This window comes from Megalops cyprinoides, chromosome 15, assembly GCF_013368585.1.
Source record: "Megalops cyprinoides isolate fMegCyp1 chromosome 15, fMegCyp1.pri, whole genome shotgun sequence".
Classification (NCBI taxonomy): domain Eukaryota; kingdom Metazoa; phylum Chordata; class Actinopteri; order Elopiformes; family Megalopidae; genus Megalops; species Megalops cyprinoides.
The window spans coordinates 25,709,788-25,852,490 of NC_050597.1; the positions used below are offsets into that span (position 1 = coordinate 25,709,788).

At 42.0% G+C, this 142,703-nt stretch overlaps 10 protein-coding genes across 12 annotated transcripts in view; 6 read left to right on the forward strand and 4 right to left on the reverse strand.

Moving 5' to 3' along the window:
* Positions 1–3,643, forward strand: part of polr1c (RNA polymerase I and III subunit C) — a 4,743-nt gene extending 1,100 nt beyond the window's left edge. Inside the window, exons 4-9 of the mRNA XM_036547251.1 lie at positions 1–74; positions 1,088–1,207; positions 1,721–1,873; positions 2,304–2,453; positions 2,829–2,945; positions 3,197–3,643. The exon at positions 1–74 is cut by the window's left edge and continues 59 nt beyond it. Of these exons, the coding sequence (XP_036403144.1) occupies positions 1–74; positions 1,088–1,207; positions 1,721–1,873; positions 2,304–2,453; positions 2,829–2,945; positions 3,197–3,315 (733 nt within the window). The 3' untranslated portion in view covers positions 3,316–3,643. The remainder of the gene's footprint in view (positions 75–1,087; positions 1,208–1,720; positions 1,874–2,303; positions 2,454–2,828; positions 2,946–3,196) is intronic.
* A 955-nt stretch (positions 3,644–4,598) lies between these two features.
* Positions 4,599–12,421, forward strand: fbxo28 (F-box protein 28). The gene is made up of 5 exons (XM_036546863.1): positions 4,599–4,792; positions 6,552–6,661; positions 9,309–9,447; positions 10,880–11,075; positions 11,261–12,421. Exons 1-5 carry the CDS (start codon positions 4,604–4,606, stop codon positions 11,731–11,733), a joined length of 1,107 nt encoding a protein of 368 aa, XP_036402756.1. The 5' UTR covers positions 4,599–4,603; the 3' UTR covers positions 11,734–12,421.
* A 5,825-nt stretch (positions 12,422–18,246) lies between these two features.
* On the forward strand, positions 18,247–27,861 carry degs1 (delta(4)-desaturase, sphingolipid 1). Its single transcript, XM_036546861.1, has 3 exons — positions 18,247–18,655; positions 25,629–26,371; positions 27,013–27,861. The coding sequence occupies exons 1-3, from the start codon at positions 18,574–18,576 to the stop codon at positions 27,157–27,159; spliced, it is 972 nt and encodes a 323-aa protein (XP_036402754.1). The 5' UTR covers positions 18,247–18,573; the 3' UTR covers positions 27,160–27,861.
* Positions 27,862–30,126: 2,265 nt separating this feature from the next.
* Positions 30,127–46,058, reverse strand: nvl (nuclear VCP like). 3 transcript variants are annotated; one of them, XM_036546510.1, is made up of 24 exons: positions 45,846–46,058; positions 45,458–45,572; positions 45,068–45,138; positions 44,831–44,883; positions 44,134–44,224; positions 43,989–44,052; positions 43,251–43,487; positions 42,465–42,600; positions 42,131–42,207; positions 41,432–41,566; positions 41,195–41,296; positions 40,738–40,855; positions 39,630–39,774; positions 38,711–39,080; positions 37,349–37,567; positions 36,711–36,815; positions 35,977–36,039; positions 35,120–35,239; positions 34,552–34,651; positions 34,103–34,209; positions 33,604–33,680; positions 32,904–32,986; positions 31,892–32,028; positions 30,127–30,282 (listed from the first exon to the last, which is right to left on the reverse strand). In XM_036546510.1, exons 2-24 carry the CDS (start codon positions 45,521–45,523, stop codon positions 30,238–30,240), a joined length of 2,721 nt encoding a protein of 906 aa, XP_036402403.1. In that variant the 5' UTR covers positions 45,524–45,572; positions 45,846–46,058; the 3' UTR covers positions 30,127–30,237. The 3 variants fall into 3 exon arrangements, with proteins under 3 accessions (XP_036402403.1, XP_036402404.1, XP_036402402.1); XM_036546511.1 differs by having other exon boundaries at positions 31,892–31,989; positions 45,762–46,058; XM_036546509.1 differs by having other exon boundaries at positions 45,762–46,058.
* Positions 46,059–48,120: 2,062 nt separating this feature from the next.
* Positions 48,121–55,159, reverse strand: si:ch211-195b21.5 (zinc finger protein 318). Its single transcript, XM_036547417.1, has 8 exons — positions 54,726–55,159; positions 53,956–54,113; positions 52,071–52,755; positions 50,567–51,377; positions 50,097–50,200; positions 49,798–49,897; positions 48,949–49,064; positions 48,121–48,654 (listed from the first exon to the last, which is right to left on the reverse strand). Exons 1-8 carry the CDS (start codon positions 55,044–55,046, stop codon positions 48,292–48,294), a joined length of 2,658 nt encoding a protein of 885 aa, XP_036403310.1. The 5' UTR covers positions 55,047–55,159; the 3' UTR covers positions 48,121–48,291.
* Positions 55,160–56,464: 1,305 nt separating this feature from the next.
* Positions 56,465–66,777, reverse strand: bub1 (BUB1 mitotic checkpoint serine/threonine kinase). The gene is made up of 25 exons (XM_036547283.1): positions 66,665–66,777; positions 65,620–65,679; positions 65,388–65,529; positions 64,802–64,998; positions 64,492–64,535; positions 64,312–64,394; positions 64,142–64,188; positions 63,849–64,021; positions 63,371–63,504; positions 62,227–62,852; positions 61,871–61,917; positions 61,656–61,775; positions 61,194–61,304; positions 61,000–61,081; positions 60,827–60,902; positions 60,387–60,564; positions 60,207–60,279; positions 59,463–59,944; positions 59,216–59,362; positions 58,876–58,976; positions 58,571–58,732; positions 57,790–57,947; positions 57,177–57,354; positions 56,758–56,864; positions 56,465–56,660 (listed from the first exon to the last, which is right to left on the reverse strand). The coding sequence occupies exons 1-25, from the start codon at positions 66,685–66,687 to the stop codon at positions 56,465–56,467; spliced, it is 3,747 nt and encodes a 1,248-aa protein (XP_036403176.1). The 5' UTR covers positions 66,688–66,777.
* Positions 66,778–68,047: 1,270 nt separating this feature from the next.
* Positions 68,048–77,155, reverse strand: fam98a (family with sequence similarity 98 member A). The gene is made up of 8 exons (XM_036547459.1): positions 77,033–77,155; positions 75,777–75,925; positions 74,546–74,680; positions 73,875–74,059; positions 70,644–70,724; positions 70,284–70,400; positions 69,951–70,118; positions 68,048–69,709 (listed from the first exon to the last, which is right to left on the reverse strand). The coding sequence occupies exons 1-8, from the start codon at positions 77,068–77,070 to the stop codon at positions 68,990–68,992; spliced, it is 1,593 nt and encodes a 530-aa protein (XP_036403352.1). The 5' UTR covers positions 77,071–77,155; the 3' UTR covers positions 68,048–68,989.
* A 12,472-nt stretch (positions 77,156–89,627) lies between these two features.
* Positions 89,628–95,133, forward strand: LOC118790378 (L-asparaginase 1-like). Its single transcript, XM_036547285.1, has 5 exons — positions 89,628–89,792; positions 91,615–91,743; positions 92,459–92,545; positions 93,254–93,380; positions 95,048–95,133. The coding sequence occupies exons 1-5, from the start codon at positions 89,628–89,630 to the stop codon at positions 95,131–95,133; spliced, it is 594 nt and encodes a 197-aa protein (XP_036403178.1).
* Positions 95,134–104,598: 9,465 nt separating this feature from the next.
* LOC118790202 (60 kDa lysophospholipase-like) lies at positions 104,599–116,256 on the forward strand. Its single transcript, XM_036547081.1, has 11 exons — positions 104,599–104,736; positions 107,038–107,134; positions 108,229–108,361; positions 110,353–110,481; positions 111,195–111,290; positions 112,070–112,196; positions 112,391–112,521; positions 113,616–113,795; positions 113,987–114,100; positions 114,289–114,335; positions 115,486–116,256. The coding sequence occupies exons 1-11, from the start codon at positions 104,661–104,663 to the stop codon at positions 115,505–115,507; spliced, it is 1,152 nt and encodes a 383-aa protein (XP_036402974.1). The 5' UTR covers positions 104,599–104,660; the 3' UTR covers positions 115,508–116,256.
* Positions 116,257–124,427: 8,171 nt separating this feature from the next.
* LOC118790379 (L-asparaginase 1-like) lies at positions 124,428–131,394 on the forward strand. The gene is made up of 9 exons (XM_036547286.1): positions 124,428–124,491; positions 124,940–125,036; positions 125,940–126,079; positions 127,654–127,769; positions 128,901–128,996; positions 129,384–129,510; positions 129,723–129,853; positions 130,899–131,078; positions 131,272–131,394. The coding sequence occupies exons 1-9, from the start codon at positions 124,428–124,430 to the stop codon at positions 131,392–131,394; spliced, it is 1,074 nt and encodes a 357-aa protein (XP_036403179.1).
* Positions 131,395–142,703: the final 11,309 nt, after the last annotated feature.

A 142,703-nucleotide genomic window follows, 5' to 3' on the forward strand; every position in this document is an offset into this window, starting at 1 on the left:
TGAGATTCTAGCTCACAGACTGGGTTTGATTCCCATCAAAGCTGACCCACGCCTGTTTGAGTACCGAAATTCAGGTAAGCTTTCTCTAGATAACAGCTTAGTCTAGTCAGTCAGAATTGATTTGATATGCCTTCTTTATATAAAAAAAGTAATGGAACATAATTCATGTAAAATGAACACATTCATGTAAGAAGTATATCTTACAGCAGCTTGGAAGGAAGAACACCAATGCTTGATGCTTTGACAACAGAATTCTTGTACTGATAGCTATAAACATTTGAACTGTGTTTGGTTTAAGAGGGGTCATTGTGGACCACCTTACAGTTGTAGCCTGCACAGTTTGCTCTTGAAAGGACAGAATCCCTTTTTTGCCATTCAAACACTGGAAAATTTTACCTGGGACCCCTAATTGCTACAAACATAAGGGAAGACTTGCATATGAAGTATATCTGTTTTTCATTCTTAGTAAAACTCATGTAACCTGATACTAAGTGAAGCAAAGAAAAACAGGCAAAGGTTCAGCTCCACTGATCAAGGGTTGCATTGTCGTGCATGTATCTAGAGCTCCATATTGTTGCTTAGACATGTTCAGAATGATACAACATGACCATTTATTGTAACACATGTTCCAGATTTTTATTTAACCTTTATTTAACCAGGTAAAAACCCGTTGAAATATAAAGTCTCTTTTGTAAAGGTGACCTGGCCCAGAGGACAGCAGGGAACATTAAAACAGTTACATGAAATTGCATTACAAGTAAGAAATTACAGCATTAAAATATTCAGCAACATAACATCAATTAACCGATCCAGACTACAGGAAACATTTACAGTCCTCCAGCACAGCATTGTGAAGCAAATATTTTCATAAGGATGACAAGTCAACCCCTGCTCTGGGAAGGGGTTTCCTCCACATTACATCACAGTATGTTCAGTATTGTATTGTCAAAGCATTAACCACTTGAGTAATGACCCTTAATTCATAAAGTGGGTTATCAGCTTGAACAGAAGGCTTGGTGAATCTTGATTGCTGTTGTTTAACTGCTTACTTTTTTGGATTTATTGCATGAGTTTTATTTTGAATTAGGTGATGATGAAGGCACTGAGATTGACACGATTCAGCTTCAGCTGAAGATCAAGTGCACCAGAAACCCCAGGGCGACCAAAGACTCTTCTGATCCTAGTGAACTCTATCTAAACCATATGGGTAGGTTGCCTGAAAGCAGCAACTCTGTTAGAGTGGTGCATCTCAGTCCTCAACAGACAGTGATGTCACCCACTGGAATCAAGACAAGATTTTGACTTATTATCTGTGTGAAAGAGGAGGTTGCTCTTCACAGGGAGTTATACCTGTCATATTTCCTGTCAGGAACTGGGCTGAGGGATTGTAGAAGTTAGAGTTTTGACCTTGCTCAGGCCACAGCAATCACAGCAGGATGGATTGCATGTTGGTGGTGGCTGAGCCAGTGGTTAAATATGATATTGTTTAGAAAACATTCTTATAGAAATCTGACCTTGGTGTAGGATTTTAACAATAAAAGCTGGTCTGTTGTCCTGCTTCAACAATAAAAGAATACAGTAAAGAAAGGATCTGGGCATAGACTGCAGAGCTCAAACAAAGCACTGCACTGTTATAGATTTTGTTTCATGGTGTTGTATTTGCTGCTTTATTTTGACCTGCATATCATTTGGTAAGTCATGTTTTTCCTATTTCTCTCAGTGTACTCCAGGGACATGAAGTGGGTCCCTATTGGGAACCAAGCTGATGTGTTTCCTGAAGGCAGCATCGGGCCAGTCCATGGAGATATCCTTCTGGCTCAACTGCGGCCTGGACAGGAGCTGGATATCATCATGCATTGTGTCAAGGGCATTGGTGAGGCCTTCGGGCATACTCAGAAAATACAGTTTAACAATATTGTCTATAGTGGCACCAGGGGCAGTAAAAGATGATTTGAATTTTTGTTGTGTTGAGCTGAATTAAGTTGTATATGTTTTGCTGACATGCTTTGAGTAAGACTGACCACAGTCTCCTGTAGCAGTGGGCAAGTAAGGTTTCATGAACTGTTTTAGGGGCAGGAGCTATCATGTGTCCACAACAAGTGTGTTCTGCTCTGGTGAGATGACCATTTTGTTTGATTCGGATCAGTTAAACCACTGATACTACTACACGACACCACTTATAAAGATGTTTGTAAAGCTTCAGTTACCTCTGGTGCCAGGAGACCTGTTGGAGTGACGCTGTGACGGTGTCCAGTTGCTGGGCCCCAGTTGAATCCTGGTGACCCCTGGGTTGTTGTTTCCAGGTAAAGATCATGCAAAGTTCTCCCCAGTGGCCACAGCCAGTTACAGGCTGCTCCCAGAGATCACGCTGTTGCAGCCTGTGGAAGGGGAGACGGCTGAACGACTGAAGCGCTGCTTTTCCCCAGGAGTCATTGAGGTGGAGAACATTGGGGGTAAGAGTATACTGCTGAGTGCAGTGCATTGTGGGTAACCATATCTTACAATCTACAAAAACCAATGTGAGCAGCTACAAACTGGTGGTTGCCCCTTTTTTTTTTTGCATCATTTCTCCATTTGGATGTGGAGTATATTTATATAGTTAGCTTTTTTGTGAATTTACCCCTGAGAGTTCCAAAATTCAGCTTATTATTGAAATGGAACTGATCCTTGTATACATGAAGATAACAGCAAAAATTGGCTGAATAATGTGTTAAAAAAGGGTGAAATAATTCATTCATTGTTCATACCATCATATGTTTTATATGTAATGAGGTCTTGTATTGCATATGCAGCACTCTTTCTTACAGGTCTCTTTTTTTTTTCTCCAGGGAAGCAGGTTGCCAAAGTGGTGAACAGTCGCTTGGATACCTGCAGTCGTGAGGTGCTCCGACATGACGACCTCAAGAACTTAGTGAAACTGGCAAGAGTGCGGGACCATTTCATCTGTAAGTCCCCCAGATAATGAATAGTTAAGAGATGAAATGTGAGTCCTCTTAGACGTGTTAGTAAATATTCAAACGTGCCAAAGAAGTGTTAATGAATATAATAGTAACCTTCCAAAACTGTGTGTTTTTACTGCTGATACCTTAGACATATGTGTGTACTAAATTATATCTGTTATTGCCATAATACTTTTCTAATAAGGATATATGGAGTTTATCTCCTCAGTTCTGACCTTGGTTCTTGTCTCCTGCAGTTTCAGTGGAGTCCACTGGGATCCTGCCACCAGAGGTTCTGGTCAGTGAAGCCATTAAAGTCCTCATGGCCAAATGCCAGAAATTCCTCGGTGAACTGGACTCTGCTGAGATGGAGTGATAAAATGGAAGGATTGGGAGCACAAAGGGGCAACGCATGGGCCAGCTGAACCTGTGCAATCAGACAGTTAGAACTTGGAATATATTGGCTAAAATGGAGGGTCACTCCCAAAATATTAGGAACTGGTTGGCTATTAGAAGTTGTACCACCACAGTTGCTGTCAACATTACTATAGTTTTAGCTATGTCCCCAACATCGTGGTGTGATTTTTGTTCAGAAAAAAATATGTAAATAGTAAATTTACAGTATATTTCTATGTTTTTTTTGTTGATGAAACAAAGTGATCTTCATGTCATCCTTTTCACTGAAAGAGAAGATACAATTTCATTTTGCAGGCTTTCAGTTGGATAATATGGCTAGCATACAGTTGTAATGCAAAGTAAAATTTCAGTATCTATTACAATTTTTGTAAAATGGCTTGCAATACATCAATGACACAATGTGTAATGTATGTTTGAAGTTTTATATTAAACATCTGTTATAGAACATGAACTGAATCTGTATTTTTCTGTTTTGCTTCATTCTGCAGTTTAGACCCATAATTGCTATAAAACATTCTTTCATGACCTTTGAGAGTTTGCTGTATTAAAAAAGTAAAAAAGAAAGCTGTACATTGTATGCATTCTGTCAATAATGACGATTAACGTCAGCTTCCCAGTGTTACATCAGTTCTAGGTATGTATCCTATTGAGTACAAGTTCTCTTTAATTTTACCATGGAAATCAACTGATGCCAAACACAAGTACTGTTCTCTTGTTTTTAATTCAACCATAAATTGACCATTTACATAGGAACGACTACAAATTGAGTTACTCAAAGGGAATGACTTGATTAGTTTCCATTGACACGGCAGACGAAACAGGCTCTTTGCCTCTGTAACTAGTGCCCAAGACATCACTCCACGACTTTTGCCGTAATATTTTATGTATATTATTTTATCATCCCACGGGGGTGACGAAATGTGCACCAGTGCGTTGCATTTCTTCTGATTTAATTATTACATTAAGGAATTAATAATACACCAAGAGGTGTCATAATTTAAGGTGTTGAACTAGTGAGGTATACAATTCCTAAAACATTTTTCATAAAATACTGCCATCGATAGCTATATTGTACATATATGGATGATTAGCCAGCTGACCACGACTTACTTCAGTGAATAATTTTGCCATTACAAAAAATGGATGCCTGGTTGTTTCTTCTGATAAATTTACTGTGCGCAGAGGGCACTTCCTCTGTCAATTTGCCCTTAATAAACGTCACTTCCCTGATTCCTTAGGACACGAAGATGGCGGCTGTGGAAGAGAGAGTAGAGAGAGGTGCCGGAGCGCTGGATTCTGATTCGGTTTCACCGAGACTGTCCACTCCTCCGCCGGATCAGCCTCACCAGAACAACCCGCTCCTAGGACTTCCCATCGTGGCGATCGAGACCATCCTCAATTTCTTGTCCTACGACGAAATCAGTCTGCTGCGCTTGGTGAGACGGAACAAAAACAAACCTCGTATTGCCAATGCGGGAGTGAGAAAGGGAGAGTTGTGTGTTGCTCATGTTTTTTTTCTCAGCTAGATAGCAAGCTAGCTTGATGGTTGATAGCAAGCCTTGTTTTGTCGAAGCTAGCAGCTGTCTGTATTGACAGCACGCATCATTTGCTGCTAAGGCCTCGCTTCCCTTAGAATTTAAGGGAAGGATATGTTTTGAATGATTTTACCAATGCAACACGAGCAGGGTCTAGTAGCTACGCCCCGAGAATGAGAAAAGAAAGTAGCCAGCTTGCTAACACTTTGTACTTGTGCTGTATGTAGCTGCCTACACCGATACATACTGGACACACCTAGTCAATAATTTAAATACGTAACTAAGCTAGTTAATATTAGCTGTTGAGCTGTTATGTCGTTTGTTTCGCGCTGGGGATCGACTGGTGGTGGTGGTTTGTGGTAGCTGGCAATGTGCTTAAGATTTGTCAGAAGCATTGGCATTTGGCTTTCTAGTTTTTGTGAGGCTTGCAGCGAACTAGCTAATTGAACAGCAGTGTTAGCTAGGTGTCATGTTAGTCAAGCTTGTTTGCCCTTGGCTACCACTTTACGTTGTAAAATACTATGATGGCTTTCGGTCCAATTAGTAACCTGGCTGACCTAACCATATTTCATAAATTGACAACAATTTCTACCTTAATTAACTAATCTGTTCTAAGCTACTTTTGTTGTGCTTCTAGTTCAAATGGCCTCATGGGTGTAATTAGATGCGACGTTCTTTTCATGCTGGTCGATTAAAAGGTAGCTAATATTGTACTAAGCTAATATTATACAACCGGTCTGTAGCTAGCTAACGAGCTAGCGATACCGACTCCAGTGTTGAGGTATGCACCGTGGTCCCTATGGTGATAGTTTAACTGCTCTGAATCCTGAAAGTTGAAACTGCTTTGCATCACTAATACTCGCCACAGCCGACCCAGTAAACGTCTTATATTTGCAGAGCCCTTTTCAACATTTCAACTTAAAACTACGAAGGACGAGTGTTTAGTGAAGCTCTTGGTTTGATTGCAGGTCTTGGTTTTCATTCTAGCGCCATCATCTCCAGCACATCTTTTCTGTCCACCCAAGGTTATCAAAAACAAGTTGGCCTTTTTTTCAGCTGACGTCTTGTAACCTAAGCTCTCAGTCTAAATGCAGCCAGTGTGGGCCTGGGGGGTGGATCTCCTCGCAGCAGCTGTCTCGTGCCTCAGTACCCGTCACACCCTTATCCTGTGGTTATACCGTCCACCCCACTGGTACCCCGAGTACATTGCCCCATTGTTAGTGTGCTGTAGCCTCCAAGTGGTTTGAGAGGACCCAAAGACCTCCTTAGAGGGTGGGGTGTTGTCAGTGGCTTGTCCTTATTTGGCAGATGTTGAAAAGTCAGTCAGCCAGAGGCAGTGAATGATGTTTGTCTATTTGTCCCAGGGTCGAAGTGGGACATAAGTGGGTGACATAAATGTTGTTAACTGGTGGTTTATACTAGACATGGGCTATAGGTTCTCAGCTGGTTAATTGATGTTATTTTATATTTATTTTGGTGGTTGTGTGTGTGTGTGTGTGTGTGTGTGTGTGGTGGGGGTGGAGGGGTGGGGGGCGGGTGTCAGCCTCTGATGTAGCTGCTCCTTTGTTCAAAGGCCACCCCACTGTGGACCTTTAGGGGTTTTGCGGCCAATCACATCTGAAGAGTAACCACAGGGTCCTGTTTGGTCCCATTGTCCCAGGTGTGCAAGCGCATGGACATGATCTGCCAACGCATGCTCAACCAGGGCTTCCTCAGAGTGGAGCGCTACCATAGTCTGTGCCAGAAGCAGGTGAAGGCCCAGCTACCCAGGTGAGCACCATTAAAGTCCCTCTCCCAAATTATGGGATGCCACAGTCAGCAACTGTTTCAGAGCTCCTTTGGTTGTGTGTGTGTTTTTTATATTGTTTAATTTGCAAGAAAAGAAAACTTTCAGATAACACTGACGCTGGGCAATAGTTGTATTTGTGCTCATGTAGCCAACTTATTGATAGTTCAGTGAGACAAGCTTCTTGGTGCATCATTCACTCCCTTGATGAGAAGGTCATATCTTCAAAATGTTCTGCCTTACAAGGTTGTTCAAACCAAAGCTGTTTTAAATAGTGTTTTTTGTACATTGCTTAAGTTGTAACAAAATAGACGCAGTTATGTTATCTCAATATTTGATTACACAGGGGCTTTTAGAATCCTGACACTCCAATAGTGACCAAGGTGATGATTTGAGTAGAGTAGTTAAATGGTACCCTGTGGTGTTCTTTTGGTAATATCAGGAAGAACAGTTTTTAGCTCAGATTTCCAAGCATTTACAGATTGATTGTTTTACAGATATTGATTGTTATAGTTCACTTATTTTTGAAATTTTAGTATACAGTGTTTGTTGTTTTTTTTTTTTTCCTTTCTCAAATGGAGAACTCTCCTGGGTGGCCTCTGAGTGACTCAGTGTGGGGACAAATCTGCAGGCCACCCGTCGCTACATGTGACGGATGCATTGAGGCATTAGCGGATCGGAAATGTGGCGTCTCTGGCTGCGTAACCGAAGCCGCGCGGCACGCTTCCCCTCCGCCGTAATCTCAGAGGAGGGATACGAGCGGAGCGGGCCGCCTGGCTGGTAATTAAATGTAGCGCTGCTCGCCGGCTGACGCGGGAGAATGATGCGGCGGCTTGCAGGGGCAATGAATATTTCATGACAGAGTCGAGTCGCAAATAATTTAAGTGAGTCTAACCCAGTTATGTCAGCGCGGCAGAATTTGCGGAGCGGCCGTCGAACCTGTCAAATCTCATCATACTGTGACCGAAAACGGCCCATGCAGATTCATCCCTATTAAAAGCATTCTCTTTAATAATCCTGACAGATACTGGCCTCCTGTTGTAACCTGTCCTAACCCTTTGAATGCTGTTTTGCATGACACTTCTGTTTTTGTGAGATGTGACCCTATGCAGTCCTGTGTATCAAATTACCTGAAGCCTTCTAATGTGTGTCCAATGTCCTACCTTCTCATAGAAATTAGCAGAAAAAAATTAAAAAATAAATAAATAAAAACAGCCTGAGCACACAGTCAGCTGAAAAAATGAGTTCCCTGTTCTCCAGTTGTCCTGGGGCTCCCAAACCATTCCCCCACCAAGGGCTATAGGGTGGCATCTCACTGGTCACTGGGAATATACTCTACGGCCCCACAAACTGCTCTCCTGCTGCACCTGCAACCAGCTTCTCCCTCCTGGCCTTAGCAGTTACTGAGCACTCCCTGAGCTGCTCCTTCTCCCAGGCTCCACAGGTCAGCCGAGACACAGTCCCTCTCAGGTCCTCCTTTCTGGTCCACAGCAGTTTCTATCTTCATGCTGTGAAGGAGTAGCCCTTCACCTCACCCCTGACAGGTTAAATGTTCAGCGTTTACTGTTTAATTGTTAAATTGAGGATCCTCGCTGTCTACTTTCCATCTTGTAAAATAAGCGCTTTATTCAATCATTTACAACTGAAACAGGTTGCATGTTTGTCTTTAATGACTGTTTAATTGTTTTGTTAATTGTCATGTCTTTGTCTGGGACCCAGTTAATTGGTCACACCTGCTTAATTACTGATTAAGTACAGGTGTGTGGCCACAGAGGGAGCTCAGATTGCTGGAAGCCATTTTGTGTGCTGGAGGTAGTAGACTGGTTCTCTTGTGTTTGTGTGTAGTTTTTAAATAAGTGATTGTTTTGATAAGTTTTTTTTTTTACTCCTTCTGCTAATTTATGGGCAGAGCATTGGCCAGCTCTGTTACACATGCCTTTTGGTTTCCTCTTGGTTGTTCTCTGTATGTTCTTTTTTTTGCTCATATCAAAGTAATGGATCACTCTTTTGTTGCAGGGAGTTGGCATCCCACTCTAATACCAAGTGTGGAGAAGCTGGCAGGCACTTCTCACAAAAATGAGCAGAATGCGCAAATGTTCAAAAAAAAACAATAATCTATTTTAAAAACCAACAAACAAATAAACTAAACCAGCCTAAACACACAGTCAGCTGAAAAGAAATGAGCCCCCTGCTCTCCAGCCATATCTGTGTTTAATAAACTTTTAATTAGGCTGGTGTGGGTCATTAGGCAAAGGGCTGGTTCACACAGACAAAGAGAATTAATTCTTGACAATTAAACAGTTCACCTGTGTGGAATGAAATTGATCAATGAGCTCAGTTATGTACAAGGTTGGAAATGGAAAGACAACAATCCTTACACATTCAAGAAGTGACAATTTAACAGTTTTAGGGGGAAGGTGAAGGTTCTCTTTTACAGTGGATATGCTGTTCTCTGATTCATAGGGTATATGCTAAATTGGCTGTATTTGGAGGTGTGTATGCAGGTGAGTCATACTAGTTGCCCCCCCCCCCAGTTGCTGTTTATCATCAGTTCAGACACCATACCAAAGTAACCCACTCCCCCTGAACGTGCAGTCTCTGAACGCTGATGTGTCCTGTTGCCTTTGGCAGACGGGAGTCAGAGCGGAGGAACCACTCGCTGGCTCGTCATGCAGACATCCTGGCTGCCGTGGAGACGCGCCTGTCCCTGCTCAACATGACCTTTATGAAATACGTCGACTCCAACCTCTGCTGCTTCATACCCGGCAAGGTAGCGCACACGTGCTCTTTAGGGACTCTTCTCTACTGCAGAGCTGAGCAACTCAAGCAATGTAAGAGAGACCCAAAATCAGGGGTGCTTGACAATAAACCTTTCAAGTGTTTGCCCCATGATAAGGTTGCTGTTTGGTTGGCAGCTGTTCATCGAAGACTCTCCATTCACCAAGGCAACATTTGGTTTTTAATTGAAATTGATTGGCGTCTTTCAGAGCTTGTTCATTTGAACATTGCGTTATGTGAAGTGCCACACGGTCCGGCAGCAAACTGGCGGTAAGTATAGGTTTTATGTAACCGTGCAGCTCTTCAGATTATAACTACCTGCTTGGTAACAGAAGTGTGGCATCTAATGGGCAGTGCAGAGTTCTCTTTTTTTTTTTTTTTTTGCCGAGGATTAAATCTGAGGATTAAAGTGACGGGTGGGCAGTTTTACCCAAGTTAGCGGCCCTTCTCCTGAAGGGTTCCATCGTATTGATCGACTCGCTGCGGCATGGAGTGCATTAGCTCATGGCAGCATGGCTGCTCTGTGCGCTGGAAGGCGCTGCCTCGTTGCTCTTGTTCAGCAGTACAGCGTTGATCTGAAAGCTCAGCAATGCAACGTGGGACAAATTTCATGGTTTTGTAGCAAGTTAATTAAGTTGCTTTTGAGACATGAACAAATGTCAAATGGTTTTTTTGGAAGTAGGGGGATTCCTACAAAATAATTTACTTAAAAAAAATTATAAATGTCTATGAACATATCTGGCATCTGAGGCCATCTGCACGCCTGTGGACGCATGCGCGCGCACACACACACGCACTCTGATGATATTGATCAACATTTTCAGTTTTAGTAATAATATTTAAAATGCTTAGGTTATAGGAGATGCAGCTTACCTTTGTCTTTTTAAATGAGAAACATAACTGAGAAGGGAAATATTGTGGTTGCATCAATCATCCATTTGAATAACTGGTTTTTCTGAAACATTTGATTATCTGCCCTTCAGGCATTGACCACAAGATGGTGCTGTGGCACTGGTAGTGTCACAGTTAAAGACGTTAAAGTGAGGCTATATTATAAAATGTAAAGCTGTTCTTTCTCTTTAAATAATGGGCATGTTGCCATAAAAGCAATATGAAAATGACTGTTTATTCAAGCTCTAGGGTGCTCATTTTTAAAATTGTGTTTGCTTTTTAGCTATCATTATTCAACCCCCCACTGTTTTTTTTTTATTCATTTTACTTGTAGTACTCCTCTGGGAATGCAATTAAACAAATCCACACTTGATGGATTAACTTAGTTGAGCCTCTCCAAGGTAGCACCTCTGTAATGTATTGACTGCGTTTTAAGGCTGGTCTTTGATTTGGTCCATGATTTGGCCTGACCGTCACCTGTTTGTAAGGCTTTGAATGGTGTGACCTCACCCCAAACTGTGTGACCGCCTCAGGTGATCGACGAGATCTACCGCGTGCTGCGGTACGTGAACTCCACGCGGGCGCCCCAGAGGGCCCACGAGGTGCTGCAGGAGCTGCGGGACATTTCCTCCATGGCCATGGAGTACTTCGATGAGAAGATCGTCCCCATCCTCAAGAAGAAGCTGCCAGGGGCCGACCTCTCAGGCCGCCTCATTGGCTCCACCCCAGGTGGGTGTCCACACTCGCCACGCAGGGGAGGGGCGGGCGTATCTGTCGTGCACCACTTCTACTCCCTCTGCAGTTTTCATTTGTTTCCTACCCCTGTGGCTTCTAACACTCTTTTTCTCTCTCTCTCTCTGTCTCTCTGTCTTTCTCTTTCCCCCCTTTCTCTCACTGTTTCTGGCTCCCCCCAGTGGCCGGCCCCTCCACCTCGCTGACCACCATGTCGCTGCTGGCCAAGAACACGCCGTCGCGCTCGGAGATGACCAAGGTGCAGCAGCAGGTGAAGGTGAACGGGGCGTCCATGACGGCGCTGCGGCGGGAGATGTCGGAGGTGCGGGTGAAGCAGCTGGAGCAGCAGAAGCAGCTGCAGGACCAGGAGCAGAAGCTGCTGGAGCAGACGCAGGTCATCGGCGAGCAGAACGCCCGGCTGGCCGAGCTGGAGCGCAAGCTGCGCGAACTGATGGACAGCGCCGTGGGGGGCGGGGCGGGGGGAGGCCCCGCCTCTGCCACCAACCCCGCCCCCGCATCGTCATCATCTTCCTCCTCCCCCAGTGCTGTGGTCTCCAGCGGGGGGGCGGCGGGCGTGGACGGCCCTCCCTACAAGCGTGCAAGGAAGAGCCCGGACTCTACCCGCCAGTCCAAACGCCTGCGCAGCAAGAAGTAGAGGGACTTTTATCTTTTTCTTTTTTTTTTTTTCCTCCGTTGTTGCGAGGCCACGCCCATGCCCTGTGGTATCATTTTTTTCCCCCCTCTTTATTTTGAATGTCACTCGGAGAGCTGATGAGGAGGGGAGTGTGGGAGGGAAGGAGGAGGGAGGGAGGAGCATGGAGGGGGTGTAGATCAGCCTGTTTTCTTGTGTTGGGTCCCCTCCACGCCTAATATGTCCCCACCCACTCCCCTCCTGCCCCGACATATACTCATACACCCCCTCCACACACACAAACACACACACACACACACACACATCCTGACATAGAATTGGGCTTTTTCACCAAAAGGGGCAGTGGACTGTTGGGCTGTCGTGTCCTCATTAAAACCCATGCAGAAGCGTAACAAAGGCAAGAGTAGAAATGTACACAGGGAGAGATCTTATACGATGAGTCCTGCACACTCCGGGGGCACACGTTTAGCCAAAGAGAGTCCTACTGTCTCATCAGTCCATGTAGCCAGCACACTGAAATATCTTCCAGGGGAAGGGAGGCAGTTCACAGCTGGGAGGGCAGTCGCTGAGGTAACGGGTACCAAAAACCGAACTGAATCAGTCTCTTAAGTTGGCAGGTGGCCGCAGCCTTGATCTCAGGGCGCTTGAAAGGTTCTGCTTTCACAAACGATCAGATGGCTTCCTTTGTGACAGGGTGTGAAGAAGCCCTCTAAAGCAACCTTTTTTTTTTTTTTTTTTTAACGTGTGAAGCCCTCTACTGTCTCGTGGAGCACATTAAGAAGCATGTGTGGTTGAAGTTCATTCAACTGTGTCTTTTTAAAGCAGAGGCACGTCTTCTTAGATCATCTTACTTGTGTTCAGCCTAATCAGAAACTCTTCTGTTATGGCAGTCTCAAGCCACTTCATCCGTGTGGGTTTGTATGTCCGTACAGATGGAAATTGTTTTTTTTTTTTTTTTTTGTAAACCAGGGAGGCAGGATTGCCTCTGAGTGTATGCAGTTTGGCTTGGCTGCAGTATTTTAACCTAGACTTATATGGAAGCAGACAAGAGCTTGTATATCTAGGTTATGTGCCCCCCCCCTCCCCCTTGGCCCATTTTCTGGATCCTCTATCGTTATAAGGATAGACAGATAACCGTTAAAACTATGCTGTTTAACCCTCATTCCTGGCAATGGTATGATTTTTTTGCTTATCAGAAAGTGGATCGTTAAAGCTCCACCACATTAAATTATATTGCCTAGGTTTCAGTTTTGAGGGGAATTAGAAATATTTATTGTTCATGTTTTTTTTTTTTTTTTTTTTAAAGCTGGGTGTACCTTTTTGAAAACACTTTTTTTGTGCCACAAAACTGTCGTCCAGCAGAGAGAACCTGCTTGTGACTCTTAGGGTTCTTCAGTATCATGAAGGTAACGGATGCCGGTGCACAGAAAGCCTGGCGTTAACAGCGTCAGCAGGTGGCCAGCGAAGGGGTATCCCTTTCATCACAGTGTATGGTGTCGTCAACCGGACCAGTCGTCCCAGTGTCCACTAAGTGTTTTGAGCGCTGGGCTCCTGCTCAGAGCTTTACGCGGGCTCCTTCACTTTATGTCTTGTGCCTGGCTGTGTGTCTCCATCCCAGGTCGACTGATGCCGAGCTCTGTGTGAATTCATCTTCGTTAAGTCTTGAGGTGGACCGTGCAATTGTAGCCTTGCTGGAAGGGAAGGGAGGGTAGAAGTGCGCCCTCGCGAGTGCAAAAATTCAGCTTAGCCTTGATCATGTGACGGGGGTATTATTCATCCTCTGACATTGTGCCTCCATGGCAGTTTAGTTTAGTGGCATGGAAGAGGTCAGATTAAAAAAAAAAAATAAAATAAAGTGGAAAAAAATGGATGCAGCTTGACATCCATGCCTTGAGCTCTGTTGTGGAACTGGCCTGGCAGAATGTCTTCTCAAGAGCCTGCAATGTCTTAGAAGCGATAGCCAGGATGTCCTTGATCAAGATTCCTCTGGCCTTGTGGCTAGAAGGTCTTCACTCGATATCCGTGTGGAACAGCGGACACCTCTCTGGAGTCTGAGCGTTCTCGTTTACGGTAACGTCGAAATGAGGCGGCAGCTGCTGACCTGCCGCTCTGTTCCTTGTTTAACGCACACTCGTGACCGTTCTTTGTCGCAAACTTGTGACTTTTCTCCAGAGTGGTTCGTGTCATACTTTTGTTGTGCAAAAGGCAAGGCAACTACATAGGGGCTCCTGTAAATACAATAAACACAGTAACTTTTTTTTGAGGAATTCACTTGTATCCCCCTTTACATTTGTCCGAAGTCAGAAATTCATAAGAGATTGACACCATGAAGCCTCTTGATATATCCTGAATTGTTACATGTGGAACTGATGATTGCAGAATCATGTGGCTCTATACACTGGATAAGATACTACTTACAACTGGGAGATCTAGTGTTCTTTCAAATCGGAGAAGTTGTATCTCAGTACAATACAAATGGGGTTTTAAAAAATAACTTTGATTTATACGAGTATTAACAATAGTAAGACAGCACTTTATAAAAAGGCAGGTTAGTCACATAGGAAAGGTTACTTAGCTGGATTATAACTACTTTGCCACCTTGGTAAATCTTCAGACATGCAAAAGACCTTGTAACCCCTGAAGATACATTCACCATCCAGGGAATATAAATTTGCCAAATGAGCCACATGGCCAGGAAGGTGTACACCAGAAAGGGGCAAAATACAAAGTCACGTGTCATTTCTTAGAAAATGTCACCAATTCATTTCTCTTGTGTGAATAACCAGGTTAATTTCAAGTTATCCTTCTGCGCACACTTTCTGTTGCCTTGTATGTCATGTTGTGAACCCATCATTTGGAGCATTGCATTAGATGAGGATGACACAAGCCGCACGTGGTGAGAGGCTATGGGTGGTCTCCACCCCTAGCGACAGGTCATGCTGGGAAATGAAGTAATCACAGAGACCCGCGAGAGGTCTCACTCACGCGTTAAACACAGCCCGCCCACAGCCTGCGGGCGGACACAGGAATATGTTAGCTTGTGGCTTCATGCGAGACTGCGTCTCCTGTTTAGAAATTACTGTACTGTAATCTTTATGTATTTCAAACTTTAGATTGTGGATTATTTCATGTATGTCAAAGGAAAATAAACTCAATCTTTTAACTGGCCTGTTTTGGTTAACTAATGATTTGTTGCACACATTACCGTTAAAATACTAAAGAAGTATTCTATTAAAAGAGGTTGATTTAACAGGCTTGGGCACGTGTTTTATTACCTTTTAATGCAAATGTGTTTTATCTGTCATTCGTTTGCATATGATAAACAAATCACCATTGTGAATTTGTCACCCAAGCAAAGGTAGAATTGGATGATGCCCATGTGAAAAACTAGGGCAGTAACTTATCTGTTCGCTCTAACCATCGATTAAGTGTCTTTGCTTTAGTTTCCTCCATTACAGTGACACCATGCTCATATTTTTGTGGCACTTCACAGTGAGGTAAAGGCTAAGACCACATTTTGGGCATTGTATGCACTCTCCTGTCAGTCTTGTCTTCATAGAACTCCTCTTCATAGCAACCTCTCTAAAAAAGGCTGGAAGCTTCTATAACTGCTTGGATAGTTTGTGTGCAAACATGCAGTAGAATCCCAAGCTTCGTCCCACCCTCCTTTCACATGTGGCTACACTCTGATCCAGGCAGGCTTTCCTCAGCTCTGCCCCCAGTCTATTTCACCCATGGTCTGAGAGCTGTTAAAAACCACCCATTGTGTCATTACAGGCTTGGTTGTGAAACAATAAGTGCTGCAGGCAGGACTGGTTGTTTTGCCACCATCTGAACAATGGCAAGGACGTCTCATCTTGATAAGGGCGCACCAGCAGGCAGGATTTGCCAGGGTGAGAAATGGCAGTGGAGCCCAGCTCAGGGCAGTGAGGTCGATACAGACGCAGAATATTGTACTGCGAATGCTTGGGAGTTCTAATTCTGTGCTTAGCCTGGCTGCCGTTGCATTAACAAAAGATAACGCTGTGAAGATGGGAGTTTGACAGGGCTGCTGACACTGTGTTCATATAAGGAAAGCGGCTTGTTCCTGGGCCATGCCTGCAGCAGTCAATGGGACGTGGTTGTGGAGTTTTCGTCACATTTTTTCTCTCCTGGTTGGATCCCATCACTATGGCCCTCTTGTCCATCAGCTGTCCTTAGGTCTAGGCTAAAAGAGCCTACTCCTGAGGCACTTCACATTTCTTTCTTTAACAGAGTAGCTTGCTAATGATCAAGTGTTTTCTTTTGGAACTGCACAAAAACTTGACCACCAGAAAGCCACAATAATGAGCTTTCCGTGACCCAGGTCTCGCCGCTGCTAGTCACCTCATTGTTCTTTTCACACTCCTTCACAGATCTTATCTTCACATTACTTAATAAGCTTTTATTTTCTGTGCAAGGGCTGCCTCCATTGTCGGTTTGGCCAAGCAGCACGTAGGCAAAGTTTATATCTACATGACCTCTGGATCAGCCCTATAGCGATGTGTATCTCCTAGTAAACTGCCTGTTGCAAGGCAGCTCAGCGATTCCCTCCCCTAGATTTACTGTTAAGTCTCTCAGGACATGATGTCATCGCCTACACCTTAAAGTCAAATTCTGCTAATGGTACCTGCACTCCTCTCTTGTGCTGACCTACAACAGCTGGGAATCAATTACAGAAAACTGACAACAGTAAATTAATTTGCCCTCTCCCCACAGGCTGAAAGGCTACTAACCGTTTTACCCACTGGCAATTTGCTAACACTTTTTTTTAACTTGCCATGTGGTTCTTTGTCTGAGAGGATCTTTTTTTTAACAGAAGATTTAAATAAAAATAAAAAATCTTCCCACAGGGTACTTCTCTTGCTTTGCTGTTTGCTTTGACCCTTCAGGGTTATGCAAAATACTGGTATTTACAGCATTTTATAGAATACAGTGACGTCCCTCTGTAGTGTGTACCTAAGAACCTGCTCTTAAGTGGGTCAAAGGTTTGCTCTCATCTGGCCATATGTACAGGTACAATACCTTCCACAGGATAAATCCCATGTGAAGCAACAACCGTCTGATATCACTTCACTGTTGCATTTATACAAGACAGTCCAGCTGTTCATAATCGCTCATGGCTGAATTTAGCCATTGGTGTCATGTAATAATAACGTGATTTCACATACAAAGCATGTCCTTCCATGTTAATATGAAGATCTGCACTTGGTTAAGAGGAGCTAAGTTTAGTTATGATGCTCTAACGTTGAACAGCGTATGTCCTTGCTCTCTCGTGTGCTCAACATGTACACGCCTGCACATTTCCTTTGTTTCCTTCCTCCACAGAACAGGAAATGTTGTTCCTGACTCTACATTACATCTCATTACATTCACTTTGCTGACGCTTATCCAGCGCGAATGACATGACTTGCAGCTTTTTACCTGTTATCCATTTGTACAGCTGGATAATGTTGGAGGTAATTCTGGTTAAGTATCTTGCTCAGGGGCACAATAGCAGTAGTCTATGAATGTGCAACCTTTTGATCCACATTTAGTTAGAGCTCATTAGCATTCACTGCATTTACAAGCTCTGCTAAAGCCAGTAAACTCAGTATCCTAGAATTCTAATCTCCTGGCTGTGCAAAAGTTTTATTTTACAGGTTAGTTTGCAGCGCAGCTCCCCACGTTTTTTGGTGGGCTGGTTCATCTGTCTTGTGTCCCTATGCAAATAAAGTTCTGTATTTTGCCCTTGTAGTTTATATTTACATACTTTGTTATGGTTGTAAGTAATTAGATGTTTATTATTCTTCTTCTTATTATTATTATTACAAAGTTGGTTCTTTGACTATAAGGATGTTTGCTTTACTATGTTAATAGCATATAGTTCCGTAACCATGTATAAACTTGCTTTGGTCTGTCAATCAAACCTTGCTCCTCCCAGTAAGTAACACTTTTTTGGATCTAGGCTGAATACTCTGTATACTTTATAGACAAAATTACATTTTTCTATACGATTTTACATTTTAAAATTTGAAACCAATCCTAGAAAGCTAGGTTTACTGCCTGAATCTGTACTCTGAGGAATAATTTAGTGTCCAGTATCCCAGTTGTGCTCATTAAAAAGGTACATTGCAATCTCCTGGGGTCAATTAAGGGGGGAATTACTCCACTACTTAAGAACACAGTCTTCTATGTTGGCTGCAAATGCAAAATGCTGTTTTATCACGAACACATGTTTGTGTCCCTACAAGGTTACCGTGGTGAAACAACAGCCTCAAAAGTCCCTGAGAGTGCGAATAGATTATATTGCCGATGTTCGACCTCACCAACATGGCGTGAGGACTGCGCTAATGATTTGACAGTATTGTCGCATTGTATTAACGGACAAAGTCGCAACGTGACAGAACAGTTTAATTTTTACCAAATTATTAAACTGAGTAAACGTGCACGATCACGTAAAATACGATAGTAGCGCATTTAAACACAGAAATGATAAAATTCTTCTCTTCTGACTGAACGTCGGCTGCGTAAAGTAGGAGGGACAAACTACCTCACACGCTTGAGGTCTGTCATATAACCAGCTCGCCTTCTACGTCTCCGCTCCGAGATGAAAAAAAAAGTCGGCGATAGGCGTAATCGAGCCTGCCGACTCTAAACGCCGGCTGCCAAGAGCATTGCATTAGCTAATCGTGAACTTTCCGGAGAGCTAGCTGATCTGGGTGGGGTGCCTAAAGGGAAAGATCGCTCCCCTCGTCTAAGTTTAGTGGCCAGGCTGGAGCGTAGCATTATTTGAGTCTGTAGATTGTTGGGCTAACTGTTTTTTTGCAGTAACAGAAAGGAGAGATGGGGAACAGAGTCGCCCGCGATGATTACGAATGGGTCTACACAGACCAGCCGCACGCTGACAGGAGGAAAGAAATTTTGGGTGAGCCACGTTTAGCTCTCCGAGCTAACGCAGACCGCACACCGCTTCTGCACCGTTACACAACACAAAAAAGTAGCCAGCTAGCAGACGTTAGGTAATGTCGTCTGCTAAGTTAAATGGTTAGCCTAGATAATTTAATTGGAAACTGCCTCTTTCCGCTAATTAGCGTTAACGTCGTTAGCAGCAACGCTGGTTCACAAGTTTATTTTTGGGTTAGTTGGTTTCACTTAGTCTTTCTCGCTAATTTAGCTATCGGTCGAACTGGCGTGGCCAGTGATCGAGGTAAATTCCGTTATGGGTTTAGCTGCCGACAGCTATCGTGCTAACAAAGCCTGTACGGTTAGCAGAAATCTCGTTAAACGTTAGTTTATGTAGGTACCCCGCTATCCAGCGTCCTTTCTCGGTGATGAATGGGAACCGTTAGCTCGATAGCTAGCAAGCACTTATGGCCTGTCGGTTATAACAAGCCGACCAAATAATAATGGTGCTGACATGGGGGTAAGACAACCACTCCCTAAATTACATGCTCACTCCCTAAAAGCCCCTTAAAAGACGCGTAACATTAAGTTGCTAGCTGTTGCAGTCATTGCTTCTTTGGTGCGTGTGAAACGGTACTTTCCGGTCCCTTTGAGTCAACCATTTACGTGGTTGTTGGTGATATTTAGCAGGGTTGAGAATGGAAAAGTGCTTTCTTGAATGCATTCTTTACTCAAATGTACCATAGCGCTAGTATAGCTAACGTTAGGTATCTACCAGACTAATGTGAATTGTTGCTGGCTATGTATCTAGGTAACTTAAACTACTTTAACATATTGTTCAGGCAGAACTGATCATAGTGTTATATAATTAACGTTAGCGCTAGCTAGCTAACACCTTTAACTTAATTGGCGGGCGACCTAGTATATTTTATTTAGCTGGCTAGATATCAGAACATTTCAAATCCTAAGTGACTAATTTATAAATACTTTTGCAAAATGTGGCTGCCACACAATTTTGATACGTCTAACAAAAATAAATTTATTCTACATTTGTACCTAGTTACTCAGTTTCAGATCCTGTATTCTCCATATACGAGTAACGTGACATACACGTTTACAAACGTAGCTTTGTCAGTAAAAGTATTGATGTCAATACCAGCACAACAAATATGGGCTCATTATGTCACGCCTATTATAGAGCCGAAATTACGAGTGGCTTTACGATCTTTCATCTGTTTTTTACGTAACGTGGATTATTTTAGCAATTGAATAGCAATGTGCTTTCCCTATGTTCTTTATTCTAAAATAAGCCAACGCGTAAGATGGTCTGAGAGTGACAGCCGTTTGTGGAATGGCCTAGACTTCATAGGATTTCTTATATCGATCACTGTTGTCAGAAGAATTGATGTCTGATTTGATTGGGTAAAGAAAAAAAACTTTCACATCCATGGTGGTTGTGCCTGTGATTGGTGTCATCCATATTGCTTTTCAGTAAGCTACAATGAATGGCTCGACCCTGAATATGATGCACTTAGAAGAGATGAATAGTGAGTTATTTTGGGGCTACTTACAGATTAGTGATGTAATGCAGCTGGTAAATGAAGGTAGAAGACAAGAGGAAAGTGCAAAAAGGTCCTGGTTTGGCCATTTATGGTGCAGCTGTGTGCGGCATTACCTGAATTCTGTATTCAGATAAAATTGGGTACAAAAGTACGTTTTTAATTGAGTCAGATGTGTTGCCCTGGGAAATAAGCAACCTGTAGGATACGTCTCTCTTGTACATATTTGAACAGATATACTGCAAATAGAGGCATCCTTGGTTGAGAGTGCAGTATAAACACACAGTTTGTAATGCCCAGGGCCAAAGCGTTTGCATGGGGTACCACTGGCTCTTTCCTGTGGATCTGCTGTTATTTTGTAACTGATGTTCTTATTTTTTAATGCAGGAAAAAAAATTTTTCCCCTTTCCCCAAAGAATGACTCAAGGAGCTAGCTATCTTTTTATGACTGTAGACAGTTTATTTACTGACTAGTTACCTTTGTCCATCTAATAGTAATGACATTTTTACAGCATGTACATACAGGGTCAACTGAGAAGTTCTGTGAAGTACTCCATTCAGTACAATAAAAGGCATTCAAGCTCAAGAATGTCTTTATTGTTGTTTTTATGAGCCCAGCTCTAGCGGCACCTCCAAGCTGCTGACCTGAGGGTTTCCATGTCTTAACAGGTTAGGGCATAGTTGTCTACATAGGCCCTAATTTGGTGGAGCACATCAGTTTACCTGGGAGCTGTAAACTTCTAGTAGTTGAGTGTGGTTGCTTTTATTTTTATTCATGACATGTAGGCCTAAGCCATAAAATGGCTACATTTGTATTAGGTTTATTTTTGCTGGCAAAGTGTTTAGGCTATTACAGTACATTTTTCCTGTTCACTTGCTAACAAACCAAGCTAACTGACACTCCAGGGAGAGTAAACTTTTTTTTTTTTCTTTTGTCATGGGCATGACAGTGGGCGGCAGTGTAGCATAGTGGTTAAGGAGCAGGACTCGTAACCGAAAGGTTGCCGGTTTGATCCCTGCTGGGACACTGCTGCTGTACCCTTGGGCAAGGTACTTAACCCACAGTTGCCTCAGTAAATATCCAGCTGTATAAATGGATAACATTGTAAAGAACTGTAACCTATGTAAGTCGCTTTGGATAAAAGCGTCTGCTAAATGAATAAATGTAAATGACAGTACACTAGTGGAAAAGGTCCATTAGTCCACCGTTATTGGTACGAGTTTAGGTATAGGTTGGCAAAAAAGGGCTACAAATGCAAGCTAATGCAAGCCAGGGTAGTTTTTGTGGCTAGAGGAGATGGGCCATTAATCAGTAGCTGTCTGTTGCTGAAAGTTCAAAGGGTACTCCACATGTGACGATTGATTTGCTGCAGGGTCGTCTTCATGGCTAAAGTATGGCATAGGTGTTGGGAGTGGATTTTCTGTGAAAGCCTGTGGCTGTTTTATGGGCGAACATGACAGACACTTAAGGTAATTGCCCGCTGGACGGTGCCCCCTTTGTGTTTTGACACAGCCTGTTGGTGTCAAAGCACTCTGTAAGAATAGAATGCCTGAATAATTTAATATTGCGGGTTTGCTTAGGGCTGCCTTTGTTCATAGATTGGACTGTGCTGAGCTGATTGGCATAATATGTCGTGTCACAATACAAGGACCATAATAAATATTATGACATGGCACACACAATGTCTACATTGTTAAAAAATGGGAGCATAATCCCATGTGCACACAGGTTCCATTGCTTCGAAGTAAACTTCCTTCAGTAACTGTTAAGTGTGGCGATTATTAGATAGGCTTGGTTATCTGTTCTTTAGCCAAAAAAATGCAAAAGCTGCAGTGGCGTAGTTAGATTTGACGTATGAACATGTGTAGGTATAACCAATGCATAGTTTTCAAAAATGTAAATGTATACAGGAGTCACCTGATACTAACTTAAAAAAAAAAAGCTCCTGACAACAAATCTCCATAGCCGGTCTGCTGGACAGTATTACTCCCGCTATTATGCAGACAGTGTCAGCCACTGTGTGCTGTATGTAACTGTATGTTGGCGCCTCTGGTGTTCACATGCTTCTGGTTTGTCTCGCTTGTTTTCCCATTACTGGGAGCTGTCGCTGTGCCGTGACACGCCCACATTTTTTTCAGTCCTGTCACAACTTGCCGTCAACTTGAAAAGATGGTAAATGTGCAGCGTCGCGTTCTGACTGTAAGTTTCTGAATTGCACGGCCTTGCCAAGGCTTTTCCCAATACATGCGTCTTTAAGAGAGGGCTAGAATTCACACAAGTGAGAAGTAAAGAAGCCTCATGCGGTGAGTGGTTGGCACTAAGCTGCAGCTTTGCTGTGTTTGTGATCCGCCCTCCTTCCTATGAGGCCTTGAGCTATGTGTTGGGGGGGGGGGGTGTTTCAACTTGAAGCAATATGTGACCGCACGCATGATTTAGGGGCACATTTGCAAAATTGCCATTTTTGTTTTATCACAAGATAAAGTACAGAGTAGTAATGCTCAATAGACCATCATGACTTTGCAAACCACACTTCTGAGAAATCCGCCCTTTTCTCTTCTGTCATTTTCACCTACCCAGCTGTGACAGACAAGCTATCCCAGTATGCAATTGACTGAAAGGCTGGAGGACTAATGGCTGCTGATGGTTGGAAAATCCTTGCCATTGTTCATTGTGGGTGTTCATTTGCATTTGAATAGTTGGAGGACTACCTGGGAGGACTACATGGGGCTTAGCAATTGTTTCAGCCACCGTGTGTCTCTAGGTACATGAAAGAAGAGCTATGATGCTCTGAATTTGTGAATAAGAAACTTTCATTGAAATGCTAAAACAATTTCACAACATACATGACATAAAATACAAAGTACAGTACAATAGTATACTCTTGGTGGCAATTCGTTTGTTGTCGTTTGTCATGTCACTTCTCCCGTTACTGAAAAGTTGTCCCATGATGAACATGTCCTTTTCCGACTGTGACAACGCGCTGATCATACTGCGTAGTTCGTATATGCGTTCGTAAGACAGTTTCTTTGTACAGGATTTGTGAGTTTTCTTTTCGCCTTCGACCGCAAGCGCTGTTGAAATTGAGGATTGCCTCCATTTTTTTGGTCACACTCAGTCAATGAAGTCAACAAACTTGATGGCATCTTCAGCTTCGTCAGTCACAACAGCGAACGGTACATCCTCTGATGGTTCTTCGAAATCCGCTTTGTGATCACTTTCACAAACCATACTTTTGTCCAAGTCCGGAACGCTTTCTTCGTCATTGCTGTCCTCACCTTTTGGGTTTGGTTTGGATTTTTCACAAATTGTTTTTTGACCGTTTTTGTGGTCTCCTGTAAAGTTGACGCGGCTGCGATGTGGAGGGTTTACTCGCGTTGGGTCACATATTGGCAGATGTGTTTGTTTATATAGGTTGCTTACAAAGATGTGATGGTGACTGCACAGCTGTGTAACAGACAAGCTTTCTGTGTGAGCAAACTGCAGACCTGTGGGCTGGTATCATGTAGGTGACAGGAATTACTCGGCACAGAGTGTAAGCAGGCACACAATAGACTTATCTACTGTCAACAAACACTGACCCTCAAGGTTGGTATGTGCTTAAAAAGGGCTTGATGACTGCTGGGTTTGCTTAACATTGAGACAGCCATGACACATCCTACACACAGCCTGTAATGAAGTCTGTTTGGAGACATCAGCTAAATGATGTAGCAATCCTTTGTCCACTTTTTTTTTTTTTGGTCTGTGCATCAATGAACTGACCACCCTAAGGCCTGGAAATGTAACCACAGTGGGATTGGTCTTTCAGTTTGGAATATAGAATATCAATTCAGGATGTAAGCAAGTGTTGTGTATTTGTTTTTCTTGTGTAGCGAATTCATGACTAAAAATAGTTATCGGAGTTGTTTCTCAAGACAAGGGCAAATTGCCATGTGGTTTGAATAACTAGAATCTGAATGTGGTGGCACAAGTCAACACAGAAGGAACGCCTACCAGAAGTATGTACAAAATGAAGATGAACAGTAGCGCAATCATTTTATTTCCTTCACTGTCCATGTTTCATTGGTTTCCAAGCCAGCTTTGAAATGGATGTCTGTACACAGTATGCTTACACAGCCTTACTATAGGGGCAGTGAGGGTAGCTGACCTCTCACGTGGTTGGAATGGATCTGAGGGCAGGCATACCTGCATAAAGGCCACAAAAAGCGCAAACCACTGTTATGAACAGCCCTGAGCCAAAAGAATATGGTCTGCCCGCTCCTGAGCATGGCCAGTGTGAAAAAGCTCTTAAGTTGTGGTTTGTCTCCAGGATACTGTCTTTCAGCTCTCTGTATAAAGTTGAGGTTTGTGGGTCATTTCCCGTCACTGCTGTTTTTGTTATTTCGGTACGCAAAGAAGGTTAATTCACAGTGCTGTATGGAAGTGTTCGCTAATTTCCATCTACTTTTTGCCAGGCAGCTGCACTGAATACTTGTTTTTGTGCAAAGCATTACTCCTATGCAAAAACCTTCAGGCTATTGTTCGTGTTCAAAATCCTGTGACATTGCAGTGACATTCAAGAAGCAGTCCCATACGGACATTCTAAGTTGAAGAGGCAGTGTTAAAACCACGGCTGAAGATTACCCAATATAGTTTTCCTTCCTGTCTTATGTCTGAGGAGGGAGAATGGATTTTTTTTTTTTTTTTTTTTTTTTTTTTGCTCTTGCTTATTTGCTCACATTGGCCAAGCTCCTCTGGTGAAATGGTCTAAGTAGCATGTATCTATTGGTCAACTTTAATATCACAGTTATTCAGTGATGCCCTCTGACATGGTCATTAAATTTTCCTCTAATTAGTTCTTGGAACTGAAATTGATAGAGCTCATATTTCCTTATTGCCTGAACTTAACTAGGCAGAATTGTGATAAGACTTCTGCCAACTGTTCCAGTACAATTAGTGGGTTTATCTTGAAGTCTAAACTCCTGGTACACTTCTAGCTATGATTGATGGCTTGATTGCTCACTTTTCGTCATGCTTACATGTTCTGATTACTAGGAATTCCTAGGCCTTTCTATAAACTCTCCCTACACTGAAATCGGTAATCTTCTGTAAACTAATCATAAGTATGACAGGCCACTTGTGGGAACTGCATCAAATTCCTTGTGCTTTAAGGTTAACCAAGGATGGGCAGTTCATTCCACAGAGTGCAGGAGTTCTGCAAAGTGACTTTCTTCAAATAGCAACACATCTACATGCAATACATTGCTGACTTTACCAGCCAAGGGGCTTAGGTAGAATGGATTTTGGCAGACCTGGCAGTTTTGAAGGAACTGTATTGATAATCAACAATATAAATTTTCTGTGACACTGATATGATGGCTACAAAAATGACCAGGACTCATTCAGCTTAAACAACACAAGTGGAGTGTAGTGATGTTGTCTTCATTTCTTCCCAATAGCAAAGTACCCCGAGATCAAATCTCTGATGAGCCCTGATCACCGGCTGAAGTGGATTGTCTGCATGATGGTGGCCGTCCAGTTTCTGGCTTTTTACCTAGTGAAGGATTTGGACTGGAAGTGGGTTCTGTTTTGGACATATGTCTTTGGCAGCTGTCTCAACCACTCCATGACGCTGGCCATCCATGAGATATCACACAACACGGCCTTCGGCAACAACAAGGCCATGTGGAACCGCTGGTTCGCCATCTTTGCCAACCTGCCCATTGGCCTGCCTTACTCGGCCTCTTTCAAGCGGTACCACCTGGACCACCACCGCTACCTGGGCGGCGATGGGGTGGACGTGGACATCCCCACCGACTTCGAGGGCTGGTTCTTCTGCACGCGCTTCCGTAAGTTCGTCTGGATCATCCTGCAGCCGCTCTTCTATGCCGTGCGGCCGCTCTGCATCAACCCGAAGCCCATCAGCCGGCTGGAGCTCATCAACGTGGCCGTGCAGTTTACGTTCAACGCCGCCCTCTACTGGCTGTGGGGCGCCAAGCCGGTAGTGTACATGCTGGCCGGGTCCATGCTGGGCATGGGCCTGCACCCCATCTCGGGCCACTTCATTGCCGAGCATTACATGTTCCTGAAGGGCCACGAAACGTACTCCTACTACGGCTCCCTCAACCTCCTGACCTTCAACGTGGGCTATCACAACGAGCACCACGACTTCCCCAGCATCCCAGGGCGCCGGCTCCCTCTGGTAAGACATTGGCATGGGGCAGGTAGCATAGTTAACGGGCTGCGTAACGGCCTTGAGTCCTTTGATGGGTGAGACTTCCACAGGATTCTTTAAATTAGTTAGTGTTTAAGACCAGGAAAACCTGTCTGGCTTTAGGTTAAACTTAAAGGGACAAGACCCAAAACCCTCTGTTGTGAAGGCAGATGCTCTAAGCACAAAGGTATCAAACTTATGGTCTAATCAAAGTAATGAGCAGGACATACACCTAGTGCCACTGGAAAGGCCTTGACGGTTGCCATGTCTGTCTTAGAAGTTAGCGTTTTGTGCAAAGTATGTTATGCAAGTGTTCTGTAATCTCTAACCACTTGGAGAAGTACAGCTGATTTTTAACCCATTTCTCACTTGTGGACTGTTGACTTTATCCCCTGAAAAAACATACTGAATGCATCTGAGCAGCAAAAGTTGGCCTCCTTCGTAAACAACGCCCTTTGGACACTGATTATTTGTTAATGATTTAAACTTCCTCAGTGGCCTCTAGCCGCTTTGGAGGGCAGAGGGACGATTCCGCTTAAAATTACGAAGGGGTTTTACGTTGCCTGAAGTGAACCTTGCACCCCCCTGATCAAAACTGCACGTGCCTCCTTTTTCCACCTATGCTCCAGGTCAAGAAAATTGCAGCGGAGTACTACGACGATCTGCCTCAGTACACGTCATGGGTCAAGGTCCTGTACGACTTCATCATGGACGACCAGCTGAGCCCGTACTCGCGCGTCAAGAGAAAGCTCAAGGGGGAGGTCAAGCAAGAGTGAGCCCCCTGCCTCCCCGTCACTCTCTCTCTTTCTCTCATTCCGACAGAACCACACAGACAGCCCCGAAACCATCCCCAAAACACCGTCTCTGCTTCTGCATCTATTAATATACTGTACACAGGTACAGAAACCACTGTGTGCAATGTGTATCCATGCGCATAGTTTTTTTTTTTTTTTTTTTTGTCCCCCCCCCCCACCCCCGTTCTTCCCCCCCTTCAAAGCAAGAACAACTATCAGTGTGTCCAATTTGGAACTATCCACGGCTGAGTTGACGCCCGCGTTCCTCCTCGTAAGAACTGCACACACAGCTCACTGACTCGTGCATTGAGGGGGTGGAGGAGGTCGCACTCCACTTGTAGGTCTTGATACCATTACAGGCTGATTGGAATGCAACCGAATCCGAAGGTATTAGTTTTACTTAAAGTGGCCTTACAGCTTGTTACGGTCACTTGACTTCAACCAGTAACATGGCCAACAGAGCACGAGAGACTGTTTTACTGTAAGCATACTGTACATGTAGCTTTATTCCATAGGAAATAAGAAGCACACCTGATATCATCACTGTAGTTGTGTAGAATACAAAAAATACACAATGCTGCTTAGAACAGGGAGTTGTTCATTTTATGCTGAATCTGTTGAAGCATTTTGTTCATGTTTGGTCTTACTTAACAATATAAAGTAGAATACAACCTTGGATTAGTCTGGCTCAAGACATGTGGATGACATGGATGTGTCATTTTAAATGCCAGACCTCTGTTACATACTAAGCACTGAGGTCTTAATTGCAGCTGTGACTGCATTCCTAGCCTTTATAGCGTTAGTTCATTCCATTCCTTTTTTTGTCCTTTTTGAAAGGGTAGGTGGTGACCCCTCGTTCCCTGGTTTATATTGAGTAAGTGGCTGATAAAGCCATGTTGTAGTGGAGGTTTCAGGGGCTTTTATTATACTGCTCCAAATATCCTGTCAATTGTTTAAAATGACTGGTTTCTGTTTTCTGCATATGTATGACACATCCTAGTTTTACAATTTATTTCCAAATTTAGATACAAATGAGCACCTCACTGAAAACAAATGGTTTGATATGGTTTCCTATCTTTAAAATAGAAGGATACCTTCTATGTTGCTTTGTGGTTCGATCCTGGTGCGCCCTGGTATTTTGCACTAGTGTGGGAGTGGGGCTGATCCCAGAACGACTTTGCTGGCGTTGTTGGACTGACGGCTCATCTGCAGCATTAATGAAAGGACTCATGTTGCTTCATATCCAATGTAAATGTGTGCTGCCTATATCAGCATAAAGCATTTATCAGTCTCAAGCTTGCATTTAATTGCTGGTTGTTGAGTCAGCAGAGTGGAGTGGATTTCTTTCGAAAGTACTGGGATTGATTCACATGGGATAAGAAAAACCACAATGTTTTAAACATGTCAGTTTTATGCTTTTGACATAGTGTGTCTCTTAGCTTAGGCTAGCTGGCTTGAATGTATGAAGGTGTCAACATGTGGTGCATCTACTTCCTGTCAGGTCACTGAAGGGGTTAGATGACATATGTCATGTTACTGTCACAGCACGTTGTACACGTTTCGTTTTGGGTTTAAACTTTTTTGTTACCAAAATGCTTGAAGTGTGAATTTAAGGAGTTCCTATGTTTTCCATCAAGTAAACCAGAAGCTCACCAAGTGGATTTCTTCATTTGATGGTGCAAAGCAACAATAAGCATGGAAACCAGTCAAATATAAAAATCTAGCACTGCCGATGGCAGTTTCTGCGACATTTATAGAACTGTGATTAGTGTCAGTCCATGATGCCATCGTCTTTTTATTGGTCATAAGCTATTTTTAGTGACTGCACAATCTTGGGGTCCCACAATAAACCAAATGAAACCCAGACAAGACCAAAAGTAACCCTACTGCATCCTTGCAGTAATGGTTGTGTATCCCTTTCAGCTTGATCCTGATAAAAGCACCCTATGCAAGCACATGCACTTCTTGATTGTGAAGACTGATCGTTACCTGTGTCCTTACCATTAGCAACAGTCACATACTGCAAACAATGTGCTTTTTATTGTTTTTGGGGCTCACTCTCCGGAGGCTGTGGGTCGCCCCCCTTTATCAGTATTAGTCGAGCTTGAGGAACTCCTTCAGTTCATTGAGTATACCTCATTGAGGCCCTTTGTCTGCTTTTGTTTGTTTTTTGGTTGTTCTGATGCCTGTCCCAGCAGTCTGTGCAAGTTCAAAATTTCCACACCCCCCCCCCCCCTTCCTCGTAGTGTAATGCTTTGCAATATTAATTTCAATTTTAATAAACTGCAATTATTTGACGTTTGTCTGGCCTTTTCCTTTCCTGCCACGGCAGCATGTTAGCAGGAGGAATGCCTCTAGCTCAGGAGACTGAAGCACATGACCTGTTTAGTCCCACATCTATTTTACCCTTGATTATAGGGAGAGAAACCGCCATTCACTGCTTAAATTTCACCCCCATCCCCCACATCATGCAACTGGCAGTTTTCAGCCATTAGCGCCCTGCTTTTAAGATCATGCCATCTAATCTACCGCCTCCTCCCAGAGGAGGAGGTTGTGTTCCACAGTTCGCTGCAGTGGCGGGTTTAATTTGAATCTTGTCGACTTGCTCTGGTGCGTTGAGACCAGGGTGCGTTCAGAGACAGGCTGCACTGGCTCTGGGCCCGCCGGTGTTCCCAAGCCATATTCTAATCAGTCTCACACTTGTAGGTGCAGACTCAGCAGAGATAAGGAACAGCAACAGACCTGCCAGTCAGTTTGAGCAAATTTTGCATTTCAGCGTTAACTCCTCATTACTGGCTGGGTCTTGATCGCTTCATCATCATGGACAATTAGTAGCTAGTTCCCCCCCTCCCGTGACATGTCTTCAAATCTTTGTGAATAATGCAAAAACCCTTTGGTTATGGAAATCCACACCATTATTTTTAATAAAAAAAAAACACAAGAGGGGGGTGGGGCACAGGCTAGTTCACTGAGAATGGGGGGGGGTCATGACTGCCTACATACATGCATACTGGACTGGAGAGAACCGTCCCTGTCAAAACCTTCCCACATCCATGCACCTCATCTGGTCAGGGACTCCTTCAGCAGCTCGTACATGTGCTGGTCCTGCAGGGAAAGAGAGGCAGGCTATGAGCAGTCATTTCCCATTTCCTCCTTGGTGTTATTCCTTCACCAACACCCTTATCTGGGGCAGCTTAACACTTGTTACGTTTTTCTTTCACATATTATGCAAGTGGAAATGTACTGGAATAATTCAGTTTAAGAGCCTTGTTAAAGGAGACAGCGACAGTGTCCCTACTGGGAAGCCTATGGGTTACAAGTCCAACTCCCCATCCACTTCACGCACAAAGCTCCTGGGTGTCAGAGTGAAAATGACTTCACAAATTGACTCCGCAAGGGCAGATGCATGAAGACAATTTTACATTCTGTAGGAATGGATGTTAGGAGTTAGGTAAACAATGCCATTATTGGTTGAGCAGACTGTTCAGTGGAACATTTACATCCTGTTGTAAAGTTACACTACATGGTACATCACAAAACTACATCAGCCTTTCCCTGTTAACAGTATGGGGCCCAAACAGCCAAACAGTAGCTCTTTCTATACATTATAAAAAAGTTAAAAAAAAAAAAAAAAAGTTAATACCCACTGAAAAAGAAGGGGTGGCAAAAAATTTCATGAATGGCATTGTTTTTTTCCCCCTTTCTTTGATTGCAACATGTGGGTTTGGTCCAGATTCAAAACTGTAACAAGAGAGGGTACAGTTTGTCTTTTGTTATCTGCCAAATCACCTGCTTTGCATAACAGGGCAAATGGCCAAATTTTCTGTTGTTTGCAAATGAGGGCCAGGATGTCAGTGGTCTACGCCAGCTCTTTGGGCATTCTGCTGTAACTTCAGATGCACTAGATTCCTCCACAGGGTTGAATGACTGTACTCTGCAGCCCTGTGGGAACTCTGTGAGAGCAGCGTCCTGTAGCGCCGCAGTGTCCTGTAGCGCCACAGTATCAGACTGGATAGACTGGTTTGTCCAGTGTCGAGATGCTCTCAGCATTCATAACAGCACAAGGGGAAGCCCATTATAGAGCCAGAGTAGCTCCCAAAAGTAACTGAAAGTGACTGAAAACTGTCTAACAAACAGGCTGGTCCTTCAATAAACTTCCATCCTGCGCCCTTTCCCCTCTCCTCTCGTCACCTGGCTCCCCGACCCCTCCCTCAGTATCTCCACACATGGTGTACAAGCCCCTCGGTGAAGGGCTGTGTCCTTAAAGCAATCCGTCATCACCAAGAGAGCTTGCCATCATGTCACTGTGACCCATGCTTAACAGACCACTTCCTGTGTCCTTTGGTCCCGGAGCAGAAGTTGACACGCTGTTGTACCTTCATGAAAAGCACAGTGAATGCCCTGTCACAGCTGACACACCGTATACATTCACAAGTGGCTCCGGGGGCGACCGCGCTGCAGAGGTGAGAGGCGCGAACAATAGGCCCCCGTCAGGGAGGCGCGCAGGCAGAACAAAGGGCCGGGCACATTTACAGGGCACGGGAAACGGAGGCCCAGAGAAGCAAACAGGAGACTATTTCAAAGCAAACAGGGCGAAGTGGTCCTGTGCGCTAACGAGGCCGCAGGCAGGGCGCGCTGAGCACTAACTGTGGAATGCCCCTTCAGGGTCATGTGACCCCACCCAGCCGTCCTCGCCCGCTCGCCGGCCGCTCACCTTCTTGGACACGGACGGCCGCACTTTCTTGAAGGCGTCTTCAAAGTTCTGCCTGCTCACCCTCAGGTCCATCACGGGGCCAGCCGGGACGTTGCGATCTGTGTACAGTAAAGGCGACCTTGTTACAGCATGGCATGCTGTAAGCCCATAAAAACAACATGTTTTTACTGGCTGCTCTTAGGCAATAAGAGTAATTCAATATAAACAGAAAATTCAACTTGAAACAGCCACTCATGTTAATGTAACTTCGTTTATGAGCTAATTAAAACCCTGGATGCTGCTGCATCCCCCCACAAAACAGAAATGAGACATTTAGATTTAAGAGCTGTACTTAAGCCAATTAAAAGGACATGAATAGCGTACTTGAGAAGCTATTAGTCACCACATTACTACATGCAGCAAAGTACTGAAATACTGTATCTAAGATGAACAGAAATGTTTGAATTGTTTGAAAGAGATTGATGTTAACATTATCATCAAAACTGAGGTAAATAATTATGCTTTAGAGCTAGCGACAAATGCCCACACACCAAAGGGGGAAGTCACTTTTTTATGACAGAAAAAATTTTTTAAAAAAGTGGCAGCCCTTCTTCCTTTCTCGAAACAATGTTTCATTTTGTGAAACCATTCAGCCCATAAAAATGAGTAACCACATGATCAACTACATATCAAAAATGGGAAAGAGGAGAATGTGAACATAAAATCAATCACTGTAAATAAAAAGGGCTGCCAAAGTAATCCAGTGACCTTCCAGGTCACTATTATTTAAAATAATAGTTATTGTGTACATGTTTGAAAGACAGACAGTTAAACTTATTGTAACCTACACCTTGCATATTGTAAGGTGCTGACATATAATATGTTGCTCCAACTCAGCTGCAGGCAACCCTGTTTCTGGAAGGATGCAATCTGTCCAGGTTTTTTGGTATCTCATTAATATGCCTTATTGTCAGTGACAGCTTTTAGTCTCAACATTTAAACACCTGTTTACGCGAAGGACACGGGTTCTTACCTGTGGAGAGGGTTTGAGAGCAGAGGTGGCTTCTCAGTGCATTGATGGAGGCCTCTCTCACCAGCGCAGACAAATCTGCCCCCCTGTGAAGGCCCAGGGACACAAACACCCTTTAGTACTGCAGCGCACACACACACACACACACACAGCGTTTATGCCATATAAAAACACCGTCCATCCACACGCTGAGTCAGGGAGCAGCATCCCTGATTCAGCCCATCTGACACGATACCACTACACGAGCTCAGCCCTGGCAGTCTGCCTGATGTGTTTGGATAGTAATAAAAAGGAATAAAGCTAGAGCACAGACGAGCCTGCATACTGTATCCTGCACAGAGCCTCTGCGCCACTGCTGTTACCCCAGGGCCACTGCTGTTGCCCCTTTGGGAAAGGTACTTAATTTACACTGCCACAATAAATATCCATCTGTATGAATGGACAACATGTAAGAACTGTAACCTACGCAAGTCGGTCTGAATGAGAGAGTCTGCTAAGCAACTAAACACAATGTAATGTTCCCAGAGCAGGTGCAGTACTTGAGAACTGCATGAGATACCAGGAAAGGGCCCGGAGGCTCTGGTCTTTTGCCATTAATGCGTTTCCAGGATATTGCTCTTGAGAAATGGGTTCCTTTTTGTTAATGAGGCCGCCTGGCGCCGGTCGGAGCCCGTTTTCGGCTCCCTCGCCGGCTCAGACTCACGTGAAGCAGTCGCAGCGTTCGTCGTGGGCGATCTCCTCCAGGCTGACGTCCGCCTCCAGCTGCGGCTTGGTGCCTCCCTGAGCCGACGACAGCGACAGGGGAAACGCGTCAGTTAATCCCGCGTCACGGCTCATTACCTCACCTCCTCGCCTGGTCAATCGCCGAGCCGCCGAGTTCCCGTTAACACACTGACCAGTTCTCCGTAACGGCGGCCTTTGATGTGAGCCATCACACGGTGCACTGCTCATAATGGAATTATCCCTAGCAGATTCTAATGTAAAAGGTAACTTGTGCTAATTATATATTACACAAAGCTTCCTGTACGTTTCTTCCAGTGCTTTCCCCAAAGCTAGTGAGATAATTGATGACATTGACATGACCCTGGAAAACAAACGCATCCAGAGAACACCCCCCCCCTCCCCCCAAACCCAAAACCCCACCCTGTCTGATGCAGTACAGTGCCTTGGGATGGGACCTGTCCCTGAACAGCGAAGCTTACCTTCGTGATTGTGAGGAGGATGGCATGTCGGTCCGCCGGAGGGGGCAGCCCCACGTACAGGGTCTTGTCCAGACGACCCGGACGCAGCACAGCGGGGTCAATGATGTCTATAACAGCGACAGCCGCGGTCAAAAGAAGCCGTCGCCATTTACGGTTAACTCACACTAAGCAGCGACGTGAAGGGATTTGCATATTCTGACACAATGACCGACGGCCTCCCTTTGTTTCTAGGCTGTCTAGTCAGGACAGCACAAGTTAACTTGTGGCAGTGCTTGAATGGTGCTGTGCTCAGCTTGAATGGATACACTTCTGTTCTTTTGTGTTGCGAGTCGCTCTGGATAAGAGCGTCTGCTAAATGAATGTAATGTAATGTGCATGGCTTCACAGCCGATCTGCAGGGATACAGTGTGAAAGGAGGCACGCGGAGTGCACGTCTGCACTTCTCCCACCTGGTCTGTTGGTGGCAGCCATAATGAAGACCTGCCGGCGCGTCTCCAGGCCATCCATCTCCGTCAGCAGCTGGTTGACGACGCGCACGCTGGCCCCCGACTGAGCGCCAAACAAAGGCACTACAATTACACACCACTCCAGTTCCTGCTTAGTCACTCTAATGTAACCCGGAGCTCTTCAGCTGACATTTGCACTCGGGTTTGAATACCAGGGCAAATGTGAAACACAGGAGAATCAGCCCTCTAACAATGGGCTGGAAATGAATTCCAATAAATCCACTGAGGTTAAAAATGTAGCTGGGGAACAGAGCCTGAGTACCAAGTACAGGAAAAGTACTGATGAGTACTGAGTAAAATGCTGACTAAAGCCTTACGCAAGAAAGAAAAAGGTAAGCGCTACAGTGTTTACTGGTATGCGGATTATTTTTAACTGTGTGAATGTGTCCATACGATGAGAGGTGTCAGGAAACTTTCCAGAAATATCTGAGAGAAGAGCAGTGGTCGCTTTTGGCCGCTGAAGGCCGACAGGGCGGCTCTGAGAGGGAACAGAGAGAGGCGGGCAGGTTACCTCGTGTCCCGAGCGACGGGGGCACAGGGCGTCGATCTCGTCGAAAAATATGACGCAGGGGGCGGAGTTTCGTCCTCTCTGAAACACCTGGCGGACGGCCCTCTCGCTCTCGCCCACGTACTGAAAGAGCAAACCTTGGTGGTCACTGGATACCACAAAAAGCCAACCGTCCACCACAAAGCAATGTGAGCTGAGATTTTGCAAAACAACAGCGCCGGCGATGGCAAACTCTCCAAATGCCACAAGCAAAGTATGTAAAATACTCAACCCTGCCCTTTTCCTGTGAATGAAAGAGTTTATTCATCACCGCAATCAAATTTGTCCAACACTTGGAACACTGTGTGATTCAGCCCTATTTGTGCAGCATGACACCAACAGCTATGCATACGAACGCAGGCAGTAACATAAATGAAGCAGCCAACGATCCTGCTGAGTCATCTCTGTGCACAAGAGACGTGGCTACATGACAGTCTAGAGATTCACCGTGGAGTCCTGCCAGCGATCGGATTTCTGGATGTCGAGTAACCAAGACGTAAGTGGTACCCATCTTCACGATGCTCTATTACCTTGATAATGAGGCAGATCGCGGCTCGGGTTACCGCTGCCCACTGACGGACAGAGAGTGCCCTGTGCAACGCTCTCCCCGTGACTCACTGACTCATCGATTCCCGTTTGTAGGGCCACGCCTTTTCATACACAGAGGCCAGAGTTTCAAATTAAAAATGAGGGTGGTTCTCCGCTTTGCTGGAGGTGTGCAGTGCTGAGCTCCCGGCACAGGGCTTATTCAGAGAGGGATATCACTTAAGGAGCAAGGAAGCTAATCTGGGAAGGCGGTTAGTGGCACTGTTTCAACCCACCATGTTCAGCAGCTCTGGGCCCTTCACGGAGATGAAGTTCAGACCGGACTCATTAGCAACAGCCTGTTAAACACAGAAAAAGAAACAAACAAAAACAAGGGTAAATTCAAGAGTCAGTGCAATTACACACGTCACTGACTACAGTCTACAAGACCATAATAATATGTTTCTGCTGGACTAATATATGCTCAGGGAGGGTGTTTTTCCAGGTAGTGATCGTTTCAGATCTGTATGAGAAATGGTACACGTTTGCAATTCAGGCTAAACTTCAGCATGTTAGAGGTGTTACAGGTTCTTGGATGGCTGGTGTTTGTTTCAGCCAATTGCCCCGGCTTAACTGGTCTGATCAAATCATTACCTGTATATGTTTACACTGCAGTGCTGCGCAATCTGCACTGAGGTAAAACAGCTCATTAAAAAACGATGATGCGACACTGAAAATACTTTAGTATAAGCCTTCCAGTCATGAGTAATGAGGGAGGCAATCATTTCTCACAATGCACTGCAGTAAAAAAAAACAAAAACAGACCGTTAAAAATTAAGAACAGATAAATGGGACAAAAATCAATACATACACACAAACACAAATGCATACCAGCTGTACAGGAATAAAACAAATCTGCTTCAAATGTTATGTTATAAGGGATCACTACATCACTGTAGCTGAAGCCTCCCATTGGAGGGTAATAAGGGAGGTGAGCGCCGGGAAAAAAAATGAGGTGAGGAGACGGTACCTTCGCGAGCAGGGTCTTTCCACAGCCGGGAGGCCCCGCCAGCAGCACCCCTGCGGGGGCGCTGAGCCCCAGGGCCCTGAACTGCTCCGGACTGCGCACCGGGGCCTGCGAGCGGACACACAACAAACAGCCAGTGTCCTCATTCAACCCCGGGCCGCACAAAGCCGGCATTCAGCTGGCCTCCGGCGGCCCTGCCCATTAGGAGCTCAGAATGCCCGGTCATGCCTGGTCATGACTGTCACAAAGTGTTCATTTTCTAGAAGCTGAAGCACAGTTATCTAGTTAAGACTGCCGGGGGTATGAATGAAATGCAGATGATGAAATCCTCAGACTACGTAAAGCAAACTATTTATCTGGAAAAAAAAAAAAAAGAACATCCCTATGGGCCTGTTGCTGGGATACATTTATGTCCATTTTAAACAGTACCTGTGAATGGCTGTGATGCTGGCCAACCTCAAAAAGCACATAAATTCAGAGGACTCACGCTTCTTGCCAATTATTCATATTAATCTATCTGATCCAGCATTAACACATCTACAAAATTCACAACAATAAGTGCTTTGTCAAGCGAGCGTGAAAAGCCTGGAGGTTCCAGCGAGGGGGAAGTTCTTTTTACGCAGGGCAGAAGGGAGGCCTACCAGGATGGCCATCGTGAGCTCCTCGCGGATATCCCGCAGGGCTCCGATATCATCCCAGGTGACGTCGGGCACGGTGGCAAAGCCCTCCCTCTTGGCGGAGGGCTGCACGCAGGACAGGGCAGCCTGGAAGTCCGACATGAGGATGCAGAGGCCGGCCAGCTGCTCGTCCGTCAGGGCGCTGGCGTTCTTCAGCAGGGCCAGCAGCCGACACAGCTCACCCTGCGGGGGGAGAGAGAGAGAGAGGCACAGAGTCACCTTCCTCTGCTCCAATCTGGGGCATGACTACCCTGAGGAGACTCAAGTCTTTCCCTTTTTGGTCAAACTAACAGAGTCAAGTTTATTTTAGTGATATATAGGTTCTCGGCGATGAACTGGAAAATTACAGAGAAAAAAAAAAGCTTTCGATATTGCTTCTGGCTTAAAACATTAATCTTATGGTCTACAGCGTGAGAACTCAAGGAGTTCCTCTAAAATTTAAATATTCATTAGTTAAGGTAGGTATGAGAGGGGTGTCTGATTCTAGAGGCCAGGTTACCAAGGAAGGTGTGGAAAACCAGGAATGACTCCCATTCTAAAATGGAGTTCAGATGAGGACTGACAAGGAATTTAGCCTGAACAATGGTATGAGTTACAACATCTTCAGGCATGCAAAAAATTATAAACACTCCTCTATAGCATTATAAGAAGCAACAAACAGGGCCAAAATGAGTCAAACAAGGCAAAAAAAATCCTTGCAATCAAAGTAAAATAAAATGTTTCTGGACACCAAAAGACCCCCTTGGCTTCTCACTGGGTGAAAAATGCTTTGAAGAGGTATGAACTGCTGCTAACCACCATCATGGCTGGAGTGAATTGTTGACCGTGCCAACACTCACAATTCCATGGCTTAGTGAAAGTGAAACAAGTGAGTCAGCGACACTCAGTCATCGATCCAAAGTTCTATATTACATCATAAGGAGAGACTGATAAAGAAGCAGACGAGGACCATGCATTTCCTGGCTGGGATAAGGTACAAAGTACCTAAGGTACCTAAGGTACAATGATCGCAGGTCCAGTTACCTAAAAACTAAGCTGGTGTCACACTGTCCCATTTGTATACAACCCAAATGGGGTCTATCCCCTCAACTCAAGGGTCGGTCTTTTCTCAACAGTCCACTTTTGAGATATCAGGCTTCTTTAAAATCTCCCTTTCAACTCTTGTCTGAATTCTATGAATTTCCTGCCATTTTTATTCACTTTCATGTGGAACTGTAACATTAGTTAGGCATTTGCATCCATTTCAGCACAAAGAGCGCTGGCAGGGGAATCTGGGGCAGGAGTCCTTCACAGTGTGCCGTGATGTGACCTTAGGGTTTGACTGACCTCGGCAACACTCGCCTCTACGGGCGCGGTTACGACAGGGGGCTGGGCGCTCTCTCCATCCGGCAGGCTGACGTCTGTCATCTCCTGGGCGTCTGGGCTGGCTGTGAGGCCCGGTGCCCCTGTGGGATGCTGGGAGTCTGCCTGAGGCCCGGGGGCGTGGCTCTCAGGCCCTGCGGGGCCAGGCGCACGCTCCCCCGCCCGGGCGTCTCTCTCCTGCAGCTCCAGCAGCACGCGGTTGACGGCGCTCATGGCCGCCTCGCGACACAGCGCCATGAGGTCGGCGCCCACGTACCCCGGGGTGAGGCGGGCCAGCCGCTGGAAGTCAAAGTCCTCGGGGAGCTTCAGCTTTCGACACAGGGTCCTCAGAATCCTGCAGGGGGCGGGGCAAAGAAAACCGCTGCTCTGGGACCGGCTGGGGCCACACACGCTTATCTTTCACGTACTAACGATCTGCCAAGACTGAACGTTTCATCGCAGGTCCTCGTGTAACGGTTGGTAGGTTTCATTCATTTTTGACACCTTCAACATTTCATATATTCAAAGGTGTACCATTTTACTCCAAGCATAGCACTGTTTCTGGTAGTTTGTGTACAGCTCCAGCAAACTAAGAGTTTGGTTCAAAATAATGCAGTTACACAGTTACGGCCCACACAGCTGCATAGTCACACTGCGTTTCCGACATCTCCAATAGCATTACTCCAAAACAAAGATGCCAAGATGCCAAACATGTAGCGAATGGTACTTTTGGGTAATGCAATGAAGCTCTTTCCAGGGCGGCCAACGTGCCTTATAAACTAAACCTTAAACCTCTTATCCAGAGACCTTGAGCCCTGATCTCCCAGCCCCTACTCTGCACTGGTGGCACAGCACAGAATGGCATGGTACTGCCCGGAGCACAAGCCCCAGTCCCGATACGCACCTGAGCCGGGCTCCTTCGTCGGGGATGCCCAGACAGATCTCGCGGTCGAATCGGCCCGCCCTCCGGAGTGCCGGGTCCAGAGAGTCCGGCCGGTTGGTGGCACCGATGACCAGCACCTGCGCTGTGACGGCCATGGAGTTCAGATCTGGTCCGGGGGGGGGGGGGGGTGGGGGGTGAGGGGGTGTGAGTGGGAGAGGGAGAGAGAGAGAGAGAAGCAGTGTCAGACAGACAGGGGAGATGAGTGGAGGTCCTGAACGTGTCATGGAATCTGCAGACGCGTGCACTGCTCTCTCCTGCTCTACAAGTCCCATAATTATGCTCCCTGACCAGGTTATGAGGCTGACGATAAAACCGCGAGTGTGTAAACAAGACGGCAAAGTGCAGGCCGATAAAAACCCGGCTGCGTGCCAAATCAAACGCGGCCGCGTAAGCACTGTGCTGCATACGGACACCAGTACTCCGTACAGACTCCTTGACAATGCCAAAGTAAGCGGGAATTGCGAAGGGCCTGTCTCTTCAGCACAACATGAATCTCCACCCTACGACCCAAGAACAAGGCCCCGGGAGCAGTTACTACTTTGCAGAATAGTAACACAGAAATCGTTGCAGCTTCAGCAGATCAATGTGGGAGCTGCCGCGATGCTGCATGCAGAAATTAGGGGGGGGAAACTCAGCTGTACTCTCGGCTTCCGCCTTTGACAAGTAAACATCAGCTGCTGTGTTGCGGAAAGGAAAGCAGAAAAATATTTTTATAGTGAGCTGTGGAAGCAGCATCGGCTCGAGACATTCCCTTTTGTGTAGCTGTGTTTGTGTAAATTGTTACTAGCAGGACAGACGCACAATGACAACATGCATCTTGCTGTTGTGCGTGATGTCATTAGTCTGTGCCTACTATGGAGCATGCCGTTCTAGAAAGCCGGCCACACTCTTCGTTCCAGTTAAATATTACGCGATGATGGGTCGTGAGGCCAGAAATTTCACGGTACATTCCTGCTCGGTAGAACTGCACAATAGCAGAGATGCACATGACCAGAGACGGGTTCTGAATCTAATGGCGCAGCTGTCTGGTGGGAAAAGGGACATGCGGTCAGCTCTGTCATAGCCCTACCGTCCATGCAAGTGAGTAGCTGGGCCACTATCCTCCTCTCCATGTCCTTGGAGGCCACCTCCCTCTTTGGGGTGATGGCGTCGATTTCGTCGATGAACAGGATGCAGGGGGCGCTGGTCTGCCCGGTGAAGAAGACAGTGGAATATTACCTTTCCTCTTCCTCGATCAGACACCTGCTAATGCTAAGTGGCACAGTGGAGGGTGTGCTGTGCTTGCAGCAGATCCCCCACCACTACCACTGTGACGACAGAGCACTGAGCACCTAGCCCACACGTCACGACAGAGCACACAGTATGGCTGTCCCCTCACTCACCACAATGTGCCTGTCATGACATGGCATCTTCCATGTCATGACAAAGCAATCGCCACAATCTGTCTGTCGTGACAAAGCATTCCCCACTACGCATCTGTCACGACAGAGAGCTTGCCACAATTTGAGTGTCCCAGCAGCACTCACCACGGCCTGTTCAAAGAGCTCCCGCAGCTTCTGCTCCGACTCCCCTGACACCCCCGACACCAGCTCTGGGGCGGACACCTTCAACAGCGGCAGCTCCATCTCCTGTACATACGCACACACACATACACACACACACAGCAAATCACTCTCATGTTTAACGGCTCAATAAATCCAAATGCGAATGAGTCCACGGGACACACGCCCAGGTCTCCATTGCCACTCCAGGCCCGGACTCACCCCAGCCACAGCCTGGGCCAGCAGGGTCTTCCCACAGCCCGGGGGCCCGTGCAGGAGGAACCCCCGCGGCGGCACCACGCCCAGCTGCTGGTACACCTCCGGGTGCCGCATGTGTATCAGCAGCTTGCACACCTCCTGCAAAACGGGGGCAGCCAATCAGACAAACTGCAGCCTTTCGGTTTCGCTTCCCATCTATATATAAGACATGGGTCACCTTTTGCATTCAACAGCTAAGCTTCCCACATATCTTCTGCCGCCAAAAGCACGTGTGTAAGGCAGCGTGCAGATCACTACGCTTCTAATTCCATTGTTGCCTTTAAAAAAACGCCTCTCTCTCACCCCTGATTAGCAGCATTGTGCACTCGCTATGAAAGGCCCACTTGTATAATGCATGATCTGTTCAGCGCGCTGAATGCCCGGTCCTACTTCTGACAATCCAGCCAACCATAGCCAACTGGGTCTGAGTTCATTCAGTCCACAGCATGTTCAAGATCCCTCTATCAAGGCCTGTTTTGTTATTTGCAGGTGGAAAAACTCCTTTAGTTTAAAGACCAAATCTGCAATGTGAAATTGAGATAACCAGCAGAGGCTGTCGGGGAGAAACCTTGCATCTGTGCTGGTAATCGCTCCGGATCAGAGCATCTGCTAAATGAATGTAATGCAATATCTGCTATTGCAGATGCAGGGGGTATTTGTTACCTTCAACGTCTCCTCATTGCCCCCGACATCCTCAAACTTCACCGTAGAGTACTGGAGCTCTGGGGCTTTTGTCCTCGCTATCAAGAGGACAGATCAGAGGACAGTGAATAATGTGCCTTCCACAAAAACGAATTCCATTCCATTCCATGATGGTTGGGATATGTTGACTGGGAGCAAATCTTCATTAAAGTGGAAAACCAAAACTTTAAAATTGTGTGTTAGTATGTAAAATTGAACGTTTTTTGTCTCAGAACCAACAACACAAAAAGCATGTGGGAGGTATCAGTTTCTGCAGTCTGCAGTGAGATCACACACCACCATATGCAACATTTACCTTTCTTGTTCATTATACTGGACTCGATCTCCCCATCAGTTCCCTGGGATTCGCCCTCTTTCCTCCTTTTCCCCTTTTTCAGTTTGTTCTTCTTCTCCTTCTTCTCCGGCTCCAGCATGGACACGTCTGTTTGCTTCTGTGGAAATCAGAACAGGAAAGCACACTGAAGCAAATGGGGCCGTTCACTGCAAAAAGCCTTTCAGAGGTCATACATACTTTCGTGACTCCTACTTGATGTTACACCAAATCAAATTATATCAGCTTACTGGAATGTTTGTATTGCATTACAAATACAAAAATATTCCCCAACCGCATGGTAGTCCTATATTTGTACATCTCATTATTACAGACTGAATATACAGAGCTGTGTATAAAGAATGCCAGCTATGCCAACCAAGGAACTGTAATTCTAAGAGGACCACCTATAGGAATTTTCTGTTCTGGATGTCAGCATTCTGATCTTCAGAGAATGAACATCTCACTTACAAATATGATCACATAATCATCTTATTTTCATACATTATTGATCATTAACAAAGGTAATGTTCTCTTAACCTCCTATAATATACAGACAGAATCACTAAAGCCATGGAAGAGGAGATTATTCATGAGATCTGAATCTGGCTGAAGTACAAGCCAACCCACATACAGGGTGCTGGTCCAGGACCTTGACACAACTCTACAATTCTGAGTATGACTGTTGTTTCCATGTCTTCTTTCCTGCAGTGCAGGAAAACTGATTTTCCAACAGTTTTCAATTACAGAAAATGCAAACGAGAAGCCTACCGCTGGGCTGGCGGTATCCTCCTCACACAAGTCGATTAGGATGTTCTCCTCCACTACCCCCCGGCCCCTGTCGATAAACCAGCCTCCCTTGGACACCTTGGTCCCCAGCGGGGCTGTGCTAGGGGTGGAGGGTGTGACGGGACCGTCCCCCGGCTGCTCCCTGGTTGCGGGGGTGCCGCTTTCAGGGGTCCCCTTTCGGTACAGGGACATCAGGGAGTTATTCATATGGTTCGTGGGCTGCAGAGGCAAAGAAAGCACATTTGATGGGACACCAAAAGCATCATTACCAATATCCTCTAAGGTAAGAGTTGAGACAGCACTGCCAAGTGAAAGACTGAATTTTATATCTTAAGCCATCATGTGACTATATCATGTATCAACATCAAAAACTGTGGGTGCTAGCATCTGAGATATTCTGATTTTAACTGCATGGAAATTGTTTATTGGCTTGAATGTCTGTGGTGCCAACATTCATGGGCATTAGCAGCATCTCCAAATGACAACACTCAACCGACATTCACAAAAAGTCTAGGAATGCTCTTGAGATTGGAGAATGATAAAGGATCACTTTCAGTCAGACGCTTAAATGTAACAGAACCACCCAAAATTGTTATAATTTGCCACAATTGTAAATTATATAGATTTTCCCCACACATTTCCATTTCTCCTTCACCACTGACAGACCAACAAGGAGCCAACTAAGCAGGTATTGTAGAGGGCACCTTCTATTTAACGTACCGGGTGTTCAGGTATGTCCTCTTCACTGTCTGAGGAGTCATCATCTGTGATGCTAATGTCATCCCTGTCCAAGAAAAATGTTCACACTTTGAAATGGATCAACATCTACAGCAGTGAAACTAGTGAAAAAATATTCAGCACCTACCCATCTCCCTCCTGATTGTGCCGGGCTTTTTTGGCTAAATGTTTGCTCTCCAGGTCTGTGATTCCTGCATCACTGCATATCACTCCGTGAACTGCAAACAAATTGGAGGGCACAACTCATTTAACAAGTACAAGCACGACCTCTGCTGGACAGAGGACCAACCTGCACTCAGACAACCTGACAGAACTCATTTCGGTGATGATTTTTCAGCGGAAGAAATGAAATAACATTGGAAATACTAGGAAAAACAATATGACATATGCCCCATAGACAACTACATTTTCGCCAAAATGGCTTATTTATCACATGAATTAAACTCCTCCCAATTTTCTGTACATATGGTCATTGTACATATAAAAATCCGAAGTCCTTATACATTGTAAAGGATAAAATCCACGACTATGACGTCAATATGAAAGATAATTCCATCAACATTTGTCTCAACAAGCTCAGGCTGATCAGATTGAGCATTCCATCATGAATACAAACATTCACATTAAGAGCAGAAAATATGCTTGCATTCCCAAAATAAATAAAAGTCTGACATTAATAAATATAAAAATATAAATATACTATGGAGTGCAAGCTTTATTTTTGGTCTCAAAAAGAGCTTTGTGGACATCCCAGCTTTTGCAAGTAACATAAAAACACTCACAACACAATTCAATTTAAGGTTTATTACTTTGACCTGACAGACCTTTTTCCACCTGTATCCTAAAAGCTGTTCTGTTTCGTCGTCCATAGTCCATTCTGTAAAAACAACAGTTTTAGGTATTGTGCTTGAACAAGGTGTATGATGCAGTAATCGATCTTTACAACAAGTGAATCGTTAAAATTCCCTCAAATTAATGTTGAACCTACTTAATCTTGGCATTAAAGAGTAGCGTTAGAAGTAATAGTCAAACAGAAGACGAAATAACTGAGAATATCTCACCTGTAAAGTCTCTGGAGTTCTGCTGCCATCGCTGCAATGTCGACATACTGACTTGTTTGTGTGCTCAAGTACTAACAAAAAGGAACCATTGTTACATTGACATGAATCTCAGTAAAAAGAAAAATTGAAGTCAACAGGCTCGTCAGTCTAGACTTAAGAACAATGTTATCTATTAAGTATGATCTCCGCAGTAGTTGAGTATTCTGGTTAACTACTGGTTTCACTAAATCCAGCAAGACTGCTATAATGATATCGACTAGACATGTTAGCCATCACAGTAAGTTAGACATTCCCATACAAACTAGCTAGCTACAGTAACCAGCAAGCTGAATACAACTATCTAGATTAACTAACTAATACGAAGTAATAAGAGTTTGCTACGTTAGCTACCTGTTCAACTCGCTGTTTGAGTCGGTTGTCAACCCCGTAGCCGCCACCACTAGCTCTGTTCTTCATTTTCCCCTCTCCACGTCAGTGCAAAGTCGGGTAATTGTTACGCCTTCTTCTGCAATAAATTTGTGAAAACAATATTATCAATACAGGAAGGGAGTTAGCCATGTTAGGTAGGCTAAACCATGTATTGACATGGTTTAGGTAGCCAGTAAACTCCGTGTCGCACAACTCAGCTAGCTGGTGGCTACCTGTCACGGCACCGTGATTATGTTTTCAATAAGATCGCTATACCATGACTTACCACAACAGTGAACCCATGCAATAATACTTCTGGTTTTCAAAATGCCTGCTTAACTTCTTAATCATTTGATAATTTCTCAAGTACCTAGCTGCACATTTCCCGGTATCGTAGAGCAGCTCCACGTGAATCATGGGGCTTAGAGTAAAGCTGTCTTTCATTTAGCCTGATTGTAAAATAATAAAATTAAACTGAATGAATGTTTTTAAAAGTCTGATAAATGAGTTATACGCGATTCAGCGTGAGAATATATCATCCCTAACTTGTAGGATTTATTAAACGTAACTGCTACCTTAAACAACTTGCAGTAAACAACTGCTACCACAAACCAGTAGGGCCCCCTTTTTGACGTTTTTGATTGGCTGACATCTTTCGATGACGTTGTTGATACCAGAGCTTTTCTATTGACGCCTTCAGACGGTACTGTACTAGTTGTCTATTTATTTATATTCATTCTCCAGCCTTCCGCTGTTAAACATGGTCCAATAAAAGGAAAAGTCGCTCTTAACCGGCAGCTGATGCTGCAAACCACAATTATGCTGCTGTCCAACATGAACGGGCTGAGGAGGACTGCGACTTCTTCATCGTTCCGTTACCTGAAACTTCCAGTAGATCTCCGTCACACATTAAAACGTAAAGCAACTTTTGTTTGCAAAAAAAGTTTAAAACTGATTTATGTTTTCTTCAAGAGTCTCATTCTACAGTGAATGATTTTAATTCGTATGATCTGTTCCCCTGGCGTTCTACTGTTGTGTGTTCATAGTCAATGTTGTATACTTAGTTGTACAAATATTGTTATATTTTGTAGCAATCTGGATCTTGTACAGCTGTGGATTGTACTGTTATTCTCAATAAATAAAAAGTAAAAAACTAATGTCAGCTCGTGTCACCTACAGAACTATTGCTGCGAATGTCAATGCAATTTTCAGCCTTTAAATTCCTTCCTGTAGCCTACCCAATGGATTTGGCCAGAGAAAAGCTTTCATGTCAAATATTTTATCATAAACTCCAGCTATACGCTGATAACAAATGCAAGGCTAAGCATTCTTAGAAAACATTCTCAATTATTTCACTTAAAATTAACTTAAAATTAATTGCTAATTAAATTAGCAATTAATCCTCACCTTTTAAACTGCCTCTCTTGTCCCCCTTTGATACTCTTCTTTACCTGTACTCATTTCATAGTCCTTAAAATATATAAATTACTTGATTTACTTAAATAAAACAGCTTGAGGAAAAACTATACTGCTGTAACTTTCAGCACAACTTTACTTTTAGAATTACAATAGCTACATTCTACATCTCCAAAACTCATTGCTTTTAACACCTCTTTGGTATCTTTTGTCTGTTTAAGAAGTGTACAGTGCAATCCACCTGATATGTCTCCAATGCACTGAAGCCTGATTATGCAACATTAGGCAGGTTGGGGCATCATGGTTTCTGTAGCATCAGTCAAGGTTCGGTTGATGTGAAACTGTGTAATATGTAGAATATTTAAATAATTTAGTAACACAGCATGTTTGAGCATATTTATTATAATCCTCTACCTACTGTATATTTTGTGTGAATCTCACACAAATATATATGAATAGGTCAACAGCTACCAAACCATGGTACCATGGTGGTAACATGTACATATTGTAAATAACATTGCCCAAACAGATTAAGCTGCCTTCACTGTATAGTCCATTTTCCTTGGAAAAATACACTTTACCTACCACTGATAGCTAATAACATACCTTTAATAATAATAATAATAATAATAATAATAATAATAATAATACAAATCTAAAACAATTACCCAAAAGCTGGCTGGATCTTTCTACCCAACTACAATTACCAGTTGGGTATCCTGAAGTGTATTCAAAGTATTACTGAATCAGGGAAACCATTGCATATGATCATTACCAAGGCATAATAATATGGTGTTGGGATATCAAGGGCAGGAATATTAACCAAATATCTTTATGTAAAGCGCAGTAACATTCTCTTAACAGGAAACATTCCCATATGAAGTTGATGCACGTCTGTGTTCAAAACAACTTATGGACAGGCTTTGTTTGAACAAAAGAACCAACAAAATCTAGGTTCTGATCTCAGTGCAGTGAGCCATGTCAGATATTAATTTGCATCTACATCAAAAATAATACTTATTAAGTCAAACATTAAATAATGTGAAACAGGAGAAACAAAATTTCACTGAGGTGCCCTAATACTAAACTGTTCAGAAATAAGCATCTGAGCACTTTACTGTTAAAAATATGAAAACATGAGCAGCACACTGTTGAATGCTCATTTCCACACTTCTGCAATAAGCTTATCCTTTTCTATTATTAATAATGGTATGAAGAGTTTCTGTATTTGTGTGTGTGTTTTTTTTTAATCACAGTTCATTAAAAACCATCATATGGCGCAATCCAGATGGTTTAGGTTGAATTTGAGCTTTTGTGCCATAGAATTTTAAATTCTATGCAGATGCTGTGTAAGGTGACTTGTGTGTTAGTTTAGAACTGCCCCACCATTAGCCCCATGGTTATGCTGAGTCACCCGTTTTTCTTTCTTTTTTCCTTTTTTTCTCTTTTTTCTTCTCTTTCTTCTCTTTCTTCTTTTTCTTCTTTTTGGCTGACTTCGAATACTTGCTCACTTTCTCTACAGAATTCTTGGCCTTCTCCTCCTTTCCCTCTCGAGTACTTGATGGCATTGCTGGTCTGGGTTCAATGGCTTCTCTCTCAGGTCTTGCGATGTCGGGCTCTTCCTCCTTGACCAGGACCTGCTCTCTGGTGTCCTTTGGGCTGTGACCTTGGGGCCACTCCTTGAATGCTGCTCGTTTGAGCTCCATGGCCCTTTCTTCTCCGTCAATATTTCTGCTCAATTTATATAACCCATCTGCATGCTTCTAGACAGGGGAGAACACAAATAAAGAATAGGTTTTTGTGAGCCAGTTAATTATATCATGCATATTCTCTGAAAAGTCACAAGTGAACATCCACTATCCTTCTCAAAATTAATGCTACATATCTTTGATGTAATGGTAGAAAACAAATCAACAGACATAAATAAAACTGTAGTCTTCTACTGTCATGCAGCATTTGAGGACTGTATGATCAACAAGTAAGCCATGTCATTGAAGCATGTGTGATACATCATGATGCTTTAGACTGGACGGGGTAAAGGAGAAATCTGGGATTACCTTGTGTTTCCCTTTGCTGTGACACATGGCATGATTGTCAGCACTTGCAATATCTCCCAAAAACTCCTCACACACCTGGCAGTAAAACCCTATCACAGGCACCAGAAACTCAGAACCTGAAAAAAAAGCAAGTGAGTGCAGGATTAAACAGTCGGCAACCACAGCAACAAGTCAGTAAATGAATGTTACAAACCATATACAAACTGGTCCCCGCACATAATGTAAAGCAAAATATCTTTTTAGAACTGCTGATCTGTCAAAAAAAAAAAAAAAAAAAAACTTGGGTATCCTCTTGTGTGCTCATTCAAATTGGTGCTCTGATATAAGCCCAAAATGTTTTAAACGAGTCACATTTTGGCCTAAATTTTACTTAAGGACCAGGAATTTTTCCAATATAAATAAAATTTAAAGAGAAAACAAAGCTGTTTACCAATATCAAGCAGTTTGGTATAGTGAAAACAAACAGGGCTTACAGCCCAAAGGTTGTCAGTTCAATTCCCCACTCGACCCCTGCTGTTTATACTCTTAGCAGGGTACTTAACCTGAATCGCCTCATTAAATGCCCAGCTGGAAAAAAAACTGATAACACAAAAGTTCTAAATAATGAAAACTTGCTCTAGATAAGAATATTTGCCAAGCAACTGTATCATACTGTAATGTTGCATGGACTATACAATAATATATGTGTATATTTGCCATGTCCCAATATTCAATGTACTAACCGAGAGATAAAAAAGTGAAAGTATTCATGCTCAGCTGACATGAGAATTAATAAATTTGTGATACGGGTCTGTCAGTTGTTTGACTCTGAACCGCAGGATCTGTATGGGCAGAACAGCCTGGCTGTACCTTGCTGCTTTAATAATATCTCCAGTTCCTTCATAAGATACTCTTTCCTCTTCATTAGTATCTGTCTGTCTGTCTTCAGACGTTCCCCTTCTTCAGTAACCTAGAAATGATATGCTGCAAATTAAAAACTGAAACCTGTGAAATTTCACCATTAGACTGGACAAAATTGAATAAGCTAAATTGCTACATTGCATGCAATACATAACCAACGGCAGCAGAGAGGCTCTCAAACTTACTACATCAAATCAGTTTGAACAGAAAACACAAACCTTCGATGAACGGCTGACAGAAAAAATTACCTTTCGTTTTTTATTGCTGTTCTCATCAAAATTCCTCTGTGGGTGGCTAATCCCCATGTGAGCAATTTGAGGGTCAAGATTCACCAGGGTATCCATTTTTGAGGCTGGCGATAAGAAATTGTGTAATCAACATAACAATATCAATAGCAGAAGAAGCAGCTAAAAATTGTAATTGTTATTAAAAAAATCACAAAAATAATAGTTATACAATTATACAATAGTTGTTATGTTTATTTTATAGAAAGAGATTATCTGGATAAATGACTATAAGACTGGTGAATGGAAAAAAATCAACAATTAACACAAGGGTTGGCAGAAAGATCTGAAAAAGTCATAACTGTAAATAAACAACTGACCAGCCAAGAGCCGCACATGTATTTATGAATAACAATAACAAAATAACAAAAAAGATGCACAGCAAGCAAATGTTGCCAAATCAACATCTCGAGCTAATCATCGCATGGTCTCACCCCTGGAGTCTCTCTGTGGGCTTGGAGAGTCGCTCCGTTTTTGGCTAGCACTGCAACTCCTCCCTCTGGGCAAGGCCGCTCTGTCTTCAAGCCTCTCTGCGACGAGACACTCCCTGGTTCTGGACGCCATATTGCAGATCTCCTCCAAGTTTTTGTCCAGCCCGATGGTCTGAAGTGCCTTCTTGATCTTCTCAAAATCAACCATGTTCGGCGTTTCCTTCTCCTCCTGAGGACCGGCTCCGGGTGGGCGGCTGTTAGGCAGAGACAGCTGGCAGGACGCCCCTGCCTTGCTGTCTCTCTCGGAGGTCACAGCTGTGGGCTGGCTTGGTTGACAACCCCTTATGTCTGGCTGTGCCTGCAGATGAGGTCTCCCAAGAGTAAGATGGCCTCCAATGCCTGTGCTCCCTCCAGACTTGGCAACGGCCCGCGACTCACCTCCATCCCCATAAAGGAACTCCTCCTCGTCTTCAATGTCCATAAAGATGCTCCTCCTCTCCCCCATCAGGCCTAAAATCCTGGAGAACCCACTGCTGTCCTGACTGACCCTCTCGTGAGGGAGAAGGACCTCACTGGCGCCCCCCGCCTGTGGTTCCTGCTTGACCCGGCCTGCGGAGTCTGCATACTGCCCCTCCTCAAGGTTCTGTCTCATCAGCTGCACCTTCTCAGAGGAGCCTGCTCTCAGTTCCTCCAGAAAGGAGGCAAACAGACCTGACTCCATCCCCTTGGCCATGGGACCGAGAAGGCGCGCCGTCTCTCTGGAGAGAACGCTGCTCTGATGCTCCGCTGAGGCTTCATGGAAGGGATCCCTAGTCTAGAACACAAAACATTGGGAAAGACAAGCATTTACATTACGTTCAAATGTACTCATTTGGCAGAAGCTTTTATCCAAAGTGACTTACAAGTGAGGCAGAGTACAACACAAGCAAAAGCCATGTAAGGTGTCAAGCATGTCAGATTACACATTTAAGAGATTCCCCTGTACTGAACAAAGCATTTATAAAACTTACATATGCGGTGATATGAAGGAGAACATTCACCTGTCCCTGAGAACTGTTAATTGTCAGTTGTTTAACTGTTTACCTTAATGTCTTAATGATCTTTGTCTTTAAAATTGCTAATTTGTCAACAATTGAGTTCATTTCATGTCAAATACAATGAAATACAATCTTGTCAGTTTGTAATTGTCGGTCTAAGCCAGCCATCAGTTATTGAGTCTCACTTGTCTAATCAAGCTTGTTAGATACAGACGTGAGGCTGCAGTACCAGGAGAATGAGTTGGGTTGGTTGTGTACTCATGTTGGTTCCTTTTTGTTTGTGGATGTTTGTATGTTTTGCTCCTTCTGTTTCATTGTTTGTGAGAAGTGTTGGCCAGCTTCTTCACAGGTGAGACTGAATGCATTTTCATTTGAAATATACCTACTTTGGCCAGACCCTTTAAAACAAACAACGAAAGGCTCTTAAGAGAAGCAAGGACAGAGCACATCACACCATACAGAATCCTAACCTGTGAGCTGCCCGGGGGTTTATTCTCTGAGACCAGTGGCTTCTTCATTGTAGAAGTGCTCGACATGGACAGCATCTCCTCCAGCTCCTTGCGTCTGCTGGCCAGCATCAGTCGTTGAAGCACCTCCATCATGTTGCTCTTTGAAGGAAGACCCATCGTGTTGGTGCTGCCGCTTTGACCAGGGCGCTGTCCCCTCCCTTCTCTCCGGCTCCTGCTTCGCTCTCGACTCCTTCTGCAGCTGCCACTCTGACTGCGGGGCCGGCTTTTGCTCCGCCCCCTACTCTTCCCACGGCTACGACTCCTGCTCCAGGGCTTACTTTTGCTCCGCCCCCTACTCCTCCCCCGGCTACGACTCCTGCTCCAGGTCTTACTTTTGCTCCGCCCCCTACTCTTTCCACGGCTACGACTCCTGCTCCAGGGCTTACTTTTGCTCCGCCCCCTACTCCTCCCCCGGCTACGACTCCTGCTGCGGGCCCGGCTTTTGCTCCGCCCCTGACTCCTTCTGTAGCTCCTCCCTCGGCTAAGGCTTCGTCTCTTGTGCCCCTGATAATCTGCCCCACACCCTGGTTCCTTTCCAGGGTGTGGAGGTCTGTAGTGCGGGTCCCCCTTGTCTGCAGCTCTTTCAGGCACCGGGTACTTCTCCTTGGCAGCAAGGCAGCTGAGAAACTCTTCACTTGCCCTCTCACTGCAACAAAGTGAAATGCTCTCTGACACCTCTGCCATTTTCACTCATGCAGATCAGTCAGGGATGACAAAAGTGCTAAGCAGTATGGCAGAAGCCCTGGGATGCAAATTAAGAACTGAACGATTAACCACACATCTCAGGAAGACCTTAACAGTGTATGATTTATGCATTCACAACAAAACAAGTGAACATTCAATTATGCTCATATAGCTACCACAGTGAAGCTGAACAATGGTTGAATGAAACTGAAGATTTTATAAACACAGAGAGAGTGCGCTGTTGAGATTCATATCAACACAAGAAGTTTAATAATGAGAACAGGCCAATCAGTCCATCTAAGCTCATTTTACCTAGTCTAGAGAGCCTATCAAGCACTGTGACCAGCCTGGTCTTGAACACTTTAAGGGTCTCTACCTCCACTATGAACCCTAATTAGTAACTATCCAGTTAATAACTCTGTGTGAAACTCTTACTGGCATCAGTCTGAAATTCACCTTTTATTTCCCACCTCTCCTCTTCTGTAGAGAGAATACACAATGGATCATTTATAACATAATAATTTATCATAATGGCTATTCGGTGTCTGAGTTATGACCTGCTACCTCCATTCCTAAGACATTCTTTACCCTAAGGAGTTAACTCTGCAACTGTGTTCACTCTCCTCAGTGCAACTGCAGCCGATTAGTCTTGTACTGCAGAAGAGTTACCCTCACCTCATACTTCTTTAAAAAACGACACTCATTTTTGCCAGTCTTGGCAATGTAGTACCACTGTTTCTGCTGATTTTACTAAAATGGTAAATCATCTCCTTAATCTAATTCAGATGTTATTGAGGATCTTAATAGTGCCACGTGGCAAATAAATCAAGAGGCTTCAGTCCATTCTCCTCACTGGCAATCACTGCAAGCACAAATTAAGTTGGACATTTCCAACCATTATATTTGATGAGGACAAAGTGGACCCAAATCCAGCACAAAAAGGTGTCTGTGAACAGAATTTGGAAACAGCTGCATAGAAATTTGTTCATAAGCATACTATTGTTTGACAGTATTTTCCTAAACCCTGTGAAAAGCTACTCTGTACACGAGTGTCTGATGAATGAATAAATGCAAAGGTAAGTGAAAAACAATGGCTGGCAAAACAAAGTGCACCAGTGTGCTTCTCCACCTTTAAAATAAACCATTCCCAATTATTCCTTACTTCTTAAGGCGGTCTTGTCCAAGGGAGTGTGCTCTTCTGGGATCTGGAAACTGGAAGCATTCTGCTCGGGATGATGAGCAAGTCTGACCGTTGCCAATGGATAGCACCAGGCTATGGTCTATAGAGAAGCCACCATGCAGCAGCGATGGGTCAGGTGGCTGTCCACAAATAATAACAATAGTACAAACATAAACCAGAGTGTCCAGTGCTTGTTTACACAGAAATAGCAGTAAGTGTATTTATAGATTGTTTTATGTTCTGACTACAATTTTATTTAAATAATTCCTCATTTTATGGAGGTGACCTGAGTAAACCTCTGTAAGCTGCATAAATTTAACTAACTGACTAGCTACACCATTTAAAACAACGAGCAGCTGCTAGGCGTACGATTCGGTCTGGTTGTTTCAGCGGCATATTGTAGAGTACTTTTAGGAAAAACGTAACTAAGTAGCTACCTAGCTGTAAGGTTAGCTAACTAGCGTTCTAATTCACGGTATACACTTGTTTGCTGAGTTTCGAATATCCCTAACTATGATCCAGCACCCAAAAAATAAAATGCTACAACATAAATGAAGTGTGTGTCCAGATACCTAATAAAAATGCAATTCGCGTGTGCATAGCATCTACAAACCGTACTTGTTAGCCAGCTAACTGGTGTAATGATGTTAGCTAAACAGCTGGTTAGCACATACAGCGTTGCCATTGTTAAAATGTACGCAGCTAAAAATACAGCGACAGAAGCTGGTACCGGTGTATACAGTATACCCTACTTTGCTGGTATGCTCCCTCGGAGGCCCACTGCCCAGTCCGTGATTTTCTCCCGAGCCGGGTGGAGGATACCTCCTGCCAGATGGAGAACGCCTGCATTCTCCTTGATAGTATGGGGTAAAGCCATGCCGGTCTCTCGCTTGCTTCTCTACGAAGCCGGTTCCATAGGGGTACTGACCAGGAGGTAGATGACAGGGAGCTGGTCCAAGATCCGGACCAAAGGGAGCGGTGGAGGGGTCAGGCGGTGGAACGTAAGGTGTGGGCTCACAAGGAGCAAACTGTTGGTCATGTCCTCTTTGCTGAGGTCTACCACCGCAAAACATACTGTCCAAAAATTTTCGTTTTAGGCCATTTGATTCAAACAACTCCCCAATGCAACGAAACCTTTTCCCACCTGGACAAACTTGAGCGCTCTCTACAGCAGTAATGGCCGACAGTTACGCTCCTTGGGTGTTGAGTGGGCATGCGTCAGTTTCCACAGTTGGGGCGGTCCAAGATGGCGGATTACTAAGGATATCTTTTGAGAGCTCCGCAGAAAAGTTCATTTATTTTAATATACACACATGGAAACGTATTTTCTGTAAATTTATATTATTTCTCCAGCCTTCCGCTGTTAAACATGCCGCATTCTGATCAAAGGAAAAATTAGTTGTACAAATGTTATATTTCACATCATTCTGAATCTTGTGCATTTGTGGTTTGTACTGTTATTCTTAGGAAATAATTTAAAAAAAAGTCAGTCTCCACCCTTCAAAACTCGCATTCCGTTTCCCGTGATTCAGAATTTTCTCTGCCCGGACTCTCTTGACTAAGATCAGCTTTCCAAACTCAATCGTATTCCCTCCAGTTCAAAGTGTGCTAATTATTCTTGTCCAGGAGTCAGGCAAAACAATCAACCCCTTCACAGTGAGGGGTGTGTGGCCTCGTTTACCAAGCGTGTCAGCAAATAGCTAAACCAAGCTTAACTTAACAAAATTATATATAATCTTAGATGGTGAGCAATTACACATCGGTCGGCTTTTTGTATTAAACAAAGTATGATTATTTTATTATTAGCAAAAAATAGTATATTTTAACTCACTATTTTATAACTACTAATATAAAAACTGAATTGTAACCGATTTATAAATTCCTAAGACACACTGTCTGTGCTGTTAAATTGATTTTACTGTAGCACTGTGAGAAATTTGTAATTAGAGTTAGGACTTACTGGCTTACTGTTGAATAGCCTACATCCTTCTTAGAATTGTACTCTGTTATGAATTTGAATTATGTATTTTGAGTTATAGCTTTATTCATAATTTATTCATGGCAGGATATTATATTAGATACAGCACTCACCAAACGCTGTTGAAAACTTGCTCCTCTTCAGTTTTCAATTGTACAATCATTACACATAACCAAACTTGTCAAGTGTACCAAGTAGGTGTATATCTGTTTATAAAATTACATTGCTCAGCATCAAGAAACACAGTCAAATTTGAGAAGATATTCCCTGATGAAACAAAATTTTTTTCACTAAAAAGATACAAATCAAAGTGATGCCTTTCATTTCGACAAACTGCTCCTGTATAAACAGTGCCTTTTTTGTGACAAGTGACAATTTTTACAATATCGTCATCTCAAACATTGCCGTTAAAAAATATGTCCAAGAAAATGTGCTGGACAAATGTTTCTTATTTACACAGTACATACAGTAAACCAACAGAATAATGCAGCGCTCGAAGGCACTTGGAGGCCCTCATCTTCGGGAGCGCTTGCTCTCCAGGAGCTGCACCACCAGCCGGTTCTTGAGGGTGCGCAGCTTGCTGCTGTAGTTCTGCTGCAGCACCGTGACCAGCTGGCTGCGCAAGCTGCGCAGAGAAGGCAGGGAGTTGCAGTCGGGCACATTCAGCAGCGTGTGGAAAAACTCCGTCCACAGCTCGCTGTGGGGGTTCCTGGGAGGGGTGTTACGGAGAGACATTGTTAGCATGCCCACCCGTTTGATCTCCTGCGCGGTAGATGCATTTTTTGCACAGTTCACTGAAGGATTACCTTTTGAAAATGCCACTTGTCTTCCAAACACCATCTTCGTTTTTCACTTTCATGTACGTTCCAAAAATCATGCAGTAAACTGTTCCTGCGATTCCAAAGTAGTCGGTCTGAAACAAATGGATTTTAGAATAAACCTCATCCTATTCCTTTAATGAAAACCATAGTTAGTTTGTACACGAGACTGAAGACTTTTAATGAGTTTCTGACATATTACACTTGACAGGTGCCCTGAGAGCAATTTCCGTAGCTTTCAACATAACCCATTTATACAGCAAGCTCTTAATTTCAGTGATGCTCTGCCCATATCAAATCTACATTGATCTGTTAGCCATCAGTGTATTTTATGTTGTACACTAGTTGGCCTGATTTAACACCCAGCGGTCCCAGTAAATCTCAGTTTACATTTTTCATCACTTTACCTGGTAATTCCATGGCCTTCCGCTCAGCATCTCAGTGCACTGGAAGCCTGAGGTCATGCACTTGGCTGTGAAAGCCGTGCCTTCTGGGAAAAGCGTCATGTCAATGCTCTGTCCCAGGTCAATCAATGCTAATCCATGCTCAAGGCTGTCTAGATCAAAACTGTCATTTTCAAGGAATCTGGAAAAAAACAACCATAAACTCACATGGATATCACTTGATTTACAATGCTGTACTTTGAAATAAGGCCACTGGCACAGCAGAAAAAGTTGAAAGAATGTCCTCTTGATAACATCTTTAACAGTTAAGAAAAACTGAAAATCTCAGACCTGAATATTTCTTTATAGAATAAGATTTTTGGGGGAGGATAATGTCACAAGGATAGACAGGCAAAGGAGACAAACAAGTAGTAACAGGAGAAACAAGGCAGAAAGCGTGCGGAGATGGAATTGTGTTAGAGTTGTTAAAAATGTTAGGAGAGGAAGTGCTCTCGGAAGAGCTGGGTCTTCAGGAGGTTCTTGAAGATAGAGGGATGGAAAACACTCATTGACAGGTGGAGATAAGGCTCAGAAATAAGGATGAAGGACTAGGAAAGAGGAGTAATACTCCACCCACCTCTCTCCCAGCATGAAATTGTCAGGCTTGATATCAGCATGGATTATTTGGGCATTGTGGAGCTGTTCGACCATGTGCAAGATGCAGACAGTGAAATAGAGGACCAGTGGCTGGGGCATCACCTTGTCACTCAAGCCCCTGTACAGGTTCACTGCGTTCTGTGGAGGCAAGGACAGCGTGGTCAGTCAATTCACTGTACCACTAACTAACTGCTACCACTTCACTTGTCTTGAGACATTTTGTTGATGAAGGTTGTAATACACTTTCAAGACAGAGTCTCAATATGTATAGGGGAGGCAGTGTTTGGCTGGTCTGGACTTAGAATTGTAGGTTCAAATACCTAGTGTCAAGGCAAATAACCAAAGTCCCCAACAGTGAAACAGTTTACCATTTTACCAGTTGGTAAAGAGGATGGTAGTGGTATCTACTTATGGTCTTAGAAATACATAATCACGGGTTTAGTACATAGCACAGTACATATTCCTCTCAAGCTGCAACTCATTCACCCAGGGAATAACTGATGGTTAGAGGTCCAATATAATAATAAGTAATCGACAAAAGAACTGGGCTGGAACAAAAAATCTGAGCCCTCTTTTCCTTCGCTTGTCTAACTTAAAACACAGGCACCTGAAATTGCCATGGCTGAGATCATCTGCGAAGCCCGCTTTTGTATTTAAAAACTGTGCATCAGATCTTTTCAAAGAAAGACCAAGCTGTATGCCCACATCTGGTTTGGACCCATGATCCCATTTTAGCGCTGAAAGCAGTGAAGGTGACCGACCAGCAGGGTTCCACAGCTGTGCAGCTCGCCCAGTAGCACGCTGCCGTTCTGGAAGAGGTGGGCGGCGTAGATGTTGTTGAAGAGGTGGCGCACGCTCAGCTGCAGCCGCTGGTTCAGCTGAGTGTTGATGTAAAACTCCCAAGGGTTTGCTGGCTTCTGCACCTGGAGTGAGACCAACAATTGGGCAAATAGGCACTGATGATATAGCTTGGCCCTTTTCACTGATGACCACGCTGATAAAACCTGGGAGGGCTCAAAGGTTGCCTGCTGGTAATTAACAGGACATAACTTCTTTGGGCTCTTACCTTCAGGACAAGCTTTTGGGAGGTTGCGAGGTTTGTGGCTTGGTAGACCGTCGCGAATGCTCCCTGTCCAAGCATGGAATCCACGTGGAGAGATTCTTCACCTAGGGCATATCAAAAACCAAACATAGTGTGATATTAACCAGAACTTTAGTATTTTTGTAATGTTTCAAGAAAACACTCCACTGTTATGAATTAAAAACTCCTCAAAACATTCAGATACACTACATTTAAAACCATTAAAACTGGTTTTGAAATTTTAAAAATAATGTCAAAATCATGACTTCTGACAATAATGTTGATTTTACTATCCCAAAACTACATTGTCTAACGATTTCCTCACCCACTGGTATGGTCATCTTAGGCGCTATGTTGGGGACCTTGCGGTCCCAGGTGACAAAGTTAGGGTAGGAGGTCAGTGGAGTTGGCAGTTTGGAGAGCAGGCTGGTGATCAGGTCTTCATCCCAGGGATCAGAAACAGGCCCTGTGTCTGGGGAGAACATGGCAAGGTGGGAAATGTCCTCCGTTTAATAGTTAACCCTTTGTGGGTCAAGATTCAGATGAAAAAGCCTGGTAGATAAAACTGTTACCTGTATTTGCAGATGGTCTGGGACTCATTGGGACATCCTGGCTATGTACAGGTGCTTGAGCTGGGCTCATTGGATCATCCCAGTGTGATCCGGTTGTGCGTTCCGGGCTCTTGGGGAGGAACCAGTTGAGCTCAGAAGACTGCTGTGGGCTCGTGTAGACACTCCAGCCACTCTTGGGGCCTAAATCTGGTTTGGGCGCCTGTTCTGGGCTCATGCTCACATCCCTGTAAGGAGGCCATGGTTCATGAGCAGGGCTCTTTGGGGCTTCTCCTTCCGGTACCAGCGTCTGCTCTGGGAAGGACAGCACAGCGGTCGTCTGTTGCCGGGTAGTGAGAGAGCAGGAGGCCAAGCCGCTTTGGAAAGGTCCCAGATCACCAGCCACTAAGGTGCCCTGGTCACTGCGCCGCCGGGCCCTCACAGTGCAGTCTGCAATTTCAGACGGCTGACCTTTCTCTGCACTTGGGCTCTGCTCCAGAATGGGACTGGGGGAAAAGGGGAAGGAAGCAGTCAGAACCCTTGATTGTCCAATTAAGGGTAAAGCCTATGGTGCAACCTTGACTTCAAAGCCTGTGGGGCAAAAAATAAATCTGTAAAAGCTAAATAAAGTATTGTAAATACAGACAGATCCAGAGCATGAGAGAACAGCAGAGACTACAGCTTTGCCGCACCCCTTAAAGATTAGCACACATGTCCAAGTTTCTGCAAATGTGATTTTTAGAATCTACAGTACAGGATCTACGCTACCTGAGTTTTGTGGGCTGACGCTGGAAGGGTTTGTCTTCAGGGCCACACAACACAGTTGCTTGGTGACCGTTTTCTATCAGAAACACACACATCAGTCAAACACATTTCCATGCAAAAAAAAAAAAAAAAAAAAAAAAACACTTAACTGTACTCCACTACTAATGTATTTCTAAGGATCACCTTGGTCCTGCTCCAAGTCCCATGAGTGCAGCGCGTTTCGGTGGAAAGGGGTCGACACCAGATGGGCAGCCAGGGCAAAGTCCCCGGTGCTGTTGGGACAGGGTGCCAGGGTGTTGTTGTACCGTGCCCCCCACATCATGCTATCATCCGTCATGGACTCTACACCAGATGAGGCTTCCTGGTATCAGGGAATACTCAGTTAGCCATCCCTTCCACTGCAATTCAGACATCATATGGCACTTCCACTCACTATGGCCCACATATATCCAGCCTGATGGAACCACCAACAAGAGCACACAAATTCAGCCACCAATAGCATCACTCCAGATGAACTCAGCCGTCTGTCAGGAACGACCTCAGCTCTAAAATGTACCCCAATCTGCAACCGAAGAAGGCATCTACAGAATGTCTGGTCTAATTAGTGTCTTGGAGTTACTTACAGTTTGTTTGACCGGCTTAGACACAGGGATGTCTGCCAGGACCCTTGGCTGAGCCTTGTCAACTGCCACGGCCACACTGCACGGAAAATGTACACAAAAGCAATGCAACTTTAAATAGAGACAAAGGGCACATAAAATGAGATGCGAGAATAAAAAAAGTAAAATGGCTTTACCCTCCATTTTCTTTGTCATTTTCATCCTGGAATATAGCAAAAGGGGTGACAGCAGGTCGTTTTCCCAATGTGGAAGCATTGCCTGTGACAAACATAAAAACACTAAAGTCAGCTGTAACCAAGACCCATACTTTCCCGCAAAACACCTTCTATCACTTGCTGTTTGTGAGTCATCTTATTTAAAGACATTATACCAGTATTTCTGCAGGCAGCTTCAAAGCTGTTGCCTGCCTCACGCTGAGACATGCCACTGAATGGGTCTTCCTGGAAGAGGGTCGGGGCCTGGAACATGTCCATGATCACATCTAGAGGCAAGCCAGCAAAAAAGGGGTTAGAAATCTCAGGGCAACCCTGTAGGGTCTCTCAGCTTCACCACTGATAAAAACAGAGAGATGGAGACAACTCTGCTTATGGCTAAGTTTCCTTTTTGCAGAAAAAAATGATGAAAATAAAAAGTAATTTGTTTATCAGAGGTAAGTCTTCCTGTGGCAACACTAGACTACATAAAATCATCTGTTACAGGGTATGTCGAAGTCATACAAAATTATGGCTAACTCACTTTAGCAACTGAATGACATTTTTACCAAAATGTCATTCATATTTTAAGAAGGTGCAGGAACAATTTGATGGATGATTATGAACCAAAGACTGCTTACCCAGTGCTTCCCGGGTGTTGACAGTGGGGGATGGCTGCACCCTGGAGGGTGTGGCTTGGACCAGTCCCAGGGATGTGTTTGGGGTAACGTGAGATAGATTTGCTGTCCCTCCATGTGAAACTGTGGAAAAAGGACGCAAAACATGAGTGAGACACCGCTTCCTGGGCTTCCACAGGTCAGCTGCAGGAGAGGTCAGAGAGATGTAGGCAACTTACTGTTCTGTGTTCCCTCTGCCTCTGGAGCCCCAAAGTCAGGAACATCGCTGAAAAACAACAGACATACGTGAGGCTCCAGTGGTCATTCTGACACTCCACTCGCATCATCTAACACCTACGTTTTTTCATTTCTAGCAGATGATATTAAGAGTAGTCAACTCTTAAAAACATCTGCTAGATCAAATTAACAGATTGGTGGTGCTACTTCAACAACTGTTGCACAGCTCCTGTGAAGCTGAAGCAATGGACACATATAAAACCAGTTGGATTCAAGGATAAAATCTGCACAGTCATGTATCACATTGCGAGCACATTCACTAATCAGATCTGCTTGAATGCAATCCAGCATCTCTTACTGTTCACGGAGGCTGCGCTGGTGAAAGCTGTGGGTGAAGGGGTTCACAGAGCTGTTCAGATACGAGCGGCTGCCCAGACCCTGAGCGTCGCAGGCAGCGACTCGCTCGCTTGGCATATGCTGCGAAGCGGAGAAGGAGCAGGCGGCTGGGTCCGTGGTCCTGTCTGACAGGGGAGCGGACACAGAGGCCTCCACAGCTGCTACTGGGGGTGAGGGCGGGCAGAGGGGTGGAGCTTCCATGACATCTGCTGGGTTTTCTATTTGTGACTGGTGGGAGGTAAAGTGGCTGGGGGCGGGGCCATCCTCCCACAGGGCGGGCTCATTCACATCCTCGGAGCCCAACCATGGGAAGGAAAGCTGGGCCCTCTCGGATCTCTGTGTGTCGGAGGGTGGTGGCCGGAAGGAGTCGCGTGCTGAAGTGGTAGCCAATCCTGACGCTCCATGTGGCGCCACAGTCATGTCCTGCTCAGTCCAAGGCAGCACACCGGTGCTGGGGTCCAAGGCTGGTCTCTGGACGAAATTCAGGCTCGTCTCAGAGACCGTGGGCTGATGGAGCGACTGCTGGAGGAAGTCTGGCTTCAGTTCTGCTATAGGCTTCGCAGAGGAACAATCTCCCAACACAAAGGGCTGCTGCAGCAGAGCGGAGACAGGGTTAGAGCAGTGGAAGTTTACACTACATTACATTATTGGCATTTAGCAGGTTTTTACAATGTTATCAATTTATACAGCTGGATACTTACTGAAGCAATTGTGGATTAAGCACCTTGCCCAAGGGTACAGCAGCAGTGCCCCCATGGGGAATTGAACTGGCAACATTTTGGTTATGCATCCTGCTCCTTAACCACTATGCTCCACTGCCGCACCAGCAGAGGTGAAGGTTTTTACATTTAAAACGGTCTCCCCACTGAGAGATTACAGGCAGCTATGCTGGACAGTACATCTGACCTCTGTGTGTCAATCCTAACATTCTGGGCTTCTCAGTCAGCTGCACCCACAAAATACTGCATATATAGGCTTACCCCCAGGGTCTGAACGCTTTAGACCTGGGAAAATGATGCTTTCTCGGTCCAGCATGGATTAATCAGATCCATGATCACCTCTGAGGATGAGTGGAAACAGTCAGGCAGGGAACAAGCGGCTCTTACCTGCTCCGGCGGTTCTCTGATCGGGTTTCCTTCTGACGTTTTGCGAGTGCTAAGGTGGCTCTCCAGCTCCGCCAGCCTCTTCTTCAACCTTTTCACCTCCTCCTCCTCCTCCAGCATGCGCCTCCGCTGCTTCTCTGTGAAGGGAGCGTATCAAGCTGTGACACACGGAAACATGCTACATCTCCTGTTACTCTCCACAGAGTTCATCTGTACCATTTCTGTTTCAATTTCTCGTCCTAATTGCTCGAAGCCATAACTTCATTTTGTCAAATGCTACTGTATGAAAAAATGGATCAATTAAATAACCAAGACAAGGTCAAAAAGAAAATCATGTGTTTTTAAGCCGTGATGCTAACAGGACTGGAGGTATGTTACAGAGCTTGGGCATGCGTTTGTGAGTCCAGATTGGACCTCACTGGTCTGGTCCTGTTGTCATCCTAAAAAATGGGGGCTTAATGACTGGTTAGGCAACACGTACCCCAATCCCTCAGGTCTTCCTTTTGCTTGGATTTCTCAAAGTAGCGATGTGCTCTGAGCTCCTCGAAGCTGAGCTCAGAACCCTCGCACACCAGGTCGTTCACACAGTACATGGACACCAACTGCAGGCTTTGTTTGGGCTGACTGAGCGGCACATGTTCTGACCGAGAGATTCTGTTGAGAAAAAAATGACTGGCAAATGTGTAATCAGGTAGAAACCTCAAAGCCACTGCAAAAAAAAAGAACAGACAGCAGGAAATATGCAAGCGATGGGAGATTTGTTCTTAGTCTTACGATGGCATTGATTTGTCAAGAGGAAATTGTTCCTGGCCCTCTGGTTCCTGTGGAAAGAGAAATGTGGTGACCATAAGCTAACTGGTTACTGATACAACCGTCCCTGGGCTGCACCACAGAAAAGAAAAGACACTCAATTAGAATTGAAAAAGGACTCCTGTTCTATCTACCTTGCATGGCGGAAGAAAAGCCTCTCTTGGACGTTCCTTCTGATTAATTAACTGTGAATTCTGAAGAGGGTTTCGCAGAGCACCTGATATTTCAAAGACAATTAGTTGCAAATGTCAATTTCCTCATTTGCAAATCACCACAAAACATGGCCTACAATAAACAGCAAACAATGGGCTTACCTGCTACTACAGTCTGACCCTGAGACGTCCTGGCTTGGAACAACCTTCATGTAACAACAAAAACAAAATGTTGCTGTAACGCTAGAAAAACACAAGGGCATTTTACATTGACCCCTTCTTTCAAAAGAATTTGTGATTATTTGTTAGGGGTCTTGTCTGTTTGCCTGTCTGTGAGTGAGAGAGTGTAAAGAACCAACAAAAATGAATAATTAAATAAGATCATTAACTTTCAGGTGAATCCTAACAGCACAAAGAACAGCAATGCCAACACTAGGCTATGTGTGAGATGATTAAGAGTGGCTGTAGTTACCGGTACTGCTGCAGGACTAATTCACCGGGCTCAGCCTGGTTCTCCATGGCCCTCTGGTAAACAGTGTCGGCCTGTGGCAACAGGCCCTGTCTCTCAAACTGCTCTGCCCAGGCAATGTAGAGGGCAGCGGCTCTGGTGCCAATGCCTTCTCCATATATGTAGCTGTACAGATTGATTGGCTCACTGTAATAACTTGCCTGCAACAAAGACAGTAAAGAAATATGTTAATGCTATGCAAGGTAGAAAACAGGGGACACCAGGTTAGTTTCAGAATATGCCCTAAGGTCGTTATTGCTGCCCACATGACAAATTCTGTAACTTAAAAGGTACTTCAGGTGCTTAACTCTAGTATATCAGTAGTGTGATAGCAGCAATGTTTGCAGAACCCTGTTGAACAGCCCCCTACCCACCATTATTTCCTATTGCTGCCTGTGCATGGACAGTACTTCATTGATGTCCAAAATGCCATATGCAAAGTCTTAAATACATGAAACAACGGCTAATCCCGGACATGAGAATCTCTAAATACTCAGCTCCTGGATTAATGCCTATATTCAGAATTTTAAAAATGTTCATGCAAACATACACATTTGATGCAGTAGTTGATGTATCTGTCGTCATCGTAGTATCGCTTGTCTCTGAGAAATGTCTCAACCAAACGCTCCAACACAATAGACATGCTATTCCTCTCTTCAGTGGGCAGTTTCTTCTCCAGAAGCCCAACATACCTACAAATCACAGATGAGGACATATTAACATGATGGCAAGCAAAGAACAATTCTTTCAAACTTCTGAACTCTCATGTTTTAAATATTTACCTGTCCCATTGATCAAGGGGGTCATCTCCAGTGTAGTTACTCAAACTTGCCTCGAACTGCCTGTAATACACCCATTTCTTCAACAGTCTGTCCAGTTTTGGTCACATTTCACAAACAATAATGATCAAAATGGCATCATCAGCTTTCTGTACTCTTCAGCGCACCGCTTCAAAGTGTTTAAACTACAGGGAAATACTACTGAAGACAACGAACCCTCTTATCTCAGAATGATGAGATATTTTACCTTTGAAACCAGTTAGCTATGCCGCATTCTTATGTAATAGTAGAATTGCTAGGCTGTGTGTTTATATGCCTTCTGTTTGCATTCCATTGTATTCGCAGAACCTCTAATGGGGGAGCATATTAAGTCTGCTACACGACATGGACAGTAGAAATAAAATCAGTTGTACACAATTCGGTTGTTAAATGTTGCTTCTTCAGAAATATGCACGGGGGGATATTTTTTGTTCCGAATTTAACAGTGACAGACAGATAGTGCGGATGTTTTCTTCAGAGAGAAAATGCACGTTAACGACAACATGCGAAATGGATTATAGTCAACCAACGTTATAGAATAATTGACCCCAGTTGGTATCTGAAGTTCGTGTGGAAGCTCACATCTGGTTACCTTGCTACATTGACTGGCAAGACTTTACAACGGTGAGGACAGCTAACATTATGGATTTGTGAGTGACGGTAGGGTGAAACGCCCTTTTAATCGAAGCACGAAGGTATCTTCTACTCTCTCTGATGTAGCAAGAGTAGCTCACTATATCGACAGCTAACTAGCTAACGTTTCGTTAATAATTACCTGTAATTATCAGTATAGCTAACAGGATATTATTAGTAACAATTGGCATCTAACTCGGCAAAGGCAATGTGTTACAAAATACTGCTGGTCCATTCAAAAAGACCCAATTACTGGCGAGAGCTAGAGTCTTGTTTAAACAAGCTAACGTTAGCGTTCTGGCTAGCTGGGTAGATATTCGTCTGGCTTCATCTATCTTATGTTAGCTACACTGCGCGAAAAGTTCACGAAACTTACTGTAAAGATCTGCCAATATCCATTGCGCGCTATATAAAACGATGTTCATCAGTTTAAGAGTTGAGATGGATACATAGATGCCTATTTGCTGTTTAGTTGATCGGTAAACAACACCTCCACGTCCAGTGTAATCTTTTCAATTTCAACGTACATGTGCTGGTTTTCAAATTCCCCTCGCTCAACCAATAATGTCACACACGGTTCTCAAAGCCAGCCAATACCAGGTAAGAGTTCATAGTCACGTGTAAGCCGCCCTCTCGTCATTGGCTACTCGACTTAAAAACCGGAACGCACAGCCACAACTAATGGTACGAACTAATATGTGTGGAATGGCTGTATTTATGGGCGTGCACGCTGTGCAAAACTCAACTCTATAAATTCCGCTTATCATTACTTCTTACGGAAGGATGAGGTCATTGTTTTGTTTGACTCCAAGCAGCCAATTGGTACACAATACGCATCAGCCTTTCTGCGCAATTTCGCCACCAAAACCTCTCTGAGCTGCTTTAGAGTAACAATTGCAACTACACAGTGTAGCTACATAAAACCGTGCCTCTTACACCGACTGTTCCATTACCGGCATGGGACATGTGTGCTTTCTTTTATTAATAAAAATGTAATTGTTTTACGTATGAAAAGTGCCTGTTCTGCTGTAAACATGTGCTTTTCGTTGAAAGCAAAGGACATTTGATTGGAGAAGCGAGCAGATTGCACCCACGTCACAACATGAGGTGTCGGATGACTACACATTGGAAAACTGTCATAGTTCTTTAACACTCCTGACTAGTGTTCCTGAAGAACACTTATCAAACGCCTGCCTACAACTGGTCATGAAGACCACTTATCCATTAGACCTTGAAATAATGTCTGTATATTCCTTTCGGAGTACTTAGCACGGAGTATTGACCCGAAATCTGCAGGGAGCGAAGGGGTGGTTTGAGCATGCACTACTGTATTGCAAACACACACCAGCATAACACTGCTGCACGTCGTTCTACCGTGGACAATCTAGCAAGGTTATGGCTAGATGCATCCTTTTTCTATCATCTTAAAAATACATACGTTAATAATTTCTTTGAGAATTCAATGTAAAGAGCTTTAATATTAATCGGTGCATTTCATATTATGTATTAACTTAATTGTGAAATTATATGGAAGACATAGTATCCTTTCAACTTACCTGCATTTGTGTTCAAACTGGAAGAATTGTGTTTTATCACAGTTTAAGTAAACACCTTTACCCCACCACACCACATGTCCTCAGCTACTGCCAGTGTAAATGTTCTCCACTATGACTACACTATACTATGTCTCTACATTTATCTGTCTCCAGGACATTTCAAGCCCGTTTCTGGCCCTGCACAAAAAACAGCCCAGACAAGGTTTTGTTTCTTTTTTTATTGCTCACTTTTAATTGACACACTTTCAGTCTTAACATTTCCTAATAACGTATGTACACAATGTTGCCAAAAAGCAGCGTCACGTGGCTTTTTTTTTTTACCAAAAACATACCAGAAAAGTCAGTCAAGGCTATTTGCAACAGCAAAACAGCATTCTGCCATCTCCAGAATGGTGGTGCTTCCCCCAACAACTCCTTCCGTGTATTTCAATTAATCCAACAATGTAAACTTGTGGTTAAAGCAAATCCCACTGAGGAAAAAAAAAAAACTCTTTCAAGTACTTTTCATTTTCAATAAAACTATAGGATGGACTGCACAAATTCAGTTAACTAAAGACCTTCTGAAATGTGCATGTAGTGCCTCTGCCAGAAAGCGCACTGATGTAACACACCGAACCTCTGGACTCAGATTACAACGCTCTTTTTCAAATAATCTCAAGATAAGGCTTGCCAGTATCAACCTGAAGTTATTACAGCAGAGTTCATGCATTAGTTCCAGCTGTCAAGCAACACAAAGTAGGTATCCGTTAGCTTCAGGGGCCCTGCAGTGAAGAACCAGTAGGATAAATTGTCTCATATACAAAGCAGAATGCATATGTAATGATTGCATAGGAACCATCAACGCCAAACCTGTCTGTTCAATGAAACTGTGATCAAACAGCTGACAACAGTTAAGTGGGACTTGTCTGGAGTGAGGCGGGTTATTGGCATTCAGTGTTTGTGCAAACCTTATTTCAGATTCTCTAAAAGATCAATGCATCAATGCACTTGAATAAAAGCATACAAGCAAAAAAAAAAAAAAAAAAAAAAAAACTACTGGCAGCTTTTGCTGTACTTTCACACTGAAATTGCAAGGCATCTTTCCTGTCTTTCTTGTGTACAAGAACCTCTGCGTGAGCTCTGCTGTGATGACTTGGTGGTTGTTTTCAGCTTGTGTAGTGCCTGCCTTGGCCAAAGCCTGCCTGATTATACTGGTAGCCACCCTGCTGGAAGAACTGTTCAAACTGCCCTCCTTGGTTGAAATTTTGTCCACCTCGCCCTCCCCAGCCTCCCCCCTGTCCTCCCCGGCCACCTCTGCCCCTGCCCCCTCTTCCTCCTCGTCCACCTCTTTCTTGATGGCGACCACCGTCCTGGTAGTGGTTATCCTGTTGGTACCCAGCTCCTCCTCCTTGATAGCTTCCACCCCCCCCACCCTGGTATCCCCCTCCTGGGTAACTCGGGCCCTGGAACCCACCCTGGTAACTCCCACCTCCATAACTTCCCCTACCCCCTCCTCCTTGGTGACTGCCTCCTTCCTGGTAATTGCCGTGGTATCCACCACCACCGCCGCCGCCGCCGCCACCACCACCGCTTCCTCCTCCCCCTCCTTCTGACCAGCCTCCTTGAACTTTACTGCCCCTGCCACCTCCTCCGCCCCTCCCACCCCCGCGCTCATAACCCCCGCGGCCCCCTTGGGACTGCTGGTCGTAGCCGCCTCTGCCCCCTCCCCTGCCTCCACCTCCGTACTGCTGACCACCGCCTCCGTATTGTTGACCACCACCTCCCTGGGGACCATCTTGCCTCTTCTGCCACGTGGGCATTTCTGGAGGGGGCGGCTCAATCTCATTGGGCCTCCCGCCCCGGTCAGGTACACGGCCCATCAGAACCTGTAACACAAATGGTTTAAAAATAAATAAATAATTAAAAATATACACAGACATTATACACACACGTTACATTACATTATATTTCATTATATTATATATACATACGCACAAAAATAACAAGGATGTCCATCGATCACAAGATCTGTTGCCTCAAATGAGGCACTTCAAATTGTTCTTGAATGGCATTGCTGCCCTAGGATTTTGTGAAACACTGAGAGCTGAGCTGCAGGCTCACACGCACCTTGTTGATGGCGCAGGCTGTCTTCTCACGGATCTTCCCGCTGCTGGTGCGCAGGATTTTGGAGAGGTCCTCTCTAGCGGCAAAGAGGTGAGCAACAGACACCGCGCTCTTTGGGGCCAGTGACGCGCGAAGCGGCGGGTACACTTTGGCCAGCTTTTCAGCATGAGTCTAAACGGAGCACAAACCGCACGCCATTTAACACAGCTGCGCCTTTGTGTGTAAACATTTGGAGGCCTTCCTTGTGCAGTCGAAACCTTTCTATTTTCTAGGTGTATTACACTCAGTAACACAACTTTTTTCAAATTAATGCTGAGCATGAAAAAATGATCTTACCTTGGCTCTGTCCGACCAGCCAAATGATTGGACGGTCACATCCAGACGTTTCAGCAACATCTTTCTTCTGACATCATATTCATTCACAAGTGCTTGGTTGATAGCTTCAATTTTTTCCTGCAAAAGTACATGCCTGGTTGCTGTTTTTATGAAAGTACTCGTACAAATGGAAATATTTTTTACCAATGACACGCTGGGCCCCGAGACTTCACTATAGTGTTTGGCTGAGTATTTCATTTTGCATAGACCTTTAAAAAGAATAATCACTACTCAAAGACTGATTATTAATTTTTATCCCTATAACTGAGAAATGAAATGTAATGGATTCTGGATGAGGCTGGAGTGTGTTGAGGCACTGACCCAGTGGACTGGTCCAAGTGGTTTCTTCAGTAGGGGGGCTCCTACGTGGGTTGGGGGCACCTTTGCCAAGGCTTCTTTCAGCTGGAGACATAGGGAACCACCAAGACATTAAAGTCAAGATAGACATTATTAATGAAGAAACAAAACACTCCTGAAAAGACCTGCGCAGGTAAACTGTGGCAAACAACAACCACCTTGCCATTACAGTTCCAGTACCAGTAAAATATTACCATACTGGCCTGTATATAAGTTGGGGGATTTTCCTATAAATATATGTTTTGAAAAATGAAATCCTCCCAGCATCCTAAGGACAGCTTGAGGATGGCAAGTGCTGCAAGATTTAGGCGTTCTCATCTTGTCCAAAGAAAAGCAACACCACAAGAGCCATCAACAGAACCACTATATGTTCACAAGCACAAGTTATTACTGCCTTTCCTGGAGTAGTGTAGACCTTCTTTAAAGACCAACATTCATACCATTACATTTAGACATCCGTGCAACCCAAAAGACGACTGTGTTAAAAAAACAGACACAAGGTGACATACATACGTGGCAGACAGTGATTATGAAATATTCCTACATTTCATACACATTGCCAAAGCACTATGCATAATAAATTTGGCACAAACCAATGGTTGGCAGGTACAATTCTTGGTGGGTTCATTGTGTATGTTTTGAGACCACATATTTACAAGTAGAAAGTACATACAGCCCACAAACCTACTGAAATTAGAAACTTACATTTCACGTAAAAGAGTGCATTTCCTGAAGAAAATGTGTTTGCAACCTGGCAGTGAAAACGTGGTAATGTATATGGGACGATCGCTAGGATGTGGCTAAGTGGTTGCTAGGCTGTTGCTAGGTGGTTGCTAGGATGTTGCTAAGCAGTTTCTAGATTGTTGCTGGATGGTTGCTAAGCTGTTGCTAGGTGGTTGCCAGGGCATTACTAGGTGGTTGCTAGGCTGTTGCTAGGTGGTTGCTAAGGTATATAAGGTGGTTGCTAGGGTGTTGCTAGGTGGTTACTAGGGCGTTACTAGATGGTTACTAAGGTATATGATTTGGTTGCTAGTGCGTTGTTGGGTAGTTGCTAGGGTGTTGCTATGTGGTTGCTAGGGTAAACAATATGGTTGCTGGAGCATTGCTAGGGCGTTGCTGGGCGGTTGCTAGTGTGTTGCTAAGTGGTTGCTAGGGTAAACAATATGGTTGCCGGGCACGGCTGGTTGGTTGCCAAAGTGCTGCTAAGTGGTTGCTAGGCAGTTGCTAGGGTAAGCAATGTGGTTGCTAGGGACACACCCACCTTTGGTGAGTGTTGGATCACATGACCCAAAGCACCTAATCAGGTCCTGTGGCTATTGGTCAAATGGTGATCGAGTGGTAAGGCTTTGAGAAATGCACTGAAGTCAATGGGAGGATGGAAGGATGAATAAACGAGTAAAGGACAAGTGCGGGGTCAGTATGGCTTTCAATGAGTGTTGGGTGGCATGACCTGAGGCAGTATATGAGGTACTGTGACCATACGCTGAAAGGTGACAGAGCGGTAAGACTTGGAAAAATGAATTGAAGTCAATGGGAGGATGGAGGGAGGAGTGAACGACAAAAGGACGAGTGCAGGTCAGTATGGGTTTCAATGACAGTTTGATGGTGGATGTCGGGCCAAAGGTGACCGAGCGGTAGGACCTTAAAAATGAACTGAGGTGAATGGGAGGATGGAGGGATGAGTGAACGACAAAAAGACGAGCGCGGGTCAAGACGGTTGTGGATGAGTGTTGGGTGATTTGTCCCGAGGCAACATGTGAGGTATGGTGGCTCTGGGGTGAAATGTGACCGAGTGGAAAGGTCATGAAGTGTGAGGGGGTTGATTTTGAAAATGAATGGGAGTCTATGGGGAAAAAAGGCATGAAAAAACAACAAAAACCAGAGAATGAGTGCGGGTACAGCTTAGCTGTATCCAAGCAACTCGATCGGGGTCAGACCAGACGGGTTACAGTTGGTTTGGGGTCGATATCTCAAAAACTGTGGGAGGAGAAGCGGTCCAAAATTTGGTGGAATAAGAAGAAGAAAAAGAAAAAGAAGAATAAAACTATCGGATTACAACAGTTTGTTATGCTTCGCATTGCAAGCACACTAATTCATCTGATATTCAAATACACTATGGCTCACAAGACAGAGAATTTAAACAAATGAATCTTGTCTCCCACTCCAAACACCTGTTGTTTCCAGGTGTTTAACCCACTGCGACGAAAAATGCATTCACTCACAACTCTGTGCAAAACAAGATAGTGTTATCAGTAATTCTACACAAGATTCACAAGTTATTCTAGACAAGATTCACAGGCTTCTTTGATGCATATTGTTGAGAGAGAAAAACAGATTTTGGCTATTCACAAACATTTGAATAGCGATCCAGGTTAATCGATGCAAGATCTCAGGGTGAAATGTCTGGATAATCGAATATTCAATGTCACCCCAAATCTGCTTAAATAAGCAATGGAGATTCTACTGGAAGCATTTGCTCTGTTACAAAATTTGTTGGCTTTGTGACAATAGCAACTAGGGGGTGTGTGATGCATTGTTTATTTGTCATAACCACATTATAGACATGTACAATCATCCATATCGAGGGGCCAGACAGCATGATATTTTCAGTTCATTGACAATGACGTAAGCTAGATTCCATTTACTGCAGTTCATTAGGAGATATGCATGCCTGAGTGACAAGAACCAGTTCCCTCAAAATCTGATAATTTTCCTTGCCCAGTTATGGTAGTTCCTATGATTACTAAATCTAATGCTATCACATAACACACTTCATGTGGAATTAAGTGTCAATATCCTCATCATGTCAGAGTTTGTGTAGGAGATGACCAGAGGAAAGTAGGCCTCTAGTCTGTGCTTTTGGCAGCTAGTCAAATTTCTGAATTCCAGCGCCATGCTGTGCAATGATATCAAGCTACAGCAGCACTGAAACGTGGCTCAGGCCTTCAGAAACAGGCTTTAGCTGCAGAAAAACAGGTCGGTGGCAAAGCAAAGGACAAGCTCCGTGGTTCGGGACTCAGACAAACTGACACCAATCAGAACACAACATCTGTGTCAGCTAAATACAACAAAGTAGACCTCTTTAATCAAAACAGTTGATATATCATCAGGTATACAATTATGTAACTTATAGTAATAGCAATGATATAAATAAAAAAATGTATTCATGGTTGGGGGGGGTTGTCTTTTACACACCTTCTTTTCGATGCCACTGAAGAACTGGAACATTGTGATGTTGGCAGGGGGCTTGGACATGCCTAAAGCCATGCATATGCCCTTCAGCTCCAAAAATATGTCACTGCCCCCACCCTCCTGAACCTTCTTCTGTGGCCTGTTAACCAGGATCATCTTGGAGGCCTCCAGCTCAGAAATCAGGAAAGCTGTAGGAGAAATTCACATTTTTATCCATGGAGAAAAAAACAAGGCTGAATAACTACTGTATCACTGTGTATAAGTCTAAGCACGTTCAATAATATGAACACAGAAAGAAGTGGAGGCATAGATAGAAACGAAACAACAAAAAAACCCTGGGAAATAGGAATGTTAAGAACTAATTTTCTACTTTCACTTAGAGATTTCAAGTAAAGTAGCAGCACTAAAATGTTGTTTCACTCGTACAAACACATTATAAATTATGCCCTTTCTTGTGTCATCTCAGCATTGACTGACTCTCTTCGGAGCATTGCAACTCTTCTGTTAGGTGGTCTGGCTCTCTCCTTTAACGCTCTGCAATCTCACAAACACCTTTGAAAAACACCACGGGCGATTAGTGTTAATTTCCCTCCTGACATCTCTGGAATTTTGGCAGTGATACTGTAACAAGCATTTCGACAAAAAGGCGTGCAAGCATAACACTGAAAACATACTGAGGAGGAGAAGGCAGTTGTTCCTGTGGAGCAGGCGCTGGGTGACGTCGCCTGTGGTGAGGACAGAGTAGGGGCAGGCCATCTCCCCCAGCAGGCCGCTCATCTCCAACTGGAACCCCTCTGCCTCACTGGGACCTGGGGGAGACACCCCAGCAACACACTAAGATCCAGAGGCACTCCAGATACACTGCAAGGTACACCTTCTCACGGGCAGCTGAGTAAAGGAAAACATCAATTGACTAGAAGGTCTAAGGCTAAAGGTCTAATCCCCAGTCTGATACTGCCTCTGTATCATTCAGCTGCAGGGTCGCATGATGATAATGGTGCTGACGGTGTACCGCGACACCAAAAATGAGATTCCACTACGTTTCCACTTCTGCGGCTTGCGATACTGTTACAACGTAATGTGACCGTAAGCTTCCATATCACTGAACTAGTATCACTATATCCTAGCATATAAGCAGGGAGTTGGGAAAGTAAATCAGAAGAGATTCACTGCTGAATTAGCATTGTGATGACCCCTTCATCAACTACATCAGAAAAATGAATACAATTAATTTGGAATAAATTCAGATTTTGAGCCACTGATCAGCACTATGAGGCCTGTAGGGAAATGAGAGCAGGTTAGAGTATATATGAATCCTTGAAATATACATTTAATTTACAGACAACAATAAAGCTTGCACACTGTGTAAGGCATCTTCCTTTACAGTAAACGAAAGTGAAATCCAAACAAAGCAGACACTATCTGGATGGTACTTTTTAAAAATTCTCTTTAAAAAAAAACCCTGAGTAACAGAGACAGATACAAAGAAAAAAAAGATCTGCAGACAGAAAAACTCAGGCCTCTATGTATGTTACTTCCTAAGATACTGGGTCCTGGAAATATAGCAAAAATGTTATCTTCAATTTTCCAAGTTTGACTTTACAACTAGAACTACACGGAACAGACAGCATAAACTTCAGATTTGTTAATATAATTTTTTGAGAATTTTTAACAATTTGAAACACATGTGAGATCAATGTGCATGAGGCCTCCACATATATACATTAGAGATATAATGACCCACAAATTCAATGGATCTATTATTGGGCAAAAATCAGACAAAAGCACAAAGTGTGTGCCAACTGCAATTTGAGGAAAACCCTATGAATGGATGGTTGCCCTGGAATATGGACGCCAACATGCCAAGACAGAGGAGATAAAGGGGCCGGTGGCCCCAGCCCTCACAGTTTGTGGCATGCACGTTCTCCTCCAGCTTGCAGTAGAGCTTCAGCTCTGAGACAATCCAGGCACACAGCTTGGTGAACTCTGGGGAAGCAGCCCCTAGGTTCACTGCCAGGTCCAATGCTCCATCCTCCAGCAGTGGACCCTTGTACCTGCAACACAGAAGTGGGCTTACAACCACACTGGTGCCACTACCATGCCCCCAGCATGACATATCGTCTGCAAACCCTCTGCAAACTGGGCTTGATGACAGGGATCATTTGATACAGAATGTGTCCATTAGTACATTGAGAGACCTTAGCAGGCCATGAACACATTCATACAAACAGGGATCAATAGCTATGAACAGTACACTAAGATAGAAGCAATATCTTTCAGTTTATTCTGCCTTGAGCAAGCTAAGTTCCAGTTACATCATACACACAACAAACATGAGAACACACTAAATTCTAGGAGTCCTGACCTAGCTGGAAAAATTAGGCCTGCACAAACAACTCTACAGATTTGTAGCTGGCTACCTAGATCATTAATATCTTGTGTTAAGGTCAAAACTGAAACAAGAAGAACATGATTAACATATGACACATTAGAGCATGTTATCATTAGTAGATAACAGTTATATGGCGTCACAACACAACGGAATACATTCCAAGAAACAGTTAAAAATGAACAGCTTTTGAATTGTGATGATGTCAGCATACAAACAGCTACTAACGTTGCAATCGGTCGGAAAATGATATCCAGACCACACCTAGATGGTTGGCTGGCTAGCTAGCTAGCATATATTCTGAAACGATAGGCTGCAGACCTACTGTTATGATACTTCTGACAGAGCAAGATATCAGACTAGCATCTCTGGTAGTTAGTTAAGGTAAAGACCGGCCGCTAGACAGGTAGTTATATAAATGGATACACCGACGACATGTGGACAAATCATGAAAAAAAACCCTGCTAGCTGACACAAGCACGTTAACCATATACTTTGCCATCTAACCAAATCGTCAGCTGGTAAGTTACGTACTTGGTGGCCATGTAGGTAGCATTAGCTAGTTATCTAACAAGCCAGCTATAATGACAATGGTTTTAGATTATTAAAAAGTACGGCAACATAAATCTGGAGACAGTCGGGCTATCACGCCTCGATGTGACACGCAGTTGAGGGGTTCGTCTGCGCTACTCCATTTGTCGTTGAGCGAACAACTATCCAGCTAACAAATAAGTTTATAATTCAGGCCAGAATAATAATGGGCTTCGCCTACCCTAGGTCCTCCAAGGAATCCAGAATATCGTTCTCCATTTTACTCTGAAGTCGCTGGATGTGATTAAATAACACACATTCACATCTGAGCAGCCGTGCCACCGTACTCTACTGCTGGGTTGGCATGTCGGGGTCCAAACTCGACCTCTGAACTGCAGCACGGACTGACCGAAAATATGCCGGTATTATTTCGCCGCTTCGGGTGTAAAATTGCTTTCTGTCCTTAGCATCTGATCCTGGATCAGTGATCCTGGATTGTACTGAGTTAGTTGGTTTAGGATTTGGAGTGGGAATTCTAATCGGTTGTCAAGGAAAATAACCGGAGCACCTTGTCGGTGTAGGAGGAACATTTTGCATGTAGCTACCAACTTATTCTGGATCAGAATAATAATACACCGAAAACAGTAAATGATTCGGATGAGGTTAGCTAAGGAGTGAGTAAGCCGATCTGAGATCTGCCGAAAAGGGCTGAAAATAACCACGGAACCTTGTACTAGCCAGGTAGCTAGCTAGCTAGTTACGCACCATCGAATCGCTGTTGAAAAATATATGTATATTCCGGTGCAGTTTTAGTCAAATGTGAGTTGAAACATATATATATATATGACAATGTAAAGGAACTTTTAAGTAGAGTGGAATGTGTTCTGTCCACAGCGCTCCTGAATAAGGAGTATTGGACGAGCCATTTTCTCCGGGTTGCCAGAGTTTTAAATGTTCCTCCTCATGGGGGAAATATCGTTCAGCGAGCGAAAACTGAGAGACAAGCTTTATTATTTAAGGGTCCGAAAAACATTTTCAAATAGGAAAAAATTAAAGTAAAAGTCAATCAAACAAGGGAGAAGTAAACATAAATATATCGTAATTTTGCCGTTAGCCCAGGTTGTGTCTAAGACTGTATCAAAATGTATAATGTTACACATACATTAATAACTCATTAATAATAATAAAAATACATTAATAATAGCTCTCTGTTTCTTGTGTCATTATGAATTCAACCTAAATTAAAGTCCACCTGTGTGTTGAAACAGCTTCTCCAGTCTACTTTTTAAATCTCAGTATTTATATTGATATATCCACAATATGAAGTAATATTGTGCTTTAGAATTAAAAGTGAGTGTCAAGTCTCAATACCTCCTTCCTCCTTTCAGTTGTAGTCCTTTATACTGCAGGGATGTCAGTAGCTGCCACTGTATTCACAAACAGGATCTTATATAGGACCACACTGCAAGTCAGAATTCATGAGTTCTTCATAAAAGCTTTTTAAATACTAATAATAATTTATATTTTCACTGATTTACTGAAAGGACACAATACTCTTACTCACTACTTTAAGATAAACAGCAAAACACATTTCACTGAACAAGGAAAGGGAACTGCAATTGGTGAGTGGGGGATAAAACCTTTGAAAAATGTATCCTGGTTACTTCATTCATATGTTTCTCAAACTTGCATCACTAGTGTAATATGGTCTGTGGTGGGTTTCAGCCTGCTTCTCTCACCATATGCACAGCGCTATAACAGATGTGACTAGTTCATTGCGTTTAAGACTATGGCCAGGGTAGCTCTTGTATTGTTGATTCTATGGGGTAACATCATCTTTTCTGATATAGTCATTCAAACAAATTAGCCTTGCTGTGCTGTCCCCCTTTTAATGCCCCCAGCAAACTGAAATACATCATTATCTTATTAACCGCACTGCTGTGACATCTACTGCAGTTTTCAAACCATGGTCCTTATAATCTGATAAGCATCACTGTTTGAGTTATGGCACAATTGTGACATCTGCTGCATGGTTCAAAATGCCAGCTCCACAGTATGACAAAACATTTCATGAGCTCTACAAGCTAAAGGGCTAAGTCCCTAATCAGGGGATGAGCTCACTTTTGGTAGTAGACTCGCTGGTTCTCTCTCTCACTATTCAGCTCAACTACACATGGATAGCTAACTAGAATTTGTTTTGGCATTGTTTCAGTAGTCTGAATTGGCCTGACACACATGGATCTGGTCATGAAGCTAGCTACTAATAAGTCCACGGTACAGTTAATGAACTGGGATGCTGAAATTACGGTACAATTTTGCAAAAGATAAAGGACATATTCTTTTAGTGGAATAAAACCAAAGTGGCTCTGGTAAAGTATAACAAAGAGATCAAATGGGATCTAGCAAAAACTGCAAACTAATCACATTCAGTTTAAATTTTTCCAAGGAGGGAAACAAATAAATATTTAATTATAATAGGGAAATCAGGATAATGATTACGACAAATGGGTGTAAATTGTTTACTCGTATATAGAATTACAAAGAGGTGCTGCAGGGGTGGTGTGATCTGGCGTTCCGCGTGACAACATCTAGAGCCTCACCCAGTAAATCACGAGTATGACCCTTTTTTACCCATCATTACAAAATCATGATCAGCATGGTTACTAAGGTTAGATTCCAGTAAGGTTAAAAGGTCACGTTGGGGCACAATAAAAGCTTATGGTTGGTGTACTGACTTTTGCAGGCTGTGAGTCTGCAGCTTGTCACTATACAGGACAAGTTTTCATTAGCGTTATTAAGCTTCTCATAGTTTTCAGTTAGCATTTGCTATATTTTTACGTTAAATTGCTGTTTCCTCAAATCTAAAATTAGGTTGAATTTTTTCAATCTAGTGTTCTAATCACACCGGTTTTAGCATACGCGCTAAACAGCAAATCACAACATTGTGACCATACGTGCGAAATGGTTAATGGAGTAATGTCTTGTTTTATTTTATTTATTTTATTTTAGTATGTTACTGTTCATGTTGCCGCACTATGTTGGACAAGTTCTTGCTCCGTGGCACTTCAATGCAATTTTATTAAATTATACAATTGACTGTCTGATTTAACTATCTGTTTGATAATTATTTGACAGTCTGCTGTAGTGCAATATGGGTCAAATCTCACCAATGACATTATGACCTATCATAATGTGTGTGACATTCTTTATAATAAATAACCAACTTTAAGTTGGTGTGCCTTGACATTCTGGTTTGACCTTTGATGTGCATTAGCCCCAAAAAGGTTTAAAACTTCTGTGATGCTTCATAATTACAGTTTTATCTTTCAGATTTGTGTAAGCCTGTGTCTCTCAAAAGCTTTACACTAGACACAGCCCTAGTTATTCAAGGGGTTTTTAATTGTTTAATTGTTATGCTGATGGCCTCTATTACTGGTTTTACTGCCTCCTTCCTAGGAGTTGTATTTGGATAGAGCATAAGTTCACAAAATGGAATAGTGATAATCAGAGGTATTACTGGGCCCAAATTTGCTCATTTGAAAAGATGGAAATTTTAGTTTGGACATTGTAACAGTGGACAGTGTGAAACCTTGGTTTGACTTCTGACTCTGTCTCTGATGATGGTCATATTGTGATCTTGTCATAGTCACACTTGTGACTAAGGCCTCATACTTTAACCTCAGCTTTGCTTACCTGAAGCGCATGAAGGGGGCCCTATCACCCTGTTTTCCCTCTATAGATAGAATGAGCTTAGCTGGGCTGGATGGCCTGGTCCTGTCATCATACTGTATGTTCTAATGCTGTTAGTGACATGAGTGTCTTACAGGCTATAGATACTATTAAAATGTTGTTGTATTTAATCTATGATCTTTGTGGGAGGAATTTTCTGTCATACTCTTCTTGCACATGGAAAACCCATTCTGTGTAGTGCTGTGCTGATACTCTGCCAAGCTTCATTTTTTGGGTGCTTGGATCTGGCTGTTTGTGTTGTTAAACATCAGTGCTTTTATGTTTGGCATTGCCATATCCTCTCCACTTCCCCTTTCCTTTAAATACTTTCTTGTGAAAGATTTCATAATGTTTACAGTATTGACGGTAAGTTATAAAATAATAGAATATGGACTAGGCCAGGCGCCAGGATGAAGTGACTGAGGAGGCAGTTAAAAATGGTGAGGGGGCAAATAGTTTTATATAGTAAAACAGTAGGTTATTATCCTGCTATGCCTATTTCTGCCTTTTTTTCATCCCGAGGGTATAGTGGCATTTTGACTAGATGCGAACAATTCCCTACCTTACCTTTTCCATGTTTTTGTGCGTCATGGCCATAATATGAAATAGGAATATTTGAGGCAGATTGCCACGTCACCACCTAAAATTGGTCTGGTGGTAGGTTTGATGAAATTCATTGATTTAACCATGCAATAACCTCTGAAAGGCTAAATGACAACAACACAAGACTACTGTTTCAAAATCAAATAATACATTTATTTCACTTCAGTGGTGAAGCCAGTTTTAAACCTGAGTGTCCCCGCACAACTTAGGGAATCGGAGCACTCGGAACGTAGGTCTACAAGACGCAAAATAATAGAATTTATGAACGATTCTAACCACCAAGAGATGACTGCTAAAATCAACAAAATAATAGCCAACAGCGTCAGGGCCACCTTCATGTCGGGTCGTTTTTGCGTGGGTCAAGATGAGCCAAAGTATTTTCTGCCAGTTACGTATTACTCAAACGAAAAGCCGTAATCGCAAGGGCAATTATGAGGTTACTCCCGGAAAGTACTGTGGCACACTCAAACTAGACATCATGATTATCTCATAGTTGTGCAATATTCAACATTACAACAGTGAGAGCTACTTATGTAAAATAATTGAGAATACGTTACATCAGTAATTATGCGCAAACTGCGCGCGTATACGGGAAGTATTATATCACTGGGTAGAACCATGGACATCATACTTTTGCACTGTAACAACCAGCTAGTTACCTAGCATTGTCATAGTACGGGGAAAGTGCAACATCGACAATACAGAGGTAGCAACTGGACAATACTCAGTTCAATGTAGCTGCTTTTATGTGATAATTATAAATTGTATTACCCTGTATATATGGAAACACACGAACACGTATGATGTCATACGTATTATCTATCTCCAGTATTGTGACGTCACGTGCAAAATTATTTTCAAAAAGTCTTTTTAAATAGCATCCCATCTGCACAACGCATCACTTTACTTGTGGTTACCATTCGAATTACATCTGTTGTTGTTCGATGAAATTTGTGGACTAAACTTCGTGTACTATGGGTCAGAAATGCAGCAAAGCATGTAAGAAGAATTCCGTGTCACCGATCCAGGAAGACCGAGCCTATGCCAAGCCCCATTCTAAAGGTAACGGCTCTACGGAAGATCGCATACACATTAAACCATTACTGTAGATATGTCTACAACCTACAAATGATGACATTTGTAAAATAAATGAGTCAAGTAATATAATATATTTTTTAAATGACATCTGATGAGTTATCTTAAATATTTGTAACACATTTTATTAGTTTTACCTTCCTTGCTTGTCTGATAGTAGTTGATTACTCAAGAGTAGGCTAAGACTCAGTTGTGCAGGTCAAATCATTGCAGTAATTGCATTTATAAAAAACGGCACGTCATGTGTTTAATGTGTGAATGTTTTTTTTTTTTTTTTTTATGAAGGAGAAGCAAATTATGTTTCATCACACTGCCTTCATCAGTTACAAAACATGTGATTCCATCCTTTACACATCTAACTATAAAACACTACCACAGGTGCACAACTTAAAAAGAGACTTCTGTGACAGTCCCTTTTAAGTCATTACACTCATAAAGAAGTTTATGATACATTTCAGCAAAACCAAAAACAGAATGTTTTCCATCTATATAAAATAAAAATAAAAACAACAAGCAATAGCTCTGAAAAACCAATGGCTATATTTAAAAAGTTCTGAAATCTGTCAAATGATATTTAAATGTAAACCATCATAACACGTTATGCCCAAAGTTCCTTCCAGTATTGTCTGTTTTATGGAGTACAATTTTGCATTCCTTTATGTCTAGATACAGCGTTGATCTTCCTTGCTGTTGATGAGAGGAAGAAATTGAATAAGAAATCACACTCACCAGTACCCAGACCTTCAGCATCAAGCTCAAAGAAGCACTTGAGTAAGAAGGCCAAGGATGCTACTGTAAAAAACCGGCAGGGGCCTGATGTCCCAAAGACGGAGACCCTGGCTCTTTCTCAGGATGGTGGCTTGCAGGTTCAGGCTGGGACAACCAGGCCGAGGAAAATGTACATTGCCAGAAACAACCAGCTGGTGTCTTACGACTGCTCTGCTTACAACATCGTAGCAGTCAATAAATTCCTCATTGCCAAACAGACAAAGATGTCTCATGGGAAAGCCAGCTTTCTGGCTGAAGAGATTCCAGCACCCAGGAAAATTTTTGTTGTCCGGAAGACAAAACTGTCAGATGAGAAGGCGATCGACATGATTAATGCCAACCAGCCGCTCAGGAAAGTCGTCTTTGAGGAAAAGACCAAGATGTCATTCGACAGCAGCAGTTCATTTGTTCAGGTGAGTCTTTACTGAAAGCATTACTAAATGGGTATGATAAAAGGGAGATGATGATAAAGAGAGAACTAAATAAGTATTGTGACATTTACCATTACATTTCTACAAAATTACATAAAGCTTCATCAAGTTACCCTGAGTTTGGATAACTCCTAGCAACTTTTTATTTTTTATTAATGGTCACTCATAGCAGTATGATAATGTATGATGACATCTTAAACTCACAGTAACCCATGTATAATGAGGAGGGGTACACTGTCGTTTACAGGGATTGAGCAAAACGCCTCAAATGCCTTCTCCAGCAAGGGTGAAAATTCCTGTCCCTGGCAAAGCGAAAAAGAGAGCCTCGTCTCAGGCTCAGGTGCCCAAAGTGGCAGGAAGGATGGCGTTCATCAATCAGATGATGGCTCAGATGGAATCAAAGGACTTCCAGGAGCGCATCAAAGCCATCAACCAGCTGGTGGCTGACTGCAACGACAACCCCAGCATGGTCACCTCCTGCATATTCCAAGTGAGTCAGCTCAGCAGGGCAGAGTAACAGTTAATGTTCTGGATTCAATGATGCTATAAATTAGCGTTTTGCTGGGCCAATACTAAGGTGCCTTTGAGACAGTCATTTTAGGACTAAATCGGTCACAGACTCTACATCCACATGAAAAAACTTCTTGATGTATTTTTGAGTAAACAGTGGTCTTGATCAATGGAATCATAGCTGTTGTATGATAGTTAGGGCTATTCTCATTATCTTCTGTTCTTGGCAAGGTTTTTGATGTCATCAAGGCCAGGCTTCAGGAGTCCAACAGAAAGGTGAATCTGCACATGCTGGAGGCTCTGGGCAGGATCATTCCGCTGCTGAAAGATCATTTGGCTAAAGTGGTTTACATCCTGGTCCCGGCCATAGTGGAGAGTCACCTCAACTCCAAGAACAGCGCCATCTATAATGCTGCCACAAGAGCCATTAATGCTCTCACCCAAAACCTTGGTAAGGTTCCTGAAGTCCCCAATGTGCTCCTCTGGGTTGCCTCTCTCTGAAATGATGTCAGACTTCAACTCCACTTTTCCTTTTGCAGATAACGTCCTCCTGCTGGAAATGTTTGTGGCCAAGGCCCAGCTCCTCAGCGGCCAGGCTAAGGCAGACCTCACAGAGAAGGTTGCAGGTATGTCCCTCACAGCTCATTGCAAGAGCAGAATAAGACTGGATTTGGACATTAAGTGGAAAACTGATGAATTGAACTGATCAGTTCTCACAATTAAGTAAGGATTTGTTATTTTGCTGCCAGTATATTTTACCCACAAACTGGTGAGGTACTAAGTTGCCTTTTTTAGCTAGTTCATGTGATTGACAGCTGTGCCACTGCATTTCAGATATGGTGATTCAGCTGTACCCCCGAAAGCCCCAGATGGTAGAGCAGGAAGTTCTGCCCCTGCTGTGGCATCTCCTCAGCTCTTACACCAACAGCAGGGCCACTGCCACACTGTGCGAAGCCCTGCACAGTCAGATGGGGCCCAGGCTGAAGATGTGTGCCACCCTGCAGTCCCTCCGTGTGGACAAGGCCGTCAACCAGCTGCTGAGGGCCATCTAATGGTGTCTGGTTGTGATAATCAGTCTAAGAAACTGTTTTGTTTCTACAAAGAGGTCTTATTTCAATCTTTTGATATCCAACGGATACTTGTGATGTGGTTCTGAGTGTAATGGTGCACAGTTGCAGAGCAGTGAGTTTTCACTGTGGCTTTTCACTTATTTTGACAGGGATGGTTTTTTGAGAGAATGTGCCATGTAAAATGGGTTTTGACAGTATTGTTCCTCTTTCTAACTTGAGTCAAGAGGAGTCAGCGGTTTGTCTCTAAGACACGAGGCAGGCCTGTGAGGTCTCCCACGGTATCTGGCAAAAATAGTGCCCATTGGCAGGCGTGTCTTAGCTGTAAGTGCTTGCTTTACAGGAAAACACCAGGCCATTTCTGTTACCATGTCAGCAGTATAAGAAAAACAACACAAACAGGGTTTTTAACATAAATAGCATTTTGTCAAAAAATCTCTTTCCAGAAATATTACTGGCTTTTTCTGAATGGATTGGATAAGAAAATGACATTTAGTCTGTACAAAAATGACAGTTTTTTCTTAGACTCCACATTCAATCCCAATGCAAAGCGTTTCGCAGGGCATGAAATTGCAGAAAAGTGCACAATGGGCAAATCAAGGTATATGTGGCAATGTTCACATATAATATCTGATATGAGCTAGTCAGGAATGTTAAAAATAATTATTTATTTCAATTGTTTAGGAAAAAATTATCTAGCCACCTAACTAACAAACAATCAATGTGCACTTTTTTTTTTTTTTACTGAACTATGAATATTAATAGAGACATTGATGATTGATTTCCTTTGAAATATACCTTTGGCTTACAATTTAGTGTACAAATCTTACCTTTGTGTGTTGTTTTTCTTTATTATTACAATCCAGATATGTCTGCAGTATAAAATGAACATTTCTATGACATTTCAAGTGATTTTGGAATCATTGTAGTGTAATTATCCTAACATAAAATTGTGACAGGTGTCTCTACTTTTCAGTCTAATGTAGTTCTCATGACTGCAGTCTTATTGGGCCTTTCTGATGAAAATGAGTCATACGAAATTCACCCCAGTAGCAGGTGCATTTATCACTCCCTCATGCTATTGTCAATTCACAGATGCATTAGCTCAAGACGATTACATCTGGCTTGCAGGATATCAAATTTGATGTAGCTGCCTAGCTAGTTAACTAACTTTTTCAGTCAGTTCAATCGCTGAAGGTTGGGTCAGATTCCTCCGCCTGCTTTGGCACAACACCTGAAGTCAGTCTGCCACAGAAAACCTGGATTACTTGTCACAAGCTATGCCAGCTCACCCTCACTCAGGCAAACCTGAAGATGCACAGCTGATAGGGGAATAGCAACAGCGGTGCATTCAGAAATTGACAGCATTAGCAGTTTTTTGTTATATAACATTGCATTCATTCCTTGACAGAGCAAATCAGAGCAAGCCTAACTAGCTACTATGTTCCATTACTTTTTAGTTTACTGGCTGTCCAGAAATGTCCTTTCTGAACAGTGCACATGTATGAAATAGCCTGATACAGCTGGGTTTTTCTGGTTTTCCCACAAACTTCCATTTCAGTGGAGTGCAAAATACATTATGAAATAATAGTCACATCACTTGAATCTTTGCTTGAAAACTATTTACCTAATGGTGTTCTAAATGATTACCATGAAAACTGAGCCAGCAATGGGGTCAAAGTTAAATAAAATTCAGCTTGGAACGGTAGTCACAGCAACCATCATAGCAATAACGGCTTTGGTTGCCCAAAGTTTGAACCAAATATCCTTCCCACCAATGACCATTCTTCATCATATGAGTGTGTGCTTTATGAGCCGGGAAGCTGTGCTGGAAGCAGATGGAGCAGGACACTGTTTTGGTCTTTGTTTTGAAAGCTGTTATCGGCTGGTCGACATACTCTTCTGCCAAGAAACCATCCTCTTCTTGCTACTCCCTGTCTTTGTGTTCTACAAGTGTTGAATGTGTGATAAAAATGTTCATTCTTGATTACATGTTCAAGCTAGAAGAGTTGGGATATAGCTAGCGAGGAGATCTGTTACTTAATGTACACTGCAACTGATGGTTGATGCTCAGAGCATAATGTAGCACTAATCTGACAGCACTGCTCACGTTGCTTAGGTTAGCCAAAAAATGCAGCTATGAGAGTTGTTCATCAATGACAAGACATTGTGCATGAAAATAATGTGGCTTCTGTTTGTTTTGTGAAAATAATTTATCTTTGAGTGAATTATAATAAATATAGGCTTGATCTTAACTTGCCTATCTGTATCCTGTGGTGTGGCTGGTGGTTTATCCTCCTGCGGTGTCACATGATGGATATCTGGTGGCTCATGACATGTCTTAACATGTGTAATTATTTTGAAGATTTCAAGTATGTGGGCATATATTTTTATTTCAGATTCTGCTTACCATTTTAGAGTGATTTTATGTACTGTAAGGCGGTCCTGCATAAGGGCTCTGATAGGTATAGTGAACACCAAAATAAGGTGAGGTGGCCTTTCTCTTTGCTCTTTTTGTTTAATTGCAACTAACCTTGGTCAGCTCAGGCTCAGATGCCAGAGAGCAGAATCAAGAGGAATTGGAGAGTGATACAAAAAGTGTGTAGAACCTGGATGAAAAGGTTCAAGAGGCTCCACTGAAATGATTCAGGCAATTCTGATGTTTATGCTTATTTTTTATCATCACTGTCATCACCTGCTGTTTATCTGGTAACTGCAGCAGATACTTAGTAAAACAGCTCTTACACAAACGCTACATTTCTGAACATACATCCAAATTGCATGAAGGATACATTTCTAAGAATTCGATTTCATATTCTTCTCATTAATCTGTCAACTGGGTGGAGCTACTGACAGCAAACCATTTAAAAAGGACCAGACATTTCTAAAGAAATAGAAACTTGAACACGACGAAACTGATTGACAACAGACAGACTCAACACTGAAGCCAAGGCGTCATCATGATGAAGAAAGTGTTTATCTTCTATACAGGTGGCACCATTGGAATGGTTCTGGGTCCTGATGGTGAGTCATTTAAAATAGACTTTGCTTTTCAGGAAAAGAATAGAAAACAGTAAAAGTTGTTTCTCCAAGTGACAGTTCTGTTTAAATGATAATGGAAAAGGTGTGCTGGGACAAATGCTGCACTTTCAGAACTGTACAGGGTGCCAGAGCAGCACCATGTACAAAGCACTCTATGTCAGATCTCAGGGCTGTTTGACTCCTCGGCAGCATACATGACCAATTAACTTTATATCATATTCTGATAAAAATTTAGTTGTGTGAGTTGGTTATTATGAAATATATGAGCACTGCACAATCTCCTGGAGAAGGAAAATACTTAACACTCAAAACAAGTACCAGGTTGTTGTAAGACCTTTGAGTCCAGATTGCCCACAACATACTATTCCAAATAATTATAAACAGCAAAGAGTAACATTACCATGACAACAACAATGTGTTACAGGGAAACTGATACCAGGGAAACGAGGCGACTTCACAAATGAGATTCGCAGACACCCTGAGCTGTATAAAGCCGAGAAAGATGGCTGGTTTGTGCTGCCGTGAGTATAATATCAAATATAGGGGCATTTGTGCTTATGAAATTCAAATCCTTCAAAGTCTGCCAGCACTGTAGCCAAAACCTTGTAGAAATTGAAAAGACAAATGTTGAATGATTGCTTCATCAAAATGATAAAAATCATCTTTCAGCTTTTTAAGCTAAAACTTTTGAGTCATTCATGGAATAAATTATGGCCGCCTAAATTTAGAGTTGAACAGAAAACACAATTGGCAGCCTTCATTGCCATTCCTGAAAAACGGGCTTAGTTCATAACATGTAGTTCATATCTAGAGCGAAATCAGAGCAGTTATAAAAAAGCGGAAATATGCACTAATTCTCTATGGGATTAAAGAGAACAATTCTAGAAGTCAAACCTCTAAAATAACACAGCATAGAATTTACTCAGCAGTTAGTATTTCAGTTAGTTGTTATTATTACTTATTATTAGTCTACCAGGTTGTGAGGGAAATGGCTCCCTCTTATCTTCAGCGGAATCACTCGGCCCTACATGCTGGTCAGACCGCTGTGCTTAGCTGCTTAACACTTGGCTGTTCTCCGCTCTCATGGCCTTGCATCCTGGTCAAGTCCACTGCCTGTTTCAGCCACTAAGCAGTGGAACGAGATTCCTGTTTTAGTCAGAACAGCTGAAACACTGGCCATCTTTTGTCTCAGAATGAAGACTCCTCAGGCTATTCCCACTCCCCCTACCTATACATGATCTTTTGTCTTTCCTATGTGCAATCATATATGTTGAGGTTTATTTCAGTTTTATGTAATTGGGTATGTGGTATGTGCTTTATTTGCATGTGTGTAGTATGTGTTAATGTTATATTTGGAATGATATAGTGCTTAAATTGTACATATTGTACATATTGCTCTGCACTTACATGTCAATCTAGCCACACATTTGTGATCTCAGCACTATGTTAACACAGATGCTTGTTCATGTGTGGTTAGTGATGTCCTGTTTGAGCAAATTTTCATGCCACTTTGTTAGATGCACTGTTTAAGTTGCCCTGGATAAGAGTGTCTCCAAAATGATAATGTAATGTAATGTAATTGTGTTATCGCATGAGTGAAATAGTCTTTCCGTCTTCCTTTAGTGAGAAGGCAACAGATGATTGTCCTGGAAACATCCAAGTACTTTACCACATTGAGGAGGTCCTGAAGCCTATTGACTCCTCTAAGATGTTGCCCCAGAACTGGAGTGACATTGCCAACAAAATCCTGACAGAGGTAAAAGGCACACACTATCGCCCCCTACTGGCTATTTATGAAGGTGTCTTATTGTACTTTTATCCACTCCTTCCTTTTTTTCATTTGACTGCTACAACAGCAAAATCACACATCCCCACGGCAACCTGAGACATAAAGGCATTCCCCATATTGACAGACAATAGTAGAACGAACAAACAAAACGTATCATTATAAATGAACATTTTCTTTTTTCCAGCCTATGGCATATTCAGAGTAATATTTATTTACATGATTATGAGTGCTGCTGGTCACAAGTGTGATTATACACATCAGAAATAACATTTGGCTTAACAGACAGATGAAATGAAAACAACCAACCAGCAGGGGCTAGCAGGCGCTTCAAGTGGCGAAATAAAACGCATAGATGAAAATATAAAGTCGAGTGGAAAGCATAAAGAATGGAAAATTAAAGGGGTATAAAAAATTATACATCGTGAGTTAAAGTCTGTTGAGGCCCCAGCGCCCTTCAATCAACCAATCAAATTGCTTTTTTCTCTTTTCAAACTTTAGGTGGGCCAAAATCAAACCAGCGTAATGCATTGTCTTAACATTCCTCCTGACAACAGGGAATAGGCAGTCTCGTGATGTCACCTCTCAGGTCATCACAATCCCAGATTATGACTCTTAACTCTTTCAAAGGGTACAAAGTCAGATTCAGGGAATAACAATGATTGGAGTCTCCATTAATAAGTTTGTGGTGGAGCTTCTGGTATTGTCATGCCAACCATTATAGGTGCATGATCAGAAAGAATGATGCTGTCTATGTCAGCTTTTGGAAAATGTAAATTAGATTAACAAAAAAATCAAGACTGAAATGTACATTATGGACTGGTGAACAGAACAAACCCCTGTCCTCAGGAAGCAGTAATTGCCAGACATCTACTAATCCATCGTTGTTGTTTACAGTAGGTGTAATAAAGGTATTCTTGAAGTAGTAGACATTTCCAACTACTTTGTATTGGATCTGCCTTTATTCCAGTCTAGAATTCTCTGAATTCTCTAGAATTCTTCCAGGCTCTGATTAAAATCTCCTCTGACTACATATGACACTCAAGGTGGATCCTCATTTGGACCATAAACACTTACAATAATGACTTCAAAATTCTGTAATATAACATGTAAGACACTATTTTGATCAACATACTGAGAAGTAACATTATTGATCATTGTACATAGCCACCTCTCACACTTTATGGGAAAACAACACCAAATAAATTGCTCCATCCCTCTCTTTTTAAATTTTCGATTTCATATCCAAATAAAAGTATTGCTTTTAACAACATAATGTCACATTTGATTTTTCTAAGATACTAAAATATTTGTCTCCTCTGAATTTGGCACATTTCATAGTATAACCTTCAAATCAAAATTCTAATTTGAGCTATAACTAAACTAGGTTCAATTGTCTGCATAAATTCATAGTCATATAGCAAAAAACATGTACAAACATAGAAAACAGTTCAAACAACACCCACAGACCTACCAGATACCAATCCCTCCACTAATACCCTCCTTGTTTCTTTACTTTGATCCAACCCTAACTATGCAAGCACCCCCATAATCTCCTCATTAGATACATTGTTATTTTAATGAATCCTCCCTCAAAAGAGAAAGGATTATAACTATGTGGTTTCTTCCAAAGAAACGTATTTCATCTGTCAATGTAGCAACTCAACAAGTGTGTGTTGGTCATATGCCAGCTCTGTATGGTAGTGAAAGCTCTGTTTCATACAGCTCATCTCTTCTGACTCATGTTTCCTTCTTATTCCAATGAATTTCTTTAAATGTTGAATCCCTTCAGGATAGAACTCATAAGTATGATGGGTTTATCATCCTACATGGAACAGACACAATGGCCTACACCTCTTCAGCCCTGTCTTTCCTTCTGCATGGAAAAATTAGGAAACCGGTTGTACTGACAGGAGCACAGGTAATAATAATGATGAAAATAACGACAGTTGCTTTATAATCTTTTCATATGCAGGATGTTTGCAATGAGAATCTACATAGAATAAAATATTTAAGAAGGTGCTACTTTTTAAATTACCTACACAAGAGTTTATTGGTGGCTGGAATAAACAATATATGTTTATATTAGTCTGAGTTATAAATATCATCTGACTTCATTGCTGTAAACTATATGAACATGAACAATTCTCTTTGCTGGTAATGGAATAGGGTTGCACTACACATGTAGCATAGGGATTTGTTCTGACCTTAAGATCATCATACCTCCCTACAAATGTACAGACAGCTTGCCTTGCAGCCCGTAATGGAATTCCCCACTAGGCCAATGAAGACTGAGGGACATCCCACTAGTGCCTTTCACCTGCGGCCCATTCTAACCTTTATCATTGCACCTGCACTTTGGCTTGGTTTTGAAGCTGTAGACTGGGAGACCACATCACTAAACGTGGGGATATCATTCTGGCTTATCTTTGCACTTGACACAGCTAACAGATTTAATCCTGCTCAATATCCACATGAAGTGAATATAAGACTAAGATATATTTCAAACTATAGGATCATGTTAAGTGAATAGCCAGTTGTTTGCAAAAGGGCTGACCTTACATCCCACATTGTGGTGGTCATTTGCTTGTCCCTTGTTCTTACATCTGTCCCATCTCGTCTCTGTTCACATTCAGAGGACACTCTTTGAGCCACGCAGCGATGCAGTGGACAACATGCTGGGATCTCTGCTCATTGCTGGCTGCTATGCACCGCTCCAACAGGTGAGAGAGTGGTCTGTCATCCACAACCTCTTACTGGTATGGGTGAGCTGAAAAAATGTGCCTTACAATTCATCACGTCCAAAATATAAGGAACTGCTTAGTTTCACAATGCAGACAAAATGCTTGGAATTTGCAGTGTAAATAAGTCATGCAATCTGATTGGTCAACTTGGCATTCCAGCTGTGCTTTGTTCTTGGAGATAGCAGCACAACTGGAACATTCAGCCACTTTGTCATTGAAAATAATTGGTGACCTAATCACTTTACATATTAGCCTGCAATCATTAATAAACTGTCATTCACTAAAAGGGAATGGTGCTGGGTATAGTGAGCTAGCAGCAGCTGATCATGATGAAAGCATTGATTCTACACATTTAAAAATATGATCAAAGTAACTACACTACACCAGCTGTATTCACTATAACTACTGAACAGGTGCTGGTCAGAGCTAGGTTAACTCCATGTATCTTTTATCCGCCAACTATAGCTCACTAAGTTTGAGTTTAACGAATCAGTGCTTGGAAATTAAGTTTGTGTATGAGGCTTCAGGTAGCTCTGGTCCATTTACTGTTGAGCTTACTTTTGCTTAGTGGGGGGTCTATGGACCAACAAATCATTCATATTTTAACTCTCAATGCTCAATAGAAGTGTTATACCTAAAAAATATCTTAAGGCCAGTAAAACTGTGTTTTTTTGTTTGTCACAATAGGTATCTCTGTTTTTTGACAACAAATTATTCCAAGGAAACAGAGTGACAAAATTTGACAGCAATTCATTTGAAGCATTCACCAGCCCAAAATTCAAACCCCTGGTTGAAATGGGAGTTGATATTACAGGTGACTATTTCTCATGTTCCTATGGTTATAATGAGTTACACATGCACACACACTGTAATGCAACACAAGACAGAGCTGATAAAACACTAAAAATGATCATAATCATTATTTACATTGTAATGCTAATGCAGATTAAAGGCTAAATGAAGATTCATTACATAAAAGGATACTAACTCACTCTCTCTCTCTCTCTCTCTCTCTCCTCTCTTAATTTTACTAGTGAACTATCAGTGTGACCCTGTAACGCAGTGTGCAAATTTCCTGGACTGTTTCATTCCTTTCCTCCCCCTGAGTAACACAAACTCAGATGTTCGCCTAATATTCCTCTATCCGGGGATACAGGAGGAATTTGTAAGTCGTCACATCCTGTGGGGTCTCGAATTGTGTTTATCCTCATTTTTATTTCTGTGATATTTTCATCTCTTGAAAGTGAGGACCATGAATGACTTCAATATAATGCAATTAATCATAGCAGCTAAATGCTGATTTGAAAGGCTTGTTAGGCCACTCTCTGATCTCATTTCCATGAGCCACAATTACCTATGGTTAGATGGTAGCCACTCTACAAGGCCACTTCCACTTACAGACAGTTGTAAATGAGCTGTTAACAGTAGGCTGCTCCATCCTGCTTCGTAGTGTTCGATGTGGCCTGAACATGTGGCAGAAGCTGAAGGAAGAAGCCTGGCAGAAAAGCAAATAAATCATTGGATCTCCCTCAAATGGACTGATTTTAATTAAAGATTGAACACGTCCAGCAGTTTTCACTGGGATCCTTTAGGTGCTACAACTGAATGACAATGGCAATACATGGGAAAAGATAACTGTAGATTACATGACATTTCAGATAAAACAACATGGAAGGATACAGAAATCTGTTTTCCACATAGATAGCTAGATGCTAGTGAGTGACCAGGAGCAGATTACCCTCATGAGAGTGGCAGGCTGGAGATGGAGTAACATCTTACAAAATACTAAATTCCTTACTCAATTAGCAAATCTCTTTTTTCTGATTCTGGGTAATTAATATAAATGAACATATTGTAAAATCCTTTGAGAAATCTCCTTAGTTGTTATCATGAATTTTATTAGTGTGAAACAATGACGCTGTAATGGTTGAGCAGGAGGGACCCAAATGCAGACATCAATCAGACACACAGGAGTATTGCAAACAGACAAAGAACAAGCAAGACATTAGCACAGGAAGACACAGCATGCAGGCAAGTTCAAGACTGAGCAGGGAACAATACAACAGGTGGAGTTTAAATACACCAAACACTCAAAGACGAATTGTAAGCAGATGTGATCAATCAGTCAATGATGCACACACAAACAGGATGAAACTCCCTCTGGTGGGGGCTGAGGGAAGCAGCAGGCAGCCGGGACAGACTGGCTGTCACGAGCATGCCTGCTGGGCATTTTGGGAATCCATCTCTGAAACCCTGACAGACGCCATCGAATGCCTGTGCAATTCATTGAATCACACATGTACTCTAACACACCATACAGCTGTATGCTCAAGCAAGCTTAAAAAAATATTTTTTAATGCAAACTGTCCTGTGTTTTGCAGGTGTGCAGTGTCTTAAGGGGAGCAGGGGGTGTGGCTCTGGCTTCTTTTGGGGCTGGAAATGTCCCTGATTTTGATTGGCTTAAATCTGCCATGATTGAAGCCAAGGAAAGAGGAGTGCTGTTCCTCAACTGCTGCCAGGTTTTCAAAGGGGTGGTGGAGGCTATCTACAACGTGTCATCGGTATGATCCTCTGCTTGAGAAATATTTTATTGTTCCTCCCTTTTTAACACTTTTTGTTCTTGAATATTACTGTCTCTCTCCAACCTCATAGCAATTCATGAGTACCTTTTCAATGAAATGTACTAGTTGCTGTGATGTGACTGAGACCATTTAAACAAGCATCACATTGTTTTCTTCTCCCTCCTTCTCTCAGTGGCTGGTAGAAGCAGGTGTGGTGTCAGGCCATGACATCACCATAGAATCAGCACTGACTAAACTGATCTGGGTTCTACAGATTCCTAATATCCCTTACAAACTGAGGAAGGAGGTAAATTATTTATAATGTATGTTAATATTATCACAACATTTATCACAGTTGCTCTAATTAAACAATAATGAGATTAATACTATTCTATTCTATGTACTATTCTTGTACATATTAAAACAAGTAGTGACTAGCAGCTTGGTAAATAAGTTATGATTTCGACATTAAGAGTAATAATAACTTACTGGTAAAATAAACTGCTTTCAGATTCTGGAGAAAAGTGTCTGTGGCGAGATGACTGTACCAGAGGAAAGGTGAGATCAGGAGGGATCAAATATGGCAGCATAAAGGGTAACATGGCATTAACCCCTCTAAAATTAGAAGCATTTTAGGTATTCAAATATTCACATAGTATGTATGACTGAGGGGGCAGGGTGTGCCCCATATACTGCATATTGTTTTGTATACTTCAAAAATAATTAGGTTCCTTTTAGGGGTTCCTGCAAAAGTAGGTATAATGAACCAAAAGGCCTAGTCCATACCAATATTACTATTATATAGTATAACCCCACACAGGGTGCACCAGTGGCTGGAGGATTGAAATGAATCACTCAGATGAGGAATTAGAGCCAACAGTGATTTATTTGTAATCATGAAATACCCAGTATGCTCCAGTGTAGACTATTTTACGGTGTGGATGACTTAACGAAAAATAAACATAACTAATCAACTAACCTGAAATGAGATATGCCCTTATTTGGGTCCTATATATAGACCCCTCCCCTGAAGCAACCAACATATTATACATCAAGAAGCTATACAACAATACAAACACTGCAAATGACAATGACAATAACATAACATTTAGTATCAACAAATAAATAGCAAACTATCTAAAAAAGGACACTCAAAGATACGGTACTAACAGTAACTACACTGCAGCACATTCAAATATTATTACATTACATTCATTTGGCAGACACATATCCAGAGCGACTTCCAGCAGAATTATTGCATAATTATTACATATTATGAAGCCCGCCCATTGCTGGATGATGAAATGGTTGTAGCTGCAGCAACCCCTATATAAATGATACTAATGGTAAACCCCATGTTCTGTTTGTATTTTCAAAATGCAACCAGCAGCAATTTGTCAAATTGTTGGTTGTAACTTGGCTTTATTTTGATATTGGTACTTTTTGTGGCAGACCCTTTTCACACAGGTCATAACACCAGGTCAACCAGTGCAGGCTGACACTCTGCCACTGTAATGCTCTGTCAGTGTGATTTGGTCTAAATCCACGTACTTATATTTTTGTTCCTACGTAATCCTCATTTGTAATTCCATTCCAAAAGTCTCGCCATCTTTGCACTAAATAAAGTGCAAACAGCTGTTTACTGTAAAGCTCTTCCTCTGTCTGAGGTTCTGTCGTCATTTGGTCATGGAAAGTGTGATGGGCCAGTGGTCTAAATATTCCCTGGGCTGCCATATTTACATTTGTATTGATCTTTTTCTTCTAGGGATAAGGAATGCTTGGAATGATGTGCCACAGATGAGATGTCCTTTTGTACTGCAATGTAATCTGAAGACTTCATGGATAATTTCCAGGCGCATAGGCCCAGATTCATTATGCTGATTTCAGTAAAGTATATAAGAGTTCAAATGTTAAGCAGCCTTAGGGAAGAAGAGAAAAATATATTTACTCTGCTTTTGCTTCTGCAAAGACCATGATTTTCTCATATTAAAAAATAAATCTGTTCATGTGTATTATTCAGAAGTGTTGCCATATTGCTAGTAGGACATGATCTCTGCAACAAACAAGGACAGTAAAAAAGGGAGTTCAGCACAAAACAGAGTTTTAAAAGCACCAAACTTTAGCCCTTTATATGATAGAGATCAAAGCAAGCAAAATGAATTGAGAAATGGTATATAGGATAAGTGGTTATATTACAAGTGGTGGGAGACATTGGGGCTCAGTCTGCGACCCTCTCTCTTCCCTTCCCCCTTGGATATTATGTCTCCATAACATTCTCTTACTAAAGGGTGAATAAGTTTGGGCTGTTGTCAGAAGGGTGTGTCGAGCTCAGCTATGCTTTGAAAGCAGACTGGAACTTGGCAAGCGCAAAAATATCTGTAGCTGTCCTAAGAACATCATAGCTTAGCAAATGTACCTTGATGTAAATTCTGTTACAGAGAAATCATACAGACCGTAGCTGTCAGTACTTTGGGCCCCTAGCTGTTGTTTGGTGTTTCTCCCTGTCTGTCAGTGTCGTCCATGTTGCTTTTGTTTACAGTTCCCATGTGTTCCTGCCTTGCCCCGCTCTCCGCCCTGTCCCTGCCCACCTGATTACCTGATCGCCTCCACCTGCCTGCCTGCCTGCCCACCTGCATCCCATCTCCTCGTCAGCCCAGCCCTATATCTACCCTGCTTGTCTCTGTCTTGTTGCCAGTTCATCTCAGTGTTTCCTCTGTTACAGGCCCGCCTTGTTACTCATGCTGCTGATCCTGTACCGACTTCTGCTTGACTTGCTACCTCGTCCCTGCCTGCCATCTTGCCTTGGCTGCCTGTTCTGCTTGCCTGTCCGGTTTGACCCAGCCTGTTCCTGTTTTGATCCCTGCTCCCTGATTGCTCCGCCTCGGCCTGCCTTCCTGGTTTTTTGACCCTGCCTGTACTGCCACCACGAGCCTGCCCTGTGATTTGAATAAAGCTGCTTGGAACCTGAATTCACCTGGGCTGCATTTGAGTCCATGCCTGTGTCCTGACAGTAGCTGTCTGAGGAACATAGTAAATGTCTGGAATGAATGGATTAGATATTGTGGGCTGGAATGAATGCATGCGCCTCTGTCCTTCATCCCAAATGCTGTACACCTCTCATTGGCTTGAACTGCACAAGGATGTTTTGATAGGGTGCACAAGCACCTTACATGATCAACCCACCTACTCACTGTAAATTGTACCTTAAATGGATGATTGTCCATAAGTATGGCAGATAAATTGGATGGTACTCTCCAGAGACTAAATTTTTACATGGGGAACAGCCACCAATTATTGATTTGTAGATTCACTGAACCACTAATTGCTGTTTAAATGAACATTAAATATCTGAAATCAGTAAAAATCATCTAGTACCATCTGCACTCTAAATATATAAATAATAAGCTATACATTTTTGCCCTTCATTTCATGTAGGAAGTAGGAGCATACCACAATGTTCTAAAGAAAGATAAATTGAGCCGTGCTCCTCATACCAGTCCCCATTCATATGGGAAATGAGCAAAACACAAACAAGCCCAAGTAGAGGTGTGAATCCTCACTGGTCTCACGATTCGATTACGATTCAAAGGGAAGCGATTCAATTACAAAAAGACTCTCGATGCATCACGATGCATCTTGTCCTGCATGTTTTGTTTTTCTTTTTCTTTTTTTCTTAATACGAGAATACAAGCCCTGATTCGAACTGTTTTTAGTTTTCAACTTTTCGTTTAGCAGCTGTTTTCAAAAATCATATCAACTAATACAACATAAAAATCTTTGTCAAGTAAAATTACCAAAAAGTATATGTAAACAGTAAGACAAAACATTTTTGTTTTTAGTGCATTGTAAATTAGCGGTTATAGTTATTTGTTTTTCAGTTGAATTATAAAGTTCAAGAAAATCCACTGTTAAAAGACAAGTTTTTTGGAAAAATTCTAGCTAATTTTATCTTTGAGGAAACAGCGATTTAACATTAAAAATATAGCAAATGCTAACTGAAAACTATGAGAAACTTAACGCTAAAAATCAGCAAGAGTTTCCTTTAGTCATTACAATATTAATAATTCATTGATTATATTTTTCCTAAACATGAAATATAGTTAAATGTGCAGGGCGAGGCATGGTGAAAAAGGTTTATAACAATATAATGATAATTCCTAATCTGTTTAAGACAGGTATAGCAGAGAACAGGAGAGTTCGCTCTGTAGGTAAGTTTTAATCCTCAGTTTTGTGATAGAAATGAAGACTCGCCCCCTGAGTTACTGAGGTAGGTGCAAACCAGGTAGATTTAAAAATAATTTTTATGTGGGCGCCTAAATTAAAACATGTTTTCACTGGGCGGTATAGTGTGATTAAATAAGATGTTTTTCCTTTAAATTGGGCACAAGGAGCTAATATAAATGGAATAAACCCATCCTTCATTTTTGCGCTCTCTGGCTGACACTCCTTGAAATACTGAATTGATGCAGAATCCAACAATCAGGAAACACTTCAAACGGAAGTTTCATCAAGCCGCCAATCATTCCAGAATTATTTATTGTTGACCCAAGGGACTGTAAGGGGGTCATTTGAACATTTCCAGCATCATTTCTAAAATTGACCATGTGCGACCCCTTCTCACAGAGTTAAACTTTGACTTTCTATGTTTGTCAGAAACATGGCTTCATAAGAAATCAGAATCTGCTGCACTGAGTGTACCTGGCTATTATACATATATAGAAGAGATAGACCTGAGGGAAGAGGGGGAGAGGCAATGATGTATATCAAAGACAATATCCCATGTAATCAGAATCAGTGGTCTAATGGTGCTGAACTTGAATGTATTGCTTTAAATATAACACTATCCCCTCAAATGTCTCCTGTCCTTATTGCAATGTACTGGCTACCTTCTTCCAAATTGGAAGTTGAACAGTTTCAAAAATACTTAGAGAATGTGCCTTTAGGGAATGGGTTATGCTTATGGGAGATTTTAATATCAACTGGGAGAATAAGTCAAACAGTAAAACCTTCAAATAGATAACAATCAGCCTGTACCTATCACAACTAATGAAGGGCTAACAAGGATAACTAGCTTCTCAGAAACTCTGATTGATTTAGCAATAAACCTGTAGGAGTGATCACATCTTTCACCATGATTACAGGGTTATATGATCATAACATGGCACTGATAACCAGAAAGCTCACGAAGAACTGGTTCAGTTTGTTATGATGAAACAGCCGGAAAAGCTCCAAGAGTTCCAAGAGCTGAACAATTTTGAAACTACCATTACGCATGTTATACATTGACTGGTGTGAACAACTTTCTGGCATTAATGTGGAAGTTGACAGCAGTGAATGTTTAACCACAATCCAGAGAATTATTAATAATGTTTTCAACAGGAAAGTCAACAGCAGAAAAGGCCAAAAGACCAGCCTGCCATGGCTGAATGCAGATCTATGGAATAAGTACCCAAAACCTATACACTTAGTCCATGCACACAACTGTGCACTGCCCAATGAGCTAATGTGAGAGGAAACTCACACAGTATCCTGAGCACAAGGAAAAAAATACTTGCAAATATAAACATTATTGCACATCACCTGGTTACTTAAATCACAGCTTCACGATAAAAGCACCCATTAGTGAGAAGATTCCTCTTCTAAGAGGCAATATAATAAGGTAAGGCATGTTACTTCAACTGCTTGTAGATGAATGCAAAGATAAATTTCTAGATTGAAACAATATGGGAAAAACAGGGGTCATATTATACAGTCGCGATACCTGACAAACTCCGTGCTGCAACATAAGTTGGTAGCCATGATCACCTTAATGCATTCGGCATAGATGTAGCTGGCAGGTAATAAGCATGTAAACAGTAATATGAAGGGGGAAAAAACACAAATGCAGTTGCACTGAGCCGTCTCCCTCTCCTTGACACACCAGGCAAAACCCAGCTCCTGTTGGACGCCATCATCCTTCTTGAGAGACTGTCTAGTTGTCCAGTGAATGAAAGGCAGATTAAGGCATGGGCAGACTGGGACCCGATGCTGTCTCAGGTAAAGAAATTCTTGATTCGAGGGTGACCATCACCTATCATAGAGGATGGACTGAAGCTACATGCCAAACATAAGGCAGAATTGAGTGTTCAGGATGGCTACACTCTCTGGGGGTCAAGGGTAGTCATACCACCCAGACGATACGCACACATCATGGAGGAAGTTCATGAAGCCCTCCCAGAGGTTTCCTGAATGACAAGCCTGGCCAGGTTGTACATGTGGTTGCCAAACATGGACAATGATTTGGAAACCAAGGTAAAGTCATGTTCACAATGCAAGTCAAAAAATTGCAGCACCAGCTCTACCACATCCATGTTAGTGGCCTGATTGCCAGACTACACAGGCAGACTCTGCAGGGGCATCCGTTGGCCCTATGGTTCTTGTCCTTGCTGACTTACAATCCAAGTATTTAGAGGCACACATCATGAGCAATATCACAGCTCCCGTTACCATTGAAAGACTGGGTCAAATGTGTTAAGTGCTGAGTCAACACGGACCACGGACCTGCCTTCAGTGGAGCAGTGCTCCAGGAGTTCATGCAGAGGAATGGGATATGCCATATTCGCACAGCTGAGTTTCACCCAGCCTCAAATTTAGCCGAGTGATACGTCCAAATACTGAAGGACGGATTTAGAAGGATGACAGGAGGAAACCAACCCACCACACTTCCTGTTTCAGTACTGCATCACTCCCCAGACAATGACCAGACTGACACCTGCGGAGATTCTGATAGGCAGAAGGCTGAAGTTGCATCTGGATCCTCTGCAGCCGGGCATCAAGGCTAGAGTTGGAGGGAGACAGGATATGCAGAGAGAGAGGGGCATAACCAACATGCAAAAGAGAGACATTACGGTCCACATGACTCTGTTTATGTTCAAAAAACTTGTAACCTGCCAACTCCAGCACCACCAGACAGATTCTGTTGGGACAAGCCACACAAGTGTCAACAGACACCCCAGGAGAGTTGTGCAGGTCACAGTACCAACATAAAGCTCTGGATAGACTGATTTATAAGATAAGTGAGAGAGATTAAAAGTGTTGATATCATTGTTGTTCTTTTCTCTGGGTTTGATTCAGAAGGATACTTTTGTCCTGGTGCCCTGGTGAAATGCTTACATGTGCAGATGCCTGGATACTAATGTGTTTGTTAAAGGTCTCCTATACCAGTTGAGGATACAGTATTTCATTTGTCTGAGGGATGGAAATTAAGAGAAGGAGGAGTATTAAAGAGTGTATCTAACAAAATTGTGTTGTCATTGGTGACCTGTAAACTCACTTCATGAAAGTAGAAGAGTCAATGTTCCACATGTGAGAAATGATGCCATACTGTTTGATTACAAACATATTTCACCAAACACATGCTTTATATGGACTTCTCTTAAGTTACCATATTTGTGTTGTATGACTTTTGTGTTTTGAGAATGGACAATCAGTTCTGTTGTTTCTGTACAGTGAAACATTATTTCAGTGAACTGCAGAATGCTAGGCTTAAGGAATGTGATAAGTAGTTTGGTCAAGGATGGGAAGATTACTGGGTGTACCTTATGTAAGGGAAAATAGTGCCTTTATCTATTCATATAATGAGCGACTTTGGGCAAGCCTGAAAGGACCTTGAGTATATTATTCTCCTTTTCTGTATAAAACAGCACTGTAATTTTTATAAGCTTTGTTGAGAGCCATCTGTCTTGTGTGGTGTGGGTGTTTTGCGTTTGTAAAAAAAATTTAACAGCACGTAAATGTGAGGGTTTTTTCTTTAAATAAATATCAGAGGGCATTCAGTAATAGAAAAAAGTCTTTACAAAACTATACCATTAAAGCATTAGGAAATATGTGTGCCAAGGCTGCCAAGTGGTTTTGTGGTGTACGCTGACCACAGTTCATTAATCCTCTTGGATATTCCAGACTAGCTGCTGTCATGGGCTGACAAAAGAGGAGGAGCATGAGAGGGACAATATATGGCACGGGTTACTTTATGTGCTGACCTGTTGGAACTGCACCCACAGGTTTAGTGATTCTCACTGTCATTCTCCACATATACACCAATGGGAAAATGAAATACATTGTAATATATTGAGAAATGTTTGTCAACCTAAGAAAATATTGAAAATACATGCAAAATATATTGATGCAAAGCAGAAATATATTGACATACTCTGTCATATTTGTAAATAAAAGATGAGGTGTAATTAACCACATTTGCCACATTTGATTGATGGCCCTTTGGCAAATAACTCAAAATTAGTCACAGGTTGAACATACACACACACACCAGATTGCAGTGTAGTCTTCATTCCCTCTGAAGTGGTAATACTGGTTTCAAAAACCAATCCATTCAATGTGACATGCAGACCAGTGACTTGGTTAAAAAGATATTCACTGTCATTCTCTGCATGTGTAGGCAGGTTACAAACTGCTGCGGTTAAAATTCTCAAGAATTGGTATTTCGTAAGGTGACTCTTATGCAATGCATCAAACAGAAACACATTTCACAGAAGCAGGTAGTTTTCACAGCTGTAGTATCTCACTTACCATCACCATATTATTCCATTGTGTCATCATGTTACAGGACACAGAATTATGGTGCTCTTAAGATAGTCAACTAAGGAATTGTCTAAAATGTGTAAACTGTCTAATGGATGTCTTACTTGAAAGGTTAAATTTAACCTTACCTTTATGTGTTTTTGTTGAATAATTCTCAGACAACCGGAGATTTCAGTCGGGATCAAGCTTTATTTCATGATATCATGGAGAGGAGTGCATAGACAAGGCTGAATATATATTTTGTCCTAGAGTTAAAAAAAATAAAAAGACTGTGAGTGAAGTAATAATCGTGACAGGACACATATTTTGGGCACATTATCACAAAAGAAGACAAACTAGATGCCTAATATCACACAGTGCCCTACACATAAATGTATAGAAATATAGTGCACATAGTCTCATCCTTGATGGCAAAGTTGATTAACTGTTAAGGGGAATGAGCAGAAGCCACATTAGTCACATATGCCTAAAATAACAGGAGGCTAGCCTCTGTCAGATTAAACATAATTAATGGGTCTGCAGGAATTTCTTCCACAAGAAACCCAAACCCATAACTGATAAAATAATCATTGCAACTCTGTCAATTGTCGGTGTACCCCCTGCTCCTAAAACAACTACTGTTACTATACTATACTAAGGAAACCTGATTTTGATGTCCTCAATATCTATTGATTGATGTCTAAACTTCCCTATTTTGGCAAAGAACCTGGAACACATTGTTTCTTCCTGAAGATCTAGATTGCCATGACCTGAACCACTTCAATATTTGCATAAGGAACACTCCCTCAGTATTTCTTTTTGTCATATCCTTGTCATCCAGGATTTAACTGGGAGGTGCTTGCAATGTGGTCACAGCAAGCCATTTAAAAACCAGGAAATTTTAGGGAAAGAAAACCTTGAAGACAACAAAGCAAGCTGAGGACAGACAGAACAAAAGTTAAGAATAAAGTTTCATCATGAAGGACCTCAAGGAGAAGAAGGTGTTTGTCTACTATACTGGTGGCACCATAGGAATGGTTCCAGGCCCTGGTGGTGAGTCAATAAAAACAGACTTCAGTGTTTTTTCAGGAAAAGATTCAGAAATGTTTTGCCACAATGTTTTAACACAAAAAAAGAGATTCACTGGATATGTACAGTTGTAATTACTTAGCAATGATATATAACAGTTCAACTACACTTTGTAGGACAGAACTTGAATGAATGGGGTTGATAGATCAGGATTCATGTGTGTATTTGTAATGGGTGAGACACAGAGTGACATGTACATTTTTCCACTCACACCTTGGTGGAATTATTGCATTATACAATATATTTTACAACATCAATTACCAAGAAAAACAGCAAACTCATACAAATTTCAAACTGATACAAATATCCTCCTAGTCACAGAAAGAATCTTGTAAAGTTTGTTGCAGACATTCTGATGATTATTTCAGTGTCCACATAAATCACAGTGGGAGAAAAGCTGCACTTCCATAACTGCAGAGAGAGGCACAGTGCACAGGGTATTGTATTTCAGACCATCAGGCTGTGGGTTTGAATTGTGGGCACCACACTTTATATGAAATGATATGGATAAAATACACTATACGGACAAAAGTATTTGGCCACACCTGTTAATTACTGAATTCAGGTGTTTCAATCAGACCTGTTGCCACAGGTGTATAAAATTAAGCACCTAGCCATGCAGTCTTCATTTGCAAACATTTGTGATACAAAATGGGTCGTTCTGAAGAGCTCAGTGACTTCAAGCGTGGTACTGTGATAGGATGCCACCTTTGCAATAAGATGGTTCGTGAAATTTCATCCCTGCTGGATATTCCACGGTCAACTGTAAGTGATATTATTAGAAAGTGGAAGTGTTTAGGAACAACAGCAACTCAGCCATGAAGCGGAAGACCACGTAAAATCACAGAGCGGGGTCAACGACTGCTAAGGCGCATGGTGTGTAAAAGTCGCCAGTGCTCTGATGATTTCATAGTTCCGAACTTCCACTGGCATTATTGTAAGCACAAAAACTGTGCGGTGGGAGCTTCATGGAATGGGTTTCCATGGCCAAGCAGCTGCATGCAAACCTCACATCAGCAAGTTCAATGCCAAGCGTTGGATGGAGTGGTGTAAAGCACACCGACACTGGACTGTGGAGCAGTGGAAACGTGTTCTGTGGAGTGACGAATCACGCTTCTCTGTTTGGTAGTCAGATGGGCGAGTCTGGGTTTAGCGGATACCGGGAGAATGTTACCTGCCTGACTGCATTGTGCCAACTGTGAAGTTTGGTCTAGGAGGGATAATGGCATGGGGCTGTTTTTCAGGGTGTTTGGGCTAGGCCCCTTATCTCTAGTGAAGGGCAATCTTAATGCTTCAGCATACCGAGACATTTTGGACAATGCTATGCTTCCAACTTTGTGGCAACAGTTTGGGGAAGGCCCTTTTCTATTCCAACATGACTGTGCCCCAGTGCACAAAGCAAGGACTATAAAGACATGGTTTGATGAGTTCGGTGTGGAAGAACTTGACTGGCCCGCACAGAGCCCTGACCTCAACCCCATCAAGCACCTTTGGGATGAACTGGAACGGAGATTGCAAGCCAGGCCTTCTAGTCCAACATCAGTGCCTGACCTCATAAATGCTCTACAGCAGTGTTTCTCAACCCTCTCCTGGAGGACCCCCTGCCCTGCATGTTTTAGATCTCTCCCTGCTCCAACACAGCTGATTCAAATGATCAACTCGTTATGAACTCCTGAAGCTGCTTAATAACAAACGGATCATTTGAATCAGCTGTGTTGGAGCAGGGAGAGATCTAAAACATGCAGGGCAGGGGTTACTCCAGGAGAGGGTTGAGAAACACTGCTCTACAGAATGAATGGGCACAAATTCCCACAGAAACACTCCAAAATCTTGTGGAAAGAAGAGTGGAAGCTGTTATAGCTGCAAAAGGGGGACCAACTCCATATTAAAGTATATGTATTTGAATACAATGTCATTGCAGTCCCTGTTGATGTAATGGTCAGGCGTCCAAATACTTTTGTCCATATAGTGTATATTATATGCTCGATAATAATCTAGCTGTGTGAATGGGTTTTTAGAATACATAAACATTGTTCTCCTAGAAAAGGCAAATATGGCAAAAATGTTCTGCCACACTTGTAAGTCACTTTGGATAAAAGCATTTGCCAAATGAATAAATGTAAATGTAAAGCTCAAGACAACTTTCTGCAGGTTACTCAACCTTTGAGATCACCTACAACTCGCTAAGTATTAGAAATAATTATAAACAGTAAACAGTTACATTACCTTGACAACATTAATGCTAACAGTGATAATGTGTTGCAGGGAAACTGATCCCAGGGAGACGAGGTGACTTCACAAATGAGATTCGCAGACACCCTGAGCTGTATGAAGCCGAGAAAGATGGCTGGTTTGTGCTGCCGTGAGTATAATATCAAATACAGGAGCATTTGTGCTTATGATTTCAAATCCTTCATGAAAGTCTGCCAGCACTGTAGCCAAAACCTTGTAAAAATTGAAAAGACAAATGTTTGATTGCTTCATCAAAATGATAAAAATCATCTTTCAGCTTTTTAAGATAAAACTTTTGAGTCATTCATGGAATAAATTATGGCCGCCTAAATTTAGAGTTGAACAGAAAACACAATTGGCAACCTTCATTGCCATTCCTGAAAAACGGGTTTAGTTCATAACATGTAGTTCATATCTAGAGCGAAATCAGAGCAGTTATAAAAAAGCGGAAATATGTACTAATTCTCTATGGGATTAAAGAGAACAATCCTAGTAGTCAAACTTATAAAATAACAGCATAGAATTTACTCAGAAGTTAGTATTTCAGTTATATTATTACTTAATATTAGTCTACCAAGTTGTGAGGGAAATGGCTCCCTCTTATCTTCAGCGGAATCACTCGGCCCTACGTGCTGGTCAGACCGCTGTGCCTAGCTGCTTAACACTTGGCTGTTCTCCGCTCTCATGGTCTTGCATCCTGGTCAAGTCCACTGCCTGTTTCAGCCCCTAAGCAGTGGAACGAGATTCCTGTTTTAGTCAGAACAGCTGAAACACTGGCCATCTTTTGTCTCAGAATGAAGACTCCTCAGGCTACTCCCACTCCCCCTACCTATACATGATCTTTTGTCTTTCCTATGTGCAATCATATATGTTGAGGTTTATTTCAGTTTTATGTAATTGGGTATGTGGTATGTGCTTTATTTGCATGTGTGTAGTATGTGTTAATGTTATACTTGGAATGATATAGTGCTTAAATTGTACATATTGTACATATTGCTCTGCACTTACATATCAATCTAGCCACACATTTGTGATCTCAGCACTATGTTAACACAGATGCTTGTCCATGTGTGGTTAGTGATGTCCTGTTTGAGCAAATTTTCATGCCACTTCGTTAGATGCACTGTGTAAGCTGCTCTGGATAAGAGCGTCTACCAAATGATAATGTAATGTGAAGTAATTGCGTTATCACATGAGTAAAATAGTCTTTCCGTCTTCCTTTAGTGAGAAGGCAACAGATGATTGTCCTGGAAACATCCGAGTACTTTACCACATTGAGGAGGTCCTGAAGCCTATTGACTCCACTAAGATGTTGCCTCAGAACTGGAGTGACATTGCCAAAAAAATCCTGGCAGAGGTAAAAGGCACACACTATCGCCCCCTACTGGCTATTTATGAAGGTGTCTTATTGTACTTTTTCTACTCCCTTTTTTTCATTTATTGACTGCTATAACAGCAACATCACACAACCCCACGACACACAGAGCAACCTGAGACATAATGGCATTCCTCATATTTACGGACAATAGTAGAAAAACACACAAACAAATAAACGTACAATTATAAATGAACATTTTCTTTTTTCCAGCCTATGGCATATTCAGAGTAATATCTATTTACATGATTATGGGTGCTGCTGATCACAAGTGTGATTATACACATCAGAAATAACATTTGGATTAATAGATAGATAAAATGAAAACAACCAATCAGTTTTTTTGTGTCTGCATAGCAGGCGCTTCCAGTGGTGAAATAAAAATCATAAATGAAAATATGAAGTTGAGGGAAAAGCATAAAGAATGGAAAATTAAAGGGGTATAAAAAACTATACAACAGGTGTCTGCTGAGGCCCCAGCGCCCTTCAATCAACCAATCAAATTGCTTTTTGGTCATTAAAACCGTGAGGTGGGCCAAAACCAAACCAAAGCAATGTATTGTCTTAACATTCCTCCTTGAAGACAGAAAGTATGCGGTACTGTCTGACTTAAAGGAGTCAGATAGACTTTGGAACAAATTATGACAACAGGGAACAGGCAGTCTCGTGATGTCACCTCTCAGGTCATCACAATCCCAAATTATGACTCTTATGTTCTTTCAAAGGGTACAAAGTCAGATTCAGGGAATAACAATGATTAAAGTCTCCATTAATAAGTTTGTGGTGGAGCTTCTGGTATTGTCATGACTACCATCATAGGTGCATGATCAGAAAGAATGATGCTAAGCTAACGACAGAGCAATTGCCCCACAGTTTTTAACAACATAATATCACATTTTATTTTTCTAAGATACTAAAATATTTGTCTCCTCTGAATTTGGCACATTTCATAGTATAACCTTAAAATCAAAATTCTATTTTTGAGCTATAACTAAACTAGACTCAAATAGACTCTGCATAAATTCATAGTCATATAGCAAAAAACATACACAAACACAGAAAACAGTTCAAACAACACCCACACACCTAACAGACACCCATCCCTCCACTAATACCCTCCTTGTTTCTTTACTTTGATCCAATCCTAAGTGTCAGGCCTTCTGGTGGAAGGACCCAGGAGCAGACCAGAATGCCAAACCAGGTGTTTATTTGATGACAATCCAAAATCAGTAGTGATAAAACAGTAAAAGAGTTGAGACTAGAAAATCCACAGGCAGAAATCCAAAATCACAAGGCAAGTTCAAAATCCAAAAAAAAAAAAAAATTAAAAAATAAAATACACACTGGCTGGTGATGAGTTAACAGGGAACAGGTGTGCAGGATGGGCTTCAGGTGGTGGGTGTGGCAGGGCAGATAGGCGGGACAGGAGGTGGGACTACAAAAACAAAAGCACATGCACGCAAAAAACAAACAAAAGACACACCCACACTGACAGACAGGAAGACAGAGACACAAGGCAAGCAAGCGGAAGTACTGACACCTAAGTATGCAAGCACCCCCATCATCTCTTCTGTCTTCAGTGAACACCTATTCAATATTAATACATCGCCTCTATCTTTTTCAAATACTCATTAACCTTTTAAGCCTTTTAACCTCCTAAGCTGTTTTTGTTACTGTTCAGATGGGCCTACAGAGATGTTATTGCTGCTATTCAATTCTGTATCATTTTAGATCCAATTATGAGATGCGTTGTTATTTTAATAAATCCTCCCTTATCAAAAGAGAAAGAATTATAACTATGGTTTCTTTGCAAGAAATGTATTTTATCTGTCAATGTAGCAACTCAACAAGAGTGTGTTGGTCATGCTCCAGCTCTGTACGTTGGTGAAAGCTTTGTTTCATACTGCTCATCTCTTCTGACTCGTGTTTCCTTCTTTTTCCAATTAATTTCTTTTGATGTTGAATCTCTTCAGGATGAACCTAAAGAATATGATGGGTTTATCATCCTACATGGAACAGACACAATGGCCTACACCTCTTCAGCCCTGTCTTTCCTTCTGCATGGAAAAATTAGGAAACCGGTTGTACTGACAGGAGCACAGGTAATAATAATGATGAAAATAACGACAGTTGCTTTATAACCTTTTCATATACAGGATGTTTGCAATGAGAATCTACATAGAATAAAATATTTAAGAAGGTGCTACTTTAAATTACCTACACAAGAGTTTATTGGTGGCTGGAATAAACAATATATGTTTATATTAGTCTGAGTTATAAATATCATCTGACTTCATAGCTGTAAACTATATGAACATGAACAATTCTCTTTGCTGGTAATGGAATAAGGTTGCACTACACATGTAGCATAGGGATTTGTTCTGACCTTAAGATCATCATACCTCCCTACAAATGTACAGACAGCTTGCCTTGCAGCCCGTAATGGAATTCCCCACTAGGCCAATGAAGACTGAGGGACATCCCACTAGTGCCTTTCACCTGCGGCCCATTCTAACCTTTATCATTGCACCTGCACTTTGGCTTGGTTTTGAAGCTGTAGACTGGGAGACCACATCACTAAACGTGGGGATATCATTCTGGCTTATCTTTGCACTTGACACAGCTAACAGATTTAATCCTGCTCAATATCCACATGAAGTGAATATAAGACTAAGATATATTTCAAACTATAGGATCATGTTAAGTGAATAGCCAGTTGTTTGCAAAAGGGCTCACCTTACATCCCACATTGTGGTGGTCATTTGCATGTCCCTTGTTCTTACATCTGTCCCATCTCGTCTCTGTTCACATTCAGAGGACACTCTTTGAGCCACGCAGCGATGCAGTGGACAACATGCTGGGATCTCTGCTCATTGCTGGCTGCTATGCAGACTATGCACCGCTCCAACAGGTGAGAGAGTGGTCTGCCATCCACAACCTCTTACTGGTATGGGTGAGCTGAAAAGAATGTGCCAAAATATAAGGAACTGCTTAGTTTCACAATGCAGACAAAATACTTGGAATTTGCAGTGGAAATAAGTTCTGGCCATGCAATCTGAATCTGCAATCAACTTGGCATTCCAGCTGTGCTTTGTTCTGGGAGATAGCAGCACAACTGGAACATTCAGCCCTTTTGTCATTGAAAATAATTGGTGACCTAATCACTTTACATATTAGCCTGCAATCATTAACAAACTGCCATTCAATGAAAGGGAATGGTGCCCGGTGTAGTGAGCTAGCAGCAGCTGATCATGATGAAAGCATTGATTCTACACATTTAAAAATATGATCAAAGTAACTACACTACACCAGCTGTATTCACTATAACTACTGAACAGGTGCTGGTCAGAGCTAGTTAACTCCATGTATCTTTAACTCGCCAACCATAACTCACTAAGTTTCTGAGTTTAAAGAATCAGTGCTTGGAAATTAAGTTTGTGTATGAGGCTTCAGGTAGCTCTGGTCCATTTACTGTTGAGCTTACTTTTGCTTAGAGGAGGTCTATGGACCAACAAATCACTATTTTTTTTTTTAACATTTTAACTCTCAATTCTCAATAAACGTATATATAATTTATTTTATAATAATTTATAATATATATTATATATATATATATATATATAATATATATAATAAAGGAAAAATATGTAATGGCCAGTAAAACTGTGTTTTTTTTGTTTGTCACAATAGGTATCTCTGTTTTTTGACAACAAATTATTCCAAGGAAACAGAGTGACAAAATTTGACAGCAATTCATTTGAAGCATTCACCAGCCCAAAATTCAAACCCCTGGTTGAAATGGGAGTTGATATTACAGGTGACTATTTCTTGTGTTCCTATGGTTATAATGAGTTACACATGCACACACACTGTAATGCAACACAAGACAGAGCTGATAACTAAAAACGCTGATGCAGATTAAAGGCATAAAAGGATTACTAACTCTTTCTCTCTCTCTGTCTCTCTCTCTCTTTCTCTCCTTTCTCTCTTTCTCTCCCTCAATTTTACTAGTGAACTGCCAGTGTGTACCTGTAACGCAGTGTGAAAATTTCCTGGACTGTTTCACTCCTTTCCTCCCCCTGAGTAACTCAAACTCAGATGTTCGCCTAATATTCCTCTATCCGGGGATACAGGAGGAATTTGTAAGTCATCACATCCTGTGGGCTGTGATATTTTCATCTCTTGAAAGTGAGGAACATGAATGACTTCAATATAATGCAATTAATCATAGCAGCTAAATGCTGATTTGAAAGACTTGTTAGGCCACTCTCTGATCTCATTTCTATGAGCCACAATTACCTATGGTTAGATGGTAGCCACTCTACAAGGCCTCTTCCACTTACGGACAGCTGTAAATGAGCTGTTAACAGTAGGCTGCTCCATCCTGCTGCGTAGTGTTCGCTGTGGCCTGAACATGTGGCAGAAGCTGAAGGAAGAAGCCTGGCAGAAAAGCAAATAAATCATTGGATCTCCCTCAAATGGACTGATTTTAATTGAAGATTGAACACGTCCAGCAGTTTTCACTGGGATCCTTTAGGTGCTACAACTGAATGAAAATGGCAATACATGGGAAAGGATAACTGTAGACTACGTGATATTTCAGATCAAACAACATGGAAGGATATAGAAATCTGTTAGGTTGTATGTGTTTTCCATGTAGATAGCTAGATGCTAGTAAGCAACCAGGAGCAGATTACCTTCATGAGAGTGCCATGCTGGAGATGGGGTAAGACATCTTACACCCTATAATAACTAAATGCATCTCAGGATAACATGAGGAAACTGTTTATTTATTACACACCTACCCGCTAGGTCAGTTCCATAAGGTTTTTAGAAATCAGCCATCAAATCTAGCCACAAAGCGTTTCAGTAAACTTTCAATAAAAAATTTAAGCAAATTATCCTTTTCAATATCTGCACTACATCATTGACTTACTGAATTCAATGTTTTGTAAGAATTGAATGAATATGGTCGTAAATTCCTTACTAAATGAGCAAATCTCTTTTTTCTGATTGTGAGTAATTATTCTAAACAAACATATTGTAAAATCCTTTGAGAAAATTCCTTAGTTGTTACCATGACCTGACATTTATCAGTGGAAGGCATTAAAGTGTGAAACAATGAAGACACTGCATGACTGTACAATTCAACACACATGTACTGTAACAGCATACAGCTGTATGCTCAAGCAAGTTTAAAAAATATTTTCCATGTAAACTGTCCTGTGTTTTGCAGGTGCGCAGTGCCTTAAGGGGAGCAGGGGGTGTGGCTCTGGCTTCTTTTGGGGCTGGAAATGTCCCTGATTTTGATTGGCTTAAATCTGCCATGATTGAAGCCAAGGAAAGAGAAGTGCTGTTCCTAAACTGCTGCCAGGTTTTCAAAGGGGTGGTGGAGGCTATCTACGACGTGTCATCGGTATGATCCTCTGCTTGAGAAATATTTTATTGTTCCTCCCATTTTAACACTTTTGGTTCTTGAATATCACTGTCTCTCTCCAACCTCATGGCAATTCCTGGGTACCCTTTCAATGAAATGTACTAGTTGCTGTGATGTGACTGAGACCATTTAAACAAGCATCACATTGTTTTCTTCTCCCTCCTTCTCAGTGGCTGGTGGAAGCAGGTGTGGTGTCAGGCCATGACATCACCATAGAATCAGCGCTGACTAAACTGATCTGGGTTCTACAGATTCCTAATATCCCTTACAAACTGAGGAGGGAGGTAAAATTTTCATACTGTATGTTAATATTATCACAACAGTTATCACAGTTGCTCTAATTAAACAATAATGAGATTTAATAGTATTCTTGTACATATTAAAACAAGTAGTGACTAATAGCTTGGTAAATAAGTTATGATTTCGACATTAAGAGTAATAATAACTTACTTGTAAAATAAACTGCTTTCAGATTCTGGAGAAAAGTGTCTGTGGCGAGATGACTTTACCAGAGGAAAGGTGAGATCAGGAGGGTTCAAATATGGCAGCAAAAAGGGTAACATGGCATTAACCCCTCTAAAATTAGAAGCATTTTAGGTATTCAAATATTCACATAGTATGTATGAGTGAGGGGACAGGGTATGCCCCATATACTGCATATATTTTTATATACTGCAAAAATAATTAGGGCACTTTTAGGGGTTCCTGCAAAAGTAAGTATAATGAACCGAAAGGCCAAGTCCATACCAATATTACTATTATATCACTCAGATGAGGAATTAGAGCCAGCAGTGATTTATTTGTAATCATGAAATACCCAGTATGCTCCAGTGTAGACTATTTTAAGGTGTGGATGACTCAACGAAAAATAAACATAACTAATCAACTAACCTGAAATGAGATATGCCCTTATTTGGGTCCTACATATAGACCCCTCCCCTGAAACAACCAACATATTATACATCAAGAAGCTATACAACAATACAAACACTGCAAATGACAATGACAATAACATAACATTTAGTATCAACAAATAAATAGCAAACTATCTAACAAAGGACACTCAAAGATACGGTACTAACAGTAACTACACTGCAGCACATTCAAATGTTATTACATTACATTCATTTGGCAGACACATATCCAGAACGACTGTCAGCAGAATTATTGCATAATTATTACACATTACGAAGCCCGCCCATTGCTGGATGATGAAATGGTTGTAGCTGCAGCAACCCCTATATAAATGATACTAATGGTAAACCCCATGTTCTGTTCGTATTTTCAAAATGCAACCAGCAGCAATTTCACAAATTGTTGGTTGTAACTTTGCTTTATTTTGATATTGGTACTTTTTGTAGCAGACCCTTTTCACAGAGGTCATAACACCAAGTCAACTAGTGCAGGTTGACACTGTAATGCTCTATCAGTGTGATTTGGTCTAAATCCACGTACTTATATTTTTGTTCCTATGTAATCCTCATTTGTAATTCCATTCCAAAAGTCTCGGCATCTTTGCACTAAATGAAGTGCAAATAGCTGTTTACTGTAAAGCTCTTCTTCTGTTTGAGGTTCTGTCGTCATTTTGTCATGGAAAGTGTGATGGGCCAGTGGTCTAAATATTCCCTGGGCTGCCATATTTACATGTGTATTGATCTTTTTCTTCTAGGGATGAGGGAAGCTTGGAATGATGTGCCACAGATGAGATGTCCTTTTGCACTGTAATGTAATGTGAAGACTTCATGGATAATCAGCAGGCGCATAGGCCCAGATTCATTATGCTGATTTCAGTAAAGTATATAAGACTTCAAATGTTAAGCAGCTTTAGGGAAGAAGAGAAAAATATATTTACTCTGCTTTTGCTTCTGCAAAGACCATGATTTTCTCATATTAAAAAATAAATCTGTTCATGTGTATTATTCAGAAGTGTTGCCATATTGCTAGTAGGACATGATCTCTGCAGCAAACAAGGACAGTAAAAAAAGGGAGTTCAGCACAAAATGGAGTTTTAAAAGCACCAAACTTTAGCCCTTTATATGGTAGAGATCAAATCAAGCAAAATGAAGTCAGAAATGGTATATAGGATAAGTGGTTGGTGTTAGAAGTGCTGGGAGACATTGGGGCTCAGTTTGCGACCCTCTCTCTTCCCTTCCCCCTTGGATATTATGTCTCCATAACATTCTCTTACTAAAGGGTGAATAAGTTTGGGCTGTTGTCAGAAGGGTGTGTCAAGCTCAGCTATGCTTTGAAAGCAGACTGGAACTTGGCAAGTGCAAAAATATCTGTAGCTGTCCAAAGAACATAATAGCTTAGCAAATGTACCTTGATGTAAATTCTGTTACAGAGAAATCATACAGACCGTAGCTGTCAGTACTTTGGCCCCCTAGCTGTTGTTTGGTGTTTCTCCCTGTCTGTCAGTGTCGTCCATGTGCTTTTGTTTACAGTTCCCATGTGTTCCTGCCCTGCCCCGCTCTCCGCCCTGTCCCTGCCCACCTGATTACCTGATCGCCTCCACCTGCCTGCCTGCCTGCCCACCTGCATCCCATCTCCTCGTCAGCCCAGCCCTATATCTACCCTGCTTGTCTCTGTCTTGTTGCCAGTTCATCTCAGTGTTTCCTCTGTTACAGTCCCGCCTTGTTACTCATGCTGCTGATCCTGTACCGACTTCTGCTTGACTTGCTACCTCGTCCCTGCCTGCCATCTTGCCTTGGTTGCCTGTTCTGCCTGCCTGTCCGGTTTGACCCAGCCTGTTCCTGTTTAGATCCCTGCTCCCTGATTGCTCCGCCTCGGCCTGCCTTCCTGGTTTTTTGACCCTGCCTGTACTGCCACCACGAGCCTGCCCTGTGATTTGAATAAAGCTGCTTGGAACCTGAATTCACCTGGTCTGCATTTGAGTCCATGCCTGTGTCCTGACAGTAGCTGTCTGAGGAACATAGTAAATGTCTGGAATGAATGGATTAGATATTGTGGGCTGGAATGAATGCATGTGCCTCTGTCCTTCATCCCAAATGCTGTACACCTCTCATTGGCTTGAACTGCACAAGGATGTTTTGATAGGGTGCACAAGCACCTTACATGATCAACCCACCTACTCACTGTAAATTGTACTTTAAATGGATGATCATCCATAACTATGGAAGATAAATTGGATGGTATGCTCAAGGGACTAAATTTTGGGGAACTGATTTCACAGCCGCTAATTATTTGATTTGTAGATTCACTGAACCACTACTTGCTGTTTAAATGAACATTAAACATCATCTAAAATCAGTAAACATCATCTAGTACCATCTGCACTCTAAATATATAAATAATAAGCTATACATGTTTGCCCCTTCATTTCATGTAGGAAGTAGGAGCATACCACAATGTTCTAAAGAAAGATAAATTGAGCCGTGCTCATCATACCAGTCCCCATTCATATCGGAAATGGAGCAAAAACAAACAAGCCCAAGTCGGAATCAGAAATTGTACATCAACTTATTGACCACCCTACTGCTCTTAGGCAGCACGCATCTGAACCCTGGGCCTGTGATGCCATCCCACCAACAGCATTAGCAGTGTTGGAAAGCAGTGGGTGCCTGCATATTCAGAGCATTACCGCCATTGGCATGGGTGAATGTTTTTCTCCAATGAACCTGCAACACAGAGAATCTATCAGCTCTATGATAACCTTTGACTGTCGAAACATAAGAAACAACATTATATATAATTCCTCTGAATATCGTTAACAACAGACACATTGCTCTGGCTTACTACTCATCTGAAGTGCATCTGAATAAAGTGAACTATAAAGTGAATAAAGGAACTGCAATTGGTGCCCTAGGGATAGAACATTTGAGAAATGTATCCTGATTACTTCATCATTTCTTTCAGCCAGCTTCTCTCACCATATGCACAGGAGCATATACTGTAAATCTATACTAATACAGGACTATACTAATCATAAATGTGATTAGTTTATTGAGTTTCAGATTCTGGCCAGGGTAACTGTTGTGTTGTTGATTCTATGGGGTAACATCATCTTTTCTGATATAGTCATTCACAGAAATTAGCCTTGCTGTGCTGTCCCCCTTTAAATGTCCCCAGCAAACTGATATATATCATTATCTTCATTATCGGTCACTGCACTGTTGTGACATCTACTGCAGTTTTCAAACTATGGTCCTTATAATCTGATAAGCATCACTGTTTGAGTCATGGCACAGTTGTGACATCTGCTGCATGGTTCAAAATTCCAACTACACAGCATGACAAAACACTTCATGAGCTCTACAAGCTAAAGGGCTAAGTCCCTAGTCAGGGGATGAGCTCACTTTTGGTAGTAGACTCACTGGTTCTCTCTCTCACTAATTAGCTCAACTACACATGGATAGCTAGCTAGAATTTGTTTTGGCATTGTTTCAGTAGTCTGAATTGGCATGACACACATGGATCTGGTCAAGAAGCTAGGTACTAATAAGTCCACGGTACAGTTAATGAACTGGGATGCTGAAATTATGGTACAATATTGCAAAAGATAAAGGACATATTCTTTTAGTGGAATAAAACCAAAGTTGCTCTGGTAAAGTATAACAGAGAGATCAAAAGGGACCTAGCATAAACTGCAAACTAAACTAATCAAATTCAGTTTAAATTTTTCCAAGGAGGTAAATAATAAGTAAATATTTAATTATAATAGGGAAATCAGGATAATGATTACGACAAATGGGTGTAAATTGTTTACTAGTATGTAGAATTATGAATAGGTGCTGGAGGGGTGGTGTGATCTGCCATTTTGCATAACAACATCCAGAGCCTCACCCAGTAAATCACGAGTATGACCCTTTAACTCATCATTACAAAATCATGATCAGCATAGTTCATAAGGTTAGACTGCTGTAAGGTTAAAAGGTCACGTTGGGACACAATAAAAGCTTACGGTTGGTGTACTGACTTTTGCAGGCTGTAGAGACTATGAAATGTGCATGTGTTTTGTAATCCATGACCGTGACCGACTGGCAGGGATGTCTTGTGGATAGCAAGCCTAACATGAATGTGAGGGAAAGCTGGGTGCAGACTACCTCATTTGTTTTGTATGTGAAAGAGCCCATGACTGGTGTTGTCCTGAAAGACAACATGATAAGAAATGTGTCTCTACTGTGTTCACAGAGAGGGACGAAGTTCTGTCACCTTTCCAGAAAAAAACTGTTGACGGGTTGCTTCAGTTTGTCTTCTCATGAACTGTTTGGTTAGTTCATCATACCAATGAAAAACACCCTGCCTTCCAGCAACCATGATAAAACATTTGACTTTCTCAATGTATAGTAGCAAGTTCCTCCTTTTAAGTGTGCTAAAGGCATGTCTGCCTTTGTGGTGAATCTGGATGGACTATTCACTTGCCTGGTGCTTCACTTTGGGATGGCTAATGCTCCAGTTAATTTCCAGCACTAAATGAGCGAAGGGTACTGGGTGCAGAAGCTTTCAGTGAGACCTTAATGTTGTTGACTGTGATGGAGAACATTGACCACCGACCACAGAAGGTGCAATATTGACAATACAAAGGTAGCAACAAGACAATACTCAGTTGAATGTAGCTGCTTTTTAACTTAATTTCATTACCCTGTATATATGGAAACAAACAAACACGTATGCTGTCATACATATGATCTGTCTTCAGGATTGTGACGTCACGTGCAAAATTATTTTCAACAATTCTTTAAATTCTTCTTCTTCTTCTTCTTCTAAATAGCATCCCATCTGCACAACGCATCACTTTACTTGTGGTTACTGTTCGACTAACATTGTTGTTTTTCATTGCAATTTGTGGACTAAACTTCGTGTACTATGGGTCAGAAATGCAGCAAAGCATGTAAGAAGAATTCTGTGTCACCAATCCAGGAAGACTGGGTCTGTGCCAAGCCGCTTTCTAAAGGTAACGGCCCTATGTACATTAAACCATTACTGTAGCTATATCTACAACCTAAGAATTATGACATTTGTAAAAACTACAAATAAATCAGGTGATCTAATATAATAATTTCAAATGACTTATGATTGATTAATTTTTGAAATATTTGTTACACATTTTATTAGTTTTACCTTCCTTGCTTGTCTGATAGGACTTGATTACTCAAGAGTATGCTAAGACATAGCTGAGCAGATCAAATCATTGCAGTAATTATGTTCATGAGAGATTACATTTAATGTTTTATTATTTATAAACGTGAAGCAAATTATGTATAATCACACCGCCTTCATCAGTTAAAAACATATAAATCTGTCTGAAATCTCAAATCATAGTTAAATGCAAACCATCAAAACACTTAGTGCCCAAAGTCTAGTTGCTTCCGGTATTGTCTCATTTATGGAGAACAGTTTTGTGTTCCTTTATGTCTAGATACAGCGTTGATCTTCCTTGTTGCTGATGAGAGGAAGAAATTGAATAAGAAACCAGACTCACCAGTACCCGGACCTTCAGCATCAACCTCAAAGAGGCACTTGAGGAAGAAGGCCAAGGATGCCACTGTAAAAAACCGGCAGGGGCCTGATGTCCCAAAGACGGAGACCCTGGCTCTTTCTCAGGATGGTGGCATGCAGGTTCAGGCTGGGACAACCAGGCCGAGGAAAATGTACATTGCCAGAAACAACCAGCTGGTTTCTTACGACTGCTCCACTTACAGCATCGTAGCAGTCAATAAATTCCTCATTGCCAGACAAAGATGTCTCATGGGAAAGCCAGCTTTCTGGCTGAAGAGATTCCAGCACCCAGGAAAACGTTTGTTGTCCGAAAGATGAAGCTGTCGGATGAGAAGGCGACTGACATCACTGATGCCAGCCGGCCACTCAGGAAAGTGGGTTTGAAATGACCAAGATGCCATTCGACAGCAGCAGGTCATCTGTTCTTCTGTTGAATTTTTGGAATTGCCATTTCTTTCCTGCGTCCCTCTTTCGTTTAAATCCATTCTTGTGAAAGAGTTTATTATGTTTCCTGAGTTAGCGGTAATTTATTAAAAAATATACAATATGGACGCAGATACTTGAAAAAGTACAAGCTGTTGTCGAGCGACAAAAGTAAATATGACAACGCAATACTAGTCTAGCCCTACCACGAAGCCTACTACGTCCAGTAAATCTCGCACTTTAGGAAACCGCTTCAATCTATGGTTAGCCTATTTGCGTCTCGCTGGCAACAGAACACAGGTGTTCAATGTACACTTTCACCTGAAATTTCGGCGGTATCTAACAACTTTACTTCTGAGCAAATTAGTTACAGACCGTCCACCGGAATATAATTTGCTAGGTATCGTGAATCAGCTCAGCAGCAAACGACCTTCACGTCGGGTTATTTTTGCCCGAGTCAAGATGCGTCAACCAGAGTATTTATTGTCAGTTAGGTAGCCTATTACTCAAACGAGCACCCGTAAAATAAAAATATAAAATAAAAATAAAAATAATAAATAAATAAAAATATATATAAATATATATATATATATATATATTATATATATATATATATATATATATATATATATATATATATATATAAATTTTAGCTAGTTCACGTGATTGACAGCTGTGCCACTGCATTTCAGATATGGTGATTCAGCTGTACCCCCGAAAGCCCCAGATGGTAGAGCAGGAAGTTCTGCCCCTGCTGTGGCATCTCCTCAGCTCTTACACCAACAGCAGGGCCACTGCCACTCTGTGCGAAGCCCTGCACAGTCAGATGGGGCCCAGGCTGAAGATGTGTGCCACCCTGCAGTCCCTCCGTGTGGACAAGGCCATTAACCAGCTGCTGAGGGCCATCTAATGGTGTCTGGTTTAAATAACCAGAAATTACACGTTCAAATAAACTGTTTCTTCCTATAAGAGCTCTTATTTCAATCTTTTGATATCCAGCGGACACTTGTGATGTGGACCTGAGTGTAACGGTGCACAGTTTCTGAGCAGTGAGCTCACTGTGACTTTTCACTCTTTTTGACAGGGATATTCTGAGGGAATGTACTGTTTAAAGTGGATTTTTCCACTATTGTTCTTCATTCTCACTGAAGTCAAGCCACAGGGCAGGCCTACAAGTTTTCCCACTGCAGCTGAAAAAACGGTGTACATTGGCAGACTTGTCTTGGCTGTAACTCATAAATTCTTGCTTTATCTGAAAACACTTGAGCATGATTGGTACTTGGCTGGTCCACCATGTTAGGGCAGGCAACATTATACGAAATACAGCACAAGTAGGGTTTTCTTATATAAATAGTATTTTTCAAAATGTCTTTTTCTAGAAATAATACTGGGTGCTTCTGAATGGATGTCAGTATAGCACAGTGGTTAAGGAGCAGGACTTCGAAATCGAAAGTCGAAGATGTTCAATCGAAAGGATTGAAAGGTTGCTGGTTTGATTCCCTGCAGGGGCACTGCTTGGGCAAGGTACTTAACCTGCAGTTGCCTCAGTAAATATCCAGGTGTACAAATGGATAACATTGTAAAAAAGTGTAACCTATGTAAGTCGCTCTGGAGAAGAATGTCTGCTAAATGCCAATAATGTAATTTAAGTCATTACAAAAACTACCTTCTTTTCATAGCCTGCATATTCAGATGCAGGCAAACGCATTTATACACGAAACAGCAGAAAAGTGCACAATGTGCAGATGAAGCCATTTGTATTTGAATTGTTTAGGCAATAATTATCCAGTCATCTAGGTAACAAATGATCAGCATGCACTTTTTATGAACTATAAATACTAATAATTAATGGAGACATTGAAATATACTGTATGTAGTCAGGCAGATGATGAGGGGATGAGACACAGGTGTGCGGAACAGGCTTCAGGTGATGGGTGTGGCCGAGTAACAGGAGGGTGGGGAGCCAGGCGGGACAAGGAAACACAAGGACCTGTAAACAAAAACGAAAGACAGACCCACACAGACAGAGAGGGAGAAACCAAGCAGCTCCGGCCGAGGTGTTGACGTCTCGGTTAAGTGTAGTTCGCACTGAAGTGCAGACTGAAGTCTTATTGGGCCTTTCCCATCAAAATGAATTGTATGAAATTCACCAAAGCAGCAGGTGCATTTAGTACTGCCCTGTGCCGTTGTTGATTCACAGAAATGTTAGCTGAAGGTGGTTACAGCTGTCTCACAGGATATCAAATTTAATGTAGCTGCCTAGCTAGTTAACTAACTTTTTCAGTCAGTTCAATCGCTGAAGGTTGGGTCAGATTCCTCCGCCTGCTTTGGCACAACACCTGAAGTCAGTCTGCCACAGAAAACCTGGATTACTTGTCACAAGCTATGCCAGCTCACTCTCACTCAGGCAAACCTGAAGATGCACAGCTGATAGGGGAATAGCAACAGCGGTGCATTCAGAAAATTGACAGCGTTAGCAGTTTCATTTTTTGTTATATAACATTCATTCCTTGATGGAGCAAATCAGAGCAAGCCTAACTAATTACTGTGTTCCATTACTTTTTAGTTTACTGGCTGTCCAGAAATGTCCTTTCTGAACAGTGCACATGAAATAGCCTGATACAGCTGGGTTTTTCTGGTTTTCCCACAAACTTCCATTTCAGTGGAATGCAAACTACATCATGAAATAATAGTCACTTCCCTTGAATCTTTGCTTGAAAACTATTTACCTAATGGTGTTCTAAATGATTACCATGAAATCTGAGTCAGCAATGGGGTCAAAGTTAAATAAAATTCAGCTTGGATTGGCAGTCACAGCAACCATCATAGCAATAACGGCTTTGGTTGCCCAAAGTTTGAACCAAATATCCCTGCCACCAATGACCATTCTTCATCATGTGAGTGTGTGCTTTATGAGCCGGGAAGCTGTCCTGGAATGAGTCACTTTTTAAACAGATACCATCCACATTTGGCGGGTGGAGTTGCTGCATGAGGTTGCAGCACCGGAGATTGCAAAATTGAGACTGACAACATGTTATCCTGAAGCAGATGGAGCAGGATGCTTTGTTTTGGTCCATACGTTGGATGGTGATCTCATTACAGGTCTTAATGTGTAATTATTTTGAAGATTTCAAGTATTTTTATTTCAGATTGTACCATTTACCATTTAAGAGTGATTTTATGTACTGTAAGGCGGTCCTGCATAAGGTATCATAAGGCTCTGATAAGTATAATTAACACCAAAAGAAGAGGTGAGGAGGCCTTACCTTTCTCTTTGCTCTTTTTGTTTAATTGCAACTAACCTTGGTCAGCTCAGGCTCAGATGCCAGAGAGCAGAATCAAGAGGAATTGGAGAGTGATACAAAAAGTGTGTAGAACCTGGATGAAAAGGTTCAAGAGGCTCCACTGAAATGATTCAGGCAATTCTGATGTTTATGCTTATTTTTTATCATCACTGTCATCACCTGCTGTTTATCTGGTAACTGCAGCAGATACTTAGTAATACAGCTCTTACACAAACGCTACATTTCTGAACATACATCCAAATTGCATGAAGGATACATTTCTAAGAATTCGATTTCATATTCTTCTCATTAATCTGTCAGCTGGGTGGAGCTACTGACAGCAAACCATTTAAAAAGGACCAGACATTTCTAAAGAAGTAGAAACTTGAACACGACGAAACTGATTGACAACAGACAGACTCAACACTGAAGCCAAGGCGTCATCATGATGAAGAAAGTGTTTATCTTCTATACAGGTGGCACCATTGGAATGATTCTGGGTCCTGATGGTGAGTCATTTAAAATAGACTTTGCTTTTCAGGAAAAGAATAGAAAACAGTAAAAGTTGTTTCTCCAAGTGACAGTTTTGTTTAAATGATAATGGAAAAGGTGTGCTGGGACAAATGCTGCACTTTCAGAACTGTACAGGGTGCCAGAGCAGCACCATGTACAAAGCACTCTATGTCAGATCTCAGGGCTGTTTGACTCCTCGGCAGCATACATGACCAATTAACTTTATACCAGTGGCTCTGACAAAAATTTAGTTGTGTGAGTTGGTTATTATGAAATATATGAGCACTGCACATTCTCCTGGAAAAGGAAAATACTTAACACTCAAAACAAGTACCAGGTTGTTGTAAGACCTTTGAGTCCAGATTGCCCACACCATACTCATTATTCCAAATACTTAAAAACAGCAAACAGTAACATTACCATGCCAACAATAATGTGTTACAGGGAAACTGATCCCAGGGAAACGAGGCGACTTCACCAATGAGATTCGCAGACACCCTGAGCTGTATAAAGCCGAGAAAGATGGCTGGTTTGTGCTGCCGTGAGTATAATATCAAATACAGGAGCATTTGTGCTTATGATTTCAAATCCTTCATGAAAGTCTGCCAGCACTGTAGCCAAAACCTTGTAGAAATTGAAAAGACAAATGTTGAATGATTGCTTCATCAAAATGATAAAAATCATCTTTCAGCTTTTTAAGATAAAACTTTTGAGTCATTCATGGAATAAATTATGGCCGCCTAAATTTAGTGTTGAACAGAAAACACAATTGGCAGCCTTCATTGCCATTCCTGAAAAACGGGTTTAGTTCATAACATGTAGTTCATATCTAGAGCGAAATCAGAGCAGTTATAAAAAAGCGGAAATATGTACTAATTCTCTATGGGATTAAAGAGAACAATTCTCCGCTATCATAACCTTGCATCCTGGTCAAGTCCACTGCCTGTTTTGGCCCCTAAGCAGTGGAACGAGATTCCTGTTTTAGTCAGAACAGCTGAAACACTGGCCATCTTTTGTCTCAGAATGAAGACTCCTCAGGCTACTCCCACTCCCCCTACCTATACATGATCTTTTGTCTTTCCTATGTGCAATCATATATGTTGAGGTTTATTTCAGTTTTATGTAATTGGGTATGTGGTATGTGCTTTATTTGCATGTGTGTAGTATGTGTTAATGTTATATTTGGAATGATATAGTGCTTAAATTGTACATATTGTACATATTGCTCTGCACTTACATGTCAATCTAGCCACACATTTGTGATCTCAGCACTATGTTAACACAGATGCTTGTTCATGTGTGGTTAGTGATGTCCTGTTTGTGCAAATTTTCATGCCACTTCGTTAGTTGCACTGTGTAAGCTGCTCTGGATAAGAGCGTCTACCAAATGATAATGTAAAGTAATTTTGTTATCACATAAGATAGTCTTACCGTCTTCCTTTAGTAAGGAGGCAACAGATGATTGTCCTGGAAACATCCAAGTAATTTACCGCATTGAGGAGGTCCTGAAGCCTATTGACTCCACTAAGATGTTGCCTCAGAACTGGAGTGACATTGCCGACAAAATCTTGACAGAGGTAAAAGGCACACACTATCACCCCCTACTGGCTATTTAAGGTGTCTTATTGTACTTTTTCCACTCCTTCCTTTTTTTTGACTGCTATAACAGCAACATCACACATCCCCACGACACACAGAGCAACCTGAGACATAATAGCATTCCACATATTTATGGACAATAGTAGAAAAACACACAAACAAATAAACGTACAATTATAAACGAACATTTTCTTTTTTCCAGCCTATGGCATATTCAGAGTAATATCTATTTACATGATTATGGGTGCTGCTGATCACAAGTGTGATTATACACATCAGAAATGGATTGGATTAATAGATAAATGGAATGAAAACAACCAATCAAACGCATCACCAAAAGCAGTCAAAGTGCAGAAGAGGTGGAGTTAAACATGATGTACTAGAAGGGTGTAAGTCATAGTTAGTATATATCTTTCCTACTTTCTTCCCCCTTTTTTCTCTTCCTCTCAGATTTAGACCTCCATGATTAATCTATCCATTTACACATACCTGATTTATATTACTACATTACAATATTGGGATTTAGGAGACGCTCTCATCCAGAGCGACTTACATAAATTACAAGTTTTACATTTTGTCCATTTATACAGCTGGATATTTACTGAGGTAACTGTGGGTTGAGTACCTAGCCCAAGGGTACAGCAGTTCTGCCTCAGCGGGGAATCAAACCTTTTGGTTTCAAGCCCTGCTCCTTACAACTATGCTACGCCGCCGCCCCACACATTTACACACATTCCTGTATTAAAACATACAGATACATTGTTACTTGTATTCTTAATACACACAACTGACTGAATCATTGTTTTAAAGTTTGAGCATTTTTCTTTTTTCAAATGCCTTAGTTTTAGCAGTTGTATTTACTCTCATCTTTCCACATAACCCCTTGCTCTTCATTTCACAAACGGGAACAGGAGGCTCCTCCTAATGCCCCAGTATTACCCTTTTTGCTATAGTAGTGATTGCTCTTTTTTCTATTTCTTTTATTTTCTATTCTATTTTTTGTACCATTTCAGCATTCTCTGATTTACACGTCCAGCATTTACTGTTTGTTGTACAGTTTGTCACTGTTTTCATTCCAGCTTTAAATAGTTTGGAGGGTGTCCATTGTATTCTTTCCATCATACATTACATTTCATTCATTGTTTTGGCTTCTCTACTTGTTTTAAAGGAATGTTTCCAAAAGTCTTTCCATTTCCCTTCTTGGATATGTACCTTCAGATCATTACTGTGATTTTCCCCTCAGTGTGTCCTGTATACCTATTGATTTGTCATTCAAACATCTATGTACTTTTCATGCTATGTGATATTTTAAGTTTATATTTAAGATAAAAAGTACCACCTTATGTATTTCAATATTGTAGCCACCTCTCTCACTTTTTGGGAAAATGATGACAAATAAACCCCTCCATCCCTCTCTTTTTTAATGTTCGATTTCTCTATGAGCTCTGTATGGTGGTGAAAGCTTTGTTTCATACAGCTCATCTCTTCTGACTCATGTGTTTCCTTCTTATTCCAATTAATTTCTTTTGATGTTGAATCTCTTCAGGATGAAACTAAAGAGTATGATGGGTTTATCATCCTACATGGAACAGACACAATGGCCTACACCTCTTCAGCCCTGTCTTTCCTTCTGCATGGAAAAATTAGGAAACCGGTTGTACTGACAGGGGCACAGGTAATAATAACGGTGAAAATAATAACGACGGAACTGTCACTAATGCAACAAATGTTGCTAGCAGTGGGAACTCCTACTAAAGTAGAAGTAATGCAACTCATTCTGGAAACTAGTTCAGCAAGAGCAAAGTGAAACACTCAGTACTTTTGCATTGCATTTCGTGGAACCATTTCCCATGACGTGTAAATTACACAAGTGTAACCCATTTTATTTATGTTACTTGAGATCTGTCAATGTCAGACTGAAATAGAAAATATAGAAAATATTTTGTTTTGTTAGCTATCTCAGTAATGTTGATATCAAGCCATCATGTTATTACAAATGTTTTGAATTTGGGGCATGGCAATACAGTAATGCTAGCTGACATCACCAAAGAATATGCAGAGATAAAGCACATGACTAGCCAGCACCATTTTTGTGAGTCTTTGGCTAAAGTTAGCTGACCTAGCCAGCATGACCACAAGCTAGTCTGGCGTATTCAACTAGAACCACCTAGCTAACTAACCAACAACTTGACATATTACTCCTTTCTAAATGTTATCAGGGTTAATTAAATATATGTTTCGCCTTAGCTAAAATGCATGAAATCAAATGTAAAATTATTCATTTCATGAAGAAATGATGGATGGATAATATTCAAGTTTAAGCGTGCAAACATTCAGAGATATTGATGCTTCATAATATTTTCATATGCAGGACGTTTGCATTGAGAAACTACATAGAATAAAATAAGAAGGTGCCACTTTTTAAATTACCTACACAAGAGTTTATTGGTGATGACTAAGACTGAGGGACATCCCACAAGTGTCTTTCACCTGTGGCCCATTCTAACCTTTATCGTTGCACCTGCACTTTGGCTTGGTTTTGAAGCTGTAGACTGGGAGACCACATCACTAAATGTGGGGATTGCATCCTGGCTTATCTTTGCACTTGACACAGCTAACAGATTTAATCCTGCTCAATATCCACATAAAGTGCATATAAGAAAAAGATATATTTCAAAATATAGGATCATACTATGTGAATAGCCAGTTGGTTGCAAAAGGGCTGACCTTGCATCCCACATTGTGGTGGTCATTTGCTTGTCCCTTGTTCTTACATCTGTCCCATCTCGTCTCTGTTCACATTCAGAGGACACTCTTTGAGCCACGCAGCGATGCAGTGGACAACATGCTGGGATCTCTGCTCATTGCTGGCTGCTATGCAGACTATGCACCGCTCCAACAGGTGAGAGAGTGGTCTGTCATCCACAACCTCTTACTGGTATGGGTGAGCTGAAAAGAATGTGCCTTGAAATTCATCATGCCCTAAATTCACTATAACTACTGAACAGGCGCTGGTCAGAGCTAGTTAACCCCATGTAGCTTTTATTCGCCAACCATAGCTCACTAAGTTTGAGTTTAACGAATCAGTGCTTGGAAATTAAGTCTGTGAGGCTTCAGGTAGCTATGGTCCATTTACTGTTAAGCTTAATTTTGCTTAGTGGAGGTCTATGGACCAACAAACCAGTAGTATTTTTTAACATTTCAACTCTCAATGCTCAAAAAACGTGTCATAAAGGAAAAATATGTAATGGCCAGTAAAACTGTGTTTTTTTTTTGTTTGTCACAATAGGTATCTCTGTTTTTTGACAACAAATTATTCCAAGGAAACAGAGTGACAAAATTTGACAGCAATTCATTTGAAGCATTCACCAGCCCAAAATTCAAACCCCTGGTTGAAATGGGAGTTGATATTACAGGTGACTATTTCTCATGTTCCTATGGTTATAATGAGTTACACATGCACACACACTGTAATGGAACACAAGACAGAGCAGATAAGACACTAAAAATGATCATAATCATTATTTACATTGTAATACTAATGCAGATTAAAGGCTAAGTGAAGATTACATAAAAGGTTTACTAACTCTCTCTCTCTCTCTCTCTCTCTGCCCCTCAACTTTACTAGTGAACTGCCAGTGTGACCCTGTAACGCAGTGTGAAAATTTCCTGGACTGTTTCAATCCTTTCCTCCCCCTGAGTAACACAAACTCAGATGTTCGCCTAATATTCCTCTATCCGGGGATACAGGAGGAATTTGTAAGTCATCACATCCTGTGGGCTGTGATATTTTCATCTCTTGAAAGTGAGGAACATGAATGACTTCAATGTAGCAGCTAAATGCTGATTTGAAAGACTTGTTAGGCCACTCTCTGATCTCATTTCTATGAGCCACAATTACCTATGGTTAGATGGTAGCCACTCTACAAGGCCACTTCCACTTACGGACAGTTGTAAATGAGCTGTTAACAGTAGGCTGCTCCATCCTGCTGCGTAGTGTTCGATGTGGCCTGAACATGTGGCAGAAGCTGAAGGAAGAAGCCTGGCAGAAAAGCAAATAAATCATTGGATCTCCCTCAAATGGACTGATTTTAATTAAAGATTGAACACGTCCAGCAGTTTTCACTGGGATCCTTTAGGTGCTACAACTGAATGAAAATGGCAATACATGGGAAAGGATAACTGTAGACTATGTGATATTTCAGATCAAACAACATGGAAGGATATAGAAATCTGTTAGGTTGTATGTGTTTTCCATGTAGATAGCTAGATGCTAGTAAGCAACCAGGAGCAGATTACCTTCATGAGAGTGCCAGGCTGGAGATGGGGTAAGACATCTTACACCCTATAATAACTAAATGCATCTCAGGATAACATGAGGAAACTGTTTATTTATTGGACACCTACCCGCTAGGTCAGTTCCATAAAGTTTTTAGAAATCAGCCATCAAATCTAGCCACAAAGTGTTTCAGTAAACTTTCAATAAAAAATTTAAGCAAATTATCCTTTTCAATATCTGCACTACATCATTGACTTACTGAATTCAATGTTTTGTAAATGAGCAAATCTCTTTTTTCTGATTGTGAGTAATTATTCTAAACAAACATATTGTAAAATCCTTTGAGAAAATTCCTTATTTGTTACCATAACCTGACATTTATCAGTGGAAGGCATTAAAGTGTGAAACAATGAAGACACTGCATGACTGTACAATTCAACACACATGTACTGTAACACCATACAGCTGTATGCTCAAGCAAGTTTAAAACATATTTTTTCAAGTAAACTGTCCTGTGTTTTGCAGGTGCGCAGTGCCCTAAGCGGAGCAGGGGGTGTGGCTCTGGCTTCTTTTGGGGCTGGAAATGTCCCTGATTTTGATTGGCTTAAATCTGCCATGATTGAAGCCAAGGAAAGAGAAGTGCTGTTCCTCAACTGCTGCCAGGTTTTCAAAGGGGTGGTGGAGGCTATCTACGACGTGTCATCGGTATGACCCTCTGCTTGTGAGAGATTTTATTGTTCCTCCCTTTTTAACACTTTTTGTTCTTGAATATCACTGTCTCCCTCCAACCTCATAGCAATTCATGAGTACCTTTTCAATGAAATGTACTAGTTGCTGTAATGTGACTGAGACCATTTAAACAAGTATCACATTGTTTTCTTCTCCCTCCTTCTCTCAGTGGCTGGTGGAAGCAGGTGTGGTGTCAGGCCATGACATCACCATAGAATCAGCGCTGACTAAACTGATCTGGGTTCTACAGATTCCTAATATCCCTTACGAACTGAGGAAGGAGGTAAAATGATCATACTGTATGTTTATATATATATATAAAAAATTAAAGCTGAGAGTAATAATAACTTAACAACAAACTGCTTTCAGATTCTGGAGAAAAGTGTCTGTGGCGAGATGACTGTACCAGAGGAAAGGTGAGATCATTAGGGTTCAAATGTGGCAGCATAAAGGGCAACATGTCATTAACCCCTCTAAAGTACTACTAGTACTCTAAACATGTCATTAACCCCTCTAAAGTACTACTAGTGCTCCAAACATGTCATTAACCCCTCTAAAGTACTACTAGTACTCTAAACATGTCATTAACCTCTCTAAAGTACTACCAGCCCTGAGTCCCTCCCTGAGCCCTGACATATATACTACATATATTTTTGTATACCGCAAAAATAATTAGGGCCTTTTTAGGGGTTCCTGCAAAAGTAAGTATAATGAACTGAAAGTCCAAGTCCGTACCAATATTATTATTATATAGTCTAACCCCACACACATACCCATGCTCCAGTGTAGACTATTTTACAGTGAGGATGACATAACGAAAAATAAACATAACTAATCAACTAACCTGAAAAAGGCTATGCCCTTATTTGGGTCCTATACCTGGACCCCTCCCCTGAAACAACCAACATATTATACATCAATAAGCTATACAACATAAACAATGCAAATAACAACAACATAACATTTAGTATCAACAAGTAAATGGCAGAATATCTAACAAAGGAAATTCAAAGATAGGGTACTAACAGTAACGACACTGCAACACATTGAAATGTTATTACATTACATCAGTGTTTCTCAATCCTACTCCTGGAGCCCCCCTGTCCTGCATATCTTCTATTTGTCATTGCTCCAAACACATCTGATTGAAATTAGTGTGCATGCTCTTGATTAAATCAGGTGTGCTCAGCTAATCAAAAGTGCCACTGATGAGTTCAGTCAGGTAGGTAGAGCAGGGAAAGACGGAAAACGTGCAGACCAGGGGGCCCCCAGGAGAAGGCTTGAGATTCAGTGTGTTACATTACATTCATTTAGTAGACACATATCCAGAGTGACGTCCAGCAGAATTATTGCATAGTTATTACATATTATGAAGCCTGGATCACCCATTGCTGGATGATGAGATGGTTGTAACTGCAGCAACCTGTCTAGGAATGATAATAATGGTAAACCCCATGTTCTGTTTGTATTTTCAAAATGCAACTAGCAGCAATTTCTCAAATTGTTGGTTGTAACTTGGCTTTATTTTGAATTTATTGGCTTTATTTTGGCTTTATTGGTACTTTTTGTGGCAGACCCTTTTCACACAAGTCATAACACCAGGTCAACCAGTGCAGGTTGACACTCTGCCACTGTAATGCTCTGTCAGTGTGATTTGGTCTAAATCCATGTACAGATGATCCTCGACTTATGATGGGGTTTATGTCCCGATAAACCCATTGTGAATTGAAAACATCGTAAGTTGAAAATGCATTTAATACATCTAACCTACTGAACATCATAGCTTAGCCTAGCCTACCTTAAACGTGCTCAGAACACTTAAATTAGCCTACAGTTTGGCAAAAACATCTAACACAAAGCCCATTTTATATTAAAGTGTTGAATATCTCATGGTATTTATGTACTGTACTGAAAGTGAACACAAAACACAATATCAAAAAAAATGCTGGCAACACAGTATACTGTAGAGTATCGGTTCTTTACCCTCGTGATCGCGTGGCTGACTGGGAGCTGCCGCTCACTGCCCAGCATTGCGAGAGAGTATCCCGATTCGTGTATCATTCGTTCTAGCCTGGGAAAAGATGAGAATTCAAAATTCGAAATACAGTTTCTACTGAATGCATATTGCTTTCGCACCATCGTAAAGTTGAAAAATTGAAAATAGTCGAACCATCATAAGTCGGGGACCATCTGTACTTATATTTTTGTTCGTTTGTAATCCTTATTTGTATTTCCATTTCAGAAGTCTTGGGCATCTTTGCACTAAATAAAGTGCAAACAGCTGTTTACTGTAAAGCTCTGCCTGTTTGAGGTTCTGTCTTCATTTTTTCATGGAAAGTGTGATGGGCCAGTGGTTTAAATCCTCCCTGGGCTGTCATATTTACATGTGTATTGATCTTTTTCTTCTAGGGATGAGGGAAGCTTGGAATGATGCCCCAGATCAGATGTCCTTTTGCACTGCAATGTAATATGAAAACTTCATGGATAATTTCCAGGCTCATAGGCCCAGATTCATTATGCTGATTTCAGTAAAGTATATAAGAGTTCAAATGTTAAGCAGCTTTAGGGAAGAAGAGAAAAATATATTTACTCTGCTTTTGCTTTTGAAAAGACCATGATTTTCTCATATTACAAAATAAATGTGTTCATGTGTATCATTCAGAAATGCTGCCATATTGCTAGTAGGACATGATCTCTGCAACAAAGAAGGACAGTAAAAAAGGGAGTTCAGCACAAAACAGTTTTAAAAGCACCAAACTTTAGCCCTTTATATGGTAAAGATGAAAGCAAGCAAAATGAAGTCAGAAAAGGTATATAGGATAAGTGGTTGGTGTTACAAGTGCTGGCAGACATTGGGGCTCTCTTCCCTTCCCCCTTGGATATTATGTCTCCATAACATTCTCTTGCTAAAGAGTGAATAAGTTTGGGCTGTTGTCAGAGGGGTGTGTTGAGCTCAGCTATGCTTTGAAAGCAGACTGGAACTTGGCAAGTGCAAAAATATCTGTAGCTGTCCTAAGAACATAATAGCTTAGCTAATGTACTTTGGTGTAAATTCTGTTACATAGCAATCATATAGAATGCCACAAGTGACAAGACCATAGCTGTCAGAGGAACATAATAAATGTCTGGAATTAAGGGCTTAGACATTTTGTGGGCTGGAATGAATGTTTGTGCCTCTGTCCTTTATCCCAAATGCTGTGCACCTCTCATTGGCTTGAACTCCACAAGGATGTCTGATAGGGTGCACAAGCACCTGACATGATCAACCCACCTTCTCACTGTAAATTGTACTTTAAATGGATGATCGTCCTTAACCATGGCAGATAAATTGGATAGTACATTCAAGGGACTAAACACAATATCTAAACACATGGGGAACTGATTGCACACGCACTAGTTATTGATTTGTAGATTCACTCAACCACTAGTTGCTGTTTAAATGAACATTATATATCATCTAAAACCAGTAAACATCGTCTAGTACCATCTGCTTTCTAAATATATAAATAATAAGCTATACATTTTTGCCCTGTATTTCATGTAGGAGGTAGGAGCATACTACGATGTTCTAAAGAAAGATAGATTGAGGCTTGCTCATCATACCAGTCCCCATTCATATTGGAAATGGAGCAAAAACAAACAAGCCCAAGTCGGAATCAGAAATTGTGCATCCACTTACTGACCACCCTACTGCTCTTAGGCAGCACGCATCTGAAGCCTGGGCCTGTGACGCCAGCCCACCAACAGCACTAGCAGTGTTGGAAAGCAGTGGGTGCCTGCATATTCAGAGTATTACCGCCTTTGGCATGGGTGAATGTTTTTCTCCAATGAACCTGCAACACAGAGAATCTATTAGCTCTATGATAACTTTTGACTATAGAAACATGATACATAATTCCTCTAAATATCTTTAACAACAGACACATTGCCCTGGCTAATGGCTCATCTGAACTGCATCTGAATAAATGGAACTAAAGTTGCATCTGGATCCTCTGCAGCCGGGCATCAAGGCTAGAGTTGGAGGGAGACAGGATATGCAGAGAGAGAGGGGCATAACCAACATGCAAAAGAGAGACATTTCGGTCCACATGACTCTGTTTATGTTCAAAAAACTTGTAACCTGCCAACTCCAGCACCACCAGACAGATTCTGTTGGGACAAGCCACACAAGTGTCAACAGACACCGCAGGAGAGTTGTGCAGGTCACAGTACCAACATAAAGCTCTGGATAGACTGATTTATAAGATAAGTGAGAGAGTAGAATTTTTTATTGTTCTTTTCTCTGGGTTTGATTCAGAAGGATACTTTTGTCTTGGTGAAATGCCTACGAGTGCAGATGCTTGGATACTAATGTGTTTGTTAGTCTCCTACACACCAGTTGAGGACACAGTATTTCAGTTGTCTGAGGAATTGCAATTACGAGAAGGAAGTGTGTTACAGACTGTATCTAACAAAATTGTGTAGTCATTGGTGACCTGTAAACTCACAAAAGTAGAAGAGTCGATGTTCCACATGTGAAAAATAATGCCGTACTGTGCGATTCCACACATATTTCATGCACTGAGTACGTGTTTTATTTAGACTTATTTTAAGTTACCACATTTGTGTTTGCATGGCCTTTGTGCATTTTTGAGAATCAGAATCAGAACAATCAGTTCTGTTGTGTCTGTACAGTGAAACATTATTTCAGTGAACTGCAGAATGCTAGGCTTAAGGAATGTGATAAGTAGTTTGTTCAAGGATGGGAAGATTACTGGGTGTACCTTCTCTAAGGGAAAATAGTGCCTTTATCTATTCATATAATGAGCAACTTTGGGCAAGCCTGAAAGGACCTTGAGTATATTCTATATAAGACGACATTGTAATCTTTGCAAGCTTTGTTGAGAGCCATCTGAACTGTGTGGTGTGCATGTTTTGTATTGTTTTAAATTTTTAACTCTGTCAGTGTCTGCCAGTTTATTTTATAACACGGGGAAGCTGGGGATATCATTCAACAGCACTTAATTGTGAGGGTTTTTCTTAAAAAAAAAACAACTAATGAGAGCATGTGAATGAGAATCCAGTATCTTATGCCACCAGGCCATGGGTTGCTTTCTCTTTCGGTATTAGAATGCAAAAACATGACTCTCAGAACACTGTTTACAGGTCAACATTTCTAAAAAAAAAAAGAATGTTTCGTCCTTACAATGAAATGAAAAGTGAAAGCAATGTACTGTCTGATGGATGGGAGTGGGTCCTGCTGTTATTTCAACAGGACGTGGGCTGTCTCAATGCTGGTGTATCGGTTGTGTGAACAATTATTGAATATCCTGTTATTATCCTGCTAGTGTGCACCTCTGAAGTTTCCTGGTGGTATTTAAGTGTGATGCAAAGAAGGTAAAAATTCTCTTTTTAATGCATTGTGTAAGCACACACACGAAAAATGAGAACAAATTAACTAAATTAACATCATGCTTCATATCCCAGTGTTTCTGATCCCATGCTAAACCCAAGGCCAGCTTTAAAAGCATTATAGATCAGTAAAGCTCTGAGGTAGTGTTGTGGGAAATGCAAAGCATCCCAAGAGTATAAGAAATGGAAAGTGAGAAAACGAAAAAGTGAAAGCAATGTAGCGTCTGAATGGGGTGGGGGGGTCCTGCTGCTTCAACAGGGTAAGAGCTGCATCAATGCTGGTGTATTGGTTGTGTGTACAATTACTGAACATCCTGCCATTTTCCTGTCAGCGTGCCCCTCTATAATTTGTCAGTTGTATTTCAGTGTGATTCAAAAGGGTAAAAATGGTCTTTTTCTGTATTAAGTAAACACACAGGAATATGAGAAGAAATAAACTAAATAATCAAATGTAAAATAACATCTTTAAAAAATATTGTTTTTCCAAACAACTACAGTGAACCTGTACTTTAACAATAAAAAACCTCAGTTTGGATCAGATTAAATTAAATGTGAACATCAAGTCCATGTTTTCATAAATCCATAATAACATTTACAATAATTGAGCTTTCCATGGCTGGTTTAGGATGAGAGAGCCAACTTTACACACCTGATGCAACCGCTGGTGCTAGAGTAAAGTACATGTGTAGACAAACATTTCAAATTGCTCCATGCAAGAGTCGTGGTGTTGCAGAGAATTTCACCATTCTAATAAAATTAATTAATGGGCTAAAATTCATTCCACGTGTGCAAGACTGTTGGCCTGATAAATGTTTACAGTGGCAAGCTTTGAAGCTAGCCCCTAGCATGCTGTCTGCAAGAATGACACTGTGTATAGTAGTGGAATACAGAACTAATATGTAGACGGTTGTTATTAAAAGGTTTAATTAAACTATTAAAAACTCTTATGGCTGGATATAACAATAACACATCCTCCAACTAGTGCTAAATCTACTGCAGTCCAATGTGTGACTTGTAGTGGGGAAAAATAACCATTGGCTGTGTTGAACCGCTATATACAAGCTGTAATGACAGAGCAATTCTCGAAATGCTGACGCAAGGATTCTGTGAGTATCAGTGAACACAGAGGCAGCACACCAGTGGGTCATATTAACCTGTACTAGCTGTGGGTGGCTGAGGGATTCTGCCACTAGGCTGTATACATAAGGGCTAGTGGCATTCACTTCATCTGATGCTCACAAACAAAATTAGTTGTTTGACTATCAAGTCCAGTCAGTATCTGTGCAGCAAACATGTCACAGGTGAAGTTATGCTTAGGTGCATTACATGACTCCATTTGAGAGTAGGACAGGAGGAGAGTAATGGCTTATGGGGTAGAGGAGATACAGCACCTGGATCTTATTAAGGAACTACTGACAACACCGAGAGAGCCAGAGGAAGCTGCAGTTGTACAGATTAAAGGTCACAGTAAGACAGACAGGGAAATGCATGGACAGATGAAGCTGATAGAGGAGCAGCATTAGAGGAGTGTGAGATGGCAGAGATAGAAGAAGTGAGCACTGAGGGTATGGCAGGGAATGCACAGTAGAGCCTGCCTGCAAGAACTGCCACAGGTGAGCCCTGTGCATGGTGGTAACAAGGAATGGGGACACATTCACACACACATGGGGCAGTTCTGCTTGGCTTGGACCAACATGGTTGTGCTAGAGGAGTGCCCGATTTGACTGCATGGGACCTGTCCCATTACTTGCATTCAGTAAGTAATAAAAACTGTACAGACCTCAACAAAACGTGCCCAAAGGTTACCACTGTAGTTCAGCTAGGTCTAATTCCATATGGTGAGCAGCTGAGAACCACCAATTATGCTAACCAGTACAAGTGGAATCTCAAGTTTCTCATTGGCACTACTGGCATGATGGGGATAAACCATGGTCCATTCCCTCATCTCTGACAAAACTTGGTAAAACAGACTATGGAACAAATGTACAGAATCCTTACCAAAAATACTGTAGATTGACCTCCGGGCTTTTGCCAGGACATAGAAGAAAGAGTTGGGCCTCGTTCCACATATTTTGTGCCCAACCCCCCATTCTTTATTGGCATACTCACTACAGGGGGGCCAGGGTATGTCATCTCCTCTAAGTTGTGGACAAAACCAGACACCCCATCATACACAGCAGAATGTCAAACCTGTTGAGGACGTCCTTCACCGTCCTAAACAATACTGATCTGACAATCCCTGGTGACAGAGCAGGAGAGAGAGTGAAAGTGCTCTGTTCTTTATTCAAAAAGCCTATCTCTGATGTATAAGGATGCAGCATACAGATCTAGACACAATGCAATAGACACTGATTGGTAAAGTATTTGTTAGTTACCCAAATACAGCCCTGCAATTACATCTGCATTTACATTTATATTTAAACTACATTTACAATTAAAGTAAATACAAGTGCTAAAATACCTGACATATGTTGCCATGGTGCGCATAACCTTGTTTTGCTCTGTATTTTTAAAAAGAGAACTAACCACAACTACAATCAGAGAACAGAAGGGCTCTTGAGTTTTCACTCATACTTTGGTAATTTTCTATTGTTTATTGTCTTGAGTTGAATTCTCATTTAGGTCCATTACAATGGTTAGAAAATCTACAAGATTTACAAGAAAGAGAAAGTGAAAGAGTACCAATAAAACGGAGAGGCACTGCAGACATTGGCAGACAGACCTTTGGTTTCAGCATGGAAAGGAAGGTGTTTGTTTACTACACTGGTGGCACTGTTGGTATGGTACTGAGTGGTGGTGAGTCATTTTTTAATTTAATTTGATTTAAAAGGTCTGTGAAACCGAGAGGGCAGTTTAACTTGTACCCTGGATTCAGGATAATGTTGCTGTTGCAGTGGTGTGTCGGTCAAAACACAGGAATGACGTATCCAGTTCGGGGCTTTATTGAAGTGATGTAGTTATGTGTTTCTGAGTATGAGTGTGTGTGTGTGTGTGTGTGTGTGTGTGTGTGTGTGTGGGGGGGGGGGGGGGGACAAGGAATTAGATGAATACAATCACTGATGTAAGTAATTCACACTACATTAAATACCACAACTGCACGGATGTTTCAGTGGAATGCGAACCCTCTCCACAAACGCACCTTAAGTAAATCTACTGCTATGTGTTCATGCATTTCCTCTGCATGCAGTTGGTACGCCGCTCGTGAATGAGCAGCGCCGTGCTTCTCTCACAGCCGTCTCACAAACAGTGGCGGCGGGTGAGCTGGAAACAGGGATAGCAATCTGAATAATTAAGAGGCAAATAATCCCAAAGCTTTCTCTTAAATGTTTCACACTATAGCTTTCCTGTGTTACAAAATTCAAATTACAAAACGGCGCTAAATTTAGGCTAGTTAAATCGATTTAAATCACTGAGAATAAACGTTTAGGTTAGGTTGAGTGCAATAAACAACGTTTAGAACACAGACCTCACAAAAGCTGTGATGTGTCATGAGCATTTAACGTAATTTAAATCGATAAATGCCATCCTTGTTAATTAAACAATCTCACGTTGCACCTTTCTCAAGCACAGAAACTACAGACAATCTGCGCTTTTTCGCGAGCATAATCATTGTCTAATTGCGCGATTGGTGTCGGTTATTCTGTGAATTATTTGTTTTTTTGTTAATCAAGGAGGATAAAGGGTAACAGGTTGAAAGCAGCCTAATGATAGATTTAAAGGTAGCGTTCGGGCTTCCCCTGTTTCCAGCTCACCCGCCGCTACTGCTCACAAACTGAGACAAAGCAGTAATGAGGCAATGACATGTAGGATGCTAGAGAGAATAGTTAAAAGAAACTATGTAAAATAAAAAATACAAAGTCAATGAAAGAAATGCAATAGGTAAAATTTTAAAATGCAAAAAACAGAGAAAGCGTTAAAAGCCGCGAAAAGACCGAGAAAGGGTTTGTTGTTCTCAACTGTTTTGTGGGGGAAATAACGGCGAATAACGGCGTTTTCGGTACCATCCTTTTCAAGGTCCAAGTACCAAGTGAAAGAGCGAAGGATGGTTTAGGTGGAGTTTTATGCTTAAAATGAGAATATGAAGGTTTGTAACGCCCCTCCTTGACGGTATCTAATACAATATGGCAAATGCATATGGTGCTGGAGGGGGGTGTTAAACGGGTTGTGAGGTATTCTGCGAAACTGTTAATGTCACAGCGATGGAGTTTGAGCGTGGGAACGAGGCCCTTGCAAAAACAGGCTAGCATAAGTTAACATAGCTACGAGGCGTTTTAAATGTTATAACTTTAAAACGGGTCTACGAGACGAGTCTATTATATAACTCTCGAATCTAAAGTAGGGTTGCATTTAGGAGGAAAAAACATAGGCTACATATGAATGTCAGACGTTAATACCAGCTAAAGGTAATACTCTGTACGTCACCGACTGCTACAGCAACTCCACCTCCACAATGTACCGCCGCCCTATATGATTGCACGGCACGCCGTACGGTGCACGTTTAACTGGGACAGACCTTGAGTACTAATTAGGATCACCAGAAATTACAGATCCCAACAAACCCATAAACCCATAAACATTCTGGGTTTATTAGCAATCTGCCTCAAATGTGTAAGTGTCTGTCGCTGTCCATGGTTCTGAAAACTTCCAAACTGCAGAGTTAGCAGACAATGAAACAAACAACAAAAACACACCTCCAGGCACCATAGTGATCCTGTATGTAATATCTGATCAATTAAAAATCCTAATCAGCTTTTTAACCCAAAACTTTTGAATATTTTTACATTTAAATTCCACCATTCATTTATAAACTTAGATTTAAATTTATATTAGATTTAAATTAATATTTCAATTTAAATATTGTTTAACTTAATATGCTATTTAATTCATATTAAGTTAAACAACCATTGCATAAATATTGTAATAAATCAACAATCATTGTATAAATTGTACAAACATTGTAATGAATCATGAATAAATATTGTATTCGAAATTATAGTATTTATTCATTTACTTTTTTTATACAAGGACATTATTATTGTTGAGGATGGGATACAGACCACTATATTTCAGACTATACCGCTTTGAATTTGAATCGTGGGCAGCACACATGAGCAATGTACTCTATATGTATTGTTCTGATAAAATGTCAGTGTTCCCGCCCCCTAGCTGTTGTGTAGCCCTATATCTACCCTGCTTGTCTCTGTCTTGTTGCCAGTTTGTTGCAGTGTGTTTGTGCCTGTCTCGTTCCCGCCCTGTTATCTGCCTGATCGCTGTTCCCTGGTTTGACCCTGCCTGTCCCCGGCTTTGATTCCTGACTGCGTTCAGACTGCCCGCCTGGTCTCTACCCTGCATGTTTTGTGGTTACGATTCTGCCCTGCGTCCTTAATAAAGGCACTTGGGAACTGGAGCTCTCGTGGTCTGTGCTTGAGTCCTTGTCTGTGCCCTGACATAAAAATCTGGTTGTGGGAATAGGTTTTTAGAATACATAAGTATTGTTCACCTGGAGAAGGCAAATACATACTTGCTGCAACATGCTGCAGGTAACTATAAAACCTTTCAGATCACCTACAATGTGCTCACTATTCTAATAAATTACAAACAGTAACATTACCATGACAACAACAATGTGTTACAGGGGAACTGATCCCAGGGAAACGAGGGGACTTCACCAATGAGATTCGCAGACACCCTGAGCTGTATAAAGCCGAGAAAGATGGCTGGTTTGTGCTGCCGTGAGTATAATATCAAATATAGGAGCATTTGCACTTGTGATTTCAAATCCTTCACAAAACTCTGCCGTCACTGTGGGCAAAACCTTGTAGAAACTCAGCGGAGAAATGTTAAATGATTGCATAGCTTTTGTGTCAAAAATACAAAAAAATAGAATTTTTAGCCTATTAAACATATAACACGTCATATCACTAAAACATCCCTGTACCCTTCACAAAAGAAAATATGGCCATGTGAATTTAGCAACAAATACAATACATATTCAATAACCTGTATCCTGTGATTGTCATATGAAAACGGGGTTTGCTCTTATCAGGTTGTTCAATGATTAACGTATGGTTCACATTACGCACAAAATTAGAGGTCAGAGGAACTGATTCATTCATTCATTTCAGGTCAACATTTATGAAAATGCAGAAACATGCAATAATTTTGGATGGTATTAGACAGCACAGTCCTAGAAGCCAAAACTCTAAAGTG

Bases quoted from the DNA above. Each gene is read 5' to 3' on its own strand.
- nvl (XM_036546510.1), bottom strand. From the start codon at position 45,523: ATGAAGAACAGAGCTAGTGGTGGCGGCTACGGGGTTGACAACCGACTC. The intron at 44,053-44,133 runs GTAGGTGCTGAA...TTTCTTGGACAG, and splicing joins CACAATCAGGAGGGAGATGG to GGATGACATTAGCATCACAG. The intron at 42,208-42,464 runs GTAAATGTTGCA...TCCTCTTGATAG, and splicing joins CAGTATAATGAACAAGAAAG to CGAGGACAAAAGCCCCAGAG.
- fbxo28 (XM_036546863.1), top strand. From the start codon at position 4,604: ATGGCGGCTGTGGAAGAGAGAGTAGAGAGAGGTGCCGGAGCGCTGGAT. The intron at 4,793-6,551 runs GTGAGACGGAAC...CCATTGTCCCAG, and splicing joins AAATCAGTCTGCTGCGCTTG to GTGTGCAAGCGCATGGACAT. The intron at 6,662-9,308 runs GTGAGCACCATT...TGCCTTTGGCAG, and splicing joins GTGAAGGCCCAGCTACCCAG to ACGGGAGTCAGAGCGGAGGA.
- LOC118790202 (XM_036547081.1), top strand. From the start codon at position 104,661: ATGAAGGACCTCAAGGAGAAGAAGGTGTTTGTCTACTATACTGGTGGC. The intron at 111,291-112,069 runs GTGAGAGAGTGG...TTGTCACAATAG, and splicing joins ACTATGCACCGCTCCAACAG to GTATCTCTGTTTTTTGACAA. The intron at 113,796-113,986 runs GTATGATCCTCT...CCTCCTTCTCAG, and splicing joins CTATCTACGACGTGTCATCG to TGGCTGGTGGAAGCAGGTGT.
- bub1 (XM_036547283.1), bottom strand. From the start codon at position 66,687: ATGGATATTGGCAGATCTTTACA. The intron at 65,680-66,664 runs GTAAGTTTCGTG...GGTGTATTACAG, and splicing joins GATATTGGCAGATCTTTACA to GCAGTTCGAGGCAAGTTTGA. The intron at 58,977-59,215 runs GTGAGGAAATCG...GATATGCCCTAG, and splicing joins TAAGATGACCATACCAGTGG to GTGAAGAATCTCTCCACGTG.
- LOC118790378 (XM_036547285.1), top strand. From the start codon at position 89,628: ATGAGTGAAATAGTCTTTCCGTCTTCCTTTAGTGAGAAGGCAACAGAT. The intron at 92,546-93,253 runs GTGAGAGAGTGG...TTGTCACAATAG, and splicing joins GCTATGCACCGCTCCAACAG to GTATCTCTGTTTTTTGACAA. The intron at 93,381-95,047 runs GTGACTATTTCT...CCATGATTGAAG, and splicing joins AATGGGAGTTGATATTACAG to CCAAGGAAAGAGGAGTGCTG.
- fam98a (XM_036547459.1), bottom strand. From the start codon at position 77,070: ATGGAGAACGATATTCTGGATTCCTTGGAGGACCTAGG. The intron at 75,926-77,032 runs GTAGGCGAAGCC...TCTGTGTTGCAG, and splicing joins GATTCCTTGGAGGACCTAGG to GTACAAGGGTCCACTGCTGG. The intron at 74,681-75,776 runs GTGAGGGCTGGG...TGTCTCCCCCAG, and splicing joins GAACGTGCATGCCACAAACT to GTCCCAGTGAGGCAGAGGGG.
- si:ch211-195b21.5 (XM_036547417.1), bottom strand. From the start codon at position 55,046: ATGTTTTGCGGTGGTAGACCTCAGCAAAGAGGACATGACCAACAGTTT. The intron at 54,114-54,725 runs GTAGGGTATACT...ATTTGTGGACAG, and splicing joins CGAGGGAGCATACCAGCAAA to CCACCTGACCCATCGCTGCT. The intron at 50,201-50,566 runs GTGAGACCATGC...TCTTATCGCCAG, and splicing joins CCCACAGAGAGACTCCAGGG to CCTCAAAAATGGATACCCTG.
- LOC118790379 (XM_036547286.1), top strand. From the start codon at position 124,428: ATGATGAAGAAAGTGTTTATCTTCTATACAGGTGGCACCATTGGAATG. The intron at 124,492-124,939 runs GTGAGTCATTTA...AATGTGTTACAG, and splicing joins AATGATTCTGGGTCCTGATG to GGAAACTGATCCCAGGGAAA. The intron at 129,511-129,722 runs GTGACTATTTCT...CAACTTTACTAG, and splicing joins AATGGGAGTTGATATTACAG to TGAACTGCCAGTGTGACCCT.
- degs1 (XM_036546861.1), top strand. From the start codon at position 18,574: ATGGGGAACAGAGTCGCCCGCGATGATTACGAATGGGTCTACACAGAC. The intron at 18,656-25,628 runs GTGAGCCACGTT...TCTTCCCAATAG, and splicing joins CAGGAGGAAAGAAATTTTGG to CAAAGTACCCCGAGATCAAA. The intron at 26,372-27,012 runs GTAAGACATTGG...CCTATGCTCCAG, and splicing joins CAGGGCGCCGGCTCCCTCTG to GTCAAGAAAATTGCAGCGGA.